Raw genomic sequence first — 136,408 nt, forward strand, 5'->3', positions numbered from 1 at the left:
TGAGAACTTGGGTTCTGTTTCATTTTCTTGAGAAAGAAGATGATGAACAACGTGTTTTATTTTTAAGGGTAATTTTGACATTTTCAAAAGTCTTAAATCACACACGAGGTCATGTGATATACATAATTGACGGTTCATTAACGATAGGTACTAGATTATTGCATTTCAAAAATTTGGGTACTAAATTGTCGCGTTTTAAAGTTCAAGTACTAAATTGGCACTTAGCCTAAAGTATAGGGCACCTATCGTGAATTTTCCCCTAAAATATACATGTCATCGTCTTATGTTGTTGGGACTATATTAGCATTTGATGTATTGTGAGGCGCGCTTTAGGGGAGCAAATCCAAACTCCCTCGATAGCCCAAGAATTCAAAGAGACCGGATATTCTCCTCATACAGGGCGCCTCACACGCATATCCTACCATGCATTGAGAAAACCTTGTATTCACGGGAGATGTGAGGAGCATATCCCATTCGGAATTCAGATTGCTCTGACAAACACTCCCAAGTGTCAATACTATCCCAACATGCCATTGCATCCTTACATTTGGAGCATCTCCCTTGAATAGCAGATCCCTATCATTGAACCCATTGGTTGTTCGACCAATTACTAATTATGATCCATATCATATGCCAATAAATTACGTATGTGACACCACACATCTTATACACGACGTCTTCCAATAGTAGGTTCCAATCGCGCGGTGTCAGGTCTTGTTGGCAGGAAATCGCGCGGTTTCAATCCGAATCGGCTCTCACACCTAACGCCTCACAGGCGCCTCACACGCACATGATAGGAACATGTCTCGTATTTATTAATTATTATTCACGAAAAATGTTTCCAATGCACGGTGGATGTGCATATGAGGCGCTCATGTGTGAGGAGCAGATCCCGTCCCTTAAGCGAGGCCGGTTTCTGGCCAAGCTAGGCTCTGTGGCCGATGGACTGAACGAGTAACAGCCCGAATATATTAATAAGACAGTCACTTGGTCGGCAATCTCTCCACTCCCGACGAAGAAGGGAAGGAGCTTGTTTATTCTTCGTAAAATCTGCTCGGTTCGTTAGTGATTATAGCTTATTCGTCATTTGTCAAATCGTTCGATTAATTTAATTTAACATGGAATCCATGGAAGCTTTGATCACTCAAATACAAGGGCTTTCGGGTAGCGTGGAGGATATATCTCATCTTCACAATCTCTTGAAACTGACCGAGGAATCTCTCCAATCTGAGGCGCCACGATTAGCTTCTTTCTTGGGGCAGCTCGACCCCGCTAAACAATCTCTTGGCTATCTCTATATCCTGTAAGTTGCTTTCCTTCTTTTACCAAAGAAAAAAAAAGTTGTTTTCCTTCCAAACTCTCCCGCATTTGTACTTCCTGCTACATTGTGTTTTTCTTTTATCCTCTTTGAATTATGGGGTTTTACGCGTTTTGTCCGGATCTTCGTGATATCCGATTACTTCTAGTCTTATTGGAAGTGAGTTTTGATGCATCGACATTTTAACAAACTAATTGGGTTAACTATGGAATGGGTTTTGTTCCTTTGATAGCGTAAAGAAGTGCATGGAGCACATTATAGTCCTGTTTCTGTTAAATTTTAAATGGATGAACCTTTCTTTCCGTTCAGTTGGATATGGAATCGTTACGTTGCTGAATTTTGTGTTTTGACTTTCTTTAAAGTTTTCGAGTCGATTTTTGGTTGACTCGTTTTGTAAGCACCAGTCATGTTATTCTAAGGTTATGGTACCTTAAAGAGCATGGTCTTATGCCCTTGATGATATGGCATTATAATTAAGTCATATAAGCAGAGAATTATTGTTTGAAGAAGTGATACCGGTTGTGATGATTCCGAACTCGATACATGTAATATTGGTACAAAGTAATCTACTTTTTTATCATGGTAGACCTACTATAGCTGGATTTGTAGCCTAAATATGAATAATCATTTGGGGTTGTAAACGGTATTGCTTCAGTTCCATTCTTCGTTGCTGTATAAAAATTTGGCTTCTTAGTTCTCGCCTTTATTCATGTTTCTGTGACCTTCTTTTTTTCCTAAGAAATTGCAACAATAAATATGTGTTTGGAAAGAAAAGGAAAAGTTGAGAAAATCATTGGATATAAATGAATCCATGTATATATTCAGCTCTGTTATCTGGTTATTTGATCAAGCTGTATACTTTTCTGGTGTTTGTGGTTTGACAGGGAGGCATATACTTCTGCTCCAATATCAAGAGAGCAACCTAGTGAATTCATTATGTCCGTCTCTACCTTTATCAATTCTTGTTTAGCAGAGCAGATACGTTTGGCAGCTGATAAATGTATTCTACTGTTCACAACAAAGTAAATTTGTTCACCATTGTCAGATTTCCTAATGCTCCTAATTGGTCTAAGGATTGATTTCTTATAAATGCAGTTGTATCTGTTTGCAAGAGGTTCAAGGATCAAGTTGTGCTGCTTCAAGAACCATTACGGGGTGTAGCTCCCATGCGTACAGCTGTACAAAAGCTTCGGTCTTCTTCTGAACATTTAACTGCTTTGCATCCGGATTTTCTCCTTCTTTGTTTATTGGCAAAGAGCTATAAAACTGGATTAGGCATTTTGAAGGAGGATATTTTTGAGATTGATCAACCGAGGGACTTCTTCCTATATTGCTATTATGGGTAATATCTCTAGTTTTTTCTACATCGCTATTATGGGTAACTGTTAGTTTTGTTGCCTTGTTTATTATAATATATAATTTGTGCCAGGAAATCACCTTTGAGAAAGTGTTGTCTAAAGTTTTCATGAACCCAACTTTTTAAAAAGTAGAGTTATGTATAACATGCAACAGATGAAACAAGGAAATTTTGTTGTTATTCATAAAACAAATGATACTTCACTTTTCAAGGCATTTCCTTATTTGAAACAGTAAAAATCTGCTGAACTCAAAAAAATATGAACAGAAAAGTGGTTTCTTGAAGAGAGAAGGAGAAGAAGAGATCTTGAAAGAAAAGAGAGCCATAATCTGGCCGCCCCCTTCACTTATTATTTATACTAAAAATAATAGAGCAATACAAAGACAACTATGCCCTTATAGGGCGGTAAAACATAAAACAACATATATAAGACTAAAAAACATAATAAAATTTGGACTCACATAACTACTGTGGTCCCCACCACATATTTAACAACTAATATAAAACATCTACTCAGAAAAACAACACAAAATTGATTAATCTTTAACACTCCCCCTCAAGTTGGGAGTAAATGTCACACATTCCCAACTTGCGTAGATCATGTTCAAGCTTGTTTTTTGCCACCCCTTTAGTGAGAACATCAGCCAAATGCAACTCTGAAGAGACATAAGGCAAATAGACTTCTCCGGCTGTTACCCTTTCTCTTATGAAGTGTCTATCAACTTCAATGTGTTTTGTCCTGTCATGCTGAATTGGATTGTGGGCAATATTGATTGCAGCCTGATTGTCACAATACAACATCATAGGTTCCTCTACTTTCACCCCAATTTCACTCAAAAGAGATTTAACCCAAAGAAGTTCTGAGACACCATGGGCCATGGATCTATACTCAACTTCTACACTAAACCTTGCCACAACCGCTTGCTTCTTACTCATCAAGGAGATCAAGTTTCCACCTACAAAGGTACAAACTCCTGATGTAGACCTCCTGTTATCTAAGCATCCTGCCCAGTCTGCATCTGTATAGGATTCTAGCTTCAGATTCTCATGATTTGAGAAAAGAATGCCTTTGCCAGGGTGCTTTTTCAGATATGCAAGTATTCTCTCAATAGCTTCCTAGTGCTGAACTCGAGGTGCATGCATGTACTGACTCACAAAACCGACAACATAAGAAATATCTGGTCATGTCATACACAAATATAGCAGTCAGCCCACCATTCTTTGATATCTCCCCACATCTTTTACCAACCCACCATCCACATCATTAATTCTGTGATTTGGATCAATAGGAGTTTCTGTTGGTTTGATCCCCAGCTTCCCAGTCTCCCGTAGTAGGTCAAAAACATACTTTCTCTGTGAGATGAAGATCCCATGCTTGGATCTTGCAATTTCAATTCCTAAGAAGTATTTAAGCTCACCAAGATCTTTGATCTCAAATTCTTGCTGCAATGATTTTTTGAGATTATCGATCTCCTCCAGATCATTTCCTGTAACTACTATATCATCCACATACACAATCACAATTGACAGCAGAGCATCTCTCTTCTTTACAAAGAGGGTGTGATCAGACTAGGTTTGAGTGTATCCAAAACGGATAAATGCCCCTCTTAACCTGTCAAACCAAGCCCTAGGTGACTATTTTAGGCCATACAGAGATTTTCTGAGTTTGCACACCTTTCATTTACCAACATTTTCTTAAAAGCCTACTGGAATGTCCATATATACCTCCTCCTGTAAATCACCATTGAGAAAAGCATTTTTGACATCAAGCTGAAACAAGGGCCATGAATAGGTGGCTGCCAGAGATAAAAGGATACGAACTGAACTCATTTAGCTACCGCTGCAAAGGTTTCTAGATAATCAACATCATAGGTCTGAGTATACCCTTTCGCTACCAACCTTGCCTTGTACCTCTCTATCTTGCCATCGGCCTTATACTTCACTGTGAATACCCATCTACATCCGACTGTCTCCTTCTTTGGGGGAAGATCAACTATTTCCCAAGTTTGGTTTTTAACCAAGGCTTCCATCTCTTATTGTGTGGTTGTTTTCCACTCAGGTTTGGAGAGAGCCTCAATAACATTCCTGGGTATAGACATAGAATCCAGGGAAGAAAGGAAAGCACGGTGGGAGGGTGACAAGGCACTGTAGGAAAGATGGTGTGAAATGCAATGGGCATACACTTTCTCTTCCCTTTATGAAGTGCAATGAGAAGATCAAGGTCAGTGGGATTAGCTGCAGCAGTGGTGTTAGGTACAGGAAAAAGTAACGGTATCCTTCCATGGAAGGGATGATTATCGTGCATAATCATCCACAAACAAGAAAAAGTAACGGTATCCTTCCATGGAAGGGATATAATATGGCCCCCATACATATGTATGAACAATATTAAAAGCAAAAGTACTTCTTTTATTACTTGGTTTAAAAGACTGTGTACAATGCTTTCCTAACTGTCAACTCTCACACTCCAAGGTAGATAACTGAACAGACTCAAACAACTTGGGGAAAAGAAATTTCAAAGAACTAAAAGAAAGATGTCCCAAGCGATTGTGCCAAAGCATAATCTGGTTCACTGACTCTGACCCATTACTACTGTTGCTGCTAACATGATGGTCCTGATGTCTCGGAATCTCATCTAGAAGGTAGACTCCATTCACCTCACAACCACTCCCAATCATCTTCTTTGACTCCAGATCCTGCAAAACACAATTACCAGGAAGAAAGGTCACGGAACAATTCAAACTTTTTGTTAAAGAACTAACGGAAAGTAGGTTGTTATGAAGTATAGGGACATGTAAAACAAAAGATAAAGTTATATCATTGGTTACTCTAACTGTCCCCTTCCCAGCAATGGGAATATGTGAACCATCCGCTGTAGAGACTCTATCTCTACCAGAGTACAACTGATAAGAACTGAAAATGGTAGGGGCATTAGTCATGTGCTCAGATGCTCCTGAGTTTATAATCTAGGAAGATCCCTCCTTACCTGAAGTGGATGCAAGATTTGCAGTTGCATATGAACTACCTGTATGTGCAAAAGAAGTGGTGTAGTTGGCTCCTACATTTTGCTGTCCATCTGGAAGGCCAAAGCTAGGTGAATCTTTCTTACTCATAAGCTGTCCAAACCTCTCTAGTTATGTTCTCACTACTGCTACTGCAATGGATTCCCAATCAGTTTGGGAAAGAGGGGCTAAAGAGTCTCCTGTAGTGACCACATTTGCATTTCTCTTCTTGTTCCTTATTCGGGCAAGCATAATATTTGGATGAAGCTTCCAACAAGTGTCCTTGGTATGCTTAGGCTTCTTACAATAATCACACACCAAGTCCTTATCTTCCCTTCTAGTCTCACTACACCCCCTGTCTCCATTCGGCTTAGGTTTTTGGTTGTACTAACCATAGCCGACTGGTTAATCTCAGGCTATCTCAGCATTACATTCCTCCTATTCTCCTCTCCAGAGACAAAGGCATAGGCTTGAAAGAGTGTCACACCCTCCCTAGAAAGAATATGCTGCTTAGCAATGCCAAATTTAGGGTTCAACTCTGCCAAGAACTCAAAAACCCTATTCCTCTCTACTAGTTTGTGATAGGTTGTTGCATCATTTACCCTTTCCCATGCTACAACTTCTAAGTGATCTATTTCCTACCAAAGGGTTTTTAGCATGAAGAAATACACAACAAGGGGTTTTTCTCCCTGTTTCATATTTATCATCTGATTCCTTAACTGATAGGCTCTGGCTTCATTTTGCTTTTGAGAGTAGGTTTTAGTCACTACATCCCAAATCTCCTTAGCAGTATTAGCCCATAGGAAATTTTTTTGCAATATGAGGTAACAGAGAATTATACAGCCAGGACATTACCATGTAATTCTCCTGCACCCATCGGGAAGAGTCTGTATCAGGTTTCTTCTCCTCCCTAGTGATGTACCCTAATTTTCCACGGGCACCAATAATCATTTTGGCTGATTGTGCCCACTCTAAATAATTTGTACCATCAAATTTTACTGTAGTAATGATTCCAGACCCAAAAATATCATTACTACCTCCAACACCTAGTCCCACAGTACCGGTGGATTTCACCTCGGTTCCAATTCTCCATCTTACTTTAAACAGTTCAACAGTAAGAAAAAAAAAATAGATTGGAGACCTTTCAAAAACAATTTAATATCACACACACGGAAACCAACCCTTCTGGAAGAAGAAAACCCTATCCGGAGAGAAATCTCTCTCCTCCCCACGCCTCCTAATAGAGAGAAGAGTGAATCAATCACTCCAGGAGGCTCAAAAAATTCCAGAAACTTAACCACCTTCTTTAGAATATCAAAAGAAAACTAACAATACCTGGCTGTCCAAGATCATATAAAAAAAAGAGTCCAACTTTTCTGGGACTCTTTTTTTTGGTAATCGAAATAATTTTATTAATTAGCAATAGACAATAGTACAAAGTCTCCAAGGAAAGGCACGAGTTGCAACCTCTCCGGGCTAGTTAAGTACAGATTTCCAAATTAATAACAACTTACATAGAAGCACAAAAAAGATCTTCCCTAGAAACCCCCTGTTTGGCTAAAGCATTAGCCAAAGAATTAGCAGACCTACTAACCCATTTTACTTCAACTCTCATATTGCTGGTTAACCACTTTACTTTTTTGATGAGATCTTTGTAGCCCCAAATGGTGGTATCCAAGTTTAGGAGCCACCTTGTTACCACCTGAGAGTCCCCTTCAACTAGGAAATGCTCCACCCCAAGCTGGTTGGCGATCTGAATTCCTTGTACTGCAACAAGGGTTTCTGCCCTTGTGGAATCGCCCACTCCCATTGGTCCTGAGAATGGGGAAATTATGTTGCTGTCCTTATTTCTTAGGATACCCCCTATACCTAAAGGCCCGAGGTTGCCTTGGCTGCTTCCATCAAAGTTCAGCTTGATGACACCTTCCAAAGGCGGAATCCATTCTGATAGAATTCTGTCCTTCTTTGTTGAAGTGTTAGCTATTACTAGCCAATTCCTCCACAAGTCATCAAAGATATCCACAGTTTTCAGCCAATGGATTGCTCTTGTTAGGATACAATCCTTCATTTCATCTAACATTCTTTCCTTCTCTAAGAAAATTCTTGCATTCCTTTCCTCCCAAAGAGTCCACAGGGTGGCTGCCCTGACGCATTTCCACATGACCTTACCTCTTCTAGTGTGCCAAACAAAGACAGATGGGTTGAATAACAAGCTTAAATCAGAAGGCATAGACCATCTACCTCCAAATAAACAAAGGCTCCACCTCCATATAGCTGTAGCAAAGGAACAGGAGATCAGCAAATGGAAACAGTCCTCATTCTCGACCTTACGCAAGGAACACCAATTTGGGGAAAGACAAAGCGAGGGTCTCTTTTTCTGTAAGTTTTCCAAAGTATTGATTTTCCCATAGAAGACTTCCCAGCAGAATACAACAATTTTTGGGGGAATAGGTCGCGCCCAGACTTCTTTGACAGGGAATCCTTGGGAAATGGGGTTAGAACTGAGGGATTTTAGAAAAGAAGAGCAAGTAAAAGTACCTTTTGGAAGAGGAGTCCAAACCCTTTGATTAGAAGAAGTGGGGTCCAAGCAAATGGATTCTAGTAAATGAATTAGCTCAATAACACAACTCGATTCACCATCCCTTAACCCTCTATGAAACCCAAAGTCCCAGTTTAAAGATAAGGGGTTTAACAAGCTCGGGAGAAAAGTTGCAATTGGCTCATGTTTGTGAAGGGAAATGGAATAGAGCGAGGGGAAACAATCTTTGAGGGGTTGAGTACCCACCCAAATATCCTCCTAGAATAGAATAGCATTACCAGAACAAGCATCATACCTGATGAATCTGAGGAAGCGAGGGAGAATACCATGTATAGCCTTCCAAGGTGTAGTAAGGGTAGCTTGGCGAGATATCCCGGAATCCCAACCATTTCCTGCACAACCATGAATACTTGCCACCACCTCATGCCATAATCTCTCTCTCTCTCGGGGCCATCTCCATAGCCACTTCCCTAGAAGGGCTACATTCTTCAACACTATGTTCCCTATCCCTAAACCCCCTTCTTCCTTTGGTTTGTTAACTATCTTCCATCTGATCAAGTGATCCTTTTTCACCTCTCCTGGTTCCCATAGAAAGTCCCTCATTCTCTTCTCCAGTTTCTTAGCCTCCCTTGGAGGAATCCTGAACAGTAAAAGGAAGTCGGTTGGAAGGTTGGCAAGTGTAGCCTTAATTAAAGTCAACCTACCCCCTATTGAAATGTAATTCTTTTTCCAAGCCGCCAAGCACTTATCAAATTTCTCCACAATAGGGGCCCAGAAACTACTTTCTTTAGGGTTGACTCCTAAGGGTAGCCCTAAGTATGTCAAAGGACAAGAAGAAATATTGCAACCTAAGCATTCTGCAATGGATTCAATCTCCCTATTCTCCAAGTTCACTCCAGCCACACAACTTTTATCAAAATTTACCTTCAAATTGGAGACCCTCTCAAAAGTACTTATTAAAATCTTTAAGGTTCTCCACTTTGCTCAATTCATTCCCTTCACAGAAAATAACAATATCATCAGCAAACTGAAGGTGAGTTACTGGAATGCCTTTGCTCCCTATTCTCCATCCTTTTATTTGGCCCTCCTCATCTGCTTTGGAGATCATCCTACTAAAGACATCAGCAACAAGTGTAAAGAGGAAAGGGGAGAGTGGATCCCCTTGTCTTAAGCCTCTATTGGCTGGAAAAAAGTTCTTAACCACCCCATTCACCAACACTGAATAACGACAAGAGTTTAAGCATCATCTTATCCAATTACACCATTATCCCCAAATCCACGTCTTCTTGACATCTCCAGCAGGAAATTCCAATCCACTAAGTCATAGGCTTTCTCCAAGTCCAGTTTGCAAACAAATCCTTTCCCGCCTGATCTCCTTATCTCCTCCACACTCTCGTTTGCAATAAGGATCTGATCTATAATTTGTCTATCCTGTATAAAGGCTCCTTGTGCTTGATTAACGAGAGAGGGGAGAACTGCTTTGATCCTCCTAGAGAGCACTTTTGCCAGAATCTTATAGATGCGTGTCACTAGGCTAATTGGCCGAAAATCTTTGGGGTGTCTGGCATCATTCTTTTTGGGAATTAAGGCTATAAAGGTGGCATTGATTCCAGGACTCACAAAATGTTTATCCTCGAATTCTCTTAATACTCCAAATAAGTCTTCTTTGACTATGTCCCAACAATCCTGATAAAATGCCATTGTAAATCCGTCAGGACCCGGTGCCTTAGCCCTATCCATAGAAAAAACAGCTTGTTTAATTTCCTCTTCCTCAATCATTCTTTCCAGCCATCCCTTATCTGTTTGGTTCAAAGTTGGCCAATTCTCCTCCCCTACTATTAACCGATTCTCTAAGGGTCTTTGAAAGATGGATTTGAAGTGATCCACAATCCTACTGGCAATCTCCTCTTGAGAGGTTATCTCCACACCATCAACCTCAAGCTTTAGTATCAAAATTTTCCTCCTTCTCCCATTAGCCAAAACATGAAAGAATTTGGTATTCCCATCCCCTTCCTTGATCCACTTATGTCTGGATTTTTGTCTCCAAGAGATCTCCTCCCTCAACAAAGTCTCCTCTAACTCCTTTTTGAGTTTCCTCCTCATTTATCTGTCTTGCTCATCCATCATCCCTTGGGATTCTTTTTTATCTAACTCCTCAATCTGAACCACTAATCTAGCTTTTACCTCCTCCACTCTTCCAAATTGAACCTTATTCCATTCTTTTATTTTGCCTCTTAACCTTTTTAATTTTTTGTGGAATCTAATCTCATCCCATTTCACTTCTCTCATCTCTTCACTCCACCATTCCTTAACCTTAGGCAAGAAGTCCGGGTATGTCAGCCACATATTTTCAAACCTAAATGGTCTAGGTCCATTACCAAGAGATTATTGTCCTACTTCTATAGGGTAGTGATCAGAGGTTATCCTAGGTAGGGCCTTAGCCACCAAACCTCTCCAGTGGCTCTCCCAACCCTCATTAAATAGGAATCTTCAAGCTTTGAGCAGGTTGGGTTTTCTTGGAAGTTGGACCAAGTGTAGGTAGCCTGTAGTAAAGGAAGCTCCCGTAACTCACAAGAATTTATGAAGTCATTGAACTTCCTCATACTAGTTGTAATGGCCTGCCTGGGATTATTTGACTCATTTGTGAATCTTATTGCATTAAAATCACCCCCCAAACACCAAGGACCTTCCCACAAACCTTGAATTCCATGAAGCTCCTCCCATAACTCATTCCTCTCTCTGTGATTATTTGGACCATACACATTTGTTAGCACCCAAATAAATCCATCTTCCACCATTCTGAATTTTAGGGATACAGTGAAGTTTCCTATTAGCTCCTCTATTGGTTCTCCGAAGTCCTCCCTCCACAAAGTTACTATTCCCCCCGAAACTCCCCACGACGGAGCTGAGCACCATCTTACCCCTCTTATTTTCCAGATCTCTCTGACCCACCTTCTATCCAGTTCAACTAATTTTGTCTCCTGCAACATCACAACATCAAGTCTTTCTCTCCTAAGTAGCTCCTTAATCGAACTCCTTTTTCTGGCACTACCCAAACCCCTTACATTCCAGCTTATTATCTTCATTACCTCTCAAGAATTTAGCCCTCCAGTGTAGTGTTCCTTCATTTAGAACCCTTCTTTCTTTCACCTCTGCCACTGAACTCGATATCCCCTTCAATGTCCATTGTTAGTCTCTCTACTTCAGAATTTTTCTTCTTTTTCCTACCCTTATTTCCCACAGACTTCCTATTCTGCTCTTTATTTCCTAATTCCTGCCCCAATCTATTGGTTCTTGCCTCTGATTCAGGGTTTTTTGGAGCCACCTCTATCATTTCCTCCTTCTGTTTATATTTCTCCAGCAGGGCACAAATCTGCTCCCAAACCCATTCTAACTCCTCTTGTTTCCTTTCTAACAACCCAACTCCCTTCTCTGATCGGACTCCATCATTATCAATCGCCACTTCCTTACTACCAGTTGGTTGGTCTGGTTGGGATTCCAGGACATTTGTTACAGGCAGAGACTCCAAGTTAGTATCTAAAACCAAATGGACAGGCTTACCTAGAATTAGCATAGATGGTTGCATGTGGACCGGCTGCTGGGTATCAATTCTTGGAGTCAGGATTAGGCCCTTCCCCTTTTTCGGACTTAGCAGTGGAAGTGGACTAGGTACAACCAATACTTCCTCACCCTCTACAGTCATAGAAACTTCACTTCTCTTTCCCTCTGCGTGAATCCTTAGGTAAGGCTCCAATTTTGATTCCTGTCTCTCTGGCCTGATGTCCTGACTAGGCTGCACATATGGAATGGACTCGTTTATTGGCCGGGATGCACTCTGCCTTACCTCTTTCAGTGTTCCCGACTCCACCTGTCTTTTGTATAACATACCCAGTTTGGGAAAGATCTGTTCTCTGCTGCTAAGGCTCACTCTTCTTTGCGTTTTGATATTACCAGAATCTTGCGAATCCGTCTCCTCCTCTAGGAATAACAGTTCAGTGTTTAGGCTACCCTCTTCCAGTATATCTCTTGGCTTTTGGAGGTCGATACTTCCCAAGCTAATGGTTTCTTCCAAATCTGAATTGGAATCAGAAAGTTCTTCATCGTCTGTCAATCTTTCCGAATCAGAGTCGAAAACCTCACTGCTCTTCACACTCCTGGGGTTACGGCGTTCCTGTTCCTCGAGCGGCATCTTCTTCAAGGGTCTGCACTGTAATGAGCTGGAGACCTTTGCTGACCTGTTCGAACGAGAGAAAGGGCTTGAGGAAGATGATGGTATATAAATTTTACTGTCTACCTGAGGAGCCAACCTTGTCACGTGCCCCTCTCACTCTTGGGTCTTTTAAGCATCTACTTAACTTTTCGGGCCTACTGGGCCCAAAATTACAATTTAGAGATGGGCCTGCTGGTTGGACTCCCGTGCATATTTCTGAGGCTACCAATACCTCTGCCCTTCCTTCATTTGAATCATTCAATATATTTTGTTTGGCGCCACAAGCAGTTACCTGAGCAAAGGTTCTATTGGTTGTCAAACCTTTACCTTGTGTCACATGTCTCCTAATAGTCTCCTGACCCAAATCTTTTGGACTGCCTAAAGGTAGAGTTTCCATTTCAGTGAAACTTCCTTGTCTCTTTTTTCCAACCAACTTCAAGCTGCCACGTAACTCCATTTCCTCCACCTTTTCGTCTTCCTCCTGCCTTGCCTCCCTCCAAAGGTTAGCTTCAATGGAGGACACTAACCAAACTGGTAAGAACAGTTCATCCACAATTACAGTCACCTTCCTCGGTATATCTTCTGGTTTTACTCCACCCAGTAGAATGGCTGCACTTCGCAGATCTCCCCAGAAGACACCATCAAGGCGAGCTCCACACAGCAAAGCAATTGAGTTTGTAGTTTCTTGATTCCAGAGATGGAATGGCAGCCCAACCACTCAGACAGTAACATTATCTTCCATTAAGAACACTTTCGAATTTGAAGAAGAAGACCATTTATAGACTGAAAAGGTCCCCAGAACATCTTGGATACAACATGCTCTAACATTTACCTGGTTTTTGAGAGGGTCCAATACTGCCTTAGCAGAATCAAATGGAGTTAAGATGAAGGTGCTTCTTAGCTCCAGTTTGAGCTTCAGTAGTTCTGCAACTTTCCACCAATCTGTCACCAATCCTCCAGCTTCAACCACTAGTGTTCTTTCCCATTTTCCTGCTGTTCCATTTGCTATCCAGGAAGGATCCCTCCTACTGTTTGCCATGGTTAAAAATTTCTTTTCTGGTACCTCTTCCTTATACATGATCTGTCTTCTAGTTTCTGGTCTTAGTTCCCTTTCATCAATTTCCGATGGTTCTTTTTTTTTTCCAATTCCTTTCTATTTAGGAATTTTGTTAGTATCCCAGCTATCTTTATCCATCCTTTGCCATTCTTCCCTTGAGGGAAGCAAACCATCTGCTTCCTTCCTTTAGAAAAATATTCAGTGAGAGATATGAATGCACCCTTTGCATTCCCCTTGTTCTCCATCACATACCTCCTACTTGACTCTGAGGACTTTTCTTTCCATTTTGTCTGTTTCCCTTTAGTTGCTGCATCAAAGACATATTCCTTCACCCAGACAATCATGTCTGAGCCTTACACAAGAACTGTAGCCCTCTGCTGTTCTCTTATTTTCAGTCCCATTCTTCCTTTGATCCGTATTTCTTCAAAGAGAAAATCTTTGGCCTCTACCCTCAAAGTTGACCTCCATTTTGCTTTCTCCACAAAGCCTCCTTCCACTAAGCCTCTATCCATTGCTGAAAAACCTTAACTTAACTCCTCGATCTTCAGTCTCTGTTGCTGTGGCTTAAGCTTGTTGATGGACAAACAGAACAACCCATTCTAAGCTAATGCTTTTCATCGACTTTTCTGGGACTCTTCCCCATACTTCAGTTCTTCCTGATTTTGATGCCGAACAGTAGATCACCTTCCTGATGACTGGATCCCACAAAAAAATACAAGAACTGGGCTGTATATAGCAGATCGGTCAGCCCTTTGTTACTTCATGCAGTCGGCCGATCTAGGGCTGCATGAGAATACTTCAAGAACCCTAGCTGGTGCTCTGATACCAAGTAGAAATCTGCTGAACTCAAAAAATTATGAACAGAAAAGTGGTTTTTTGAAAAGAGAAGAAGAGAAGAAGAGAAGAAGAGAAGAGAAGAGAAGAAGAGAAGAGAAGAAGAGAAGAAGAGATCTTGAAAGAAAAAAGAGCCATAATCTGGCTGCCCCCTTCACTTATTATTTATACTAAAAATAATAGAGCAGCACAAAGACAACTATGCCCTTATAGGGCGGCAAAACATAAAGCAGCATATATAAGACTCAAAAACATAATAAAATTTGGATTCACATAACTACTGTGGTCCCCACCACCTATCTAACAACTAACATAAAACATCTACTCAGAAAAACAACATAAAACTGATTAATCTTCAATAGAAATGTTATTTACTGATTACTAAATATTGGATTGCATGTATATTTGAAAATACATTCTCCTTGTCCAGAATCCAGATAACAAAAAAGAACTAGTACTGTTCCTAGTAGGGGAAGCCCTCCAAAGGAACCATCCAGAGGTAGTCAAGGCATCCGGGGAATACATAGTCATTTTGCACTTCTCTAGGTGGAGAATGTTTGTTTGATAGAATAATGCTAGATTTCAGTAGTCTCATCTAAGGTTTGTGAAAATTTTCAGAGAACCTTGAGTTATCAGAGATATTTTTAGGGATCACAATTGGAATATTATAATGAATTATTCAAAGCCAGTTTAGGGATGAAATTTCCTTGGAGAGGAACTCTTGTTGTTGCTGCAAGGATTAAAGTTAGCCTTTTCATTGGGTTGGAATGCTATGGTTGCAGAAGGGACTTCCAGGCAGTGATTGGATGTCTGTCTGTTATGGGCCCGCGAATAGGATCTCGTCACGGGTCGGTCCATGGGGAAAACCTCTTGTTTTCCCTTGTTCCTCCCTTTTCTTGAGGAACCTATTTTGGCGCCTTAATAGTGATTTGTTCAAGAGATCACCAACTCTCCTTTGCTCTCTTTCTTGACTGAAATTTTCGATGCCTTTATTGAATAAAATCAGCTCCTTAATTAGGAGATTACAAGAGATAAGAGTCCTACTTTTAGGAAGACTCCTTGCTAATTAGGAAGACTCCCTACTAATCTATCCTACTGAACTGATAAGATAAGATAAGACTCCCTTAATCTATCCTACTGAACTGATAAGATAAGAACTGTATCTGGCTAGAATTAGATAAGATGAGAATCAACAAATCTTGCTCCCTTTACTGTTGCTGCCGGCTGTGATATGTCTTCCCAGTAAAAACGTCCACATCACTGTCCAGAAATTCTGAAGTCCCTGGCTCCTTAGACACCATTATTAGAGAAGCAAAGGCTTTGGTGTCCACCTTGAACAGCTCATTCATGTCTGTACCAACTCCCAATATAAAGCCAATGACATAGTTGGATTCCCTGTTATGATGTTGTGAGGGTGGTGGGCTCCAGGCGTGGGATTTTCTTTGGAATGCTATATGGTTTCAGTGGGACTTTGTGACAGTGATTGAATGCCTGTCCAGGAATTTTGAGTCCCTGACTCCTTAGACACCATATCGGAGAAGCAAAGGCTTTGGCGTCCACCTGGAGCAGCTCATTCATGTTTGTTCCGACTCCCAATATGAGCCACTGGCATCGTGGATTCCCTGTATATCTATGGGGGTGGTGGGCTCCAAGCATGGGGATTATGTTATAAGGTGGGTCGTATGTATCCCTTTTTTATCATGTTTTAGCTAGGTTTCTATTGTGTATTTTTCTCCTCCAGTTCATTCCTTGGACCAGGAATTCTTTCTATATTTATGAATAAATACATTCTAATTTTGTTACTGATCAAATAAAGAAAATCAGAGAACCTTTGTTGGGTTTCTTGAAAAGCATCTGTCTGTGGGGGAAATGTCCCAAATATGTTCTCTTTGTGACACTCCGAAAGAATCTGTTGCACCCTTTCTCTTTACATTTCCTGTTTCCTTGTGAGGTTTAGTGGCACTTCATCAAGCTATGTGGGTGGAAATGGATATAGTTAGCATGCATCCACTCATCTCTCACTGTTGTTTAGCCTGCTAGGGGCTTTAGAAAGAAAGGAAATATGTTTTGGAGTCATGAGTCTTTTGGAATATATTGGTGCATTTAGAGGAATACAAATGGGAAGATTTTTGTAAGGATAAAGGTTTTTGGCTTCTGGTAATATAGGGGAAGTAGAATAGTTCATATACTCTTAACCCTCTCTTTTTCAATGATTTCCAACCATTTTCTGTACAACTGGAACATCATTATTTTTTGCATCTCTGTCATGTAAATAGTTTTATATGCTGTATCAGTGTTTCATAAGGCATACGAGACTTACAACTTGAGCCCCTCAAGGAAAGGCTCAAGGCATAGTTGTCAAAATGTCAAGGTGTCAAGACAAAGCTAGGCAACAGGGCTTAGGCAATTTTTTTTTTTTTAAATTAAATTAGATTCTAGATCTTATGCTTATATTTTCTACATAGCAATAAATTTCATGCTAAAACATAGAAAATCTTCATATCTTTAGGAGAATGTCATTTTAAATATATTGATATCAATATCCCAAACACTATTGTAATGAGATAAATATTTAATTAAGCATACAACAATTGCGAACCCAAAGCAATTAGCAAACTGATTAAACAACAATCACTGATCTAAACATGTAAGTCATGACAAGTTCAGATTTTGGAAGTGGAGATGAAAAACCAGATTGGATGTAGCATTATGATACTCTTGTGGCCATATCTCAATGGCTCAAGCTTCTTCCCACATGGTGATTTTCAGCTGATTTTAGCACCTTCTTAGTTCTTACTAGCAAAATGGAGGGGAAAAAGGAATTTCAATGGAAGGGGGAGGGGGGGATCCTCTTGTACTTTTATATCATCTTTAATGAAATTACCTTACCTTTTCTCAATTTTTTTTTTTTTTTATTTCACTGTTTTACCTATGACTGCAGGCTTTTGTGGAGCTTTACCCGATAACTGTTGCAGCTAACGGTATTTTATATTTGATATAATGATAGGGGGATGATATGCATAGGACAAAAGCACTTCTGCAAGGCCAGGGAGCTTCTGCGCAATGTATGTAAAGGATTTCCAGTCAAATTGGCTTACTATACTTTTTGCTAGCTCTCATGACCAGTTGACTTAATTTAATGAATTGAATTACACATTTTTTTTTTTTGATATAGGTTGTTACTGCACCAATGTCAACTATAAATGCTATAGCTATTGAAGCTTACAAAAAATACTGTTTGGTTTCCCTCATTGATAATGGGCAGGTTTGCTAATGCTTCTTTTACCCATGTTCTTAGCTTGAACAAACAGATCAATGGAAGTGGAGATGAACATGCCAAAGTTAAAGTAACTATGGAAAAGGGCGAAAACCTTGGACAGTTATATTTCTCCTCTATTTATATCACTACCATTTTTATCTAACATAGTCCTCTTATATTTTTAGAATCAATATATGTTTAACATCTTAAAGCTCTTCTCTGGAAGCAAACTTGAAAGAACCTGCAGAAAACAAAACTGCATTAAACTTTTCTTAATTCTTGGATCATTTTCTTCTCTTATTTGTTTCTCACTATGCACAAGCCACCCTGTTGAGACTGACCATGTGGGCTGATGTGTCCATTTGCAATCCCCTTCCTGCTGTACCAGTCTGGCAAGATCTACCAACCCCTCCATATGCATCTTGATGATGTATGCTCTGGTAGCCAAAAGAATAGTAGTGACTGACCTACTCTATCCTTCAAAAACACTGCACCAGAAGCCTGAGTGGAAGAAGATGGTCTCCCGCCAAGTCCATAGCCTAAGCGCCCACTACTTTGCCTTCCCTGAGAAAAGTTCTCCTGCCACTTACTGGTGGCATCCCTGGCATAATCCCGGCCCTCTCATTGCTCTCAGTGAGAACAAAAAGCTTCTCTGTCAACTAGAATGCAAGGTCTGCAGTCTCATGTGCTCAACATTGTGGAAGACAATGCACCAAGTTGGGTGGCCCAGCTTGCATGAAGCTCTTCCATGATCATCATCTTGCTCACAATGCTGTGGACAAGGTGGTCTGAGAGGTCAAAGATTGTTGTAAGCTATCTAAGCTCAGGGAAACAAAAGGGTAGCACTCAGGGGGTGGGTTTTATGCGTGTGGGAGTAGTGAACAGCCTGGAGGGTGGCAGGTCCTTTGCACAGGTTGTAACCGGCACCAACTTGACCTGTTTGAACAAGGAAAAGGAGCCGGTCCAAGGAAGAACTGGATCTAGACCGGATAAAACCAAACCGAGTGCATGTGACTCTTTTAAAAGTCACGTGAGGTCGCAGTGGCTTAAAAATGGGCCAGAGCCAAAGCCCATTCGAAAAGTCTTGGGTGCGATTAAAGGCCCATTTGGGTCAGCGGGCCCGATCCAGTGGTTTAAGAAGGCACGTGAGCCTTTAGTAACTCACGTGACTGGGGACACGACTAAGATAGACGATGCTAATGGTCTATCATCGTCCCTAGTCGCGAGACAAGGGGGGGAACGCGCACAGCGCCGAAAAACAGAGAAGTTGCTCGACTTGCAGTGGGCTTCCCGACGAAGGCTGAAGGAGTTTAGCCCCCTGCGGCGCTCCTCAGAGAAGCCGAAGCCAAGTTATGTTAAGGGAAGACCTGAAGAGAAAGAAGATAAGGATGAAGGCTGGGCGCAGTGCAGTGAAGGTGATGAAGACTCAGAGGACTGTTCGGTTGATGGTACTAGCTTGGGCAGTGTAAACGACGAAGGTAGTTGCGCTGGAGGTGACGTGGATGGGTGGAATATTGTAAGTTTATTTCAGGGTGACGAAGGCAAGCGGTACAACCCGTTCCCAAGACCACAGAGTGTGCAAGGAGGATCAGAAGGGGCAGATCGGGAGAACCGGAAGCAGAGCAGGAACACACCATCAAGGGGTGAACCAGGGGTAGAGTGGAAAGATCACCAGGGTGATCAAAGGACAGAAGTACCTCCCGACCAACTCAGGGAGATAAATTTTTACCAACCTCTAGAACAAGAGAGGGAGGCAGGGAGCAGTCCTTTTCCAGCTTGTCCATCAGTCCCAGGTAACCAAGTGATTTCGGTTTGTGCTACTAATGTGTCTCCAGTGTCTTTGGTTCCAGATTCCGTTTCTGCTCCATGTCCTGTAGCCCATGATTATGTAGCCGAGCCAGCAGATGGGCTCTCCAAGGAGGGAGAGACCGGAAGGAAGGAAGGTGGGAAGGTGCTGGAAGGAAGGTTTAGGAGTGAAAAAGTCTGGGAAATTATTGAAAGAGTGCTTAAGGAAGTGGAAGGAGAGCTGATCTGGAGAGGGGAAGGGGAGGTAGGAAGAGGGGAGGGGTCAGTGGAGAGGAGGGAAAGGAATGAGGGTAGAGATGGAGAGGACTATGAGGAGAGAGCAGGGTTGGAGGGAGGTAATAGGAAAGGAGGGTGGATGGAGAAGAAAGAGTAGAGGTGGGACCAGAGGAGAGGAAGAAGGGGCAGGTGGATAGAGATGGAGGGGATCCTGTAGGAAGGGTAGGGCTGGTGGACTCGGTGAGAGAAGACTTGATAGCAGAATTTGTAGGGAAGCTAGGTTGCAGATTGAAAGATCTGAATGTGCTGAAAGAAAACTTACAGAAGAGGAAGGAGAAGATCAGAATAAAGAAGAGGAGATTGAGTGAAGTAGAGAGAATGAAGAGAGATGTAGAAGGTGATAAGAGGCTCGGGGTAAAGGGAGACAGGAGGAAAAGGGGAAAGTAGTGGTAAGTGGCAAGGGGTTCACCAAGAAGCGGAATGAAGATTCTTAGTTGGAATGTGAGGGGAATTGGGAGTGCAAGGAAGAGGGCGACAATAAAAGAGGTAATAAGACGGTGTGACCCAGACATTGTGCTGCTACAAGAGTCTAAGAGAATGCAGTTTAATGATAAATGGGCAAGGAGTGTATGGAAAGCCAGGGGAATTAGCTGGGTGGCTGTTCCCTCGTGGGGTGCTTCCGGGGGGATTGTAACAATGTGGAAGAAGGATGTGGTGGAAGGTCTGGAGGAGTTGATCGGAAAGTACTCGGTGTCTCTGAAGTTTAAGCAACAAGAGGATGACTATACATGGGTGCTCACAAATGTTTACGGACCGAATGACTATAGAGAGAGAGAGGAGTTGTGGGAGGAACTGGCTGATGTTAGAGGGTTATGGGATGGGCCGTGGTGCATGGGTGGGGATTTCAATGTGATCAGATTCTCGGAGGAGTCCAATAAGGTTAACTAGAGGGTGACAAAAAGCATGAGGAAGTTTAATAGTTTTGTGGATGCCTTTGAGCTTAAAGAGATTCCCCTAGCCCATAAGACGTTTACATGGTCAAACCTCCAATCTAGACCCATTTGCTCTAAACTGGATAGATTCTTGTTTTCTTTGGATTGGGAAGAACATTGGGGAACCTTGGCTTCTAGAGCTCTCCCAAGGGTGACCTCAGATCATTGGCCCATAGTATTATGTAAGGAGGAAAGAAGGTGTGGAGGTCCTACCCCCTTTAGATTTGAAAATATGTGGTTACGTCATCCAGGGTTTACTAACAAAGTGAGGGAATGGTGGCATGACTGTAACCCACTGGTGGATTGGGAGGGGATGAGATTTCATAAGAAACTACAATTCTTGAAAGCAAGAATCAAGGAGTGGAACTTGATGGAGTTTGGGAGGATAGAAGAAAGAAAGGGAGATTTGATGGATAAGATTGAAAGCCTTGACTCTAAAGAAGAAAGGGGAGAATTTGGAGAGGAAGACAATGATCTCAGGAGAGATTTGAGAAGACAGCTAGAGGATTGTTTGCACAAGGAGGAAATTAGTTGGAGGCAAAAATCTCGATGTAAGTGGTTGCAAGAGGGAGACAGAAACACTAGGTATTTCCATTCTCTAGCAGATGGCAGGAGAAGGAAGAACTTTATCTCCAAATTGGTAGTAGATGGAGTCAAGTTAGTACAACAAGAGGAGATTGCCAGGGCCTGTGTGGAGCACTTCAAATCTATTCTAAGAAGGCCTGTAAGTAGAAGGGTGTGGGTAGAAGGTTTGGACTGGCCAGATGTAGGGGTGGAGAACAGGAGAAGGCTGGAAAGAAGCTTTACTCTAGAAGAGATCAAGGAGGCCGTGTTTTCTATGGATAGAACAAAAGCTCCAGGGCCGGATGGGTTCACAATCGCTTTTTATCTGGATTGTTGGGATATCGTGAAAGATGATCTCTTGCGGGTGTTTGAGGAGTTTTTCAGGAGAGGAATTGTCAATCCGGGTGTGAACTCTACATTTATAGCTTTAATTCCAAAAAAGAAAGATGCATCCCACCCGAAGGATTTTAGGCCAATTAGCCTGGTTAATAGCTTGTATAAGATCATTGCAAAAGTGTTGTCTATGAGGTTGAAGAAGGTATTGCCCGATATCATTGCACACTATCAAGGAGCCTTTGTGAGTGGGAGACAAATTACTGATCAAATTTTAATTGCTAATGAGAGTGTGGAGAACTTTAAGAGGGATAAGAAGAAGGGAGTGGTTTGTAAGTTGGACTTGGAAAAGGCTTATGACTTGGTGGACTGGGATTTCTTGAAGAGAGTTTTGACTAAATTTGGGTTTGGGGCTAGATGGTGCAAGTGGATCATGGGTTGTGTCAGGAGTTGTCATTATTCAATACTAGTGAATGGGACAGTGGTAGATTTCTTTCCAGCCAGTAGGGGTATAAGACAAGGAGACCCCCTGTCTCCTTTCTTGTTCATTCTAATTGCGGAGGTTCTGGGGAAACTGATCACAGAGCAGATGATAGGGGGCTCATTAGAGGCTGGAGAGTTGGGAGGGTGGAAACCCCCCTCACTCACCTACAGTTTGTTGATGACACGATTCTATTTTGTGAAGGCGGTAATGTGAGCTTGATCAGGAACTTGAAGTTGGTGATACAACTGTTTGAGAAAATGTCTAACTTGAAGGTTAACCTTGGGAAAAGTTGTATAGTGGGGGTGAACCTGGAGGAGGGAGAGCTCAGGGAGAGTGCTGAATTGTTGGGGTGTGAAGTTTTGGGGTGGCCGTTGAACTACTTAGGGTTGCCATTAGGTGATAATCCCATGCGAGAGAGCTTTTGGAACCCGGTGGTGGAAAGGTTTGAAAAAAGGCTGGTATCCTGGAAAAAGAATTACCTCTCTCTCGGTGGAAGAATTACACTAATTAAGGCCACGCTTGTTAACTTACCCATCTTTTTCCTATCGGTGTTTAAAATCCCAGTGAAGGTCGCTAGCAGATAAGAGAAGTTTATGAGAGATTTCCTGTGGGAGCCAGGAGAGGAGAAGAGGGATCACAGAGTTAGTTGGGAGATAGTGTGTAGGAGTAAGCCTTGTGGTGGTGTAGGGCTTGGGAGTATCAGGAGAAGGAATATGACTCTGTTGGGGAAGTGGTTGTGGAGGTTCCCTATGGAGAAGGAGAAACTATGGGCTAAAATAGTGGCAAGTATACATGGGCTGGAGGACAATGGATGGGACGCTGGAATCAGAGCTAGGACCACAAGCAACTGTCCTTGGAAAGCCATTCATGACCTGCTACCAGTTTTCTCCCCTAATATTAGGTATGACTTGAATTCCGGTAATTCCATAAAATTTTGGGAACAAACCTGGGTGGGGAGCGCCCCTTTAAAGGATCAATTTCCTTCTTTGTATGCTCTATCTGATTTGAAAAATGAGCCGATCTCGTCTTTTATCACCCCGTCCTCTTCCACTTCTGGGATTGGGTGGAACTTGGGTTTAAGAAGGGATTTGAGGGACTCGGACCTTGACAGTATTTCGAGCCTTATTGCACTTCTTGATAATGTTGTCTTAGACCCCACTAGGGAGGACTCTAGAATTTGAACACCTACCTCCAATGGCATCTTCTCTTGTGCCTCGTTCTTCAAAGTCTTAAGTCAGTCCACCAGTCCTACCTTCCCCCCTTTCCCTCTTGGTGAGGTTTGGTGCAGAGCAATACCTCCTAGGGTTGGTAGTTTTTGTTGGGAAGCCTATCTGGAAAGAATTAACACTGGTGATCTACTCCAAAAGAAGAGACCCAATACTTGTTTGTCACCTCAGTGGTGTGTTCTATGTAAAGCGGATGGGGAGACTAGTTTTCACCTACTGGTGTCTTGCCACTTTGCGAGGTCAATTTGGGATTGGGCTTCCTCCTTATTTGGATGCAATTGGAATCCCCCATCAGACTTGCAGGGCCTTTTCTCCCCCACCTTTTTCAGGTGGCGGATAAAAAGGGGAAGGATAATGTGGAGAGGACTAAGGGCTCCAGGATATTCTCAGAAACCCAAAGAGGAGCAGCAGATCTGAAGGCTATCATACATATTAGGGCGGTACGATGGCTGAAATATTTGGAACTATTCACAGATTACACTGTGGATGACATGTTGAAGAAGTGGGGTGAAATTGCAAATTACACACAAACCAAGTCAATAATGAAAGTGGTTTGGACTCCCCCACCTAGAGGATTCTTGAAATTAAACTTTGATGGATGCAGTAGGGGAAATCCGGGGCAATCGGGGATTGGAGGTGTTTTTAGGGACGAAAATGGGGTCATCTCTGCCATGTTCTCAGGCCCAATTGGAGTGGGTGACTCCCTTAGAGCTGAGATCCTTGCAGTTATGGAAGGAGTCCGGAAAGCTAAGGAGTTGAACATCAAGAAACTCATAATTGAAGGGGATTCAGAGGTGGTGATAGGATGGCTGACTAAAGATCAAAATGGTTTATGGAAGTATAACAATGAGAGGAGGAAATTCATGTGGCTGGTGCGGGAGATGGAAGTTAAGACATGTTGGGTTAAAAGATCGGCTAATTCCCTAGTTGACGGTTTAGCTAAACAAGGGGCAGAAAGGGATTCATTGTTTTGGGCTAAGCTGTAACTTTAGTGTATTCTTTTCTCTTTTTCTTCTTCTTTCTTTCTTTTATGAGGCTCTTAGTGACTCTTGGAAGATAAGTGTGTTTGTCTTCCTCCTGTAAATTTTCTACTGATGATTAATGAAAGTGTTATTGATAAAAAAAAAAAAACTATAGGATGAAGAGTATGTGAACAGGTAGGTCCTCAAGGCCTCTTCCTTTATCTTGGACAAAAGCATCTCCAAAACATTTTCATGGTTCCTGAGGAGCTTCCAGACATCATGGGATCCTATGACATCAAATGCCTTTTGGAAGTCTCCTTTGCCAAGTGCCCTGGGAGCAGCCATGACATGGTCTCAAACATTGATCTGTTTGTTCATTGATGTCAATACCCTGCATTGACAAATTTTGATTTTCGTAAACATCTTTTGACGGATTGGTGTTTTTTCAACTTTCTTAAGCATTAGTTAAATAATCTCTTTCATTAAGTTAGAGAACTTCCTGTCACAGTTTTCAACTGCTTTACCAAAGTATACTTCTTCAGTTGCTCAAAGGAGTCTAAAGAACTTTTGTCAGGTAATTCTGAAAACCAGTAAAGTCTCCTCAGATATGAAAATTTTCTTTGGAAAATCTCATTTATATCCTCTATATCCTTTTGCTATCCTGATGTTATTCTTTTGTATACTTGGTCTAGTGGAATATTTTCTTCATACTTGATGTGATTCCTTCAGCTCTTTGGCAAATTAATATGCATTGCATTATTGATAAACAATTTTAGACGTAGGCATTCCTTCAGCTCTTTTGTATACTTGGAACTTCCAATGTATCACCATCATGCTGGTTGGCTTAAACATTTTTAGACCTAGGCATATTGGTAGCTGATCTTCCATGCTTGACTTTCCTCTAATTGTCATGTTGGTCATCTGTCTCTAGCAGACTGGATTGCCGCTGTCTGATCACCATGCTGAAAGGGCAGTCCAGTGCATGAGGCTCTCGCCAATGCTGGGTCTGGGGAGGGACAGATGTACGCAGCCTTACCCCTGCACATACAGAGGTGCTGCTTCCAAGATTTGAGCCCTGGTCACTATAAGGTCACAATGTGGGGACTAATCACCATGCTGATTGATGTAAATAAGGACATACAGAAGCATACAAGTAGAAATATATTAGTCTTTTGGTTGGATTTGTAGATCCTGCTATAGAGAGGTCTATATGAAATATCTAATTGCAGTTATATCTCATCAAATATATGGGCCAAGTGATGAAATACATGCCATGTAAAATAGTAACAGTACGTTCTCTTGGTATTTTTTGTTTAGAAAATATTTTGTGGATTTTCTGCCCCTAATTAGGAATAATGTTCACCCAAAACACAACCACCTGTTTCCATGTTTATTTGTCACAGGCTCAACTTTGTTTCTACCTGCTTCTACTCGATGACTTGTGCAGGAAATTTGCATTCAAGAAAGTTTGGCATTTTCTACATGCTGCTTATTTGTCTAAGTTTTATATTGTTGTCCGGGGCTACATAGTTTCTACTGTAATAAGTCTGAACTGTTACTGTGCAATTTGATTGTTATTCTTCTGAGCAATTCGTTACATAACAACCATTTTATAGTGGATTCTCCTGATCATGATTACTAGCTGTGCTGTGCTGACATGACCTTCTAACATAGACATATCTGATGGGTGGAACAAAAGGAACATGGCTGTGGCTTGTTGGATCATGGGTCTGGGCTGAATGAACTGGATCTGAAGGGCCAGGGTCCTGGGCTTGGAGCTGCTTGTGATCCCTCCTCCCTTGAGATCGACCTTGTCCTCAAGGTTGAGGTGAGCATACCTTTGTTGGAGTTCAGTGTAGTCCTCCCAAGTGGTGTCCTCTGATGGAAGATTGGTCCATTCCACCAAAGCCTGCTTGACAACCTTTCGGCCCACCTTAATCTACTTGAAGTCTGTCAAGTTGTGAGGCTCCACTGTTAGTTGTCCATCATCTCTGAATTCAGGTAAAGTAGGGGTGACATGGCTAAATGTGGAGTTGCAGGGTTTCAGAAGTGAAACATGAAAGGTAGGGTGCAGTTTGGAGACTGGAGGGAGAACCGGCTTGTAGGCTATCTGTCCTATCCTGCTTAAGATTTAAAAGGGTCCGAAACATCTTGGGGACAGCTTCTGTGTTGCTCTCTGTGCCATTGAAGCTTGGCGATAAGGCTGGAGTTTCAGGTAAACCCAGTTTCCTACCTTGTATTCAGCTTCACAATGTTTCTTATCATATATAGTCTTCATTGTTATCATGTACTGCCGGGCTTGTTGTAGGTAGTTTTCTCAATGATTTCAGCAGCTCATCTCTGGTTATAAGTCTATTCTCAACTTCCAGCAACTGTAGTGTAGACCTGTTCATGGGCCGGGCTGGGCCAGGCTCTTGCTCTTCATTAACATAAATTTTTCATGCCCGAGCCCGAGCCCAACCCTCATAAAAAGCCTAAAGCCCGGGCTTGAGCTCGAAGCCCGACTTGGGAGTTTGAGCGCCGGTGCCCTCTGAGATTGAGAGAATGGCGCCTGCTGAGTTCGCCGATTCCTGGGAGTTTGAGAGTGAGAATAGAAACCGAGAAAGTGAGAAGATAGAAGATGACAACAGTGCCGGCCGGAGAGAGAGAGAAAGAGAGCTCACCACTGGAGAGAGAGACGATCTAGATCTGGTGGTGCCAGCCGTCGGTGCCTAAGTTCACAGAATGAAAACGATGTGCCTGGGTTCTGGTGGCGCCGGCTGGAGAGAGAACTGAGAAGATAAAAGACCTAGTTCTAAGAAGAGAGAGAACTAAGAATGAGAAGAAAGAAGATGAAAACGGTGCCGGCTGGTGGCGCCGGCCGAAGAGAGAGACGACTAGTTTTGGTGGCACCGGCCGCCGGTGCCTGAGTTCGTAGGTGCAGCTGGGTTCGCCGGTTTTGAGAGTTGAGAGAGAGAAATGAGAGCCGCTTTTGAGAGTGAGAGTGAGAAAGGAGAATGAAAAGAAAAGTTCAAGAATTTAGGGTTAGGGTTAGGTAGTTTAGGAATTTAGGGTTTAACTTATATAAAAGTTGGGCCGGGTTTTTTTAACAAATCCTGAGCCTGGCCCGTAAAATAGTCAGGCTTGGGCTTTTGGGCCTGAGGTCAAGCCCGCGGGCTAAAACGCATGCTCAAGCCTGTCCGGGGGCCGACCCGGCCTATCGGGCTACCTAGCCCATGAATAGGTCTACTGTAGTGGATCCCTTTTCATAAGGGAGGATTGAAGGGGGCTTTTGATCGTAGAGGATTTGAAATGGATTAGTGCTAGTAGAAATGTGGTACGTAGTGTTGTACTAGTACTGAGCCCAAGGAAGCCACTGCACCCATTGAGTGGGTCTCTCCCCCATGAAGCAACACAAATAAGTTTGAAGGCAGTGGTTTGCCACCTCCGTTTGTCCATCATATTGGGAGTGGTAACTGGTGGAATGACATAAATTAATGCCCTATAGGCGAAAGAATTCTTGCCAGAAGTGGCTCATAAATATAGGATCACGATTAGCCACAATTGCTGTAGGAGTGCCATGAAGCTTGGCTATTTCTTGAACAAAAAGTTTTGCTACCTGTTGTAGGTACATAGTGGTCACTAAGACCATCAAAGTATAGAGGGTGTCAAATCAACGCTACATGGATGCCTACAATGAATCTATAACCCATCGCACGTTTGCGATGAGTTCATTGCAAATCTGCGATCGTGATGAACTAATATTCGGGACAGGTGGCGATGAACTTCGACTAGTGCGAATCTGCGATAAAGCTAAGACACGCGCGGGTTTGCGATGAACCCCAAACACACGCGAATTTGCGATGAACCCTGAACACATGTGGAGTTGCGATGAACCTGACACCATTACAGAACTGCGGAATCATAGTAGTTCGGAAAATGCCGGTTACACGTGCATCTTTAAATTACGCATGCGGGTTTAATGAAAGTATGCCCGCCAAACGATGATGTCACCCAAGCCACGTCAGTATAATAGGGTCAGATACGGGAGAGATCCTCTTTCCTAATAGGAAAGAACTCCTTCCTTGATAGCCTTAACTCTCTCTATAAAAGGGGGAGAGCAATTCTTCCCTGGGGGGAGACAACATAATACAACTTTGACCTAGGGTTTCTGGGAGAGGGGCAACTCCCTTCTCTCCTCTCTTTCCCTCTCTTCTCCACGTTCCTTCTCATCCCCGTTGCCATCTCCAGACTTTCGGAGACTTGACCACCCACCAACGAGAACACTATACCCTACTTACACCTGTAAGGATAGAATAAAACCATGAAGTGAGCATATTTGCTCAGCCTGTCCACCACTGCTAAGATCACTGATTTTCCTAAGGACTTGCCGACTTGGGCAAACCTGAAATGAAATCCATTGAAATTTTGTTCCACACCTGGTTGGGAATGGGAAGTGGTTGTAGCAGTCCAGCCAGGGCCTGTGTAAGGTATTATGTTGCTGGAAAATGGTGCAAGCTGCCATGAAGTCCTGAACCATCTTCTTCATGCTGTGCCAATAATAAACGGTAGGTTCTCAAAACACCTGAATGACCACCAGGTGGTGTTTCATGGAATAATTGAAGTAATTCTTTAAAGTGTCCGGACTGAGAGGCCAAAACTAGGAGCCCCTTATAGAATATATTGGGCCCAACATCAGAATAACCTGGAATCAGAGAAGGATCTTGCTACCACTTTGTTTTGATCAGGCCCTGCTCACTGTTGTTTTGGGCCTCACTCTTAATCTGATCAACCAAGGCATAACTGGGCCTGGAGGCATGCAATTGGGCTAGCTCTTTGGAGTGAGAAAGCGCATTTGCCACTATATTCAATGGGCCTGACTTGTATTCAATGGCAAAATCATAGCACATTAACTTTGATGCTCACTTTGTTGTTCAAGGGTGAGAACCTGCTGGTCCAAAAGATGTCTTGGACTTTTCTGGTCTGACTGAACTATGAATTTCCTCCCTAGGAGATAAGAAGCTCTCCGTTTGTGCACTGAAAGGGCCACAACCATGGGTTCCTTCTCATATGTGGGCTTGTTGTGGGCCAAAGGAGAAGGGCCTTGTAGTAGGCCACTGGTTGGCCACCTTGCATGAGAATGGCCCCAATGCCTCTTCTTGAGGCATCAAACTCTACAACGAACTCCTTAGAGAAATCTGGAAGAACTGGGGTAGGTGGGGAGGTAATGGCTTGCTAATGAAAGCCTGCTCAGCTTGTGCAGTCCATTCAAAGGAGTCCCTCTTTAAGAGTTGAGTCAGTGGGGATGCCAAGGTTCCATAATGCCTAATAAATCAGCAGTAGTAGTCTATTAATCCCAGAAATCCACGCAAGCATTTTACAGACCTGGGCTAGGCCTAAGAGGCCATTGCATCCACTTTTTCAGGGTCAGTCTTGACCTGGCTACCTGAGATGATGTGGCACAAATAGTGTTCGAAGGAACACTTGGAGAGCTTGACAAACAGTTGGTTCTTCCTGAGGGTATCTGAGGTACACTTGAGATGCTCCATGTGAAGGGCCCAAGTAGGGCTGTAGACTAAGATATCGAAGTGATATCTCTAAGAGTGGCACATTGGGTGAAAAGATTAAAGTTGTTTGCTGACTTTAAGACAGAAGACTTCTTCAGATCTTGGGGAACAATTGTTAACACTGCTTCTAGAAAATCTAGAACAAATGAGGTCTGGTCCCCTCCAGCGGCTGGATGGAGGAAATTAAACTTTGATTGTAGCTGTATGGGAAATCCTGGACCATCGGGTATTGGTGGGGTGATAAGGGAAGAGAATGGGAATATTTTAGCCATATACTTGGGCCCTATTCAGCATGGTGATGTGGTGAGATCAGAACTGATGGCAGCAGTGTTGGTGTTGAAAAAGCCAAAGAAATGGGGATTAACAAGCTGATTATTGAAGGGGACTCAAAGATTGTTGTAAACTGGCTGAAAAAGGGGGAAGGAGTAATATGGAAGCTAAGAAATGAACTCAGGCGCTTCAAGCAGATATCTAAAGACATGTTGATCCAAGTTAGATGGGTTAGGAGATCAGCTAAGAGTATGGCTGATGGGCTAGCTAAACAAGTGATTCAAAGACAATCTATATTCTGGGATGATTTGTAATTAGTGGTTTTCTTCTCTCGGGCTTATCCTTCTGCTCACAACTTCTTATTGTATATGCTTTGTTTAATCTAATCAATAAATAAATTCTGTGTTGCTGATAAAAAAAAAAAAAGATATTGCTGAAGAAAACCAAGATATATCGATGTAGGTGAGGTCTGAATATTTCATTCATCAAACTTTGGAACGTTGACGAAGTGTTAGCCAAACCGAAAGGCATGACCAAAAACTTGTAGTGTCTGTCATGAGTGTGGAAAGCTGTCTTGTGCACGTCTTTCAAATGGACACAGATCTGGTAGTAGCCAAACTGGAGATCTAACTTGGAAAAGAAAACCACCTGCTGCACTCGTAAAAAAGCTCTTCTGTAAGTGGGATAAGGAACCTATCCTTGATGGTGATTTTGTTAAATGCTCTGTAATCAATGCAAAATCTCCAAGAACTGTCTTTCTTTTGGACCAACAGAACAAGAGAGGAAAATGGCCTACTACCGGGTTGTATCAAGCCTTTGTCAAGCATTTCTTGTACACTTATTTCGATCTTGACCCACTGACAGTGAGGGTATTGGTAGGGCCAAACCTTGGTGGGTTGGGCTCCTGTTTGAGTAGGAATCCAATGATCATGGGGTCGAGAAGGAGGAAGCTAGGTAAGCTCTACAAATACATCAGCGTACTTGGCCAACAATTGTTGCAAGGCATCATACCTCGTTGAAGAATCTAGGGGATCCTTTGGGGTTATGAGAATGGGTTTTGCGCACATGGACCCTAAGTGGACCAGTGTGGGAAATTCTAGGTTCTGATAGTATTTAAGGACCACCTGGGTGGAGTCGGAGGTGGGCCAAATTGGTCATAGGCCCTGGAGGTGATTATGGATGCCATTTAGGGATAAGTCCATTGCCAAGCGGGCCAAATTGCAGGTCACCTGACCTAGTTGACATAACTACTGAATCCTTAGGACTAAATTGGATCAATTGAACTCTAATGGGTATAATTCCCCTTGGAACAAATTCTTACAAAGCCCATCACATCATATGTAATGTACATTAGCTACTCAAACAGAGAAGGGTTCAGTGGGCTGGATTGGCATACCCATTTGTTTGGTCAGTGTGGAATTGATGAAATTAAGGATAGAGACTCTTTGGCCCAATATGAGCCCATCAACCCTCATAGTCTGGTGTGACTGTAGCCCAGTTAGGGCTTGCAAAGAGATCTCAACTGGTTCAGTCTCTTAAGGAACCACCTCCTCTATGTCGGTCTAGCCTAAACTGGGTTCAACATCCTCATCCGATGGGTCATCAATTTGAAGAAGGAAAACTTGCTGGGTCTTGCAATGCTGCCCCGGGGCAAAATTTTCCTCGTAGTTATAGCATAGACCCCTTTCCTGGCAAGCTTGCATCTCTGTCCAAGATAGCTTCTTCATGGGTAGGCTAGTTGGAGGATTGGCCTTAGTTAAACTAGGTTCAACCTTGGGTGGAGGGGATTTGAGAATGGGTCCACCAGGTCGGCTAAGCCATTTGAGATGGATGAGCCATTATTCCTGTAGCTTTGAGAATATGTGGTTGTCCCACTCGGGTTTTATGGAGCTAGTTTAGAATTGGTGGAATGGTAGTGCCTCAAGGGCCAATTGGGAGGGTATGAAATTTCATTGGAAATTGAAAGAGTTAAAAGCAAAGATTAAGGAATGGAATATCCTCCACTTTGGCAGAATTGAGGAAAGGAAACAGGCTATGATAAGTCAAATTGAGGGGTTGGATGCAAAGGAAAATGAAGGCACATTTGGTGATAGGGATAAATAAGAGAGATGGGAGCTGAGGAAACAATTAGAGGACATACTGTATAAAGAAGAAGTTAGTTGGAGACAAAAATCTAGACATAAGTGGGTGAAGGAGGGAGATAGAAATACAAATTTTTTCATGCAATGGCCAACGGGAGAAGGAAAAATTTGATTGCAAAGTTGGAAATTGATGGGGTGCTCCTTACTCGACAGGATGAGATTGGCAGGGCTTTTGTGGAGCATTTTAAATCAATATATAGAAGGCCCCTAAACCAGAGGATTTGGTTGGAAGGTTTAGATTGGCCAAAACTTTTGGAAGAGGTAAAGGAGTGGCTTGAAAGAAAATTTGAGGTGGAGGAAATAAGGGAGGCTATATTCTCAATGGATAGATCTAAGGCACCAGGTCCGGATGGTTTCACTATGGCCTTTTACCAGGATCGTTGGGAGATATTGAAGTAAGACATCCTTAAAGTTTTCAATGAATTTCATCAAAGGGGGGTGATTAACCCGGGGGTAAATTCAACTTTTATTGCACTGGTTCCAAAGAGAGTTGGAGCAAGTCACCCGAGAGACTATAGACCTATTAGTTTGGTTAATAGTCTGTATAAAATCATTGCTAAGGTCTTGTCTAGAAGAATCAGAGAAGTGCTTCTAGATCTAATTTCACAGAATCAAAGGGCATTTGTGGGAAATAGACAAATTGTGGATCAAATTTTAATTGCTAATGAGTGTGTGGAGGTTCTAAGGAGAAGAAAGAAGAAAGGGATTTTGTGTCAGTTAGATCTTGAGAAAGCTTATGACATGGTATATTGGTCATTCTTAATGCAAGTGATGGTCTGCTTTGGCTTTGGGGTAAAATGGTGCAAATGGATCCTAGGATGTATTGAGACTTGTCATTACTCAGTCCTGGTGAATGGGGCTGTAATGGATCATTTTCCATCTTCTAGGGGAATTAGACAATGGGAGACCCCCTTTCCCCATTTCTCTTTACTTTGATAGCAGAAGTGTAGGGGAAATTAATAGAGAGGGCAGATTTGAGGAACCTAGTAAGGGGGTGGAGGGTTGGAAGAGACGGGTTGCCTATCACACATCTACAGTTTGCTTATGACACAATTCTATTTTGCGGAGGGGAGGATGTGAGGTGGGTCAGGAATTTGAAGAAAGTAGTGCAATTATTTGAAAAAATGTAAATTTGAAAGTCAATTTTGATAAGAGTTGTGTGGTAGGGGTGAACATGGAAGAAGGAGAAATGAGGGATAGGGCTGAAATTTTGGTATGTGAGATGTCATAGTGGCCTATGATTTACTTGGGGATGCCTTTAGGGGATAATCCGAATAATAACAGTTTTTGGAGCCTCGTAATTGATAGGTTCACAAAAAGGTTAGCCTCTTGGAAGAAGAATTACCTATCTCTGGGTGGCAGAATCACTCTGATTAAGTCTATATAGTTTGCCAGTGTATTACTTATCCGTGTTTAGAATCTCAGAAAAAATAAGTAGAGTGCTGGAAAAGTTTATGAGAGATTTCTTATGGGAGCCAGGGGAGGAAAGGAAAGATCATAGAGTGAATTGGGAGTTAGTTTCCAAGAGTAGAGATGAGGGTGGCTTGGGATTAGGCAATATCTGGAAGAAAAATGAAGCCTTGTTGGGTAAATGGTTGTGGTGGTTTGGTGGGGATAGGGATAAGCTGTGGACCAAGGTTATATTGAGTATTTCATGGACAGGCGGATGATGGCTGGGACTCTAGGCTTGTGGCAAGGACTAACTGGGCCTCTCCTTGGAAATCCATACATGCCATTCTTCCATCCTTTTTGCAATACATCAGGTATGATCTTTGCTATGGGAATCGGGTTAAATTTTGGGAACACTTGTGGGTGGGGGATGTACTGTTGAAAGACCAATTTCCCTCGTTATTCTCTTTCTCCTGTTTCAAAGGGAAGTGTGAGGCTGACTTATTGGTCCCTTTTGAGTCAAATTTTGGGTATGATTGGGATTTGGGTCTTAGAAGAGGCCTTAGGGAGTCAGAATTAGGAATGGTTGTTGACTTAATTCAGATCTTGAATGGGGTAGTTTGGGACCCGTCAAAAAGGGACAGTAGAATTTGGACTTTATCCTCCTCTTGGGTTTTCTCTTGTGCTTCCTTCTTTAAATCCTTGGCATGACAGATCAGCATTTCTATTCGGTCTTTCCCAGTCAAGGAAATATGGGGTGAGCCAATCCTTCCAAGGATTGGAGCTTTTTGTTGGGAGGCATTCCTGGAAATATGTAACAATGTGATTTACTCCAGAAGAAAAGGCCAAATTGGTGCTTATCCCCAAGCTGGTGCACCCTCTGGAAGGCTAATGGTGAAAGCTCCTACCACTTACTAATTTCTTGTACCTTTGTTTCTGATATATGGTAATGGTTTATCAGTTAATTGGATTGTAGGTGGACCCCTCCACCAGATATACAAAGCTTGTTTGCCACTTCTTTCCTTAAATGGCCTAAGAAAAGGGGTAGAGTTATGTGGAGGTGTGTGAGGGCTGCCATTTGCTGGACTATATGGGAAGAAAGGAACACTAGGACCTTTTCTGATAAGGAAAGGAACAAAGAAGGTATCATTGAGGTAATAATGGTTAGGGTGGTGCATTGGCTGAAGTCTGTAGATATGTTTGCTGATGTCTCTACAGATATGCCGCTGAATAGCTGGCTAGAAGTGGCAAATTCTGCTCCTTTTTCATCAGTTGCCTCTCCTTTGTGGTCCCCACTAGGCCCAGGGTGCATAAAAATGAGCTTTGATGGCAGTAGTGAAGGTAATCCTGGGCCCTCGGGTGTTGGTGGGGTGTTCAGAGATGAGAATAGAAAGGTGATTGCATTGTTTTCAGGCCCCATTGGGAATGGTGACTCTCTCAGAGCTGAGATATGTGCCTTAATGGAAGGCTTAATAAAGATAAAGGAGTTGAATATTCATAGACTGTGGAAATATGCAGATGAGAGAAGGGAGGCTAAATGGCTAACTAGGAGGTTGGAGGTTCAGTTTCAATGGGTGAAGAGGACTGCAAATGCTTTTGCAGATACATTGGCAAAACAAGGGGTGGGAAGGGAACATATGTTTTGGGCTGTACTGTAATCATATTTTCTCTTTCCTTTCTTGGGAGAGTTAAGCCTCTTTACCTCTTCCCGGAATGTTGTAATATTATTGTCCATTAATAAAATGATTTCTGTTATTGATAAAAAAAAATTCTTCCTATAGTTTTGCAAGGCCTACTGCGGCCAAGATTGAAGTCAGCTGCATAGCCTTGACTTTGATTCGAATATTCTCTCTTTACCCTCCAATGAAACAACCAGTCAGAGTCTTCTCAAGCCATCCTTGAACCCTCGTGGCTTGTCTCTCAAACTGGAACTGGTAATCTCTCACTGTGCTAATTTGTTTCAGTCTTGAGAGGGCTTCATCATAATCATCAAAGCCTGATGGTTCGGAGCGTATGGTGAGTGCTTTTGTGAAACCTTGCTAGGTGACCTAGGGGTGAGTTCTTTAGTACCATTGGTACTAGAGGATTGCTCTCCATCCAGATGGATGGAAGCAATCGGCGCTCTCTATGGTACTTGAAGGACCTTTCATCTTTCTAGATCCATGGGATGGGGTCCTCACTTGAATACATGGGGAAATCCAGCTTGGCAAACTGTTCGGTGAAGCTTCCTCCCTTCTTGTTGGTATTGTTGCTCAAACGTTCACCATCATTGGACTACCACGAAAGAAGATAGTCTCTCTCATTGGACTACCATGACTTTATGGATCTCATTCTCCATATGACTCATCCTCTCATCCATGGCATTAGATTGGGTGGTGGCCATCCCTTGAATCACTACTCTAATACCAAATAATAAGTTTGGACTGTTACTGAGCTTCTTCAAGGGAGCTTAACCTCCTGAAATGGATACAGTGGAAGGGGGAAGGGAGATGGGGAGAAGGAAGAGGAGAGAAGAGAGAGGAAAAGGGAAATTCGGTTGTTATTCTTCTGAGCAATTCATTACATAACAACCATTTTATAGTGGCTTCTCCTGATCATGATTGCTAGCTAGGCTGTTTGATGTGGCCTTCTAACATAGACAGATGAGCGTCACAAAAGGAACATAGCTGCAGCTTGCTGGATCATGGGCCTGAGCTGAATGAACTGGATCTGAAGGGCTAGGGTCCTGGCCTTAGAGATCTAGGAGGCCAAGGCTGGTGTGTAAGATTGATATTGAGAAGGCCTACGATCATGTCGAGTGGGTCTTCTTGGAGGAGGTTCAAAGGCTGATGGGCTTTGGGGGAAAATGGAGCAGTTGGATATATGCATGTGTGTTATTAGTTTCTTTTTCAATACTAATGAATGGAGTATCTTCATATTTGTTTTAAGCTTCCAGGTTATTGAGGCAGGGTGATCCTTTGTCCCCTCTGCTTTTTGTATTGGTAATGGAAACTCTCAATCTATTGATTAGTAATGGAGTGCAGTTTGGGCTAATTAAGGGTTTCAAAGTAGGGACTGATGGTCCTTGTATTTCTCATTTACAGTACGCATATGACACCTTAAGATTCTTGGATGCTTCAGTCGACCAAGTTCTTAGCTTGAGAGCTATTCTGGTCAAGTTCAAGATGTTGACAGGTTTAAAGGTGAACTTAGCAAAGAGTACTATTGTTGGAGTTGAGGAAGTTAGCAGTGAAGTTTTATGGAGTTGTGCTGTAGTATTTGAATGCCAAGTTGGAGAACTTCCTTTCCAGTATTTGGGGCTGCTGGTTGCGGCTAAGACCTCTGCACTGTCTATTTTGAGGCCAATCATTGAAAGAGTGGAGAAGAAGGTTGACAGGTGGAAGGCTAAGTATTTGTTGCTGAGGGGGCAGAATTGCTTTGGTGGGAAGTGTCCTTTCTAGTCTGCCAACATGCTACATCTCTCTCCTGAAAATTCCAGCTGAAGTGGCTAATACGATTGAAAGAATGCAGAGGGAGTTCTTATGGGAAGGGGTGGGGGGGATCTAAGAAGTTTCATCTTATCATTGGGACTTGGTATGCAGGCCAAAGAAGAGTGGGGGTTTGCGGATTAGAAGACTGAAGGTTTTCAATAGGGCTTTGCTGGGTAAATGGCTATGGAGGTTTGGCTTAGAGAAGGAGAAGGAATCTTTATGGAGGGGGTTGGTGATCGGTAAGTATGGGGTGGTTGGTTTGGATGGGAATCAAGAGAAGTATTGTCCTCTTTTGGAGTGAGTGTTTGGAAAGGAACCATGAAGTTTAACCAAGAATTTAAAAGTCTCACTTGCTTCTTAGTGGGGGATGGAGCTAGAATAAAGTTCTGGGAGGGGATGACTGGTGTGGAGTGGGTAGGTTGTGTGAGATTTGTCCAAGACTTTACAGGCTGGTTGATCATGATGCTCCCATTAGCCATTGTTATGAGATGAGGGGGGATAAGGTGATTTGGAGCCCTAAATTCAGGAGGCCCCTTTGGGATAGGGAGGTGGAGGAATGCCTTAGGCTGCTGGAAGTCTTGGAAAAGTCAAAGATATATAGTTCTTCAAGGGATGAGCTGTGGTGGAAGGAATGTAAGAATGGGAAATTCACGGTGAAGTCCTTCTATTTAGTTTTGATAAAGTATCAGTTGGGTGAAGATAGATGTAAAGGTGTGTGGGGTAATCCAGTCCCACCTAGGGTGGAAGCTTTCGCATGGTTGGTGGATATGGATGGTGTTCTTACCACTGTCCATTTTAAATCCAGAGGCTTTTGTTTGGCAAATATATGCCTTGTATGCAGGGAAAGTGAGGAAGCAGTTCTCCATTTGTTCTTCTCCTGCAGGTTAGTTAGTATGTGCCGGAGATATTACTCAACTCTGTTCGGCATGCAATTGTTTCTTCCTGGCTCTCCTGCTGAAATCTTTTCCAAGTGGCCGCCTTTTAGTGGTAATAAGAAAGCTAAAATAGTGGGAGTTAGAGAAAGAAACAGAGTGTTGGTCCATTTGGAGAGAAAGAAACAGGAGAGTGTTTGAAGATAATCAGTGGGAGAAGGGCTGTTACTGATTGGATGCTCATCTTATCTGAGTTTGCTCAAGTGTCTGTGTCAGATTTAGGGTGTAATTTTCTGTAATTGGTCTTTGGTGTCTTCTCAACACCAGTCTATATGTTTTGATGTTTTATTTAAATGAAAAATTTCTGTTATTATAAAAAAAGGGTCCTGGGCTTGGAGCTGCTTGTGATCTTGGATTCTAACATACTGCATGTATGCACATTAGTTTATTGCAAGCTTCCTTTTCATGAAAGATCATTTTTTGCATTTGACAGTATGAATATATTTCTTGGGGCCATTCTGTTCATAAGGAACATATTTCTTACAGCTTTGCTATCACGATGTTTGTTTTGGCTCCAGATAGAAGGAGCAAATGTCGTTTCCATATGGGACTAGCCCAATAGAATCTTTCTTTAGGCCCGGTTGCAATCCATCTTTTTGTTGTTATATTGGTGCTATTGTGATATAAGATACAGACACATTAGTACCTACATATCATGAGGGATTTTCATGCACTGGGCCGCCCATATTATGAGGGATTTGAATTTTGAACCAAGTTAGCTGTGGCTCCTTTGATTTGTCTACATGCCAGTTGTTACTAGTCTGCTAGCCTAGCAACACAGTGAAGCTGCATACCCTTTGACCCTTTGATTCAATTTTGGATCAAGTTGGCTGTGATCCATATTAATACCTGCATATATTTGAGTTCAGTATTTACCACCAAGTTTCACATTGAAACCAAGAGGCTAATCTTTAATTTCTTTTTTGGTGCATTACATAGATAAAGGGTGACCAAAGTTCATGTGAACTAATAATCCCAACTAGACATGTGGTTGACTGGTCCTATGTTGGCTCCAACAATGGTCATATACATGGCCAATCCTATATTATGTTCAATTTTCCAGTCTGATTACCATTTCAGTGGTCCTAACTGCCATGGGTTTGCTTGCTTATGAAGTCCTGTCAAATTTATGGCCAGTACTCTTTATTGGATGATCATGTCGTTAGGCTAGATAACTTTTGGGCTTTAGCCCTACCAATTTGGTAGGCTGTATCAGTGTTTTGTATGACTGTTATTACATCGAAATTTCTCCTTTGTACATATATTAGGTGGTCCTTTCCATGCACAATGTGTAATTTTGTATTTTCATGAACTTAGTGTTGTGCATATATGAGCCCTTTATCTTTATTTGCACGATGATTGATTTTTTTTTTTTTTTTAAATTGTACTACATAACCACTCAAATTCTTTTGCAGCCTTACATTGACTTGGCAAATAGTTATAGCAGTGGTAAAATTTCGGAATTAGAGAGCTGTGTTGAGACAAACAAAGAGAAATTTGAATCCGTGAGCCTTCTTCTATTTTACTCTGTTTTATATTTTCGGCAAGTCCTTTAACATTGAATTATGAGATCCTTGTTGAGACAAATTGGGAGTACCTTTAGTGACATTCCATTGGAAAATTTCTAGTGTTCTGGGAACAGAAAGGCTACTGTTTTCCTCTGAACCACAGACATCTTACTGCTGGAAATCTTCTCTTCATCTAAAATGCTTGGTTTTCTTCCCAGGACAACAACCTTGGATTAGTAAAGCAGGTTGTATCATCTTTATATAAGAGAAACATCCAGAGATTAACGCTGACATACTTGACTCTTTCACTTCAAGATATTGCCAACACAGTGCAACTGAATACTCCCAAGGAAGCAGAGATGCATGTTCTTCGGATGGTAAAGATTGGAACTTTGTTCCATGCTGACTTGTCATTTATTTTAGAGCTTTTCTGTTGAGCAAGATTTCTTGCTCTCAATCCTCAGATCCAAGATGGTGAAATATTTGCAACAATCAACCAGAAAGACGAGATGGTCAGCTTCCATGAGGATCCTGAGCAATATAAGACATGTGAGATGATAGAGCATATCGACTCATCAATTCAGAGGTATTTATTAGAGTTTGGCCTGCCTATTAGACTGATAACAGTCAAGGAAAAGAGAGAAGAGAGAGAGAGAGAGAGAGAGAGGAGAAGAGTAGAAGAGAGGACAAGGAGGAAAAGGTCTGGTTCGAATGAGAGAAAATCAACCCTCCCATTCGGCCAGATCTGTTTTATATTACTAAAATATTGTGAAAAAGTCACATGTGCCCCTACTTAAGTTAGGGACATTAGATCTAACATAAACTTACACATCAGCACCTAACCATAAGCACAAAGACAGAAATACCCCTACATACTCGACACTAACACTCCCCCTCAAGCTGGAAAGTATATATCATATAATCCCAGCTTGTTACATATGTAGTCTACTCTACCCCGATTCAATCCTTTAGTAACACATATTTGCCCACTGGTTCCCCGTGTTGACATATGCAGTGTCTATCACTCCACTTAGCACCTTCTCTCTAACAAAGTGACAGTCAACCTCTATGTGCTTGGTTCTCTCATGAAACACCGGATTAGAGGAAATATGAACTACAACCTAATTGTCACAGTGGATCTTCATCGGAGTATCAACAGTGTATCCCATCTCCTGTAGAAGGTTCCTTAGCCACACTAATTCACAAGTAGTATGTGTCATAGCTCTATATTCTGCCTCTGCACTGCTTCTTGCTTTTCCATGTCACCAGATTATCCCCAAGAAAAGTGAAATAACCTGTGGTAGATCTCCTATCAGATACAGAACCGGCCTAATCAGCATCAGTATATCCTTCTATTTCAAGTTTTCCACCACTTGTATATATCAAACCATGACCAAGAGCCCCCTTTAAATACCTCACAATCCTTAGAACTGCATCCCAATGTGGAACCAGAGGTTTCTGCATGAACTGACTTACCACACTAACTGCGAATGAAATGTCTGGCCGAGTGATGGTTAGGTAGTTCAGTTTACCTACCAGCCACCGATATCTACCAGGGTCTTCAAACACTTCACCCATATCACTGCTCAGCTTAGTGTTTGTTTCCGTAGGTGTTTCAGTTGGTTTAACACCTAACAAACTTGTTTCTTCAAGCAAATCAAGAACATATTTCCTCTGACACAAGTTAATACCATGCTTAGACCTTGCTACTTCTATCCCCAACCAAGGTCCTTTGTCTGAAAATGTTCCTATAGAAAAGTCTTTAACCTGTTAATGCCCATTTTTTCATTTCCAGTAATGACAATATCTACATACACCACCAATAAGATCTTCCCTACCTGAGAGTCATGACTGAAGATTGAATGGTCAACTTGGCACTGTTTCATACCAAACTTCTTTAACACTTCACTAAATCTGCTAAACCATGTTCGAGGAGACTATTTAAGCCCATAAATGGCCTTCAGTAGTTGGCACACCTTACTATCCTCCCCCTGAGCAACAAACCCTAGTGGTTGCTCCATATAGACCTCCTCGAGCAGATCACCATGCAAGAAGGCATTCTTGATATCAAGCTGATAGAGGGGCCAATCATACATGACAGCAAGAGAAACCACAACACGGATTGAACCAATCATAGCAACCGGGGAGAAAGTCTCTGTGTAATCAATACCATAGGTTTGGGAATACCCTTTGGCAAACAGTCTAGCTTTCAATTGCTTTACACTACCATTAGGACTTAACTGTATAAACCCACTTACAACCAACAACCTGCTTACCGGGAGGAAGAGTGGTGAGTTCCCATGTATGATTATGGGCCAGAGCTGAGAGTTTTTCCATCGCAAGACACCATCTTGGAGAGGCAAGGGCTTCTTGGACATCCTTAGGGATGACAATAGAGGTTAACAAAGAGATAAACTAGTGATGGGAAGCGGAAAGGTGAATTAGTGAAAAATAATTAGAAGTAGAATGAAGGGTACAACTGCGTTTACCTTTCCGCACGGCAATGGGAAGATCAAGATCAGATACTAGGGTTGGTGCTAGTGTGGGAACAACTACTGGATCTGTTGACGATGATGGAGCTGGAGGAGGAGCCGATACATGTGGGCGATGTGTATACACGTGATGGATAGGTGATCGTTCAATAGGTGGTGGTACCGGAGGCAAGGACTTGGTCACAGCTGGAACAAGAGGAACATAATCCACAACTGGAAGAGGAAGGGGAGGAGGTGATGAAGAGGAAGAAATATCACCGGACCCCAAGAAAAGTGGAGTAGACTCAAAGAAGGTAACATCAACACACACAAAGGAATGTTGAGAGTTGGGATAATAACACTTATACCCTTTTTGAGTCCGAGAATAGCCAAGGAAGATGCACTTAATAGATCGTGCATCTAACTTGTCCTTTCCTGACCCCAGATTATGAACGAAGCAAATACACCTAAAAACCCGAGGAGAAAGAGGAAACGAAGACAAGATAGGAAACAATGTGGTGAATGGAGAATGACCATCAAGGATAGACGTGGGCATCTGGTTAATCAAGAAGCAAGAAGTAAGCATTGCATCACTCCAAAAAGATTTGGGGACATTCGTGTGATGCATGAAGGACCGAGCTGTTTCCAAAAGATGACGGTTCTTTCTCTCAGCCACCCCGTTTGTTGTGGGGTGTAGGTACACGAAGTCTGATGGATAATGCCATGTTGATCTAGGTATTCTTGAAATGATGAAGAGAAATATTCACGGCCATTATCGAAACGAAAAATTTTAATGTGAACACCAAATTGGTTGCGAATCTCAGCACAACATTTTTGGAAAATGGTAAACAATTCACTTCTTTCTTTCATTAAATAGAGCCACGTCATCCTTGAATAATCATCAACAAAAATGACAAAATATTTATATCCATTTTATGACATTACTTTATAAGGACCCCAAACATCTGAACGAACCAAAGAAAAATGACTCGACATATGGTTATCAACTCTAGGACTAAAGGGAACACGATGATGTTTCCCCAATTGACATGACTCACAATCCAAAACAGACAGATGACTCAATGAAGGAACCAAAAACTTCAAAACTTTCAGTGAAGGATGACCAAATCTACAGTGCCATTGGAGAGGAGAAAGAGACGATTACAGAGTTGTTGACGTACTTCCACCACCATCAAGATAATATAATCCATCAGCTTCATGCCCTCCATCAATCTTCATCCCCGTCTTGAGATCTTGTAAAACACACGAAGAGGGGTAAAAGGTAGTGGAGCAATTAAGAGACTTGGTCAACTTACTGACATAAGATTAAAAGGAAATTTAGGGACATACAAAACTGAGGATAAGGTTAAAGGGTTCATGTTAACATTACCAACACCACAAATGGAAGATGTGGAACCATTAGCAAGGGTAACAGATTGTGATGTTGGGCAATGAGAGATGGAAGAAAACACACCTGGAGTTCCAATCATGTGATTGGAGGCTCCAGAATCAATAATCCAGGGATTGGGTGTGGATGCCAAACAAACTATACCTGAGTGTGCGAGAGTGGCCGTGTTTTGCTGAGATGTGGCCTGAACAAACCTCTCATACTCATCACGGGGAACACTCATCATCTCCTTCCCAGTAACATCTGTGGATGTAGAAGATATCTGGTCAGCTGAATGACTCTCCTGTCTGAAGCTATTGTCACTAGTCACGGCATGATTGGCCCAAGTTGAGGGTGGACCATGCAAGCCATAGCAGTAATTAATGGTATGTCCATCCATACCACAGTGTGTACACCTCCTCGGACCCGAACTACATCCTCTGCCATGGGCTCCCCTTGAATCTCGACCTCCAGTACGACCACCACCATGGTTATATGTAGGTCCACTACCACTACTCCAGCCATATGCCAGTCCACTGTTGCCATTATGGCCAGACTGAGCTCCTCGAGCTCCACCTCTAACACCACGGCCTCTGGATACTGCAAAGGCTGATCTATCGGAAACTTTAGGGTTCTCGGTAGATCCAATGGAAATCCTCCTAAGTCAAGAAAACACCTCTTCTAAGGAAGGGAGAGTTGACCCTCCTAGTATCTGAGCCCGCACTAGTTCATACTCAGATTTCAGCCCCACCAAAAATTGAGTCACATCAAGTTGTTCCCTCTGTTGTTGCTGAATTTTGACATCAAAAGTGAGGGGTGATAAACATTCAATTCATTACGAGTGTTTCTCATACTAGCATAGTACTCCTCAAGACTCTGATTACCCTGTTGTAGATTAAAGTATTCCTGATACAACTGATATACTTTGGTTGTATTGTCTTGGCCCGAATACAGTTTCTTAGCATGGTCCCACACTTCTTTGGCAGTATCAAGAAACATGAAATTTACACTAATCTTGGGTTCCATACTATTCCATAACTATGTGATAATCTGTGCATTTGCTTGCTCCCAATCATCATACTCATGAGAATCGGTGGAGGGTTTTTCGTCCCTTGTGTGTTTCACCTCCTTCTTTGCCTTGAGAAAAGACTTCTACAGATTTAGCCCAAGGTACAGAATTTTCTCCATTCAGCTTAATGGAGGTCATTTGAACATTCAGGTAGTCAGTAGGAACCATCACACTAGTCTTGCTTTCACTACTATCTCCCATTGCTGAATTCTGGTATTGCTGAATTCGTCACACTAGACCACACTACACACTGATTTCAGCACTTACTATTGCTGTAAACTGCACTCTTTACACCACAATCCCTACCTCACGACTACTTGAAACTTCAGCACACTGTTTGAGGAACACTTCCCCTTCGAATCACACTGAAAACTGCACAAACCCTAGCACACTACAATCTAAAATCCCACCATACCGTCTGAAACAGACTTATCATTTAATTCACACCAAGAAAATGCATAGAACCTCTTACCTGATCACCCGAAAATCAGACCACACAAAGCATCCACTGCACCACATGAATCAGCCCTCTTCTCTTCATCGATTAGGGGAGGGCTTCTTAGAAATCGCAGCAACTAACCACGAACACCATAACCGGAGGCATAGAAACCTCCAAGGGAAGAGGGCGATCACTCCTTTTCAGCCCTTTCCCTTATCTCCAACTGATGGCGAAGAAAGCAAGAGAAAACCCTAGACTGGGTGCACAGAGAACAGAATTCTGGGCAGATCCGGTTTGCTCAGTTTAGCTCTGATACCATATTAGAGTTCAGCCTGCCTATTAGACTGATAACAGTTAAGGAAAAGAGAGAGGAGAGAGAGAGAAAGGAGAAGAGTAGAAGAGAGGACAAGGAGGAAAAGGTCTGGTTCGAATGAGAGAAAAATCAACCCTCCCATTCCGCCGGATCTGTTTTATATTACTAAAATATTGTGAAAAAGTCACATGTGCCCCTACTTAAATTAGGGACATTAGATCTTACATAAACTTACACATCAGCACCTAACCATAAGCACAAAGACAGAAATACCCCTACATACTCGACACTAACAGTATTCAATCCTGCAAACATTAATAAGCTGGCTCATGAATCTTCTGTTAGTTTAAGCAGTACACTGAAATCATATGTTCTGGGTTGTTATGGCTCAGTGTGCAATAATTGTTTTTCCTTATTTTTTCTTTATATTTGTATTTTGTACATGTGTTTGTTTTGGGGCAGAGTGGTGCACTCAGAGGATGCCATCCATGAAATCTCTTTGACAAATCAATATAATCAGAAGAGAACTGGATTAAAGTATGTCTAGCAGCTGAAAGTACCTATAAAGGGATCAATGACTTCACCTTTTTCTCAGGATAATGTCATTGTCCAAGAAGCTGAGTGCTGTAGATGAACTCATTTCATATGATCCTGCTTATCTGGCAAAGGTATGTCCCATCATGAATTTTCTTTCCTTGCCAATTCTGTAATGACTTGCATTCCTTGCTGCTAATCAAATTTTGCTTGCGTCCAGGCTGGGAAGGAGCGGCAGAGATTCGATTTTGACGACTTTGATACTGTCCCTCAGAAATTCAACTTGTAATGTGAACTGAATGGCAACACATATTGTGGAGATTACTCTGTATGTAAAGCCCACAGAAGGAACAGAAAAAGAATGCCGAATGATCCAGGCAATGATGTTGATAACCAAGTTAATAATGGTCTCTTGGGGTATATTATGTTAAAAGGGGCTGCCGAAGTTCTTATTTTATCTGAAGCTTTTTTCCATGTTGGGATTGCGGCCATGTTGATGAGAAAAGAGAGGTCTTGTGTTTAAGACCCTGGTTCTGTTCAAAGCGTCACTTTCTTCAATTTTGTATTTGGACCTTGTATAGATTTATGAACTATTTTGTTTGAGCAATCTGCTTGTGTAGTGAAAAAGTGGGTTTTATCAGAACCCCCCTTCTGGCCCTACCAAGATCTTCATGGTCAGGATCAATATCGAGCAATAGCCATTTAGCTTAGGCATTCTAACACGAGGATTAAGGGGTTAGGTTCTGATCCATGTCATGGAATGCTAGCGGTGAGCTATAGCCATTTAGCTTCGGCTCAAGTACCATAATGCGATTACGCAAGAGGCAAGAGAATACAAAGAAATATAGCCAAATCCGTCTGAATGACAGCAAAAAGAGAAAGAAAACTTAGATGATAATCTTTTATCCCTCTCTCTCTTTGCAAAGCATATGCCATTCCTGCAGCACTGCTGCCTGAAGTGCATGTTGTTCAGCCTCCTCAGCTGTCAACTTTGAAAGGGTTGAAGGACCCTTGGATTTACCATCTTCTTCACCATTTTCCTTCCTTTTCTCTTTCCTTTCTTTTTTTTCTTCTTCTGCTTCCTCTTCCTCTTCTTCTGTAGGTTTTGTAGGTTGAGGTGGTGGTTGGGCTGCTTTGAGCAATGCAATTCGTTCCATTGAGATCCTTAGCCTCTCCACAGCAGCTAACTTCACTTCATCTTCGGGCATGTATTCGACACCCTCATCTGTAATGTCATCTAACCATCCCTGCAAATCTGATCCAATTTCCTTTGTGATTGATGCATCAGAGGCTCGGACTACAAATTTGCACATCATGATTGTTGTCTCATCTCCCAGATCAACATTTCTTCTCACTTCACTGGCACCAAAGATCATCATGCCAATAAAACCCCCATACCAAGTTTTTGCAGCAAAGCATAGCTGTTCGAGAAATGAGAAGACAATAACAATGAACCAAAGTTGAATTAACATCAAGTCTGGGGCTACAAAGATCAAAAGTCAAAAACACCCATAGCAGGATATCAACATGAAGAAAGAAGAGGATAAACCTACTTGAAAACCAGCCACTGTTCGGAAAATGTGAGAACAAACCCTATGGAAAGGCTTTGAAGAAAGAGATTTCAAACCACTCAGAAATGGAGAAGCTCCATATTGCTGTGCAGCAGTAGCTTTGAAACCACTCCCTTCATAGGTATATGCACCTGAGTACTCCAGAATAGCAGGTAAACTAGGCCATAGGCGGAAGTATTCAACAGGTGAGATTTTATGGGGCAAAAGAACCTCAGTTAATGGTATCTTGTAAGGTTGACACCTCAAGACTACAGGTTCTCCAAATTCTGTTCTTGAGCTCCATTTTTGTCTCATGAATTGAGGATCATCTTCAGTATAATCACCGTTACCATAATCCCCTCGGGCACTAATTCCGTGGAAGGGGTAGTACAATACTTGAACCCAAAGGGCACACCTCTCAAAGTTGGAGACACCAACAGTCACACTGCAAAATACTGGATCCTAGGAAGACATCACAGCAAGTAAATGGACCATCAAACCTCATTGTACAAGTTATTTTCAGAAATTTATGTACACTTTTAGGAACTTTCAAAATAAAATCTATACAAATTGGTGCTGAAATAGAACCTGTGATACAAGGTTACACAACTGCCGCACTGCTTGAGGAGATCCGTCCATGAAATATAGTGCACCAGATATGCCAACCCGTATGTCCACTCTATTAAGTTCTAGTTCTGTCAGATTTAAAACCTGCAAAGTGTCTACTGATAAGCATATGCCATGCAGTTCATCCAACTAAATACTTCATCACCCAATAAATCAAATACCAATCCTAAAAGATAAGTTTAAACAATCACTTTACAACTAAATACTTCATCACCCAATAGAGAGGTAGTCAGATTAATTATCTTAATTTTAATCATACCCTGGCAGGAGGTAGAGAAGTTGTAACAGACATGGACATCTTGGCAGAGGAGTTATTGTAACAGACAAGAAATACTTTTTTAGTTTCATGCCTATTCCCATTCAAGTTCTGTTTTTTTCTGAATTATTTTTTAATTTCAAGTTTTCTGGAAATCTTTTAGGAGTTTCATGTCTCTTCTTTTCTTAAGTCTTTCTTTTGTTTTCGTATTGCCAGAACCTTCTGTTATTATTATACAGGCAGGCCAGATGTAGTTCACCTTTTATACCAATGATGATGCCTCTTGAATGCACATCCTATCTTTGGAGAGTAATTGTGAGTCTACATGTGTCCACAAGTTTACTTGCAGAGAACTCATCAAAATACATTTCTGATTCAGTTATTGTATGAATCAGGCAAATTTACCAAAATACCCACTGGGTCAACTTAGCCAAAATTACAAATCCTCATTGTAGCATAAGGTGATTGTGAGCATTCATGGATCTATCGGCTCTTACTCTTGTGCTCCTTTCTTTAAAAACCTAACTCAGCAACCTACCTCCCTTGGCATGTCTTTCCCTGTTAAAGAGATATGGTGCAAACCTATCCCTCCTCGGGTTGGGAGTCCTTCCTGGAAAGAATCAACACTTGTGATCTTCTCCAGAAAAAAAAGACCCAAGACTTGTTTATCCCCGCACAGGTGTATTCTTTGCAAAGCAGATGGGGAGAATGGGTACCACTAATTAGTGTCTTTCCATTATGCAAAAGCTGTTTGGGATTGGGCTTTATCCCTTTTTGGGTGTAGTTGGAACCCTCCTTTGAATGTACGAAGTTTGTTTTCTCCATCTTTCTTCAGCTGGCCAGTAAAAAGAGGAAGGATAATGTGGAAGAGTATAAGGGCAGCTGTGTGTTGGTCTTTGTGGGAAGAAAGAAAGTCCAGATTATTTTTAGATAAGGAGAGGAATGCGGAGAACTTAACAGAGTTGATCCACATAAGGGTAACACATTGGTTGAAATCCCTGAACCTGTTTTCAAACTTTACTGTGGATGATTTGTTGAGAAGATGGAAAGAAATTGCAAGTTCTTCCCAGGTTAAAAGGGTCATAAATCCTTCTTGGATTCCCCCTCCTGCTGGTTATATAAAGCTGAATTTTGATGGCAGTAGCATGGGAAATCCAGGGCTGTCAGGTATAGGGGGAATTTTCAGAAATGAGGAAGGGAATGCCTTAGCCCTTTTCTCTGGCCCAATTGGTGAGGGTGACTCTCTTAGGGCTGAGATTTTAGCAGCTTTGGAAGGGATTCAAAGGTCAAGAGAATTGAATAATAGGGGACTGATTATTGAAGGTGATCCGGGGGTAGTGGTAAATTGGTTAAAGGAAGATAAGATAGGAATGTGGAAATACAACAATGAGAGGAAAAAGTTCAACTGGTTGGAAAAGGATGTTGAGATAAAGTACAGCTGGGTGAAAAGAACTGCAAATTCCTTCGCCAATGGGCTAGCTAAGCAAGGGGTGAATAGGGATTCTTTGTTTTGGGCTTATTTCTAACTCTGTACTTTTTCTTTTCCTTGTTTTGGGGGAGTTAAGATAGTTTACCTCCCTCCGCTTTTCTGTAACTTATTCTTAATTGAATTCAACAAAGATTTCTGTTATTGATAAAAAAAAAATGGTTGGATGCAAAGCTATCCCCAGAGACTTATCTTGCTTCTCCTCGGAAATCTATTCATAACATCCTTTCTGTTAGCGTAGGGGTATTTCTGTCTTTATACCTTGATTAATGTTGCTGATCTGTAATGTTGTATTGGAACAAGTGCTCTTAACTTAAGTAAGGGCACATAGGTCTTTTCAGTTATGTTTTAATAATAATATAAATGCTTACTGGCCGACTAGGAGAAGTCAAGTTGACTCTTTCAGTTCGAACCAGAATTCTCTCTTTCTCTCTCTCTCTCTCTCTCTCTCTCTCTCTCTCTATCTATCTATGTATCACCTTTTCTTCTTCTACATAACTGAACTCAGTCAGGCCGAACTCTAAGGCAGACCTGAATTCTATCACTTTCTTTCTCTTTACTCTCTTTAGCCAAATGTTGGGTTCATTCTACTTCTAGGTTGGCCTAGGATCTGGGGTTCAGGAGGGGCCTTAGGGAGTGTGAGTTTTCTTTCTTATTGGATTTACTTAATCTGTTAAACTCAGTTAAATCGGCTCAGTTCTGGTTTGATATAGGATTTGGCCATCTTCCTATTATGATCTGTTCTCTCATGCTTCCTATGATCTTCTTGTTGATTCCCAAGGCCCAGTGGGTTCATTCCCTGTGAAAGAAGTGTGTTTTAACCCTGTTTCCCCTAAAATCAAGGTTTTTTTTTTTGTTGGGAAGAGACTCTTGGGAAGATCAACACTTACGACATGCTCCAGTAGAGAAGGCACTATTGCAATCTCTCACCCCATACTGTCTACTCTGTAAAGCCAATGGTGAAACTACTCCACACTTATAATCTCTTGTTTATTTGTGTCTTGTGTTTGGGAGCATTTTTTCTCTCTTCGGATGCAGGTGGGAACCTCCTCAGGACATGATGGGTTTGTTTACCATTGGCTTCAATTGTCTACCAAGGAGAAGAGGCAAAATAATGTGGAGAGCCACTAGAGCTGTTATCGTATGGAGAATCTGAGAGGAAAGAAATAACAGATTTTTAATGAGCAATATAGGTCTTTGAAGACTATCATTGAGAACATTACTTTAAAGGTAATTCATTTGGTGAAGACTTAGATTAATTGATTAGAGGTTGGGAAGTGGTGGCATATTCTTCTACCTTGAAGCCAAGTTATAAGGAGCAATGGGTTCCTCCTAGCAGTAACAGGGTGCAACTAACTTTGAAGGCAGATCATGTGGTAATCTGAGTCCCTTAGGAATTGGAGGAGTCTTTAGGGATGGAAATGGTTCTATAGTATAACTTTTTTCAGGGCCTATTGGTTATGGAGACTCTGTAACAGTGAGATCAGCAGAAATCTCACTGCAAAGATTGATTTCCAAGAAGCTAAACCTAAGGCAGGTGGAGGTTGAAGGTATACCTCTAATGCGGGCTGTGCCATGCTGACACAACACGGATTATAGGTGGCCCGGATGCCATCCGTGCAGGGCCTCAGGCCTTGGCGGGCACAACATGGTCCTCCTCCGAGGTTAGGTTGGGCATGGTTAGTGGCCTAGTTCCCATCCGTGTTGGGCTGGGCCTGAGGAACCGGGCCATGGCAGGCTGGGCCTACTTTATTTCTTTTCCGGTTTTCCACTTTTCCTAAACTAAGAAAAATTAGAAAAAAATAACATATAATAGCAGAAAATTAACATGAGTAAACAATAAGTTAGAAAAAATTGTCATTTCAAATCTAATTTGTACAAAAAAAATACATTGAAAAAATAATACAATGAAGTTTATCATTCAAGCTACTCTCCTCCTCTTCCTTGTTTCAGGTGAGATGCCATGTGTCTAAACAAATGGTCATTGCTATGGCAATGGAAATCATGTATGCATTTTTTGCAAACTGCTCTTCTTCCCTTTCTAGGGATTTTCACAATCTCAAACATAGTCCAGACTCCGCTCCTTCTGCTACTAGAGCGGGACCTGGTATTATTGGATTGGGCTTCATCAACAAAAGGAAAAGGATTTTAAGAAGAGTTGGCCATTGTAGAGAGTTGTGATGAGAAAGTGGGGGGGTAGGGGTATTTATAGGAATTGGGGGATAAATTTGACCAAAATACCCTCCAAAATTAGTTGTTTATGGCTGTTGGGAGGGGTATTTTGGTCATTTTAGGCCTTATGTTATTTGACTTAAATACCCCCAAAGGACCTAAATTGGCTGTTGTATAGATGTTAGGGCCTTAGGGGGCATTTAAGTCATTTTTTGCCCCCCATGATCCAAAATACATAAATACCCCTTGTGGCAGTTTATAGCTGCTGGGGGTACTTTAGTCAAAATACCCCAAAAAAAAACAAATATAGTTGTTGCCCCCCTCCAACAGCTATATTCTCGCGGGCCGCACACGTGCGCATGCGTGCCATGCTGTGACAGGCCTTGGAGGCCTGGATTCCTGTGTCATGCCAGGCACAACCCCTATTGTGTTGGGCCATGCTGGCCCGCCATCGGCCCAGCCCACATTACAGCTCTAGTTGAAGGTGACTCTTTGTTAGTGGTGGGTTGGTTAAAAACAACAGTCAGGGAAGATGGGTGTATAGACAAGAATTAAGAGAAACCAGAAAGCATGCATATGAAGTTGGAGCCTCTTTCAAATGGGTTAAAATGTCAGAAAATGGTTTGGCTGATGCGTTAGCCAAACAAAGGGTATAATATGCAGTAAGATTAATGTGTTTGCAAGAAACAGCCAACAGGACTCAGAAAAGCATCCATTATGACTCTGAGAATAACAAGAACCCAGGAAGGGTGTAGACCAAGTAGAGTTCATGTATATTTGTGTTTACCCTTACCAAGTAGTCTGTTGATCATCTAACCCACCCTGTGGGCTAGAGAAGTCAAAGCAATGCATAACATTCAGTAAGTTTAATGTGTGTGAAAATGACAGCCTATAGGACTTAGAAAAGCATCCATGATAGTTTTGTCAAGAATAAAAATTAGAAAAGCATCCATGATAGTTTTGTCAAGAATAAAAACTTACCTTAAGGTGCAATGTGATCCTTCCATCATTTGAATCTGCCAAATGATACGCTTCAACATAGCAAGGATCACTACTACCGGTCAAAGTATATGCAGTTGGAGGAACTTTGAGGAATGTAGAGTCAATGCCCTTTGTCAATAGAAGAGTTAATTCACTAGGATCTGGCCTCCAAAGCTCCTGAATGGCTTTATGAACCAGTCCTTCCAACTTCCTGTCCTGAGCTGCAGAAGCTTCATAAAACTGAGCAGTGAGTTTGTGGTGGCTGAATGGATAATCTCCCCTGGCTTCACTAACTCCAGCCCACCTGAAAATGATACATGATTAACCACAAATACAAAGAACTATGGATTTATTCCAAAAGATATTAAGCATAGAATATATAATGATAGCAAATATTTTATCATCTGCAGCATCAAGTGTTTCGGGTAATTACAGGTTAAAAAACCACAGAGATGATTTTTATAGTAAATAAAACACGTACATATTCCTACGGTAAAACAATACAAAGCTAGGCAACATATGTGTGGTTTCTTGAAAGCAATTTGAGAGCCCTCTCATACTTAACATGCCTCCTTCATGATCCCTCTTTGAAATAACAGTTTGTTCTCCTCATCTTCCAATTCCTTACCCATTGCAATGAAAACCTCTGTGCATCCTTGTCACAATCTTTTGGGATTTCTCCCGATTTTTATGCTTCATATCTGTATCACTAGATTTTCCTCCAACCCGTTTCTTCTCCAACTTTTTTCACAGAAAAATTATCGGTGATAGAGGTGGAGATGAAATAGAAGGCAAAACATTTTTATTAAGGTGTAGAAAGAAATACATAAAATTCCCAATCTCACATTCCCATGCAGTTGTGTTGGGTTTACAAGCATTAGAATTTTTAGAGCTAGAACTCCTAGTGTATATTTAATTTCACTAGGCATTATTTGTTACTAATTAGGCAGCTAGTACAAATGGACATAACCATAAAGAGAACCTTGATTCTAATATTTTATTTCCTAATTAAACATTATATAAGCATATGAGATAAGGATGTTTCTTGTCCATATTCATGCTTATTAATTAGATACGTTGTTCACATTGTTAATTTGTTACTGTACACTCTTGTTAGCAAATTATAGTTGAAAAATAATGGAGCTACTCAACATAATCCGGAACTATTTAACCTAGTTGCTTCACAATTTGCTCCAAGTTTCATGAAATTGACACAAATTCTTCCAGATGGCTGTAGTTAGAAAAGAAGTGCCAATTATATCTGTAGAGATTAAGATAGTCTCCCTAAATGGATTTTATGAATTGTTTTTTTTTTTCGGTTGGTAAGAATTTTTATGAAATCTCATTTTATAACGAGTCTAAGTCATTCAAAATACTTCCAGAGAGATGAAGATAGTGGCTCATACTTGGAAGTTGTAGAAATAGTTAGTAAGCCACGGGTGTGGGGTTCCATACCCACACTTAGGCTCTAGTATGTGTGGTTCCATACCCACATCTAGTTGTTTTTAATTCCTTTTAAAATTGGGCCGGCTGGCCTTATCCTTATTCATATTATGTTTATCCTTTTTATGTTTTGTTTTATTATTAGGACTAGGATTGTTTGTTTTATCTCCTATTCTTGTAAGGAACCAAAACTACAAATAATAAAGTGTATGGGGCGGCAGATATTATCAACTGAACCCCTTTCTTCTCTTTTCTCCTCTCTTCCCTTCTCTTCTTCTTCTCCTCTACTCTTCTTTTCTTTTCTTCTCTTTTCTGAATTACAGTAGAACAGAAATCTACTTGCTTTATTCAAGTTGGAATCAAAGCAATTGGCGAGAAAAACTAGGTTTTTCATGTAAGCCTGATCTTGTCGGCTACATGAGAATCCATTAAATCAAGACTTCTACAGAAGTTGCCTGGTTCTTGGAGGTTACTGGAGTGCTGAAAACTGCCGAAGAAAGATTCTTGGAGAATTACCCGGTGACCAGGAAGAATCAGAGATCAGATTCAATCAAGGTTAGGGTTTCAAACCTAAGTGGACAATCAGAATTCTTTTTCTGAGAAAGAATTCAGGTTCGATCAAGGTTAGGGTTTCAAACCTAAGTGGACGATCAGGGTTTCAAACCAAAGAGTTCTTTTTTTCTGAGAAAGGTACATTTAAGCTAATTCGACCTTAGATAGAAGTTATCAAGAATTCTTTTTAGCAGCAACATAATAAATCTGAGAATAACTTGCTGTTTTTCAATATCTGAGAATACCTTGCTGTTGTCTCCTTGTCATTAAACCCTTCGATCTCTTTTTGAGGAATCAAGATCTGTTCTTTACTGATATTAATTTAGGGCTCTGATTTTTACTGAAGTTACAGTTTTGAGAAGAAACTGTCGACTGAAATTAAGTTCTAGGCACCTATTCTTTGCTGAGATCAATTTCTGGATTGCTTTTCTCTTTCTCTTTTAGTATTTCAGCAAAAAAAATAAGTCTTTCTTCTTGGAGTTTTGTGACCTATTTGCAATCTACATAGTATGGAAAAGGTTGGAAGTGAGGTGAAAACACAAGGGGAAGGTTTTGGGACTGGTAACATGACTGAAAATTCGTTCTAGATTACCATTGTTAGGTTTGATGGAACAAATTACTTGGAGTGGGCCCAATCGGCAATGATGGCCATTAGGGGTAGAGGGAAATTAGGGTATGTAACCGGAGACACAAAAGAACCAGCCAAGGAGGATATATCTCATCCAAGATGGGTTCAAGAGAACTACTTGGTGATGATGACCTGGCTATGCAACTCTATACAGCCCCACATCAGCCAAAACTATCTCGGGGCAAAAACAGCCAAGGAGATTTGAGACAGCATGAAGGAAACCTATTCCCAACCCCTCAATGTTGCTAGAGCTTATGAGCTGAAATGTGAGGTGAAAAACCTCAAGCAAGGAGATCAAGAGAACTACTTGGTGATGACCTGGCTATGCAACTCTATACAGCCCCACATCAGCCAAAACTATCTCTGGGCAAAAACAGCCAAGGAGATTTGGGACAGCATGAAGGAAACTTATTCCCAACCCCTCAATGTTGCTAGAGATTATGAGCTGAAATGTGAGGTGAAAAACCTCAAGCAAGGAGAGAAGCCAGTCTCAGTATATTTTGCTACTCTAAAATCCCTTTGGTATGAAATTGATCACTTGGAAACTATTGAATGGGAAAACCAGAAGGATGCAGCAACATACAGAAAACTGATTGAAACAAATAGGGTTTTTGAGTTCTTAGCCGGTCTAAACTCAGATTTTGATATTACAAGACAGCAACTTCTCACTAGGGAGAGCGTGACTCTATCTCAGGCCTACTCATTAGTCCATAGTGAAGAGTATGAGGAAGGTAATGCTATCTTTTCAACCCATAGAAGCAGCCTTGGCAGCAACAAAATTCAAGGCTAGAGGGGAAAAGGAAAGGGAAGTTAAGATGGAGGACAAAAGAGATATTTTTTGTGATCATTGCAAGAAGCCCAAACACACTAGGGACACCTGTTGGAAGTTGCATCATCATCTAATGCCAGCTAGACTTAGAAACAAGAAGGAAAGTGCTAATACAACAACTACTACTAACAATACATCCTCTTCCAGCAAAAGGACCAATCCTTAGATGCCTTAGCAATTGTCTGGGCTGCACTGACACAACTAGAAAAAGAAGTTGGCATTTCTGGATCTACATCTCAGTCTTCAGCTATTACACCTGCTCAGCCTATTTCAGCCCTTGCTCATACAAGTACAAGAGCTACTGCATGTCATGCTTCTGTCCCATGTAATACTAGATCTTTTTGGTTAATAGATTTAGGTGCTTCAGACCATATGACCAGCTTGTCTACTTTGTTTAGCACCTATTGTTTATCCTCTGGGAGAGACAAAGTTTCTATTACTGATGGCTCCCTTGTACCAATTTCTGGCAAGGGAGACATCAAATTGTCTGATGCCATCACCCTATCCTTAGTTTTGCATGTTCCCAAGCTTAGTGCTAACTTACTTTTAGTTAGTAGTATTACTAAAAATCAAAACTGTTCAGTAACCCCTTTCCCTGATTGGTGTGTTTTATAGGATCTGGAAACAAAGAAGGTGATTGGGATTGGCCGTGAGATGAATGGAGTCTACCTACTTGAACATTCACAGGGGGAGCAGAGTGAAGTAGGGAAATTGTTTGTCTCTCAGTCTTGTAGTAAGATTATGCTTTGGCACAACCACTTAGGTCATTTATCTTTTGAGTCTTTGAAAAGTCTTTTTTCAAAACTTATTTGAGTCAGTAGAAGTGTCTAGTTTAAAGTGTGAAAATCGTGAGCTTGCAAAACAAAGTAGATCATCTTATCCTTTGAGTAATAAAAAAAGCAACATTCCTTTTGAAATTGTGCACACCGATGTTTGAGGGCCATATCATACTCCCGCCATGGGGGGTACAGATATTTCTTATTATTTGTTGATGATTATACCCGTTTTTCATGGGTCTACCTTATGCACTCTCAAGATGAGGTCCCTTCTCTAACCCAGGCTTTCCATCAGATGGTTCTAACCTAGTTTGAAACCAAGATTAAAACTCTTAGATTTGATAACGCCAAGGAATACTTTGCAAAACCCTTGGCATCCTATCTCATTGATCATGGGGTCATTCATCAAAGAACCTGTCCTCGTACACCTCAGCAAAACGGAGTTGCTGAGAGAAAAAACAGGCATATCTTAGAGGTAGCCAAAAGCATCATGCTCAACTCTAATGTTCCCATACGCTTTTGGGGGGATGCAATCCATACAGCCGTGTACCTTATTAACAAGGTTCCTTCACGAGTTCTAAACATGCAAACCCTGTTCAGTCTCTGGTATCCAAACAAGGACCTATTCACTATTCCCCTCAAAACTTTTGGGTGTACTTGTTTTGTTCAAATCCTTGGACCTCATCGCTCCAAATTTGATCCCAAAGCTACTAAATGTATTTTCCTTGGGTATGCACAAAATCAAAAGGGATATTGTTGTTATGAGCCTGTTTCAGGGAAGCATTTTGTGTCCATGGATGTCACTTTTTTTTAGGATATGCCCTACTATCATAGGGCTTCTCCTCAAGAGGAGAACAGTGGAAGGGATTTCAGTTTCAGCCCCAAAAGTTCCTTTACCTATCCCAGTTACTGAGGGGGAGAGTTGTGAGGAGGGTTGTCAAAAATGCAAAGAGTTGAGGGTGTATCATAGAAAGTGGTGGAGGCAAGTTGATTCTCATTTTCAACAGCAATCCAGGTCAATTCCAACATCTTCTACAGCCCCAAATCCAGACACTACTACTTCTCCCACTATTGATCCCATTATTATAGATGTTCAGCCTCCACTGTCAGATGACCTTGATCTTCCAATTGCTATTCGTAAAGGGAAGCGTCGTTGCACCTCATCCACTGCCGATTGCATCTCCAAGTTCCTTTCCTATAATTGTCTCTCAGAATCCTACAGATCTTACTTGGCATCTATTGCTGCTATTCCTATACCCAGAAAAGTACAAGAAGCCCTTTTGATACAAAAATGGAAGGAACCAATGCAAGTAGAGATGGATGCCCTTTTTAAGAACATGGGAACTAGTTAACCAGCCTGAAGAGAAGAAACATATTGGATGAAGATGGGTGTTTTCTATGAAATATAATGCTAATGGTACTGTACAGAGGTATAAGGCCAGATTGGTTGCAAAGGGATTCACACAAACTTATGGCATAGACTATACAGAAACCTTTGCACCTGTAGCAAAAATGAACACTATCAGAGTTCTTCTATCCATTTCTGCAAACTTCTCATGGCCACTATTTCAGTTGGATGTTAAGAGTGCCTTCCTCAATGGAGACTTGCAAGAGGAAGTATACATGGAGTTACCCCCTGGCTTTTATAATACAGAAGCAGGAAAGAAAGTTTGCCTTTTGAAAAAGGCCTTGTACGGGCTGAAACAATCTCTGAGAGCTTGGTTTGATAGGTTTAGAATGGCTTTGGACAAATTCGGATACATACAGGCTCAGTCAGATCACACTCTTTCCTTTAAGAAGATAGGTCGTTCCCTGACTCTACTTGCAGTCTATGTAGATGACATTGTGATAACAAGGAGTGACATTAGTGAAATTGAAACTCTTAAACAACATCTTCACAAGGAGTTTGGAGTGAAAGACCTAGGGATATTACACTATTTCCTAGGAATTGAGGTAGCTCGATCTAAGCATGGCATTTTTATCTCTCAAAGGAAGTATGTTCTGGACTTATTGGAAGAAACTAGAAAGTTAGGAGTAAAACCTACTGACACTCCTATTGAGCTAAACCATAAAATAAGTGCAGAAAGTGGAGAACTTCTTGAGGACAGGGCTATGTACCAAAGGCTAGTTGGGAAACTTCTTTATCTCTGCCTAACTCGGCCAGATATTTCTTATGCTGTCAGTGTTGCTAGTTAATACATGCATACTACTAGGACCACCCACCCCCTTGCAGTAGAAAGGATTCTTGCCTACTTAAAGAGGTGTCCAGGGAGAGGTATACTCTTCAAGAATAATGGTCACATGAAAATAGAAGTGTATACAGATGTGGATTGGGTTGGATGTGTTGATGACAGGAGGTCCACCTCTGGATATTGTGCATTTGTGGGGGGAAAATCTTGTTTCCTGGAGAAGCAAGAAACAAAATGTTGTTTCTCGCTCTAGTGCAGAAGCAAAATACAGATCCATGGCCAATGGTGTTGCAGAAGTGTTATAGCTGAGATCCTTGCTTAATGAGTTGGAAATTGATTATGATAAGCCTCTGATGCTGTATTGCGGTAATCAAGCTGCAGTTAATATTGCCCACAACCCAATTCAGCATGACAGGACTAAGCATATCGAGGTTGACAGGCATTTTAACCGAGAGCGAGTCGTATCTCAAGAAGTATGCTTTCCTTACATTGCCTCAGACATGCAGTTAGCTGATCTTTTCACCAAAGTAGTCACAAAAATCAAATTGGAGACAGATTTACGCAAGTTGGGCATGACAAATATCTACTCTCAACTTGAGGGGGAGTGTAGAAATAGTTAGTAAGGCACGAGTGTGGGGTTCCATACCCACACTTAGGCTCTAGTATGTGTGGTTCCATGCTCACATCTAGTTGTTTTTAATTCCTTTTAAAATTGGGTCGGATGGCCTTATCCTTGTCCATATTTTGTTTATCCTTTTTATGTTTTGTTTTATTATTAGGACTAGGATTGTTTGTTTTATCTCCTATTCTTGTAAGGAACCAAAACTATAAATAATAAAGTGTATGGGGTGGCAGATGTCATCAACCGAACCCCTTTCTTCTCTCTTCTCCTTTCTTCCCTTCTCTTCTTCTTCTTCTCCTCTACTCTTCTTTTCTTTTCTTCTCTTTTATGAATTACAGTAGAACGGAAATCTACTTGCTTTATTCAAGTGAAGTGAAAGAAGCTGCCTTAACATCCATAAGGTTTAACAGTATCTTCTGTGTGTGTGTGTGCGCGTGCACGCGCATGTTGGGGGTGTCATCATGGGATATAGACACAATTTTGAGGTTCAGAATCTGAAAAAGTATTTTCATGGACAGCAAGCAATATATAGGAAGCCAAATAGAGTGTAATACAGGGGTAGTTGCTTGACGCAGTGGTAAAATCTTGGGTTGATAAGCATGAGATTTAAATCCCAAAAGAAGCCACTTTGTGCTAAAAAAATGCCAGGTTAGGTATGTATCCAGTCTACCCCTCCCAAGACCCCAGATAGCCAGGACCATCATTGGGTAATGCCCCACAATAGAGTGTAACAGTTGATAGATGATCATTAAAAAAACACCTTCTTCCTTGAGACAACTTTTCTCAAATTTGACAAGGAACAACAGAAGACAATAATTTTGATAGAAGTTTTTCTTCATCCAAGATTCACCAAAACAATCAGAAAATGCTTACCTGCTTTCAGGATGGCCTGCAACATATTTTAGTCTCTGCAATATAATACGACACTGATGCTTGTTTACAGAGTCAGCAAGGCCATTATTTCTAAAATCTTCCAGCTCTTTAGTCAACATCTGCCCAGCCTTAGGGTGACATGATCCCAAATGCTGAGCACATTGAAGAACTGCCTGCACATCCTGGAGCCTATTTGAAGTGGTCGCAGATGAATCTACATTGAACAATACTTTGTGGATATTGGATATGATGATGTTCAATGGATCCTCAGGATCATCAGCCATAAGTGGATCTAGACCATCTAGATTGATATGTTCTCCAACAGCCCATATAAGGCGGGCAGATATTCTCGGGGTGTTTATCTGACAACAAAGAAGCTTTGAAATTGTTACTCAAGCAGAAAACACCACATGGAATGAGATGTAGATGCACTGGAAGTAAACTAGAAAAAGGAAAAACTAGCAGAGAAACACATTAGAACAAGAAACATACTTAAAAATGTTAAATAACAACAGGGAAAGAGGGTATTTCCAGTATGACATTATAGATTAAGTACAACATGAAAGCCATAGGCTGCTAAGTTTTGGGTATTGGTAGGATTTGATCATTATTTTAACTAAGAATTGCATCATTTTGACCAGTAACTACGAATTGCATTTCATGTTATACCAGAAGCCAAAAAAAAGTAACATCAAGATAAAAAAAAAAAAGAAAAGAAAAAAGAATATATAGGAACCTTATTTAACTAAGAATTGGTAGAATGCCATTATAGATTAAGTACAACAATGAAAGCCATATGCTACTAAGTTTTGGACATTGGTAGGATTTGACTATTATTTAACTAAGAATTGCATCATTTTGACCAGTAACTAAGAATTACATTTCATGCTATACCAGAAGCCAAAACAACAAAAAAAGTAACATCAAGATAAAAAAGAAAAAAAAAAGAATATATAGGAACAAGAAAAACAACGAAAAGCCACAATTGGAAGTAGACCTAAAAACCGCATCATAATACAAGCAATTACCAATTTTAACATTCTATGCTCTTTTCTTTTTAATGACTAATAAATGGAATTTGTTAGACACAATGAATAGAACTGTGTACATGGTATAGGGAGTGCAATTGCATCTATGGAAAAACGGTAAACCAACTTATACCCTTCTTCACAAAATGGACCCATAGACCCTAGCAACAAAAAGGTAGTACGCTTCCTAAAATCCTTTCAGAGATCCTTCTGCAGTATTCATTTTAGTTTCTCTCTCTGAGGGAATTAAGAAGCAGTCTAGTCACGTGATCATTCATATTGAAGTTCAACCTTAGTAATATGACCAACAAAACCTTTTAAAACAAATTCTACTGCACTGAATGAAACCTGAAGAGGTAAAAGTTACAAAGTCAAAGCATGAAATCAAATTGTTAAACAAGGTACAATAATTGCACTAGTGGAAAGGAGTACTTTGTTGCAAATTGAAGGTTTTAAAGAACAAACAGAAATCTGAGAGGACATTAAGGTAATAAGAAAATGTCTGACAACCCTTCAATTCAGCATGTAGCCCTGAACAGAATGGACCAAGATAACAGGAGATGTTATAGAGACAAATAGTTAGGCAAAGGCTCTCATGATGCCAAAGATAATAATGGCATTGATCATGGTAGTGATTAAGATGGTTTGATCACGTGCATAGAACACCATAGATAGCACCTGTAAGAAGAAGTGATATGTTGCAAGTTGAAGGGACTGGAAGGGCCAGGGGTAGACCAAAAAGGGACATGGGTCCAAGTAGTAAGAAATGATTTAGGTGCTCATAATTTAACAATGGACATGGCATTAAATAAAAAGAAATGGTGAAACAAGATTCATGTAGCCAACCCCATATAGTTGGGATAAGGCTTGGATGATGATGATGATAGTTGTGGTAGTGACTGTACTCAAAAGACTAAAGTAGATGAGTTAATGACCTTTTGTTCCTGAACTTCTTATCTGTTACTCGTTCAAAAAAAAGGTAAGAAAGAATACTTTAGGTCGTAATCAAGATAACAACTGATGTAGTCTATCAAAAAAAAGATAGCAACTGATATATTAAGCATCATGAGCTCATCGATTAGATAAAAAATCATTTAATTATTTATTTATTTCTTTTAATCCATTATGGTAGTACAGATGAGATGTACAATCTGGAAAACCAATGATTATATCCATCCTACCTCCCAACTAACTACACACGAACATCATAGAAAATATTTATGCATTATAAGCAGTAAAAAATCAAATAATCTAGTGAACATGTCTGAGCAACAGTAAAGCAACTTTTCAATGTTCAGTTTCCTTGATATAGGATGCGGTTTCAGTTTTCTTCAAAGAAACAGAATGAGATATGCTAGGAAGAACCCAAGAACAGTATTTAAAAATCTAAAAGAATTACTAATGAACCTGACGCAAATCTTTAACAAGCTCGTGCTGCAATTTTTGTAGTCTCGTCTCATTTAGAATCTGATCCTGAGAAGCACCATCTTTAACCCTTTTAATACCTCCTCTAGTATCATAGATATGACACAATCTCACCAACAACTTTAGATAACAATCAATAGAATAGGTTCGTCCTTCGCAGTCCCATTTAACACAAGGCCTACAAACTTCCACCACTTCCAGTGCTGGCTCAGTCCAATTCAATGCTCCATAGCCAGTTCCATAGGCCAAAGCTCCAATTACTCTGCTTTCTGTACCAGAATTCTTTTGCTCAGGGAGAGGAAGAGATAATTGGAAACAACTTTCCACTAGTGAAGCAACTAGCTCTTCTCTGAACAAGCTTTTACTCGTCACACAGTTTAGGTCATCTTTAATTGTCACATCTTCAAAAAGTGAAGCAATATCAGTACCACGAAGGGGTTTTTGCCCTCTTCGGACACTCTCCTTTGCAAAAAGATCAACACATAAGGCTGTGCGACATATACATGCTAGAGCATGCATACGGTCTGACTCTGCCCTCAGGTTCCTGACCATAAGAAGCAACCTTTTGAACAATGAAACCTAAAAGCATAACAGATATGAATATGATATTAGGATACAGCTATGTCTCCAAGCATCAATTAATGGAAATTAACGCGACAAGAACAAACCAACTTTAACAATTACAGCAAAGAAGTTTTCAACAGTGGTGGACAAATTGTGTAATACAACTTGGTAAGTGCTAAGAAGTGACAACATTAAAAGGACATTACCCAATGTTGGTCCCAGCTATCCAGGGTCTTGGGAAGGGTCAAATGGATATGGACATAACCTTCAGCGTTTTGAAGAAGTAACAACATTATTTTTTTTTCTTATTTATTTCCACTTCTTTTTCTTGGACAATGATAGGAGTACTGATTAGAAGATGAGATTACAAAGCAGTGAGTTTTAAAGCATCCCAACAAAGAAACAACCAACAAGGAGTGCAAGTACACAAAAAAAAATGAAGCTAGTTAACAAACTCACCTACATAAATATAGATTAGATAACTGATAGAAAATACTGTTTGGATAGGAGGGTAAAAGCATAATTAATAAACAGACACTGAACTATAACAGCTAATAGATAGTTGGTTAAATTTCAATTAATTGAAAGCCAAAAAATTAATCAACAAGTGCCTGTTCTTCAAAGGTAATGCTGAAAAACAATAAGTATTGATCATTATAGAACTGAGCCTATTCTAAGAGTTCTGGTTCACCGTAAAAGATGAGCCCAATCAACAGGTATATGAAGTACATCAGTCATAGTTTAACCTCAATAGTTATAGAACTGAGCCCCGATTGTTGAGCATGTTTTACAGTCAGTCCAAAGCTCTGATGAAGGATAAGGGAATAAGGGTTGCCTCCAGTTGACAGCTAAAACAGAACCTTTGCTAAATCCTTACGAGCACCTTGAAAGGCAATAAACTTCAGGAAAAAAGGTAACAACCTTAGAAAAATAAGACTGCTTTTCATATTATCTATTGGATTCTTAATAGATACAGTATAGATGAGGCCATTACAATGGCCATAAATCTGAAGCATACAAAAAATCCTACAGGATAACTATGACAGAAAATAGAGATCAACATATAAAGAAATAGTTAATAATAAAAAAAGCAGTTACAGCAACAACAATATTAATGTTTTGAATTCATCATGAAGGCCAACATTTTCCCTTAGAGAAAGTAAAAGGATCAAAATGCAGTCATATGCCAGTTTGCAAATGTCAACAATGTTATAGAAAAACTTTAATAGGTTTGTGGAGTATTGGAAGAAAATCTAGAAATTAGGATATAAAACCTGCTGGCTTTGCAGAAGCATGGTCTTTTGAGAACATAAATTAGTTAGGCCGTGAATAAAACCAAAATACTGATTATATTTTTTTGATCAATAACAGAAACTTTCATTTAACTAATTAAAGTAAAAAGAGTACAAACCAGAGCTGGAAAACAATATCCACCCACCCTTTAACTTTACAATCAGACGCCTATTTAGCTATTCTCTGCCCTTGTAATAGCACCATTACTTCATCTTTTAAAAAGTCTCCAATACCAATCGGACTTGAGTGCATTTCCACTACCATGCCTTTAGCATCCTTAAATACACCCCAAATCCCTGACAGGCCTGGATTGCCTGAAGAGCTTCTATCAAAATTCAACTACACTCTATTATTTGACGGAAGCTTCCACTCCAAGTATACCTTGTCTTTAATTGTTGAAGAGCTTGCCACCACCCCAAGCTCTTATAATGTCACCCACCAAGAAATCTTTGAACGTCTCTATTGTTTTCACCCAATGAGCAAACCTTCACTTTTATGCTTTCCACTAAGTCCATTTCAGATTTGTATTTCTCTTTAAAAATTCTCTATTTCTTTCTTCCCATATAGCCCAAATTATGGCTGCTCTAGCTGCCCTCCACACGATTCTTCCTCTCTGTTTAGGTTGTCTAAGGAAATTGGGGCTAAACAAGCTTGCCACATCTTGAGCCAGGTCCCACCTGCAACCAATGAGAGATTAAAAGCACAACCAAACTATTATTCACAAAAATAGGATATTAGTAAATCAGCAATGGTCTCACCACTTGCTTTGCAAAGAATGAAGATGCGAGGAGAAACACTTTTTTTTTTTGACAAAAGGAGAAAGGCATTTGTTGGGCCTTCATTTTTGGAGCATGTCATAGGTATTAATCTTACCAAGTAACGTCTCCCAACAAAAGGCCTAGATCCTAGGTGGGACAGATCTGCTCCAGATATCTTTCGCCAAGAATGTCTCCCCCAAACTGTTGGATTGAATAAGAGTATTGGAAAAAGAGACACAAGAAAATAGCTCCGTAGGAGAGATTGACCAAACCCTACTGTCTTCAATATGGGGATCAAAGAAGACTACACCAAATTTAACCAACAAATCTATCATAGAGTCACATTCCCTTTCCCTTAAGCCCCTTCTAAAACCCAAGTCCCAATCCATCCTAGAGACCAGAGACAGACCAGAATTACTTGTAGGCTCCCCTCTTTTATTACCAAAAAAAAAACATGGAGTAAATCAATAGAAACTGATCTTTGAGTGGAGAGTTGCCTAACCAGAGATCCTCTAGAAGAGGACCCTATTACTACAACCTGCATTATACCTAATGAAGCTCAAGAAAGTAGGAAGAACCTCATGTATAGATTTCCAAGGAGAAGCTGAAGGCATACTCTGAGAAGCCATTGCATCCCAGCCATTGTCCACAGCACTCACTGTGAATTCTTACATTGACTTTATGCCATAGTCCATCCCTTTGTAGGGGCAATCACCAGTGCCACTTGCTAAGCAAAGCAATATTCCTATGAACCAAGTTTTCTATTCCCAAACCTCCCTGTTTCTTCTTTTATAAGTTTCCTAGACCCCCCACCCCGATTCTTTAGACTTACACACAAAATTCCATTTTATCAAATGATCCTTCCCATCATCACCCAGTTCCCACATAAACTTCTCTATTTTCCTTGCCATCTTTATCGAAAGGTGGAAAGGAAGTAGATGGGAAGGTTGGCCATTATAGGTTTGATTAGAGTAATCCCCCCACAATGAAATATAGTTCCGTTTCCACAATGCCAATTTTTAAGAGAATTATTCCAACACTGATATCCAAAATCCTTCCGTTCTTGCAATTCCCCCCAGGGGAAGCCCAAGATACTCCATTGGCCATGTCTTGGTTTCACATTCCAAGATGTTTTCTGAAATACCATTGTACTTTGTGTCTTAATGTTATTTGTTTCAGTTTAATTGTATCATTTTTCTAATCGGTAGTTCAATCATATCAGTTTATTCCTTAGTCACAATAAGAGGAGCTCACAATTCTTCCATCATTCAAAGTTTTTGTAACTATTATTGCATTGAATAGAACCAACTTGCAGGTCATTATCTAAAGTTTATATAGTTACTCGTGGTATAAAATTTGAGGTCCAAAGTAGTCTTGGGTAATCAAGCAAACAATCACTTGAGAAGACAATTTGATGGGATGGAAACCTGCATATGAAGATCCAGGAGGTGTAGATTTGTTACAACAGCTCTAACGATGCTTTCTCTAGCAGAAGAGAACTCTTGTCTATCCCAAAGAGTGAGAATTGCTATGATTGATGCTGAAGCCCATTCAGGCTTACCTCCAGGCACATCAGCTAGACGCAACATATTAATTGCCACCTCAAATATCAAGGCTGGATCCAGTGACGCCAAGAATGGCACCAGATGCGTAACCACATCTGAAACTCCTACAACCTTCTCCGCATTACCCAAATCCTTCATATTCGCGCTACTACTAGCATTTCCAGAAGATTTGGAGAGCTTCTGAAAAACATCAACTGCACCAGATGCCACAGCCTTCACTGCATAAACAAGTGGAAACACAGTAACCCTAAAGCTCTCAATTGGAAGAATCAAAGACCTCGCCATCAAGGCATGCCTCTTCTTCCAGATAAAATCAACCATCCAGGAGATCCAATTAGAACGGATGGCAAGCGAATTCTCACTATCAACAAGTTTATCCCCAGCTAAACGGCTCATTCTTTTTGAATCAAACTCCTGAAACAACCTCCCAACAGACTCAAACGCAACCTTTGAAACTGCGTCGGATCGGTCATGCATATTCTTCCCAATCCTTCTCCACCAATTTGAGACCCCATCCAGCAAATTGACATTGTTCTCGCAGAGAATAACAAGATCATCCCGTGCTAGAATGCACCCCAGTGTTTCGGTAATCGAGTAGCGGAGATTGTCACTGGGAGAATCAAAGCAATTCGATATCTCCCTGTTGCAGTCTGATATGAGCTTACCAAGACGATGAGATGGTATTGCAGAGAGAATGGAGACAGCGGCAGAAGTGACATCAGGGTCGGGGAAGTCGAAATCTGTTCGGATGCCAGTGCACACAGTTTCCCATAAATCGGAGGTGAGTCGTGTCGATCGGATGAGATCGAAAGCTAGCTTCTTGCAGACGGCAGAGGCCGGAGACGCGACGATCTCTTCACAGGCAGATTTGGCAATGACGGAAATATCTCTACCGGCTGCGGACTGTTGGAGAGCTTGAAGAAGAGCACCGCACTGGCGGAGAGAGTCATTCGAGCGGAGATCAGCTTGGATTTGGGCGAAGAGAATATCCATTTATGGAATTGACAGAGTCACAGTAATAAGATTCTTGCGCGCTGCACTAATGCTGAGGAGTACAGATGGACACTAGATTGCACAAAACCTAGTCGGGTATATACATTTTTTTTTGAATGGGAGGGTATATACATTAGGTTTTTTTTTATTTTTTAAGATTCTGATCGATAGATACATCCCCAAATTGACGCCATTATTTATGTTCTTCTAAGAGTCTGAGTTCTACAGTGTTACATTCTCATGAGAGATAAGACGAACAATATCAGATTATATTTATACCTTTCGCTTATTGGGACGTGTTTTGTATTTTCCGATCGCGGGTTCGGCGCGGCCGCGCGGTTAAGCGCGCGCAGAGGATGCTCGTCGATCCGTAATTCGGGTAATCCACCGGTTCAAACCGAACCGTTGAAGTTGATGTCATATCTCATTCTCATAAATTCATAATTAAACTTTTAAAATTACAAGAGAAATTTCATCGTAATTAAATTTGAAATAAAATAATATTAAAATTTAAAAAAATAGTATTATCTCGTTATAAAAATAAAATTATCATTAGTCTTTAACCATTCCCCAGGGCTTTGTTTGGTTCATAAAAATAGTGGTTTGGAATGAAATGGCCCATTCCGATTCAACTTTTTGGTTGGATGGAATTGGACTTCAATTTCTATTCATGGCAGAATAGCATTCTCACAGTTGAGCGAATGGCAATTCCCTTCCCCTTAGGAATGAGAATCCCATTCTAATTTATTAATTTACTAATTCTCATTTCAACCAAACAGATGTGGTAATAGACCATTCTGAATTCTGATTCAGATGGATTTCAATTTCGATTCTCATTCCCATTTTGACTGAAAACCAAGCCGACCCTTTTGGTTTATTGATTTATTTATTTAAATTGGATTTCTTCGATAAAAATTACTTGAATAACAAGCTGAACTGTGCACTATATAACCCGCCCCCCCCCCCCCCCCGTATTTACATTGTACATATTTGTAATTGCACGTATTTACATGTGATACACACGTCTGAATCAGCGGTTATACACATCAATATATATGTTTGGCTCTTGTGAATTTCTTTCTCAAGTTTAGTCATTTGATAAAGATTCTAGATCTCCTGCCCACACAAATTTTATCCATGTCTAATCACATAACATTGCAGCTACATATGGAGAACATCTCATCCTCTTAAATGATATTATACAGGGGGAGACATTCCCAATTCACAGGAGTAGTGTGTTGTGAATAGACGTGGATAAAGTTCTTGTGGGCAGGTGATCCAGAGATGGAAGATCCACTCTTTGCTAGGGTTAGGATTTGAATTTCTTAGAATTTTTTGACAGATTCTAGGTGTAGAACTTTATAGTCTTGCCTTGTTAGGAATTTTAATGTTAGTATTGGGAATAAAATGAAAACATATTAGTTGATTTTCAATTTGATAGTTATTTTGCCAACCGTGAGGACCAATGTAACCATAACTCAAAGTGAGAGATTGAATGGTTTTGACCTTTGGGCCATCTTGCGAGACAATTGGAACCGTTCTAGAGTGCAAGGTTTTAAAACCGAATCAGACAACGAACCAGTTAGGGTTTAGTTCCCAGGTCAAATGGTTCGACTGTTTGAACTGAACGGACAGCCCATTCTAATAAAAAAATAAAAATCGGCCAAACCGTTGAACGGTTCAAATGGTTCGACAGCCCGAGTCAGTGTTTTGCTGATCAAATTAATGGTTTTTGGGGAAATAACGGTTATAGGGTAAAATGGAACCGGTCACCTAATCGGTCCCATTTTTTGGTTCGGCCATCTAGTCTGGTCTGATTTTGAACTAGAGTGTTGTAATGTATAAACATGCACAATGGGGATAACCCATTCCATCTCCTTTAACCTTAACCCCCAACCCTAGTCCCTGGTGGTAGTAAGATTTGACCACAAGTTTCTATTACCAAGGCTTTTTAAAACCAAATTGGACAGGGAACCGTTTTGGGGTCTAGTTCTTGGGTTGAACAATCTGAACGGTTGGCTTGAATGGATGACCTGTTCTGACAGAAAAATTAAAAAATAAAAAAAATAGAAAAATTGGCCAAAACCGTTGTTTGGGTCAATGGTTCAACCACCTGAGTCAACAGCTCGCTGATCAAATTAATAATATTTTTTCAAAAAGCGGTTTTGGAGTAAAACGGAACCAATCACATGACCGTTCCCAGTTTTCCAATCCAACCATCCGATCCAGTCCAATTTTGAAAACCATGTCTATTGCAATCCTACAACAAGTGTTTTTTTTTCTTTTTGTATAGCTCATCCCCCAAACCAGGTGCAGCCGGTACAATCCTATAACAAGTCAAATATTCTCTTTTTTTTTATAAATAAAGGAAATAATCAAACAAGACGTGGGAGATAGGGGTGTTCACAAGTCGGGTTGGGTCTGTTGTAGGCTTTTTGCTCAACTGAACCGACCTAGTCGGTTGTTTATATTTATAAATTGAGACTAGCCAAAAGTTTTGAGAAATCGACCAGATCGGTTTGGTTCTTCTTGTGAACACCCCTAGTGGGAGAGATCTGCCAACTAAATCAAGAAGAGAGATGAATTGCAAATCCCATGGGAACTTCATCCCTTTGCTGCCCTTGCTTAGCTAATCAGTCAGTTGCGTTATTTTCTTATTTGCAACTGTGGATATACTTGAATCCAAGGCTGTGTTTGATTACAGTGCAATTTTATTTGCACTAGTACAAATGTATAGGAGTATAAATGTAAAAATTGTAAATTCTTGTTTAATTTTATTTTAAATTTTATTTTATTTTGTTTCATGTCTTAATTTACTTCATTCTTACTGCAATCAAATAAAATAAGCTAAAATTTAAAACAAAAATAAATCAAAATTTATACTCAAATCATTTGCACTGCCATGGTTTTACATTGGTTATTTGCATTGCAACCAAACACAGTTAAGGGAATGCTTCGGAGTTCGGACGATGATATTGCAGTCCTCCAGCATCACTGTATCCAAATTTTAGATTGGAGCGAGTTATGAGTCAGCCTCTTTGATTCGTGAGTCAAGCGTATTATCATCAAGTTCACGTCTTTTTGTTGCACAAACCTCTTGCCACTGCCCAACAAAATATGGTCATACTTGTGATCTATTTGTATTTTATTGGACAAATGCAAGGATTAATTTGTGCAACAATGGTTGCACTCATTCTCCAACGTCTTCCCCTTAAAATTGAGAGAGATTTTGGTCTAGGCCTCCAAAGATCTTTAGTTCCAACCCAGAGTCGGATCTGTTCTTTTGTCTCTGTCCAGTCCTCCCATTACGACCGTTTTTACAAGGCATTATTTGGCACATCCGGCTTAGCCCGGGTTTTGTCCGTAACATCTATACTAAAAACACCTCTTAATCTATCCTACGTATCCACGTGGCACCACTATCCTCTATTTTCTCCTAAATTATTTTTTATTATCTTTAATTTCTATTTAATTTACCTCTTAAATTATCTATAATTTATATTTATCCTCTCCCTTACTTTTCATCCATGTCTACTTAAATAATGTTTGAATTAAAATATTCAATAGTTATTTAAATATTATAACAAAATTATGTAATAACTTTAAAACATGTATTAAAAATAAAAAAATATTATAATAGACTTAATAATGTTTAGATTATTAATAAGTTTATATTTTTATGAAATTCATAATAAAATTATGTAATAACAATATAAATTATAATTTTATGGATTACAAATTTTAGTAATAAAATCATTTAAATTTTATTTAAATAATAAAAATTTAAAATATTATTTAAATATTTAAATAAAAAAAAATATTAAGAATATAAATTAATTATATAACAAAACATTTAATATTATGTAATAACTAAATAATTTTTTAAAAAAATTCAATAAAAAATTTATTCAAATTTATTTTTAAATGATAAAGTGTTAAAAAATAAAATATGTATTAAATATTTCAAATAAAATATTAAAAATGGATAAATAATTATATAAAAAAACATTTAATATTGTGTAATAACTTTCAAATAAAAAATTTAAATAATGAAAATTTTAAATATTTTATTGTAATTTTTGTATTTTTATTATTTATTTATTATATTTATGTTTATAAATTAATTTTCAATAATTGTGTATTTTTTCTATAAATTATCAATAACTATCGGGGATTAAAGTGTTGTTATTTATTAGAGATTTAACTACTAATTTAGTTGAAACTATGAATGTTCATGGGTCAGTTTAGTTGTAGATTGTTTGGCCAACCAAATTGACTTGGTTGGGTTAGGGAGTTGGTCACCCGAAACCAACAGGCCATTAGTGAAAATTGGCCAATTCGGGTTGTATGAGTTTGGATTAATTTTCGATTTGATTGGTCGGTTCAAAAGATTTAAACTTAAAAATTTAAATGTAAAAAATTACAATGGTACTATTAAAAAAATAAATTTAAATTTTAAATTTACAATATAAAATATTTTAGACTCAGAAATATGGGAATTTCCCACTTTCCCATATTAAAAAATTTATATTTGAAATATAAAATATTGATATATATATATATATATGGTCGGATTGGCTCAGTTTTGGTTAATTTACAAATGGCCAAACCAAAATTGACCCAACTTAATCGAGTTGGAAAATAGTTGAACCAAAGTCAATAAAGAATATTAGAAAACCAACCAACTCGGGTCGTATTGGGTCAAGTTGGTCGATTTGGTCAATTTCATTGGTTTGATGAACAACCCTAGATGAAATTAATAATTATTAATTATTTAAAAGTTACAATATAAAGCACCTGTCTACTCATATATATATATATATATATATATATATATGTATGTGTGTGTGTGTGTGTGAACAATATAGACCTCTACATCCGTGGGCCCACACACACGGCTGGGCTGGCATGTGAGCTGCAAGCAGCATGGCCCATTCGGTCGTATCATGTTGTACCAGCCCATGGGCTGGAAACCCAAGCCTAGCACAGCCCGATTTATACCTCTAAAATTAGTACTGCCAAATGGTGAGAGCCTATAGACCTCTACATCGACCTCATACACACATTCCACCATACATTGAGAATATCTCCCATGAATAATAATACAAAAGTTTGGTGAAGGCCATAAAAGTTGAGCATTTTTGCATTACATCATACATGTAAGGTTTTTTTCCTTAATTTTTATCCCTTTATCTTGCAATATCACACGAGTTTTAACACTAATAAAAAGAAACAAAAATGTTTGTTATATTGCTCCTTAATTGGCTCGATGCCATTGCCGACATTCCTCATTTCCGCATAGTTATCAGCCGTGAAACTAGCAGAAGTGATGCCAAGGAAAATTCAAGATGGTTGCTATTATGGTTGTCAAAGGGTCGGGTCAGACCTGATGGATTTGAATTAATTGGGCCGATTCTAGTTAGAGGAACTGGAATTGATGGATCGGCTCTGGGTGCTGATATAGTGTCTTGATTATTATCCATTCAGACCAGCTTCACCCAGTCCCGAATCAATTTAGACTCGACCTGAGTTATATTCATATAATACATAATATATTAAATAAATTAGATATAATATTTAATATATATTAAACATGTTTATTTATTTATGATAATCGGATCCATCAGGCTGGATTCAATTATCCCAAAAAAAACCGATCGATTTGGTTCTGGGTCTGAAGATTACAAACCCTATCGGGTCTGATTCAATTACATTAAATCTGGTCCGGTATAACAGACCCAGACCAAACCCGTTGACCACCCTAATTGCTACCTCGACACCCAAAAGAAAGGGCACTTGACGTTAATACCGTCTAGCATGATGAGCTTGTCTTGGGAGATATAGCCCTTAATGGTGGGCCTTGTATTTTAATTGGTACAAACCCTTGTGTTTCCATTCAAATATGCAGAAAACTTGCCGGTAGTTTTCAATGGTCTCCAAATCGTGACCGAGGACCATTTTGGGAGAAGATCCAAGAAGTCAGTCTTCAATGGTCTCATAGGCTGTAGGTGTATGCTTAGCATGGGCGGAGCTAGAACTTTTTTATGAGAGGGCCAAAAACTAAAATGGGTGGGGGAAGAGGGAGAATAAAGACAGATGGACCATTTAGGGGGCAAACCATTTAGAGTGAGGAGTGGTGGAGGGGAAAAACATATATGAAAGGTTAATATATAAGTGGGAGATTTCTTCTCTAGAATCCTTTCTGCGATAACCACTGGTGGAAGTTGTCACTTGCGTTGCCATCTCCAGCGTTTTGGAAGGTAGTTACAGTTCTCTGGGTGTCTTGGATGGCCGTTACAGTTCTCCGACATTTCAAATACCAGTTACAGTTTTCCGACGTTGTAGATGGACATTTCAGTTATCAGGCATTTTTTTGGATGGCATGTCACAATGGACAGTTATCCAGTGTATTGGATGGCAGTTTCAGATCATGCTGTCTTTTGAGGATTGGTTCGAAGTGGTTAGAAGTTACAGATCATAGCTTTTGGCTTTGTAACCTCCTTTGGCAGTTTTCGTTTTTTGTTGGAAACCTCCTTTGTCAGTTATGCTCACCAATTATGGTGGTTTAGAAATGCATTTATCCACTTTTGTTGGTGATTTTAAGTCACCTTGCTTTGGTTGCAAAAGTTCTTTCGACTATCCTACATCAATCTCTTTATTTTATCCTTCTTGAGAATTGTATATTAACTTTAATTAGCCTTGTTGGCATCTCTTTGTATCACTCTTTTGAATGAATGAATGAAATATGATTTAAGCTTTCAGAAAAAAAAAAAAAAAAAATAGGGGGCATGACTCCGTTGATCCCTTGGCTCTGCCCTTGATGGTTAGCGGCCGTTAACAGCAATAGTAAGAACGTTAAGTAGGTGAGGCTGTTATGCAAAAATGTCATTAGAGATATGGACCTAGATCCAACAACCAACAACTAACAACTAAAATAAAATTCATCAACTCCCTCGATTTAGATCCAACAACCAATCAAAGCACCCGTGTGATTGTAATCAAGAGTTCAGAGCAAATTCTATTTGAGCAGTCTTTAGAGTCTTATATTAAAAATATCTCAATACTTATATGCTTTATTTTATGGGAAGATATTCCCAATGCAAAGTTGCAACAATCAATTGGAACAGTATGGGCATGAGCTTGTCCTGATGAAAGACGATTTCTATAATCAATACCACCTGATCGATCACATCTTTTATAAGACCAAGATATAGATTTTTTCTAGTATCAAATCCTCACCAGATCATGAGCTCGAATTACGAGCTGTTCCCATATCTCTACCCACAAGAAATTATAACTGCACATTGGGAATCTCTCTTATGAGAGATGTTCCCAATATATAAAGGTGGTGATGCTTGGTATGTGGAAACGATTTAAGGGTAGCATAGTGGAACCCAATTGATAAATAAACATTTATTGTAACGTCAATTAACCAAATTGAACTTGCATATTAAAATCTGAAATGACAGAATAATTATCTATCACAAGTAAAAGCTCGGGCCCTTAAGCATCATAATCCCAAAGTTCAGGGTAGTTTCCTGTAATTTTCCATTTTCTTTAATATACGGCACCTTCCCAGAAAATTCTTTCTGATGCGTGGTTTCTCAAAGCCATTAAAATAATGAAAGAAGTACAAAATCATCACGGTCGTGATGTTAAGTGATTTCATATTCTTATTTTCCTTCATTCACATATAATTTAACTTTATGTATCCGAGATGAATCGACATTAGTTAATAACAACAGGGAAATAAACAACTGGAGAATGCCGTGCCCGTGCACTATAACTTTGCTTCCGTATATGCTTGGAATCTCTCAAGCAACCCACTCCTGCTCATGTATGTTGAGCCAATTAAGCAATAGTGTCCATTGAGGTTCAATTTATTTTTTTAAATAAAAAATTAAACGGGAGGAGAATAAATCAATTAAAATTTTATTATTTATAATTTTTTTCAAAGTTGGAAAGTTGCTACTCAATATACATACATAAATAAACATTATCAAAGGGATGCCAGCCATTCCTGTCTTGTTCTTCTGTCTTCTACATGTGCCGCTCAGGCCACTCCACAGCCCAAAATCCCAATTTTAAAAAACAGAAAACAAGGTAGGCACAACTCTTTTATTAGTTAAGCAGGTACACGTGTGAACAATCCAGGAGTTCTTTGCATCTACAACATTTTTATTGGTCTGAGTAAGATGCTTTTAAATAGCATAAACAAAGAATCTTGTTTATAAACATTTCTTCAAAACAAATTCTGATGACTTCTTGCTTGGTGTATCTCCGACCGTGCCATTTTCTGGTTGATTGTAACAGAGATTTGAGATCAAGTTTCGCTATTAGCCTGACTCAATTTAGAAAGAGTATAAATACAAATATGTGGAGTACAAAATTTTGTATTTTACATATATTTACACTATATATATTTATATATTATTTGTACTTCCAAAGTAAACCTAATGTCGAGAGGGATATAATTGTAGAGGGGAGGGGGGTAACCCTGTTGTCTAAAGACAAAAGTAGAAAATCATTGAACAAGACATAAGAGAAGCGTTCACGCTTTAAGTCAATTGCGTGTTTGCATGTTTAAGTCAAGGGTTTGTTGGTACTTGTGTGAAATCTTGGTTTGTCTCATTCCGGGTCTCAGCCTCTTTGATTTCTGAATGAAGCGTATTGTCATCAAGTTGTGACTTGTGATCATTGTCACACAAACGTTTTGCTACTGCCAAACAAATATGCCCATACTTGAGATAGAACCAAAATTTAAAGCAGATCCCTTTTATGTTTTGAAAAAAAAAAAAAAGATAATGTCCGCGTATTTGGACTAGCAAGAATTTGTGCAATAATGATTGCACATATCCTTCTTGTCGTCCTCTAAAGTAATTTTCTCACCTCGAAATTGAAAGAGATTTTGGGCTGAGGCTTCACGATCTTCGGGGCTGAGTTTGAGTTTGTTTCTTACGCTAAAACAAATATGTACCATTCAAAAATTATTTCTCACCGATTCCCTAATATAAATTGATTTAATTTTGCACTGATAAATTTTGTATCTCAACTCTTAGGTTCAGTTTGGAAGGAGTACAAATACAAATATATAAAATAATACAAAATAATACTCATTTGAGCCAAGGATTCATTCAAGCTAAAAACTTAAATTGTTAGTGAGATCTTTGAATAGGTTTTAATTTTCTAACACAGTTTTTGGTTGTAATGAGTATAAACATGGATTCCAAGACTGAAATTCACCTTTTTACATTAACCCAACCAACAAGTGCAAAGTTTGATTCCAAAGAATCGATACAAATTTTACATCAATTGTGAATACAAATGATTGTGATAGCTGTAATTATTAATATAAATGTAGATTTATCAAATGCTTGTAAAATTAAATCTGTTGCTGCGGTGGTGCACGAATCGAGGTTGTAGTTAGATAGTCCTTGCCAATAGGGTGGAGCCGAGGCGGAAGGACAGTGCCACACTTCAAGACCTGTGATCAAGAAAAAAAGTCAGAGGCTCGAGGAGTTGTTCCCGGGTAGGCACTTCAACGCTCAAGTCAATAGAAGGTGGTAGATGGTCAGGCTGAGTAGAGAGGGTGCTGGTCCGAGCCAGAAAGTATTATGAGTGCTAGAAGCCAGAATCCCTTACCTTGAGTGGGAGATGCCCTTTTATAACCGAATGTCTGTGTCCTAGTCGGATTAGGCTTCTGGGGTTGCTGGGATGAGGTTGACCGTCGAGATCCCTGGGATAGAGTCCTAATCCCTAGTGGAATTGTCCTCATCTCTTTTCCTGTTCTTGGTCGTGCTTATCTGTCTGATGTGGCGCTGATGTGGCTAAGAGGATAAGGTGGGGGGTTATGGGAATAGTGTAGTGCAGTCATGGCTGTAGAGCCAACCGAGCTGTACTGACATGGTCGGGGTGACTGGATGATGACTGGGCGGCCACAGTCGTTTAAGGCCAACTCAACCACGACCCGAACAAAATCAAAAGTACATTTATCTCGAGCCGGTCCTCCCAGTAAAGACCGTTTTTGTAAGTCATGATTTGGCAATTGGCACATCTGGCTTGAACCGGGTTTTGGTTTTGATGTCCACATGACTACCAACACTACAACATATGTCATCTCGTCAGTCTTCTCACGAGTTCTCCTGAGTCCTGACTAGACCTGTTCATGGGCCGGGTGGCCCGACGGGCCGGCCCGGTCCTTGGACGGGCTTGAACAGGTATATAGACCCGCGGGCTTAATCTCGGGCCAAAAAGCTTGGCCCGCAATAAATTCGAGCCGGGCTCGAGATTTGCCAAAATAGCCCGGCCCGGCCCGACCTATAAATAAACCTAAAAACCCTAGTTGAATACCCCTCTTTTTTTCACCTCTTTCCCTTATTTTTCCAACCAAATTCTTCTTCTCCACATCCTCTTTCCCTTCTTTATATACTTTTTTTAATATAAATAAATTTTGAATTTATATATTTTTTTAGTGTAAATAAATTCTGATTTATATTGATTATTGAATAGGGAAATTTTCTAATTTTTTTTATTAGGTCGGGCTTCGAGCTTTTTATTAGGACCGGGCTCGGGCCCAAGTTGTAGACGTTGGTCGGGCCGGGCTCAGGCTCGGGCCTAACATATTTTTGTTAATGAAGAGTAAAAGCCCGGCCCGAGCCCGACCCGGCCCGGCCCATGAACAGGTATAGTCCTGACTACCAACACATGGTAAGCTAAGTGGGGCCAGCGATAATGGAATCTTATAGCGTTAGCCCAAAAGAGCGAAACACTATTAATAAAAAGGCAACGCGTGACTCGTTAGACCGTAGAAGACTTTCAGATATCAGCGTATAACAACAAACTGGCCTAGCCGGCTTTTCCATTATAATCATTTCAAAATTGCCAAATGGTTCGAGTCTAGAGGGGCTCCATCCACCGGAAATGGGACCATTTGAAAGGCTTCCATCTACCTTTTCATAGCCAGCTGGCACCTTGTAAACCGTGCGCCTTGAAAGGCTTATATCTCAGAATATCTCTCTGTCTTGTTTTACGTGGCAACTGGCAAAGGCATCCTCCCGTCGCGTCAGGACTTTAGGATTCTTCTCCGTCTATAATAATCTTCACCATACACGATGGTGGATCCGGAAATGGGTCCCTCACCCAAAGTTAGCCCTTCAATGTCGGATTAGAATCCTGATCCGCTCAACAAGTATAGAACCCTTGTTGGACTTGTCTTAACTCATAACACCCATATGATATTTAATTCACTTCATTATTTTCATTGTTTTCTTATTATATAGAAAATAAAACCCTTCGATGTTAGATCTCACGGGCGTTCCCATTAGTGGACGTGAGCACTGAGCACACGAGTAGACGAATAGACAAAATCACTAAATCCTTTGGCATATAAACGTCCCTTTCGTCCGATGCACATACCAGCACCTGCAAATTGCAGTCAGACCCCGACGATGTGGACTGTGGACTGCGAGGCTGGCCTGTCGAATCCCTTGCTTTTGAAGCTTTATGTAGAATAACAAGACAAGAGATAAATACTGCGTAACAATATCAAACAGAAAAAGCCGAACTTCAGTGGGGCCCTACTTTACTATTTGGCTATGGATCCATTGATTCTTTCATCATGTCCTCGTAGTCCGTCCAAATACGTAAACGCTTGTTTTATTATGAAGCGTTGCTACTACGGTAGATATGGAATCAAGTACATGATACATTATTAGATTAGATCAGGGGAACAGCTGTCCCTGTTGCCGGGCGAGTGAGTCCGGATCTCCTCCTCTCAACAATAAAAAAAACCCGTTTTATCGTTAATTTGATCCAAACAAAACTGCCTAATGTGAAACGGGCTGAAGCAAAAACGGTTGCCGTTGTCTTACTTACACAACAAAAAGCAAAAGCATGCATTCACATTGACGAAACTCCGCTTAGTTTTCGTTTTTATCAATTTTGGAAAAGAACAAGGACATGGGGACATCCTCGAGATTGGAGATCACTTAAATAAATAAGTATTGATTGGGAGACCGGCGTCCGGCGAGGCCAAAATTGAGAAGAAATGAAAGGTCTAAGGGAGTATTTAACTATTTATTTATTTCTAAATGAAAGGACAAGTACGGTAACTGATCTCGTGTCCAGCTTATTCGCACGTGTCTCCGTTTTCCAAAGCACGAGAGCCATAAACCACGGGATCCTATGTTTTCCTTCCATGGCAAAACAGAATCTAACAGTGAAATTTCGAATAGGTTTCCAATGCACTTAAAATAAAACAATCTTAAGGGGATCCAGCTATGCGCCAATTAGGGCTGGTTGTCTACTAATTGGAGTTCACCATGGAGCCAGGTATATAGAGGTGTCAGACATTCTGTTAGAGGGTAAGGAGTAAAGGTAGACAGCTAACTACTGAGTGTAATTCCTAGGCTCCAACTGTAAGTTGCTGTGTTTGGTTTGAAGTTCTGAACTTTTCGATGTAAAATAGGAGAGAGACGGAAGCTTGAGGGAAAGTTCATAGAAAAAATTAAAAAAAAAATGACTGAGAAGTGAGAACTTTCACTCCCCTCAACTTTCTATGCTTCTCTCGTCATTATGTTTTATCAAACCAAACATAGCCCAGTCTATTGTAACTTGTAACGGAACAATAGAATATACTCTCTAGTTTCGTACTTTGATCCGTGGGTTGCCTGGTAGGTAAAGGCGGATTTGTGCGTCTCTAATCTACCTATGTACGGCTCTCTACTCTAGCAAGGAGTACGATCACAGCGATGAAGCCCTGTAAAGTGTAAAGTCCCAATCCAACGGTTTCAGTCCAAAGAGAATAATGCAGACTGTACTCCTAGTGAGGACACAGCAGAAGTCAGTACGTCCCATTCCCTCTTTCTTTTGTTTTAACTTTTAAGCCCCCAATAGTCATTTTCACTTTTTCAGTGTTATTTATCAAAAATGAAAAAAAAAGGTCATTTTCAGTTATGGGCTGGGCTGGGAGTGGCGGAGTGCAGTGGACCATAAAAATTCAGGGGCCAGGGTGTGTGCTATATCAACCCAGTTTCTGATTGGCTGAAGGGCTATTTCGATAACTTCAATGAACTAACTCCCTATGCATAATTACAATAATAACCTTGAAAGTCGTGGGTCCTAATTAGTTAGGCATATCTAAGCACCCAACTGCTCGAACGGTGAGGATCATCAAACTCAGCCAAAATTTCGGAGAGAGATCCAAAGGGACCGGCACCTCCAGCTCCAGGTTGATTTGAGTATAAATAAATAATTAATTAACTGATTAAATGTGAATTATCGACGGTTCAGAATCGGTTATATTCCAATACAAAGACTCGAAGAGTTAGGACTCGGGAGCCACGAAATTAAAGAATGCTTTACTTTTTTTCACTGTTGAAATTTGGAAAACAAAGTAGGAGAATATAACAGGAAAATTAAAAAGTGGAGGTGGAGTAGTGGAGGCGTCGAGGAATTGGGATCTACTGCCATAGAGAGCTCCTCACACCGATCTAACAGCAACATCCCACCGTATATTAGAAACATCTCTCATCAATAATAACATACCATTACGGAAGATTTTCCCGATGTGCGGCTGAAAGATGCTGAGAGGAGCGCTCTGTGAGGAGCAGATCCGGACTCGGGTATAGGGGGAACTGGGAAGAAGAGGGACCGAAAAGGGAGAGAGGGGGTCACGTTTCTCAATGAGGAGAAGGCAAGCAAGTCGCCAAAGCGATAGAAGCGCTCTCCTTTTCTAACAAGAGGCAAGAGGAGAGGTTGCTTCTCACTTTAGTTAGAGAGACCATCATAGAGAGAAGGGAAGGGAAGTTGCACGGCATCTTCCTATTAGCTTTGCTCTTCAGCTTCCCGAAACCCTAAAAGATCTCATTCTGCTCTCTCTCTCTCTCCCTCTGTTCTTCCTATTTCCTTTGTTATTTTCGTGGACTTGGAAGCTCATATTTTATTTGGAATTTACGATTGGTTTCTTGGATTTGATTCTTATATAAGATTCGTTTCTGCGTTTTTTGATAGGTAGATCATGAGATTTATATGTTGATTAATTCGTCGATTTCTGGTGAATTCACCTGGAAAATTCATTAACTCCTTTCTTGTGCATCTTTACTCTTCTCGAGTGCGCTATTTTACTAAATCTCGATGGGGAAAGGGGGGCAAGATTATGGAAGACGAGATACCGGTGGATCCAAGCCCTCAGACCGAGAAATCTGTCCGGCGTGGGCTAAAGACGTCGAGGACTGTCTGAAAGTGTTCAACGTCGACAAGGACCGGGGATTGTCAACTGAAGAAGTCGAGAAGCGGCGTCGGATCTATGGCTGGAACGAATTGGAAAAGCATGAGGGCCCGTCAATCTTGAGTTTGATTCTCGAACAGTTCAACGATACTCTAGTGCGGATTCTACTCGTTGCCGCAGTTGTATCGTTTGTCCTCGCTTGGTATGATGGCGATGAGGGGGGCGAGATGGGAATTACGGCGTTCGTGGAGCCTCTCGTGATTTTCTTGATCTTGATTGTGAACGCCATAGTTGGAGTCTGGCAAGAGAATAACGCCGAGAAAGCCCTAGAAGCTCTAAAGGACATTCAATCCGAGCACGCCAACGTGATTCGTCATGGGAAAAAGATTTCCAGTTTGCCCGCGAGGGAGCTCGTTCCGGGCGATATCGTTGAACTTCGGGTAGGCGACAAGGTTCCAGCCGATATGCGGGTTTTGCATCTGATAAGCTCCACTGCGAGGATCGAGCAGGGCTCACTGACGGGTGAGAGTGAAGCGGTTAACAAGAACAATAAAGCCGTTCCAGAGGACACTGACATTCAAGGGAAGAGATGCATGGTTTTTGCGGGGACTACTGTTGTCAACGGAAGCTTCCTCTGCTTGGTTACGCAAACGGGTATGAACACGGAGATCGGGAAGGTGCATTCTCAGATACACGCTGCTGCGCAGATGGATGAAGATACCCCCCTGAAAAAGAAGCTTAACGAATTTGGAGAAACTCTCACTGCCATAATCGGAGTGATCTGTTTGCTGGTGTGGCTAATCAATTTTAAGTACTTTCTAACCTGGGATTATGTGGATGGGCGGCCAGCTAATTTTAAGTTTTCTTTCGAGAAGTGTACTTACTACTTCGAGATTGCTGTGGCATTGGCAGTGGCGGCCATTCCGGAAGGTTTACCGGCGGTTATTACAACTTGCTTGGCGCTCGGCACCCGAAAGATGGCTCAGAAGAATGCTCTTGTACGAAAGTTGCCTAGCGTCGAGACTCTGGGTTGTACAACAGTGATTTGTTCTGATAAGACAGGTACCTTGACTACCAATCAAATGGCAGTAGCAAAGCTGGTGACCATGGGTCCTCGTAAAGATTCACTCAGAACTTTCAAGGTAGACGGGACCACGTACAATCCTTCCGATGGCAGAATACATGACTGGCCAACTGGTCCTATGGATGCCAATCTTGAAACGATTGCAAAGATTGCTGCTATCTGCAATGATGCAGGTGTTGCACAATCGGGGAATCACTACGTCGCTAACGGAATGCCTACTGAGGCAGCATTGAAGGTAAAATCACTATATTTTGTTTTCTTTTCCTTTGTTCTTATTTATTATGTAATAGCAATTGTACCCTTTCATTTGATTGGCGGAAATCTAGTCGTTAAATGAAACTGAACGCAGCCTGAGGAGCATATAATCCAAAACCATAGTTTCCAATCTAATGGCTAACAAATTACTGATGATTGGATTCTGTTTCTTGTAGAAAGTAAGGTTAGCCTCTCAACCGGAAGTAGACAACAATGTGCCCCACTTATTTTTGGTTGTGCATGTTGATTATTCGGGAGCTTTTTCACTTTTTTATTTGGTTCTGTAATAGATATGATTTTATTAGGTAATGGTAAATAATGAAAAATATACAAATTGCCAAGCCCCATTTTATGGACTAGCCTTCTAGGCTTCTATCCTTAAACCTTGGGAGGTTTTTCACTTAATTATGAAACCATGTTTATATCATTACTTGGGTTTATGTGTTTTATTTTTTGTGTATTCTGGGGAGTGGTGGTGGTTCGATGTAGTATTCACAATATTCTTCCAGTAATGAAATGCTCCAGGAGGGAAACACCACTGTTCGAGAACCCACAAACAATGAGGGAACATATTTTCCTTGCTTTTTTTCTATTTTTGGCTGACCACTAATAGGTTGTTGCCAGTGGATGCTAGACAATTAGTAATTAATCTTTTCAGAAGCATATGCCAATAAGACTCTTACCTTGTTTCATTCATCCAGGTAACTATTGACTGTTAAGCAAGTTAGTGTGGTTGAAACTCCTATCTGAACCATTTATTTTTCTACTTTCAGGTCCTAGTTGAGAAGATGGGACCTCCTCAAGGATTTCAGGACTTATCTTTGAGCACTGAAGATGTGTTATGTACGTTAAAACATGGAAAAATTAATTCTTTTAGCTGTATTCCATTTTCACAAACATGAATAATTGACCTCATGTTCTCCTTTTTCTGCTTTTATTTTTTTGTTGTTAAAGGTTGTTGCCAGCTATGGAATTCTGTAGAATGTCGGATTGCAACTCTTGAATTTGATCGTGATCGGAAGTCAATGGGTGTTATTGCAACGTCAAAATCAAATAGAAATACTTTATTGGTGAAGGTAACTTTGGAAATACCAATTCTATACTTTTGTGTCATTGTCTTAATTTGCTTCCAATGGAGTAAAGGCAAATAAGTAAAATTCTATACTTTGGCTTACAAATGAAGTTTGTTAAGGATATGAAGGGTTAGGTTACAGGGAGATGAAGGACAAGGGCATTCCAATGGCCCATCCTATTGTTGCTTTAGTTTTTTCTTCAGTCACACTAATTCACAGATCTCTCCGTTTTCATTCATTGAAGCTTTCTACTATTATGACTAAGTATGGGCAGAATGGTTTTTCTCACAGCTGTTCTTTACTTGATTGTTATTGTTCGTTATCAATGAATTCTGGATTGAGCACGACATTTGCTACCTCCCAACTATCTATAGCTTTTCTTCTTTGTCAAGGTGTCTTTTGGCTGTGACAAAGCATTTCTGACAGAATTGCTACATATGGCAGGGTGCAGTAGAGAATGTATTGGAGAGGAGCTCCTATATGCAGTTGTGTGATGGCACTGTTGTGCGATTGGATCAAAGCTCTAGGGATCTTATTTTACAATCCCTTAATGAAATGTCAACAACTGCACTGCGCTGTCTTGGGTTTGCATACAAGGAGCCTTCTGAATTTGCAACTTATGATGGTGATGAAAATCATCCAGCCCATGACCTCTTACTTAAACCATCTAATTATTCATTTATTGAAAGTGATCTTATCTTTGTTGGTTTGGTTGGATTAAGGGTGAGTCAACACATGTGCCATTTTACACTCATTTGTTATATGTTGACTGTAATGACTAGTTAGGCAATTTTGAGGAGCTAACAGTAATCAACATGTTGTAGGATCCTCCTCGAAAAGAAGTTCACAAAGCAATTGAGGACTGCAGAGCAGCTGGTATTCGTGTTATGGTCATAACAGGAGATAACAAGAATACAGCAGAAGCAATTTGTCGTGAAATTGGTGTATTTGGTCCTTATGAGGACATTAGCTTGAAAAGCTTAACAGGCAAGGAATTTATGGATCGTAGTCTTCATGATCAGAAAAGGCATTTGAATCAAAATGGCGGGCTTCTCTTCTCTAGGGCTGAACCAAGGCATAAGCAAGAGATAGTGAAATTGTTGAAAGAAGATGGGGAAGTGGTTGCGATGACTGGTGATGGGGTCAATGATGCCCCTGCTTTGAAATTGGCTGATATTGGAGTTGCAATGGGTGTCACTGGAACTGAGGTTCTTTTTTCCACTGGTTGTCATGTTGCAATATTTTTGTGCATTTAACAGGATGATTTGATAATTTTTTATTGTTTTTCTATGATTTGTTGCTTTAGGATTCTTGTGTTGGATAGGCATAAGCTGTAAGTTATGTTATTCTTTGAGATCATATCATTGTATTTATATCATCATTTTCTTTTCACCTAAGCTTCTAAGTTCTAACTACAATCCTTGAGCATCAATATTAGGACATCAGTTAACTTGCATTGCAGCATGAGATTCAGGATAGGAAAACACAGTTTATTGTCTTTAAAATTTCCTATTATAAAATTTGAAGATTTGTAACATTCAGATGCTCATGCAAATTCTTGGGGTGTTCAAGTGAATGAGAAGATGTTCACATTGGTGCTACATTGCATTCTAGATGCATTTTTCTAATTGCTCTCTTGGGGCAGTTCATGTCTTTGCAATGCTTCTTGTTGGGGGTTTTAGGCATTTGTATGCATGTAGTTCTGTCAAGCTGTAACAAAGCTTCTAGAATCAATGTAGTTCTTTAGGTTTTTGCTATTGTTCCTGAAATTATGCCCTTCTAAAACTGTTTATCATTTTTACTCTTTTTATATCACTATTTTCTTGAATGCCATCTTAATGCTTGTTCCTTTCTTGTAGGTTGCAAAGGAAGCTTCTGACATGGTGTTGGCAGATGATAACTTCAGTACAATAGTTGCTGCAGTGGGTGAAGGCAGATCTATTTATAACAATATGAAGGCATTCATCAGGTTCACTGCTCTTTCTTTTCTGTTCCCCATGTCTTTTCCATTTATGGTGTTTAAAATTGGTTTTGTTTTGTCATTGATAAAAAATGGTTTTGTTTTGTACTTATTTACTAAAGTTGCAAGTTGCAAACTGTGGGATGTATATAACAATAATTTTTTTTTTGCATACTTGCTATGTCATTAATATGAAGGGATTATGTCAAATACATTCTAGAACTTAATTAAAAATGATAAATCTCTAGATGTGTTTCATGAATCCTCATCATCCTCTGCTGTGAAATTTTCTGCCTTAAATATGGACATTGAGAGTGTGGCTAGAAGTGGATTGAGAAACAGAATTCTGGAAAGAATCCCTGACAGCCACTTACGTTGTTTTAGTACGATTTGTAGAACTCTTACTTGTGCCTGCTGAGATATTTTAAAATGCCATTTCATTGTCCAACTACTAACCAAATGGCAATTAACTCCAAAATTTGTAGTCCACGGTAGATGCATATTGAGTGAGTTTAAAAACAAAGCTTTTTAGAAAGATGTCCAGGGTTCAGCTGATGAATTTGAATATGACAGTCAGTTCTTGGAAATAAACATATTATTATTCCTTCAATTTGTATTCTCTATATTGCGGGGTCTTAAAATCTTCATCTATAATTTGTAATCGTTGAGGTCCCAGTTGCTATCTGACAGTTATGCTTTATGTATTTGTGGCATTATTTCAGGTACATGATCTCCTCAAATATTGGCGAGGTTGCCTCTATATTTCTAACAGCAGCTTTAGGTATTCCGGAAGGGTTGATCCCTGTCCAGCTTCTGTGGGTCAATCTTGTCACTGATGGCCCTCCTGCAACAGCGTTGGGATTCAATCCACCTGATAAAGACATAATGAAGAAACCACCTCGTAGAAGTGATGATTCCTTGATCACTGCTTGGATTTTATTCCGCTACCTGGTACTTCATTCCTCGATGCCAAAAACCGTTTCTTCTTGACTTGTCTTTTGAATATGTTTTGGGATTTAGTCCATGTATAATTCTTTTATTCTCAAACTTGTGCAGGTCATTGGGTCCTATGTAGGGATAGCAACCGTGGGTGTGTTCATTATATGGTATACACATGGATCTTTCTTGGGTATTGACCTGAGCCAAGACGGCCACACTCTTGTCACCTATTCCCAACTCTCCAACTGGGGACAGTGTCCTTCCTGGGAAGGGTTCACAGTTTCTCCTTTTACAGCAGGGTCTCAGGTGTTCTCATTTGATGCCAATCCCTGTGATTATTTCCAGGTTGGCAAAGTTAAGGCCATGACTCTCTCCCTCTCTGTCCTGGTGGCTATTGAGATGTTCAACTCTCTCAATGCCTTGTCTGAGGATGGGAGTCTCTTGACAATGCCCCCATGGGTTAACCCTTGGCTCCTGTTGGCCATGTCAGTCTCCTTCGGCCTGCATTTCTTGATCCTTTATGTTCCTTTCCTTGCCCAAGTCTTTGGGATTGTGCCTCTTAGCCTCAACGAGTGGTTGTTGGTGTTGGCGGTAGCATTTCCCGTTGTCTTGATTGATGAGATTCTCAAATTTGTTGGGAGGTGTACAAGTGGGTACCGAACATCTTACTCAAGGAAATCATCCAAGACAAAAGCAGAGTGAGGAGCAAAGAAGGGGTTGGTGCTTCTCCAAGTCTCTAATAGAACCATTACCATGGTGGAATTGGTGCCGGGGGCATTTCAGGTTGGCTAGTAAGCTTGGTCCACCTTAAAATCTGCTGCAGTTATACAAGAAGGCTTAGCCTGGAGCTTGAAGATCCGAGTAACGAGGGACTTCCCTAATATATAATTTGGTTGGGGAACTTCACTTTTGTTTTTTTTTTTTATTATATTGAATTTATTTCTCTTTTCCAATTCATCCAAGAAACCCAGAACTCAATTTTGATGTTTAAACGATGCAAACATGGAAGCAGTTGCTATACTTGTTTCAACTTCAAGACTTGTACCAGTTTTTGCGGGAGAAATCACTTGCATGTTTCCATGATCCCATTAAATGCAAATAATAGGCAAAATTTTAAGTTTGAGCAACTCAGATGTGTATTTCATTCATTATATTGCTTCGAGATGAATTCTTGCTCTTCGGGTCTTCCATGTTTCCATTTTAAGCCCCGTAGGGTGGGAGTAAACCATATAACCAATTCAGGGGTCAACCAATCTAATTGATGGTTGATTACCAAATCATCCCTCCATGTGTCTAAGGTTGGAATGTTTAGCCAAGAAGCCTTGGATTTTACGGTCAAGTGGTTGAACGGTCCAACCATCATATAGCTCTATCTTCAGACCCATCTGGTATGGGAGGCATTTTTAGAGATAGTTGAGTCTAGAGTGACTATCATAATCACATATCTCTATCTTCAGACCTATAGGTTATGGGAATTTCAGAATGAGCGGAATAATGGCAGTATTCCAAGGTTTAAGGTTAGCAAGGTCTGTCAGGTTTATAAATTTGGTAGTGGAAGGAGACTACTAAGATGGGCTGGTACAAGACAGATGAAAATAGGATATTCTTATTGCATCCCAAAATAAATGGGATATTGTGGCTTCACCTCTTTCATTATATTCCGACAAGCTGCCTATTGGAACATCTCTCAATGATATATACGATATAGGAGATGTAGGGAACATTCCAGTTTGCATTCAAATATAAAATGCAAGAAGAAATCAATTCTACATAATACAAATACTATAAAGTCTGCCAAAGATGAAGATACGGGGCTACTGTGGAGTGTAATGGGGTATATACGCTGTATGACTGATGTGGGGTGTTATCATCCGTTGCACAGCCTCTAATAAAGCTATGACATTCAGTTCATCGGGATATAAAATTGGGGTTAAGGGCAATTTTTTGCCCTGAATATCAATAATAAGTAATATTTTTATAAAATAATTAAAATAATATAACTTTTTTAGAAAAATATCAAAAAAGGGCAATAATACTGTTCATCGTCTTCTGCTCTTTCAAGAGGAAGACGATGGAATGATATTTTTGCCCTGGATAAGGGCAGTGGCTCTGTGTTCATCGTCTTCCTTCTCTTTTCTCACCCAAGAAAATGGTTTACAGCAATGGTAATTCGTTTGAGGGCAATGGGCTGTTGATCTTGTATTTGTTTGAGGACTCTGTAATAATATTGAAACGCTGCAATTTTTTCTGTACTTGGTCTGAACTTCTGAGTTGTGACAGTTCGAAGTGTAGCAAGAGTGGATTGGTCTCGCTGGCGGTGAATGCAAAATAGATCGATCTCATCATGCTCCCACATGGCAAGCTTCGGAATAATCCAACAAAAGAGAAAACAACAGAAAGAATGTTAACTTTTTTTATATTTCTCTAAAAAAGTTATCATTACTTTTTATTGATATTCACGGCAAAAAGTTGCCCCGAATGTAAATGAGAATAAAATTATAGATTTGGATCAGATAAAAGTGCAAATTATAATTACAAACAAAAGGTGAAATGATGCAAAATTTATATCTCATTTAGAGATTTGCAGTGCAAACAGAAAGAGCCTGAAGGAAAGAAGGGAAGTAGTCTTGATCAAATTTGTTAGAGTTCCAAGTTCCAACCCTCAACCACCGGTCTGCAAGTTGTAACCAGTACCTTTACATGCTGTTCTAAAAGGATGCACATTGAGTTTGCCTCATCCAAGGTTCAAAGTATCAATATGTATTGGTCAATACGTGCCGATAGCCTACTGATATGCCCCTCCAAGGGTTGTATCGGGTCAGACACTGGTTCAGAGGGTAGCTGGGCCCTTAAACTGATCCCTCTGAATCAATTTCGTAAAAAATAAATAAAACTTTAAAAAAGTACCAATACAGGCCGGTACACCCTACTGGCGTATCAGCCTGTGTTGATACTTTGAACCTTGGCCCCATCCACGAGGACCTGCATAGTTTGTGGGAATAGGGCCAGCATCGAAATTGGAATGAATCATTCCGATTTCAACCATCTGATGGGCAGCATTGGAATTTCATTTTCATTCCTGGTAGAATCAATGGCATTCCTCATTTGAGACCTTTCCTTGAAAATGAAATTTCATTCCAGCTGATTCCAATTCTGATTCCGATTTTTATTTGAACCAAACAGACTAAGCTATAGGAATAAACCACGCTGATTCTAATTCTAAGAGATTTTGATTCCAATTCCAAAAACAAACCAAATGATCCTTCAACTCAATCCAAACCCAATCTGACCAACCCAAACCCCAAATTTCACCTTCTGTATTAGACCCAAGGTTTTTAAAACCGACCCAGAGAACAGACTAGTCAGGGGTCCGGTTCCTGGGTTGAACGGTCTAACCGTTCGAACCAAACGATCAGCCCGTTCTGGCAAAAAAAATTTAAAAATTAAAAGAAAAATGATCAAAATCATTCGAACGATTAACCGCCTGGGTCAGCGGTTTGTTGACCAAAATCAATGATTTTTAGGAAAAATCCATTTTTCTAGAAAAATGGAACCGGTCCAATCCGGCACCACCAGAACCGACCATCCGGTCCAGTCCGGTTTTGAAAACCATGATTGGACCTATTGGTTGTTGTTGTAGTAGTAGTAATTGAAAACGTAGGCATTTTACGTTTGCTTACGAGTTACGACATATACATGGCCCCCTCTTGGGCTCTTCCACTCCGCCACCAGTTATGTAGTTTTGTTAGCTCCAAATTTGGTAGATCTTTAGGCACAACTAAAACAACTACCTACGCAACAAAAATAGCATATATGCATTGCCTATTATTTGTTTCCATGAGTCGTATGAATTGAAATTCATATACAAGTATACAACACTACCCAATAGGCCAATAATAAATATATAATAATAAGAAATAAGAAACAAGTTTTTCATTTCAAATTTTCAATCCAGCTTGAAGTTAACTCTTTAATGAACTATTTCTCAGACCTGAAGGCTGAAGCTGATGAAATTTGCAACTCTCTTCAACAAACAACTGAACAAGAATTTGGGTTTCCCCACTCCCCAGTTCCCAGTAGATAAACACCCGTACCTAACAACCCCTCAACAGGAATTGGAAAGAAGACGTGCAGACATCAAATTAGGAGGCGTAGGTCACCACTCGTCACCTTGGAACGCTCGTACACGTAGAAAAATGTAATTAATTAAAGGAATACATTGACCTCCATTTTCGCCGTTAATGTTAACCATTTACCTTCCTTCCTCTCCAATTCCGCCGTTAACGTTAGCTATTTACTTCCCCCTTTGGCTCTTACACTCGCACCCGTCCCTATATAAGACCAGCTTTGGGTTACAGACAGAGAGCCGTAGAAAGCCAAGCCCCCCCAGCTTCCAATGTCTCCCGTCGGAGCCGATAAACATATCCCGGCGAAATTGGTCGTCGATAGCAAACCAGTTTTCGAGCCGAGGCCAGCCATGGAGCTTCAAGGCCTTGCTCCTCGAGGGGTCCAAAACACTGGACCGTCTCCGACCCTCAGTGAACTCTTCTGGCGAGTGGAGAACGCCCAAGACGAAGCCACCCGCATTGAGACTCCCCGGCACCAGTCGCTCGACATTAACGACACCGGTGTTGACTCCAGATATCTTCCTTTTATTCTTTCCTTCAATAATCTGACATACAGCGTGAAGACTCGCCGTAAGATTTCGTTTCCTGCGTGTTTTGGCCGGGCCAAGAGTCTCGGAGCAGCGGCGGGTCCAATCCATAACGACCCTAGGGTTTTAAATTCAAATACCAAGGTTCTCTTGAATGATATCTGCGGCTATGCCAGAGAAGGAGAAATACTTGCCGTTCTGGGTGCCAGTGGATCGGGGAAATCAACTCTTATTGATGCTCTAGCCAGTCGTATTGCCAAGGGGAGCTTGAGGGGATGTATAACCTTGAATGGCGAAGTTATACCGTCTCGACTTCGTAAAGTGATATCTGCGTACGTCATGCAAGATGATCTGCTCTTCCCAATGTTGACAGTGGAGGAGACGCTCATGTTCTCTGCCGAGTTCAGGCTTCCACGCGAGCTCTCTAAATCGAAGAAGAAAGCTAGAGTTCAAGCTCTGATCGAACAGTTGGGTCTGACAAACGCTGCCTATACGGTGATCGGTGATGAGGGCCACAGAGGTGTTTCCGGTGGAGAACGCCGTCGTGTTTCCATTGGAATCGACATCATTCACGACCCGATCGTATTGTTTCTCGACGAGCCGACGTCGGGACTCGACTCCACGAGTGCTTTCATGGTTGTGAACGTCTTGAAGCGCATCGCTGCGAGCGGCAGCATCGTTATCATGTCCATTCATCAGCCCAGCTTCAGAATCATCGGCTTACTCGACCGTCTACTCTTCCTGTCACGTGGACAGACCGTGTTTAGTGGCACCCCCGACGATATGCCGAATTTCTTCTCCGAATTCGGACGCCCGATTCCACAGAACGAGAACAAAACCGAATTTGCTCTCGATTACATTCAGGAACTGGAGGGATTGCCCGGGGGAACGAAGAGCTTGGTTGAATTCCACAAGTCATGGCAGCAGAAAATGAATCACCCATCGACCTGTGGATACGATAGACAGGGTCTCACGCTGAAAGACGCCATCGCTGCCAGCATTTCAAGAGGAAAGCTGGTTTCCGGAGCGACGAACGATGCGAGCGGTACATCGTCGGTGCCAACGTTCGCTAATCCATTCTGGACTGAGGTGGCGGTACTATCCAATCGATCGATGACGAACGCGAAGCGGATGCCGGAGCTGGTTGGGGTCCGTTTAGGAGCAGTTTTGGTAACTGGTATCATCTTGGCTACCATATTCTGGCATGTAGACAACTCTCCCAAGGGCATCCAAGAGCGACTGGGATTCTTCGCCTTCGCCATGTCGACGACATTCTACACCTGCGCAGAGGCGATGCCAGTGTTCCTGCATGAGCGATACATCTTCATGAGAGAGACAGCTTATAACGCATATCGTCGGTCGTCCTACGTTCTATCTCAGTCTCTAGTGTCCATACCTTCTCTGATATTGCTGTCATTGGCGTTCGCGGCGGTAACGTTCTGGACGGTGGGTCTGGCAGGGGGATGGTCAGGTTTCTTGTTCTATTTCTTGATAATTGTGGCTTCCTTCTGGGCTGGGAACTCGTTTGTGACGTTCCTGTCGGGAGTGATCACACAGGAGATGATGGGGTACACGGTGGTGTTGTCGATGCTGGCATACTTCGTGCTCTTCAGTGGCTTCTTCATCACAAGGGATCGAATCCCGGCGTACTGGATATGGTACCATTACATATCGCTGGTGAAGTACCCATTTCAGGGGGTGTTGCAGAACGAATTCGACGACCCGGCGAAATGCTTCGTGAAGGGTGTTCAGATATTCGACAACACGCCGCTTGGGATGGTGCCGGAGGCCATGAAGGTAGGGTTGTTGAAGAAGATGAGCAGTTCGTTGGGGATGAACATCAGCAGCAACACCTGCGTGACGACGGGAGTGGACATATTGAGGATGCAGGGGACTACTGATCTGAGTAAGTGGAATTGCTTGTGGGCTACTGTGGCTTGGGGTTTCTTCTTTAGGACTCTGTTTTACTTCACCCTGTTGTTGGGAAGCAAGAATAAGAGGAAATGAGAAATGAAAACAAAAATAAAAATCTTTTTTAATTTCTTGTAATTATATTGTATTAGCAGCTGGGTTTGGTTTTGTATTAAGCTACCGCTCGATACGATGCTTGTAATTTTTTCCTAACTCCTTTGTGTTTCTATAGAAAAAATAATAGAAATTCTTCTGGTTTTATGAATTTACATCTACTTCAAGAAGTCAGGATTTTTCTTTTTTTTTTTTTTGTGAGGTGTGGAAGGAGTAAGTGTCCTTAATGACTAGGGTTAATTACTACACCCTTCGAGTTCAGGAGTTGTGAAAAGACTCCTTTGAGTTTGAAGCATCAGAACAAAAAAGAAAAAACAATTAAGACATTCCCCTCTCGACGAGTTGAATTTACTCTCTCCACGTGGAGAGAAAAAGCCCATCTCTCATGCCGTGTAGTAAATTGGCGGTCTATTATTGCTGTCCAGGTCCAACATGAATGGCCTAAATCAAATGCACAGAGACAAAGAAAGAAAGAGTAGATTCAAATTACAATTGGAAAATGGAAATGACTGAAGATGGAAGAGAGAGTGTCTGCCATAAAATTCGGTTTTGAAAATGACGAGAACCAAATTATGAGAGAGGTTAAACGACCAAGAGACTTTCCTTTGCTTTGGGTTTTTTTTTTTTTTGGATAGGGGATTTGACGGGCCGATGGATGGTTTTCTAATTTTTATTCTTTTTTTTGGTCTCTTGACTCTTCTTCTATGTTCTATCGTCATTAGTCCATTCATAAATCATAGCTTGCGTGCATGCAGCAATTCATAAATCACAGTTACCCATGACTCTGTTGCAAGTATGGATTTTCTATTTTAATCCTACTTGTATTGTATTTGTATTCTAGCCCAACCGGGATTTCGGCAATACCAACTACCCATAAATTTTACAATTTCATCCTAATTGCGTCTTTCTTTTTTTCCCAATTCTCCCCAATTCTCTACAAACTCAATTTGTTTAAACCAAGTGTCTCAACAACTCAACTCAAACTGTGGACTGTGGCCAATTTCCATGACCCCTGGTGAAAATTCTTTGGTTTCAATTTTTTCAATGCTAGCGATAGGAAAGCCGGTTAATCCGGTTAACATCAGATATTTAATCCAGACGCTTTAGTCTCTGTGATGTAAGGTTGAAGAGGAAATAAAAAAAAAAAGGTCCTATCTCCCGATAACAGTAAGACACGATTACACATTTCCAAACGTCCCTTTGGACCGGTACAAGCAACCATCAATTAACGTGGACAAGGGGAGCCTGACCACCATACTAACCTGATTGGCCACGTACCATCCTGTTCGACTGGCCTGATTAGCGCGGACTTCGTAGATTGAAAGGGGACCCTACTTACTTGAAAAACATTTATTTATGATAAATTACGGTCGTAATTAAAGATTTTTAATTAGCACAAGGAACCCCGATTTATCGTTTGGCGTGGCAAGGTTAAGGTTCAAAATATTGATACTCTATATCTATGTTTTTTTATGTTTTATTTTATTTTTTTAAATCGGTTCAGAGAGATTGATTTAAATCCCGACTATCCTTAAAACCTGTATACAATCCTGGGAGATACCGATAAGGCCCCAATATGATATGTATCAGCTGATACGGGTCAATAACGATATTTTGAACCTTGACGAAATTGGCTTAGTTTAGCTTAGCTTGCTTTGACATGGGGGTCGGCCTTTATAGCCGACAATCTACATACACAGTCTGTAACTACTAACCATACATGGCTCACAAGTCACAATCTTCATTCTCAAGATGGGGTAGAGAATATGACCATTCTCTCAAATGGGGAATACCATTCCACCAATGATGGGAATAGTATTCTAACTCCACCCAACCAAACTGATTTTGACTTAAAAACCCTATTTCTGCAAACCAGCCTTTAACTTGTTTCAATATTGTTAGTACACCTCACGTCGATCTCATTGCACATCCCACCATGTATTGAAAACATCTCCACCATAAATAACACACAAAGTATAAAAGATGTTCCAGTAGTATTTTCTTGAGAGTTCAGCCACTGATACGGCTGATGGTACATATTTTGAATCAACTGGAAAAGGATTTCATTCGCAAGATGGGGTAGAGAATATAGCCATTCCATAAAATGGAAAATACCATTCCACCAAGTATGGGAATTGTATTCTAACTCCAAACCAAACTAACTTTGATTCAAAACCCCTATTTTGACAAACCAAATGAGCCTTAACTTATTCCAATATTGTTAGCACACCTCACATCGACCTCACTGCACATCCCACTTAGAGGTGTAAATCAACCCATGCCGCCCACAGCCCAGCACAAACTTGGACTGGCCCGGCACGACGGTCCGCGGGCCATGTTGAGCCTAGGATTTTAGGTCCGCAGGCCAACATGGCACAACATGACCAAGCAGGCCGTGCCACCCACGGCATGTAAACCGGCACTACACAACCTAGCACAATCCATGGCTTGGCCAATATATATATTTTATATATAGTTATATAATATTATATGAATTATAATTATATAATAATATATAGTATATAATATATTAATAAAATAAATATTTTTTTAATGTTATTATATTAACTTATTTAATTATTGCATATATATAAGTAATTTTATACACAATTCATATAAAATTAAAATTTTAAACTTTTTTGTCAATTTTTTTAAATAAATTTGGCTCGATGCACGACCCGACCTGGCCCAAAGTTCGACCCACGGGGCAGCACAACACAGGCCCAAGCCATGGGCCATACCGAGCCGACTCCCAAAGTTTTCACCAGGGAGTGCAGCATGGGCCGTGATGGCCCACAAGACAACACAGCACAGCCCGCAAAAAGTGCGAGCTGCCCACAGGCTATGCCTTGCCGGTCCCGCACAGCCCACTTTACACCTCCGAGTTCATTGTCATCATCCATCATAGCGGCCCCACGCCCAACCAATAGAAACCATCGATGCTAATATCTCTACCGCTCCAATCCCAACCCTCTGTTAGCAACATAGCATAAATAAAAAAAAAAAAAACTTCTATTCAGCGCAAATGATGTTGCGTGTTACATGACATCCTAATCCTACAATCTACGTTGGGCACCCAATTAATAAACAAGAGCTAAGACATTTTACAAGCAATGAGGAAAAATAAAAATAAAAAGAGAGATTTAACCAAATACAACAGCTAAAACCTAAAGCAGCTTTACCAATGACACTGCAGTATTTCCCATTTCTTTACCTTCGCCTTTTCACGTTCATACATCCATCTATACCCTGTTAAATATTACAGGTATGATGATGGTTGACTTGACCTTTGCCAAGTTGATTTTGCAAAACTATTTTCCATTTGATCCATGGATCTCTAACAGATGGCGGTGGGTGGATTTCTGATCCATACCGATACACTAAGTTACAAGCAAAATATCCTTTTATGATGTCCGAGTCAGAAAATCGTTAACAGCAAGATTTGCATCTCCATGTGCCACCGCGTCTTCTGGTTCTGGAATGTAAAGGCTGGAAGTGGAAGCCTGCACATAAACCCATTTCAGTCAAGGACGGAATTTACAAAATCCAAAACTTATGTCGTGCAGAAGTTAATATGTCCCAAATAGCCACCATAATTAGCAAAATATTGTTCCATACAATGTTTTAAAAACCAGCCCAGAGGCTGAACCGTTTTACACAAAAAGTTGCCCAAAATCAATTAAAAAATAAAAGATTACCCCATATAGATCTCAAAAGTTTGAATATAAATTGTAATTTATAATCCATGACCTGCGAGCAGATCAACAGTACAGGCTTACAGCGACTCGGATCAAACGGGTTTTCACCAAGTCAACAGGTTTGACCAGTTTCTGGGTTTTAGAAAAACCAGAACTAGAAAAGGGTCGGATGACCGTTCAAATAGTTCAATCATCCAGATCAACGGCAGAGTGAAAACATTGGGGCTCCATTTCCAAACACAATGGAAATCTACAGGAGATTTCATTTTAACATTTCCAAATGGCAATAAGTGCAAGTTATGAGCATACCTTTGTATCAAACTGCATCTCACCATTGTTGTCTACAGTTAGGCATGCACCGTGTGCTCTTAACCATTCCTCACATTCCTCCAATCCATCCGTGTCTTTTTCATTGCCACCTTCAGTTGTTGACAATACACTCGGGAAGCCCAGAACTTGAGCAATGAATGCCAAAGGGAGAGAAGGGCGATACGAACGAGACATACATCTCACTGCCTCAAACCTCATCTTCTCAACATAAAGATCTACAGCAGGAATTTTAATTTTTCCATGAGAGGTAACCACACAAAATATTTCATCAATTGAGCTAACTCTAGAATTCTTTAAGTACCCACCCATAAGGCAGGTGTTTAGGTTAGGTGCTGTCTTGTACAGTCTGAAAAAGGAGACATAGTTCCCCGATGTAACGGCTGCACGAACTGCAAGAGCATGCCTTACAGCCTCATGCTCTTTTGCTTCGCGTGATAATCTGGCAACAAAAGGAGAGTTTAGGAAAATTTGATATATGAAGATGTTAGATAAAAATTCCAAAATACAGGCATATTTGCACAATTTGATAGAAAAACTTTGGCTCTCTGAAAAAAACAACAGCCTGGGCTGTTTGGGAGCAACCTAGACATGACATATTAGGATGGGTGTGGGGTAAAAGAAAATTTGCAATCAATATTCTTTTAGCCAAAAGGACAAACAAGGTACTGATTGGGACAACATATCATGCAAAGGAAGTTCCCAAACAGCCCAGGCTATTGTTTTTTTTTTTTTCAGACAGCTAAAGTTTCCCCAATTTGATGATAGGATGCTAAACAGCAGACTGGTTCTCTGTAAGTTGTACTTGTTACTTGCCAATTCTATAATGAGCCTCCTTCAAGAAATGAAACCAAAGAGTATATCTAGAACCCCATATATGTTAATTTTTTAAGTACGTGTTTCAGATAGAGAAGCCAAAGGTCTACAGAGAAAAACAGTAAATCTATCTATGGTTGTTTGGACAAACTCAGGCTAGGTACACATTTTATAACTTCTGGCTTTATCCCGATGCCATAGCTCTATTTGCAGATGTGTCTAAAGCAACATATCTTGCTAAATGCTTGCAATAGAATGGTTCTGCCAAAGTAATTCCAATTACCAAGTGTATATGTGGCAAATATAACTAGTAGACATATTATAACAGTCTAAATGTGTATAGACATTTTTGAACAAGATTGAATAAAGTTGATTTTAGATTTTACAGCTTATACTTTACATGGTGAGGGATTCCTATGCCCTAGAGTGAATTTAGGTACCTCATTGAGTGACTTTGGGTTTTTCTTTTTTTATAAATAACTTGAATTTATTAAAGCAAGACTTTGGGTTTTCTTGCTTCTCTCTCCATTTTATTTTAAATCCTTCAAAAAACTATTACTGCCATAAACAACCAAAAGTTCAAAAGAAATTCATTTGACATTTTCGATGGACTGGAACTAATATAGATGAGCTTTCTTTCATTTTTCATCAAAACCCGAAATTTTACCTTTCTAGCCAATATTCATCTTTTTTGTGCCAAACCATATCCAATTAGGGGTGCATCTTGGGTTGGAGCCATTCTTGAACATATTTCCAAGTCCCATAGGTTTGGGAGATTCTACAAGGGAAAAACTGCTATCTGTACTAAAATGGTTGAGGCTGGGAAAAACTAATAATTTCAGAAATGTAGCAATAGAAGGGGATCCCGAGGTAGTAATAGGATGGCTGAGGAATAATAGTCAAGGATCATGGTTGATATTTTCATTCGATGAAGGAAATCAAACACTTGTCAAGGAGTTAAATGTCACAATTACTTGGAACCAAAGAACAGCAAATAGTTTGGCTGAACCTTTAGCCAAACAAGCAGTGAACAGGACAATTGGTGGTTACATCTCTATGATGTTTTTGAGTATAAAATGGGGTGGTTGGATTGTTTTAGCCAACCAAACAAGGGTCTTTCAATTAATGATTTATATACCACTATCTTTTTCTCTGTCATAAACATTTAACGGTTAGCATGAAAAAACAAGGACAACACAAGTTGTAGGAAGAAAATATACATCATAGCATAAAAAAAAAGTATCTAGAAACATGTGACTAACCTTGCCATTGATGATAAGAGATCTCTATTGTTATTTGAATGCATGATAACACATAGCAAGTTGTAGGCAGAAAACTCCATATGACATCCTTTGATCCCTTCAGCATAAAGAGTTTTCAGCTGTGATTGGCACTGCAAGTAACATAGGAAGAATCAATCTATGTTTATAATAAACATGACAACCATTCATCCAACGAAAACAACAATAATACATCTGAAAATCACTACAATTAAAAGAACTTCACTACCCAATTCTGCAACAATATCTAGAATAAGTAAATAATCTGTCCATCATGGTCTTAGATGACTACTTTTCAACAACTTTGTTCATCTGTTTATTTCCCAAGACTTGATATCATCAATCCCAAAGTAATTTTCATCTATTAAACGTTCAAATCAGCTTCCTTTATGTTCTTTGGTTATCGTTCTTCTTCTTTTCTCCTCTTTTCTTTAAGTGTTTCTCTAATACATGACAATAAGGTTAATAGATCTAATTCATGAACTCCCAATGTACAACATTTTATCTAAAATAGCACAAGTTAGATCAAGCAAAAGAGCCTATTATTTGAAGAAGGATCAGAGCAAGAAAATAAATTGAGAAAATAAGCTACTTCTCAGGTTCTCCCACTCCTATGTCAACCACCTTATTTGCCCCACTCTAGAAATTACCTCATTTTCTCTAAGTTCTAAAACAAGTTTTCAATTTTCTCTGAAGACCCAAGGAGCATTCAGAGATTCAGAAGGTAAGATTATATGAGCTTCCGTCTGTGTTTGAAGAAATTGCCAGATGTTGTGGTAGATTCTTGAAGTTTGATGACAGGAATAGAACCTGGGAGAAGCTTGACATGACGAGACTAGGTTGAAGTCATGGATGCTGTGGCAATCCCAGACATATTGGAACTGGAGGATTTGATGGATGGAAGAGATATTGAAGAAATGGTGGTGAAAGAGGTTGGAGTCTTGGAGATGCAACTGAGGTAGGTGAAAGGCCATCTAGTTGCAGAACAGAGGTGGAGGCGGAGCTGAAAGGGAAGCCAAAGACTCGTTTGGATGGAGGAGATGGTGAAGCGGAACCTCACAACACAAGTGATGTTCAGGTGGCCCAAAAACTGGGCCAACTGGCTCACATGAGGAAGGACAGAAGGGATTTAGAGAGGAGTCAGTGGAAGGCCAACAGGCAGGAGTTTGAGGTGGAAATGAGAGGGAGAGGAAACAGGCGGTAGAAGGTAATGGTCCGGAAAAAAAGGAGTGGGGTCCACCATTTTAAACAGAAAGATTTAATTTTAGAAAGGGCAACTAGAGTAAAAGGTCCAAAAGGTTGAGGGATATTTTAGGAAAGAACTTATCTTCGATGAAAGTTGGGCTGGATCCCTTTAGGTCCAGGCGAATAAAAACCAAGAGGAGCTGGATCAACGATGAATGGGTCTGGATCGTGACAGTTTGTGAGCGGCAGGAAGACCACCATCCAAAAAGAGTTGCAGGAGAAGGTGATACCACCCGGTTCAGCCCAGAAGGAGGTGCAACAGCAATAGAAGAACAGTGAAGCGGAAACAATTTGATCCCAAATGTGCAAAAGATCAAAGATTTAAAGCCATTTGGAGGTTCTGCCTCTCAGGAGCATAGGAAATGTCTACGTGGATTAGCAGTTGGAATGGGAAGGGCAGTGGAATTTTTGAGGATTTTTTGCAGAAAGGAAGAGGCGAAGTGAGCGGTGTTCAAAAGACTTCTGGCTTGCCGGAAGTGGTAAACCTTTTGGGAACCATTACTTGACTGATTAGCAAGGAGGAAGACATAGATACTGGTGGTTATGATGTGAATAAGGAATAAGGAATAAATGTAGCAGTGGTTGGATCAAAAACTTTGGATATCATAGCACAGCTGAACAATGAGGTAGGTTCAGGGTGTATCTCTTCTACACCTTACCTATCTTCTCCTTCCAGTTTGGAAAGTAGTGCAAAGGAAAGGGACAATTCAGGAGTTGGTTTAGAAATCACAGATGGAGCTAGAAGCTTGAAGAGAAAAAACGTTGGGGTGGATCAACAGTGTTTACATTAGGAAGAGAAGGTAGGGCAAGGAACTTCAGGGGTGGATAGATGGCACCAATACGCTTGGGAGTTGGGTCATATTCCTTGTTGATAAAGATGCTACCCATCCCCATCCTCTAAGGATATCATCTGTAAGAATAGAGGACAGATTTCCAATATTTTCACCTAAAGCACAACTTCAATGCAATGACTTTGATTGTTGCTTCCTTGCTACATGCTGTGTCCTATTAAAGATTCTTGTGCTTCTCTCCTCCCATACTGTCCAAACCACTGCTGTCCTTGCATAGCTCCACAAAATCTACCCCCTTCTTCTTCAAGGTAAAGGAGGCTAGTTTTAACAGCTCTGCCACATCTGTCTGGTTTAAACTCCTTTTTACATTAACAAAATGAGAGAGAGAGAGAGACTGAGGTATAAATGGTCTACTCTTGTTTTTTATCATATTTTTACATCCTTCCAATCTTGCTATTTCCTAATAAAGATCTTCCCATCAATCAAATTGTTAGTGGTGTTAGTGAAGGGGTATTTTGGTCTTTGCACTTGTTGAGAATGTTGATGTGTACTGTTATGTTAGTTCGAGTGCCTCTAAATTAAATAAGGGCACTTAAGTATTTTCCAATAAGTTCATAATATAATAACAGGTCTGGCCGAATCTAGGGATAACTTTTTCCTCTAATTCAAACCAGACCTTCTCTCTTTTCTCTCTTATTCTTTCCTCTCCTACTTCTACTTCTTGCTATTCACTTTACTTTACAGTCAACGAACAAGACAGAATTCTAGGGCAGGTCGAACTTCAACATGGTATCAGAGCCACATTGAACAAATCAGACTTGCTAGAAGTCTGTCTTCTGCGCATCCGAACTAGGGTTTTTCTTGGGTTTCTCAGCTGTGAGTTGGAGACTGGGAAAAGGGCTGAAAAGGAGTGATCGCCCTCTTCCCTTGGAGGTTCCTATGCCTCCGATTGTGTCGTTGGTGATTGGTTGTTGTGGTTTCTAAGCCCTAATTAGGACTGGTACGTGTGGTGCCGTGGTGTCTCAGTCCTTCGTGTGGTTGGCCTTCAGGCGATGAGGTAAAGTTTCTTTTTATGCATATTTTCTGTTATGGAATACATGAGAGGTGTAGCACAGTTCGTATGATGGGTTTTCAGATTGCAGTATGCTAGGATTTATGCTAGGGTTTATTCTGGTTTGTGTGTGATTCGAAGGGCAATAGTGTCTACTTAATGGTGAAACTTCCGGTAGCTGTGGATTAGGGTTTGTGGTGTTACAAGTGTGGTTTTCAGCATTTAATATTGCTGAAATTAGTGTGCAGACTTCGGTGAGTAAGGTTTGTGGTGTTGCAGTTTTCAGCATTTAATATTGCTGAAATCAGGGTGCAGATTTCGGTGAGTAGGGTTTGTGGTGTTGCAGTTCTCAGCATTTATTACTGTTGAAATCAGTGTGCAGATTTCGGTGAAGTGTTTGTGTGTAGTGTGCAATGTGTAGTGCTCAGAATTCAGTGATAAGGGAGTTCGGCAATGGCAGATAACAATGATAGTAAACCTAGTGTCATGATATCTACTGACTACCTGAATGTCCAAATGACCTCCATTAAACTGAATGGAGAGAACTATGTCCCTTGGGCCAAGTCTATAGAGGTTTTTCTGAAGGCGAAGAAGAAAGTGAAGCACATAAGAGAGGAGAAACCCCCCATTAATTCTCAGGAGTATGAAGACTGGGAACAGGAAGATGCACAGATCATCACATGGTTGTGGAACAGTATGGAACCCAGAATCAGTGTGAACTTCATGTTTCTTGACACAGCCAAAGAGGTGTGGGATCATGCTAAGAAACTGTATTCAGGTCAGGATAATACCACTAGGGTATATCAACTGTATCAGGAATACTTCAATCTGCAACAGGGAAATCAGAGCCTTGAGGAGTACTATGCCAGTGTGAGAAATATCCGTAATGAGTTAAACATCTATCATCCTCTCACTTCTGATGTCAAAGTTCAACAGCAACAGCGAGAGCAGCTTGATGTGACACGGTTTCTGGTGGGGCTGAAGTTTGAGTATGAACCAGTACGAGCCCAGATACTAGGGGGATCTGCTCTTCCATCTTTAGAGGAGGTGTTTGCTCGTCTTCGGAGGGCTTCCATTGGATCTATGGATTCTAATGTCTCAGATAAATCAGCATTTGCAGTATCGAGAGGTCGAGGTGGCAGAAGTGGGGCTCGAGGAGCCCAGCCTGGCAGGAGTGGTAGTGGTGGACCTACACATATCCGTGGTGGTGGTCGTACTGGAGGCAGAGATTCAGGGGGAGCTCGTGGTAGAGGACGTGGCTCGGGTCCATGGAAGTGTACTCATTGTGGTTTGGATGGACATACTATTAACTACTGCTATGACTTACATGGTCCTCCCTCGACGTGGGCCAACCATGCCATGACTAGTGACACCAGTTTCAGCTCTAGACAGGAGAACCGGGCAGCTGATCCAATGCCTTCTACTCCCTCAGATGGCCCAGGCAAGGAGATGGTGAGTGTTCCTCGGGATGAGTATGAAAGGTTTGTTCAATCCAAGTCGCAGCAGAACACAGCTACCTTTGCACACTCAGGTATGGCTTGTTTGGCATCCACACCCAACCCCTTGACTATTGACTCTGGAGCCTCCGATCACATGACGGGAACTCCAGGTGTGTTTTCATCTCTCACCCATTGCTCAACATCACAATCTGTTACCCTTGCTAATGGCTCCACATCATCTATCTGTGGTGTTGGTAATGTTGACCTAGACCTTGTATCCCTATCCTCTGTTTTATTTGTACCTAAGCTTCCATTTAATCTTATGTTTGTTAGCAAGCTGACCAAGTCCCTTAAGTGCTCCATCACATTTTACCCCTCTGTGTGTTTTTCATAATCTCAAGACGGGGATGAAGATTGGTGGAGGGCATGAAGCCGGTGGACTATATTATCTTGATGGTGGTGGAAGAACGTCAACGGCCCTTCAGTCATCCATTTCTCCTCTCCAGTGGCATTGTAGATTTGGTCATCCTTCGCTGAAAGTGTTGCAGTCCTTAGTCCCTTCATTGAGTCAACTTTCTGTTTTAGATTGTGAGTCATGTCAATTTGGGAAACACCTTCGTGTTCCCTTTCGTTCTAGGGTCGATAACCGTGTGTCGAGTCTTTTTTCTTTAATTCATTTTGATGTTTGGGGTCCTAATAAAGTGATGTCATATAATGGATACAGATATTTTGTTATTTTTGTTGATGACTGTTCAAGAATGACGTGACTATTTAATGAAAGAAAGAAGTGAATTATTTGCCATCTTCCAGAAATTTTATGCTGAGATCCGCAATCAATTTGGCGTTCACATCAAAATTTTCCGTTCTGATAATGGTCGTGAATACTTGTCTTCATCTTTTCAAGAATACTTGGACCAACATGGCATTATACACCAAATTTCCTATGCCTACACTCCGCAACAAAATGGGATTGCTGAGAGAAAGAACCGACATCTTGTAGAAACGGCACGCTCCCTCATGCGCCACATGAATGTTCCCAAAACCTTTTGGAGCGATGCAATTCTCACCTCTTGTTTCTTAATTAATCGGATGCCCACGTCTATTCTTGATGGTCGTTCTCCTTTTAGTGTCTTATTCCCCAACATGTCTCCGTTTCCGCTTCCTCATCGAGTATTTGGGTGTGTCTGCTTCGTTCATAATCTGGGTCCCGGGACTGACAAATTAAATGCACGTTCCCTGAAGTGTATCTTCCTTGGCTATTCCCGAACTCAGAAAGGGTACAAGTGTTATCATCCCAGTTCTCGTCGTTCCTTGGTATGTGCTGATGTTACATTCTTTGAGTCTACCCCATTCTTCGTGGGGTTCGGTGATGTTGCTTCCTCCACATCACCACCTCCTCTTCCTCTTCCTGTGGCTGATCCACCTCCTCTGGTTCCAGTCATGCCTACATCCTTGCCTCTGGTGCCACCGTCTGTTGACCATCCACCCATCCGTCACGTGTATACACATCGCCCGCGTGTACCGGCTGCAACTCCTCCGACTTCATCACCGTCGACAAATCCAGCTCCAACTTCGACACCAGCTTCCGACCTAGATCTTCCTATTGCCTTCCGGAAAGGTAAACGTACCTGCACCCTTCACCCTATTTCCAATTTTGTTTCACTTACTCACCTCTCCGCCTCCCATCGCCAGTTCATCTCTTTGTTATCCTCCGTGGTTGTTCCTAAGGATGTCCAGGAAGCCCTTACCTCTCCAGAGTGGTGCCGTGCTATGGAAGAAGAGCTCTCTGCTCTGCATCATAATCACACTTGGGACCTCACCGCTCTTCCTCTTGGGAAGCAGGTTATCGGTTGTAAGTGGGTGTATAGTGTTAAGTACTTGCCAGATGGTCGTGTTGAGCGCCTGAAGGCGCAGCTGGTTGCAAAAGGGTACTCCCAAACCTATGGCATTGACTACACAGAGACATTCTCCCCGGTTGCTAAGATAGGGTCAGTTCGTGTCGTCATCTCCCTTGCAGCTATGTATGATTGGCCTCTACATCAACTAGATATCAAAAATGCCTTTTTGCATGGTGATTTGCTCGAGGAAGTCTACATGGAGCAACCACCAGGGTTTGTTGCTCAGGGGGAGGATGGTAAGGTATGCAGATTTAAGAAGGCTATATATTAACTTAAACAGTACCCTCGAGCATGGTTTGGTAGGTTCAGTGAGATGGTCAAGAAGTTTGGTATGAAATAGTGCCAAGTTGATCATTTTGTCTTCAGTCTTGACTCTTCGGCAGGCAAAATAATATTGGTGGTGTATGTGGATGATATCGTTGTGACTGGGAATGATAAAATGGGCATTGACAGATTGAAGGCATTCCTACAGGAACACTTTCAGACAAAGGACCTTGGCAAGTTGAAATACTTTTTGGGCATAGAGGTAGCAAGATCTAAGCATGGCACTAATTTGTGTCAGAGGAAATGTGCTTGATTTACTGGAAGAAACAGGGTTGTTGGGTACTAAACCGACTGAGACACCTATGGAAACAAATACGAGGCTGAGCAGTGATATAGGTGAAGTATTTGAAGACCCTGGCAGATACCGACGACTTGTAGGCAAACTAAACTATCTAACCATTACTCGGCCAGATATTTCATTTGCGGTTAGTGTGGTGAGTCAGTTCATGCAGAAACCTTTGGTCCCACATTGGAATGCAGTGCTAAGGATTGTGAGGTATCTGAAAGGAGCTCCTAGTCGTGGTTTGCTGTACAGGAGTGGTGGAAAACTGGTAGTAGAAGGGTACACTGATACTGATTGGGCAAATTCTATGTCTGATAGACGATCTACCACAGGCTATTGCACCTTTCTGGGGGGTAACCTGGTAACGTGGAAAAGTAAGAAGCAAACAGTTGTGGCAAGAAGCAGTGCAGAAGCAGAATATAGGGCCATGGCACATACTGCTTGTGAATTAGTGTGGCTAAGAAACCTTCTACAGGAGATAGGATATGACATCAGTACTCCAATGAAGCTCTATTGTGACAATCAGGCAGCGGTTCATATCTCTTCCAATCCGGTGTTTCATGAAAGAACCAAGCACATCGAAGTTGACTGTCATTTTGTGAGAGAGAAGGTGCTGAATGGAGTGATAGAAACTGCATATGTTAGTACGGGAAACCAGTGGGCAGACTTGTTTACAAAAGGTTTGAGTCGGGGGAGAGTGGACTACATATGTAACAAGCTGGGATTATATGATATATACTCACCAGCTTGAGGGGAAGTGTTAGTGGTGTTAGTGAAGGGGTATTTTGGTCTTTGCACTTGTTGAGAATGTTGATGTGTACTGTTATGTTAGTTCGAGTGCCTCTTACTTAAATAAGGGCACTTAAGTCTTTTCCAATAAGTTAATAATATAATAACAGGTCTGGCCGAATCTAGGGATAACTTTTTCCTCTAATTCAAACCAGACCTTCTCTCTTTTCTCTCTTCTTCTTTCCTCTCCTACTTCTACTTCTTGCTGTTCACTTTACTTTACAGTCAACGAACAAGACAGAATTCTAGGGCAGGTCGAACTTCAACACAAATATTCATTACAGGTAACCAGTAATAGCCACAAGAAAAATTTGAACGGTAGCAAGCTTACACACAAAGAAATATCTCAAGACTAAAGTAATTTCCAATAGAGGTATTTATACTGACCTGATTATACTCGGGCAAATCCCCAGCTTCCAGTGCTAATCGTGCATGAGTTTCATAGACCTAAAACAAGAAAAAACTAAAACAATATAGATATTTCCAAGAAGAATATTTCTCAAAGCAAAAGAATATCGTTAGAAATAGGCATCATTTTCAGCAAGGATTTTTAAGGATAGACAAGAGTTCCTTCTTTCCCTATTTTTTGGAGAAGAAAAGAACATAAGAGTAACAGAACTCATAAGGTGACAGAAGAAGAAAGAAACTCTAAAGTGTGCTTAAACTGATAAAATTCGAAGAACATAGTTGTTTTCAAGGCATTAATTATGAAACAAAAGCTCATAATGAAATATAACTAATGTAGATGTAATAGATACCAGTACCTTGACTGTTAGTTCATTACGTATCCTTTGTACAGTCAGATCCTGACGAATGGATTTCAACTGATCACATTTGTACAGGTAATTTTTTTGTGAGCTTTGAACCATTAGGAGAGCTTTTTCCAGCACTTCTTCTGGTCTCACCTGTAAAAAATCAAAAAATTTCATTTCACAAAGAAGTTCAGGTATGTTAAACATGGAAGAGAAAACAGTCCTAAATTTAATGGAACTGGATGTATTTACAGTGGCAAGATCAGGTGCAGAAGTAAGGCGCAAGTAGCGTTTCTCAATTTCCTGGCAGGTTCCTTTGACAGTAAGGGCATCCCAGTCAATATCTTCCACAGCCCTGTTGCCACTATCCTCATAATTTTTGCCACGTTCCAGAGCAGTAAGCCTTCTGGTGTACAAATTTCCAGCTCCAACATCTTTTGTTCTTAGGTTCTTGGTTTCTGCCCGGTGACCATGGACTTTCTCAAAACGCTTAGAACGATTTTCACGTCTTTTCCTTTCTTCAGGTGAATCTGCAAGTGCTATAGCACTTGAGTAGTACGCTGTTAAACTCTGTTCCTTGTCACTATCACTAGAAGTACCACCATTTTCAGCAAGATTGGAATTATCACTAAGCCGCTGCTTTTTCACTGGCCTCGGGGAACTTTTACTTGGAGTCTGCTGTTGTGGAAGGAATTTCACACCGCTCCAATTATTTTCCTTGCTTTCACATTTTCCACTTGAAATCTGCAAAGGTTTCATTTAGAGCAAAGCAGATTGAGTATATAATGCAGGTATTTATTACTTCTCACAAACTACTGAAAAATAGGTAAGTAGGTAAAGAATGCAGCAAAACCTTCCTGGTAAAACAATTCCCCTGAAAGAAACAAAGAATCATGTCATCTCCAACATTAATGGGCATGCCTTCAGAGGCAGACCCAGAAATTTTCCCACGGGGGCCCCAGTGCACAGAAAACCATATGATCTTTGTAAAGTTCTATTTTTTTTTTTTTATCAATAACACTTTCATTAATCATCAGTAGAAAATTTACTGGAGGAAGACAAACACACTTATCTTCCAAGAGTCACTTTGTAAAGTTCTATTTCCATATGACTGTTTTTAAAAATTATGTGGCCCTCAGCCCCTCAGGGTCTGCCCCAGCCCGTCAAGGGGCTGTTTTGACCTAGTCGACCCAATCTGATCTACAAAGATCTGGGGAAAGTTCCAGTTCCAATAAGCCGGTTACAGGCCCATTTTTTTAGATCAAAATAATAACTGGATTGGTGCAGGGCCTAGATTGACCCAGACCAACAAGGATCCAAATATAACTGGAAATTTCATAATCATAGCAAAAAAGGTCTGGGACAAGTTCCAATTCCAATAAGTCAGTAACTGGTTCTGGACCTGTTATCTCCAGATTACATTTGTTCTGCACAATCAGGCTCATGCCCAACTCACTGACAGTCCTAAATATTAACGCTATACCATCTTTGAAATTTCATAAGAAAGACTGAAAAGCTTACCGTTCCATCCTTTTCCTTGAATTTATCCCAATTGACATCTTTCATAGCAACATAATTAACTGATGCCAGTTTCTCAACTGGCTTCTCTTCTGGTACAGGCTCCCACCTACTCTTGGTACGTCTACTTGGACTCCTCTTGAACTTCGGCAACGATGGCGCAATGGTGGAACTCTGTATGCTGCTGCAAAACAGCATACAAACCAATTAGGCATTCATATTAGTTTTCTGCATGACTAGTTTAGGCCAAGCATTTGTACATATTTGTTCTTAAAGACTTTCAGAGTACACAGAGACTTTCCCTTGGTGCAGAAAAAGAAAGGGAGGAAAGTATTTTGTAGACCAACTTTTGAAGTCAAATTTATCTCCAGAGAACCAATTTGCAAAATGCTAGGGCATCCCCTGTTTTCAAACCTAATTCCTACTGGGGACAAAATGGTACAAAGTCTTCAAATTTCTAACTATATCATATCAGCAGGTTGGCAACCCCAAAGTCTCCCTCAAGTGTTATGGCATGTTCAATTTCACTGGTAAGAACCAGATCTTGGCATATGTGGATGGTGAATCTCTTAAAGGGACCCACATCCTCCACAAACCATCTCTCGTTAATCTTGCCAACTGGATCATCCATAGCCTTGCTGACTTAACCTTCACAACACCGTGCACCACAATATCAAGCCTTTGAACTTCCTCATCAACTCTCCCAGAAAGTCAGGTTCGCAGGTTTTAGGGTCAGCTGGAGCATTGCTCTGTAGGAACCATCAGTTACATAAAACCAGAATGAATCACTAGTGAGTTCAAAAAACAGCATCTATGAAGAATATGAAGGAGATATCCAGAGCTCTGGTGTCAGCATTTTGGAGTTTCACATGGTCTGTTCACATTCACGTTCAATCAGACTGGAGACTGGGAAGCTTGGCAATTTGTTTATCTCAGCTGTTAATAGGCATATTACACAATGTAAAGAGAGCTCTGCATTTACCATTTTATACCAAACTGGAGTTGACTGTATGTTCTGACATGTCTTAGCATATTGCAAGTTAACTTTCCCAGTTAACCTTGAAAAGTTGGTCTACACTGTACTTTTCCCCGAGCAAGATCAATTTCAAGAAACCTGACAAATAGAATAGGTCCCAACTATAGAACTTTTAAATATAGTTGGAGAACCAGGAAAGCACACAAGTACCAAAGTTCTCTGTAACCATCTCTGGCATTAGCACCAACTTGGAAAACTTGAACTTTCTAATCAATTAAAGAAAAGGGGGAGTAATGGCAACAATAGTTAAATAGATTGCATCATTTTTTTTTTTGATAAATAAATAGATTGCATCATTGAACTATCCCATTTGGAAGATCAGGTAAGAGTAAACATACTCCTTATTAACTGCATCCATGTTTGGTAATGGAAAAAGAGGTTCTGTGTCCCAGTCTCGTGTGAAAAGTGTCCCATCAGCAGATGCCTTAGTAATCATCTGAAATGGAGAAAAGAAAAAAGATGAACTTAAGATGCACTGCAATATAAAATCACAATTACAAATTCTCATAGCACTGATACCACATTAATAAATGACAAGAAACATCTCAACAATCTCATATGTTGAACCAACAGATTCTATAGATGGAAGACTCTATGCTAAAATAAAGTAGAGGAGAGTAAGAATAGTAATGAAGGTGATTAATACATGCCAGAGACACTCTAAGGCATGAGATCACTCACTTAGCATAAGCTATAAGAACTGAAATAAATCCTACTTGTTCCTCCATACTTTTGCACTTTGCACGTACATATGTACAGAGGTTGCCAATCCTACTAGAACTAGGAAAAGCAAAAAGCACAGACTCTAAAACTTTAAACTAAACCCTCAACTTCGGAAGATCTTTTGCCTTGAGTCAAGTAAATTCCTTAGAACAGGGTTTTCTTGATCCAAGTAAAGTCAATTATAGAACCTAGACCCCCAATCCTACCAGAAACTTCAATTTGTACTTTGTTTACACTTTTCTCTTGTCTTCTCTAATCCCCGAAGACTTTCCCAGTCAAATCAATTCAAAGTCAACCGGTGCCATCAAAAGTGAGGGCCTTCTGTTGGGAGGTTTATCACTTGAAAATTAAAATTTGGGATTGGCTCCAGAGAAAAAGGACTAACTGATGTTTATCCCTACACATCTGCTTTCTTTGCAATGCAAGTGGAGAAACTGCTTACCACTTACTAATCTCTTGCGGCTGGAATCTCTTTGGGTGCAGGCGAATTCCTCCATTTGTTTTGGAAAGTCTTTTTTTCAAATCTTTCTTTAAGTCACCAAGGAAAAAGGCAAGATAGTGTGGAGAAGCTCAAGGACAGTTATACATTGAAAGATATGGGAGGAGAGAAATGAAAAAAAAAATACTTTGAATGACAAGTTGCAGCACAGAAGCACAATACTTGAAGGCATTACTTTCAAGGTGGGCCATTGGCTCAAAACAGTAAAGTTATTTCACTCCTTTCACTAGGGAGGACATCATTAGAGGATAGCACTGGATATAGCCTCATATTTGCAGCACAGAAGCACAATACTTGAAGGCATTACTTTCAAGGTGGGCCATTGGCTCAAAACAGTAAAGTTATTTCACTCCTTTCACTAGGGAGGACATCATTAGAGGATAGCACTGGATATAGCCTCATATTTGCAGCACAGAAGCACAATACTTGAAGGCATTACTTTCAAGGTGGGCCATTGGCTCAAAACAGTAAAGTTATTTCACTCCTTTCACTAGGGAGGACATCATTAGAGGATAGCATTGGATATAGCCTCATATTTGCTAGATCTCTGATCCACACACAATGCATACCACCGCTCTCATCTAGTTAAGTTGAATGTTTACGGATGCAGCATGGGTAATCCAGACCCGCCTGGTATAGGAGGCACTTCTAGAGACAATAGAGTGACTATCATAGCTCTATCTTCAGACCCATAGGTTAGGGTAATTCCATATGAGCAGAATTCATGGCAGTATTTCAAGGTTTAAGGTTAGCAAGGTCTTTCAGGTTTAGAAATTTGATAGTGAAAGAGACTACAAAGTGATGATGGGCTGGTTAAAAAGGCCAGATTAGTACCAATGGCAACTTTAAAACAAGATGAGGACAGAAAGAGAAATGAATAGGGACCTGGATGCAGGTAACATAAGGTCAAAGAAAGGAAAGCAAGACACACAAGACAAATGAAAATAGGATATTCTTATTGCATCCAAAATACAAAGTAAAACAAATGAGATATTGTGGCCTCACCTCTTTCATTATATTCTGACAAGCTGCCTTTTGTGAATCATCCTTGCAACGGGCCAAAGCCCTTTCTACATATGCACGAAGTGATGTAGGGAACATTCCAGGCTGCATCCAAAAATAAAATGCAAGAAAAGATCATTTCTCAAGGAGCCAATCAAGACATAATATTGATCTGGAGAAAGAAAAAAATATACAAGGCTCAGTTTGGAAGGAGTAGAAATACAAATATGTAGAGTCAAAACCTTGTAAGTTACTAACCAATGCTGGTCCAAGCTAGCAGGGTCTTGCAAAGGGTGTACTGGATGTGGACCAAACTTCCAAAGTTTTTACATAAAATGACCACTCTCAGACTCAAACACATGTTCCCCCAGTTGTCAACACGAGATTTTACAATTGCACTAAGCAATTGCCCCTTAAAATCTCTAAAGTCCCAAAATCAAACTTTAGGTCATGTTTATGGACACTAATACTGTTACAAGGTACAGAACCCAAGTAACCTATGCATCCAAGATTATCAAATCCATTAAGATATGAAAAGTAGGAACGAAAGATGTTTAGGACATCATGGTGAAAGTGGAGCAATGGTGGGGAAAAGAAAACTTCAAACGTTTTTTCTCCCTTTTACAAAGATAATATCAATAGTGTATGGAAATGTGTTACACAATCATTTCCGAATACAACCATTGCCCAATGAAACATTGGGTTCATTTGTGGTTTCTTTGCAATCAAATCTTGGTTTCCTAAAATCGAGGAAGCATTGGTCCAGCCCACTTGCTTGTTGAATACTATATTGCTGACTTAACACACATAAATTGAGCATGTGCATGATCTGTTGCTGAGTTGGAAGGGTTCTAAAGAAAGTTCAAAAAGGGCATGAGATAGTGGAAATGAACCAAGGAGTAATAATTTAACAGAAGATATGGCCCCTCAAGATTACAATGGCAAGCCAGTTCTCATGTAGCAAACTCCAAATAGTTGGGACAAAATTCTGTTGAACAATACAAACTACAAAACTCTGTTGTATACTTTTTTTAAGGTAAATAAAGAACAAAATTATTCATCAAAAAAAAGAACAAAATTAATTTTATTTGACAACTTTTAGTTGATAATGTTGAAAGATTATTATATTGGGTGTACTTGGGTGACAGGGTAATTAAGTAATTATGTGTTTAGAATAAGGACACACCAGCCCACTGTCATTTTTATAATTAAGGGCATACTTGTAATTTTTCCTTCATTTAATGTTAATATAAAACTGGGCCGACTGTTATGAGGAGATTAAGTCATTCTGATCTCTCTCAAACACAATTCAGTGGTTCTCTCTTCTCTCCTCTCTTTCTCTCTTGTTCTAGTCTTGCTGCAGCACTATATCTTGCTGTATTTTTGTCTCTGTAATACCATATTTTACAGATAACAAATTATCCAGTTCTGTTGTATACTTTTATCTGATAACAAATTAATTTTATTGAAACAAAAAAAAGGAGCAGAATACAACAAAGGGAAGGCCCAACCAATCAAGGGAAGAGGTTGTTTACAAGTTTAATGCCATCACAAGCACCTGGATCAGTAACTGAATCATGTCAACACAAGAAAGCTAAGCACATACAAGCATTAGAATTACATTAAGGACCTGTTTGGTAACAGATGAAGCTGCTGAACTGAAAGACTTATTGCTTATTGAAGGGTATAGTAATCTATCCAACTAGTCTCATCCATTAAGGAGCCCACAACTTGCACAGAGGCTGAGAAGAGGAAAAAGAAGAAGACTCACCTTAAGCACAGAATCAGCAACTTCATTAGAGGGCACTTTGTTATTATGCTTCGGCATTGAAATGCTGATATATGCCGGTTTTGCTGCTGCATTGGTTGTAGAACTATCCTTATCTGTTCTTGGCAAGCCCAAGGCCAAATTTGAAGCAATTCTAGGGTTCGTTGGGATCTGCAATTTGCTTACCCGCCGTGCATCCAAGGATGGAACAGCTTGCATCGGTGACTGATACTTTTGAGGAACCTGATGAGTAGTGGAATATTGTACATTAGGTCCTGGAGGACAGGCAGTCTTCTGTTGGTCCTGACGGTCATCATATGGAAGTGGATTGGAGTCCAAAGGCTTTTGGAAGTATGGAGTTGGAGTGGCATGGTGATTCTGAAACACCGAAGTGCCATGTTTCCAGTAACCATCCTGGGTATTTCCAACTACAGCACCAGCCTGCCAATAAAGATCCAGCAATTCTGAAGTGTTCAGTTCAATACAGAGATATGACATTCAACAGCATGGCAGATGACACTCCACCAGCAATGACAAGATTTTGATGATTCCTACAATAATAAAAAAGGGCCATCACCCAATGCTGATCCTGGTTGTCCAGGATCTTGGGAGGAGTGGACTGGATACGTGCCTAACCTTTGGCATTTTCTGCACAAAGTGGCTGCAAACAGACTCAAACCCATGTTATCACAAATGCCAGCCGAGGATTTTACCATTGCACCAAGAAATGGCCCCTAAACTCTTATATTAATTATTACAATATTTAATCGGCCAATAAGAATTTCTTTTTGCTGTTCATACATCAAGGTTTTTTTATGAAGAAGGTAAAGTATTAATATATAATAACAAAAGATGTACATGGTCCTCTGTACAAAGAGTTTCTGTACATCATATACATTCTCTAAGGACCCCCCCAAAAAAGTATTCTCAAAAAATAAGATGAAAGTTCCTCCACGCTAAAACATTTGGTGTAAAACAAAACCAGACATCAAGTTGTATTAATTCGATAAAGAAACAAAACCAGTATAATTTGATGTAAACAACGCCTTTTTTGGAAGAAAAGTAAGACATTTTGTTAAAAGGTGCAAGGTGCACTTAAGAAGTATATAAATAGTATCAGTCATCATAAAAAGTATTAAAAAGTATCAACAAATTCATATACAATGAGTGGCTGTACAAGGTACCAACCATGAACCTCACATTACGCAAATATCACTTCTAGACAGAGTATCCACAGAAAAGAAAGAGAACCAAGAGGCATCCCTAAAAAGCTTCAAATCACCGAAAGCCAAGAATGTAGCAAACCATCTTTCCTCCTTAGGATCTCATCATCTTGGGTATCTTTGTTATCAAAAAACCTCAAATTCAGTTGGTTACACACTGTCCAAATCAATGTTGAAGGGATGGATTGCAGGCTAACTTTCTTAACAAACCAGATAGGCAATGTCTCATGCAAAGATCCAGGGAAGCCGCTGATCAAAAAATAAAAAAGTATGCTCATATCTGATAACTGACTTGGCAATGGAGGAAAGTACACCCATAGATGGTCATGAGTGGCAAGACTCTAGGAAGATAGAATTAAGAACAAGTGAATTAGGAACCACTTGAGAGTTGAGAGTAGCCCCAATAGGTTATAAATGACAAAATGAGAGAAAGTCATCTGAGATAGTTTGGTCGTGTTCAAAGACAATTAATGGGCCATTCAACAGGGAGATTCTGAAATTGCGGAGGCTTGGCCCGATCAAGCTGCTGAGTATTGGAAACAAGCTATAGTGCTTACTCCAGGTAATTATATTGAAGCGCATGATTGGTGGAAGATCACGAGGCGGTTCGAATAAGAACACTCTATTTCTTTTGTTAATTTCTAATATTTTAGCTGTACCAGTGGGGCTGGCATTGCAACTAGAAGATTCTAAAAGAGTAAAGGGAAGACCAAAGAAAATGTGGAATTGAGTAATAGGAAATAACCTAAGGACCTATGATTTGGCAGAAGACATGGCCCTTGATGGAGTGCAATGACTAAACAGGATTCATATAGCCAATACTGACTACTTTTGGGTGGCTTTGTAAAATATTGTTTTCTTACTGGGGCCATTACCCATTGATTTGGGATGCTTGGCATATTATGATCTCCCTGTATTTTATCTTAATATAACTCACTGTTTCTGATAAAAAAATACCAATTAGTTGGGAAAAGTTTGCTGAGTTGAGTGTGTGAAAAGCAGACACCTTTCCTAGGAAACAGTAATCTGTCAAAAGCTACAAATTGAATCACGATATTCAAATAGGGCATACAAATTATTGTGACTATAATATAAGTAAAAGATTAAAGCATGTCAAAAGCAATAACACTAGTCAATAAAGCCATAAAGCTTAAAAACAAACAACAAAGGAGAACCATGAGACAAATTAGTAAGAAATCAGTATACACAATTAGGTAAGAAAAGCTAAGGATAACTTAAAGCAAGGGAAGAATGCATGAATTCCTTGTATGAACATTTTGCATTTCCAAATTACACAGGAACCATGCCCAATCTACTCTACCCATTTAGCATATGCATCTGCACAAGGGTGTGCCAACTTACTGGGTTGCTAAAATGCAGACAAATATGGAAATCCACAGACCTGAAAAGAAGGCAATTCAGATGAACCAGATTCTGGTCTCCAGGATGTGGTGCCAGGTGGTGGTGGCTGGTTGTTTGGAGTTGGATATCCAGCACTAACACCAGGAATCGGACAAGCCAAAGTAGTTGCACTGGAAACAGACATATTCTCTGTCCCAGGAGCACAGCTTACATCAATTTGGCTATAATAATCTGCCCACTGCTTATAGTTTTGTTGATAATGAAGTGGTGTTGCAGCTACAGCACTAGAATTATGAGCACCATTTGAATCTGAAGGAGTATAGTTTGGATACTGATGGGAGGAATAACTTGCATAGTTCCCTTCATTCCACAAGTTATTCTGATTACTATAATCGCTGCTCGGGTAACCTCCAGCTGTCTGATAATCACCAGCATTGTAGTAAGTTCCTGAATAACTTGTAGAACCCGCATAAGAGCCTGTATTCTGAAATGAGGTAAGAGGCTGATAAGGAGCACCTGAGTTTTGATACACTCCTGGTTGTTGAGGGTACGGATGGTTGGTTTGCTGTGAATAGTTGTAATAATAACTTGCATAGCCCGTGTTTCCATAACCATAAGGGTCAGTTGAATTTGGGTATGACAAATAGCTAGCATATTCTTGGGAGACATTTGCTGTTCCAAAACTAGATGAAGTAGAAGCATGCGGCACAGAATTCAAGCCATCTTGCACGTTCTTTGGTAGTGTCTCTGCCTGCTGATCATGGCGGTAAGTCGTATTTGAATAAATTCCATTCTCTGATGAGTTGTTATCTGTCATATGCATGGTCCATGATACAGTATTGGATCCTTCTGCCAAGGGCAGAGGGGCATGCCCAAGAGTGAATGAAGATCCATATGAAGATGGATGTCCTTCACTGCTATCCACAGTTTGACGTGGCTGTTCAAGGAAGCAACCAAACGGTGGGGCATTATGTTAATAACCCTTACATTGAACAGTACATAAACAGGCTTACAATTATTACCTTGCAATACATTTCACAGGCATAAAATAGAACCTACCGCTCATATAATGCAATGTAAGCAAATACAGTTAATATGTAACCACCACAGAGTTTAGAAATACCTAATGGATTTTACCCACAACTTCTCTTTTCTCACTCATTTCCCAACTAAAGACAGCCTAAATGTATGTGTACAAAGATTTCAAATCCTCGCTTTTCCAGTGGTAGGAAAAGTATGAGCCAATTGGCCCAAAATATAAAAACAACCTTGAATCCTATGGTACATTTCAAAGAAATTGAGACAATACTGTTGTTTCAAATTCACCATAACTCCACCAACTGGCATATGTCTCAAAGGAATTGCACAAGATACATCAGAAAAATTGAGACAATATATTTGGTTTCGATGATACGTTTTAGAACTCAATTGTTATCAAAAATCCTGGTTTAACCTTTCCAAGAGAAGAGAGGTCCAAAAGAATAATTTATACCACTTCAACACTGAAGTAACAAAAGTTATGATATGTACCAACTAAAATAAAAAGTTCAATTCCATGTCCGTAACAAGAAATCATATTTAATGCCACTTAGCAAAATACTGATGTATCAAACCTATTAAACTTCAAGCTTCAACTCACAGTAATCAAATTAAGTACAATACAATAGACTATTTTTGCATTCAGAAACATAAACTTTAAAATTAGCAGAGGAATGCAATCGGCAAAGCAATTACCTCAAGCAGATTTGGATCCAGTTGAGCTACTGTATCAGTACTGCTTCCTTGGTTCATCATTTCATGTACATCCTAATTCATCAAAAACCAGTCAATTCTTCACACGTGAACTGTAAGACAATAAAAACAAAAGTTCGACCAACAATAAGCCAAAAATACATATAATCTAATCCATTTTCAAAAATAAATTAAAACGAAATAATAAAAAGAAACCAATCAAAATGTTGTGACGTCCTCATTGAAATTACCAAGACTTTACTAAATTGTAGAAATATAAACAGAACCCTAGACCCATTCACTTGCTAGATGTGCAAATAATTCTTAGTTCTTACCTTCAAAAAGCCCGGGCACGCACTTGCTTTTGACCTCAAAAAGAATATCTACTCTTTTTCGCCGCTGATTCGAGATCCGATGACGAACAGAAAAGAAAAAGAAAACAGAAAAAATAAAAGAAGAGAGAGAACTACTCCCAATCACGATAGACAAGAGAAGAACGAATGCAAACAAAGGAATCGTTATTATTATTTTCTAAATTGAATACAGTATTACAAGAACGGAAATAAAAAAGAAAGATTAATCGCAACCAAAAAAAATCGTAGAGTCATTCCAGATTTCTTATTTGTACAGAAAGGAGGAGAGAGACAGAGAGAGTTGGGGATGGTAAAGGAAAACGAGAGATGCGAGTGTTTCAATTTCCAACGCCTTGATTGGGTCCGGATTCAGGGTTTGCCCTTTTGGCCTTGGAACGGTAGCAATAGAAAAGATATCTGGGATAGATCAAAGGCTCTTCTAGGCGGAACGTCCAAAACCCCCTTCGGGGCGATCCTTTCCTTTATCAAAGTGGAATGATGACGTGGCTAAATTATGCAGTCCTTCCCACGTGTATGGATCTGACGTGGTGTGTCACGGTTGGCCCATAATTACGAGCAGAGACCAGCAGCGACTGGTCTACTCCAAGACTGGATCTCGATACTTTCGCGTCTACACGTACAAAATACAAAACAGCGCTTGACCTCCTACAGTCCTACTACGCACCGGCACAAAATACAAACGGTTGTTGGTTCCATTGTGTTGCATTCCCGTTTTGACTTAAAATAGAAACAACACAGTTTGTATTGGATTTCTCGCGCAAGGAGATTTGGATGCTTGAATCGCAGGTATGCTTAAATCAACGAGTTTTGGATGCTTGAATAACAGTTTGTATTGGATTTCTCGCGCTTGACCTGCTTCATGTTTTAGGGCAAAACATTTCCAAATTTTTCTAGCTTGAAACACAGTGTTTAAGCTTAAAACAGGCACCAAACACTACCCCAATTGTAAAGGTGTAAAAAGTTGCCAACCCTGTTCACACTTTTTACGTCAAAATTCGATCATCAAAAGCTGTAAGTGCAGACCTCCTCCCAATTAGATTTTTTATTAGCCTGTTGGCCCACTTCAAGGAATTGCTCAATGAACTCTGGAGCCTCTTTAAGTGAAGCAAAACCAAAACGAAGCTAAAAACAAAAACAACTTCCATTGGCCAGGCCGCACGGCATCTTGGATGATCACACTAAATGCTGTGTTTGGTTTAAAGGAAAAACTAGGAAAAATGTAAGGAAACCTTTAGAAAGCGTGTATAGAGGTTTTGGATGGTTTCAGTGGAGACTCGAATAAAATTAGCCTACCTGTTTGTGTAGCCCCATGAATAGAAAAAAAAAAAAAAAAAAAAGCGAAATTAGGCACAAAGTCTCTACAAAAATATTTATTGAAAGTGGTGTATGAGAATTGAAATATCCCCATTGCATGGACGGAGATATTAAAACTCAATTCACTCCATTGGTCCACCTACAGAAATGCCACGCCATTCATATTTTTTTGAAATACCTAAAATGTCCATTGAGAAATGCCACCTCACCCCACATTCTAAAATACCCAAAATGCCCCTTTCAAATGCAGGCAATAATTTCCTTTTTCTATTCCATTGTTCACATTCATCTTCGTTTTCACCTCCTTTCAACAACTTGAAAGCATTCGTTGGAAAATCTACAGCGTAGTGCCTTTGATCCTCTTCACATGCGCACACCGATGGAAGCAGAGATATCTACCCTTCCTCCCATTGACTCACATCTTCATTTTCACCTTCATCAAAATGCTTGAAATATAGCGTCTACAGCGCACTTTATCCTCTTCATCAATGCACATCGACGGAAACAGAGATATATCCCTTCCTTCCTTTCTTTGTTGTGTCTTCTACGCTCGACCCCTAGTCAGACAACGAACGTGTAAGTGTGAGCTTTGTAACTCAACATCGATGTATTTTAAAATTTTGCCACATAGGATTTATGTCGAATTCATTTAAATAATAGGTGGATTTGAATATATGTTCAACGTTCGGTTTTTGGCACTGATTGTACATATAGTCATCAATGAAATGAATTCGTTGTTCAACCAAGTGGTATTCACCTAGTGCCAGTATATATTGTTCATCTCTGTTTCTTCTATTGAATTCTTGTCCCAGGAAACTAATGTCGGATAGGCAAAAATGTCTATAGTAGTTTTAGTGACTAATCTAAGTGGCTCAAATGGCAAGAATTATAATGAAATCTAAAATTTTCATTGACCATGTGACCCTCGCACATGAATTATTAAATTTAAGCCAAGTTATATCATTATCACTAAACTGTTTGGAACTTTTGCATGCCTTACACATAATATGAGTTTGTCCAACAACAAAAACCATATTTATAATTGAACTTATATTCTTGTGTGATGGTATTGGAATTTTATTTGTACCTTGTATAGCAATGTTTATTATGTACATGTTAGTGTAGTCCGGTTGTTATGCTTCATGGTTATACTTATTAGTGTGAATTTATTTTGAATATTTTTTTGTTTATAGTATCTAACGCGTGGTTGATTGATTTACATGTGGGTATTTTTGTGATATGTTCATGGTGGGAAAATGTTACACGGCTTAAGTTATATGGCAGAAAGTTATTCATGCATTTTAAATCTCTATTTTCAAGTATGCGATTTACATGACACCGTTCCAAAGTGGACTATACATTGAAATATTTTTAATAGTATGTAAATTATAGTTAAGTAACATGTTGTTTGTGTTATAGCTATGAGTTATCAACCAATAGGAGGTTGCTCTCCCCACAATCAATTGAAGTGTGATGTGAAGTATTGCAAGTGTTTTAGGAAATATATTATTTATGTGTTCACAAGATCGTGGAATCCCAATAGGACCTTTCACACATGCGCCGACAATCTTGTTGTAACTAACATTGTCACCCAATGTAACTCATCGCTTAAATATTCAAAGTTTCAATATTCGTATTGACATTTTTTTCTTTGAATGTGAATAAAGGAACCTGCCAAATCCTAAATAGTTGAACCTAAGTTAAATAAAATAGCATATCTATAGTTGGTGCAACATTGACTATACATATGAAGTTACTTGTTTGATGAACATTAGCATATATATTGGTGAATGTGTTCTTAAGCTGGAGAGAGTGGTGTTTGAGTGTCGCAAGCAAATGGGGTCCATGGTGTTATCTCAAAACCTATTACCGGAAGAGATGAAGACAATTATGTTTATAGTTATTTCTTATGTTATTGTATTTATTTATTTATTTTGTATGTTTAAGAGTCAACAATGAATGATCATGTTTTTAGAAGGTGAATCATAATACATATATGATCGATGCATAACCAATTATTTATGCAGGGTTTATGTTCTTTTTTTTTTTTAACATGTAGTAAGCTTTCGATTGACATGTAGGTAATGCATTTTGTATTTTGTTTTATTCATTTTCTTGTTGTGGGAAACAAATATATGATTAATAATCCATTATTCAGTTTTCAATGTTAGATGAGTAAGATCAACTTGGTGGATTAACAATTTTAGTTGAACATAAAATCTAATTATTCTGCAAACATCCTATAGTTGTAACATTTCAGTGGGTGGTGGTAACTACCTACTTTGCTTCATACTTACTTTTAGAAGCGTTTTCTATTAACAATCTCACATTTATGTGTGTCTCTAATTCATATTTTTTCGTTTAGCACCTTGTAAGTATGATAAAAGGGTTAATAGATGATATAGTTAGAAGTGGAGTTCAGTTTTATTTATGAATATGAGATTAGGGAAATGAGACATATATTGCATGGGCTTTTGCAAATGCATACTCTTCTAATGTCTGGATAGTGGATGAGGGAGCCATTTGGGCCAATAACTGAATAACATTAACCCTGCCCTCGAAACATAGCAATATGTCATATGTGTTTGCTGTTGTCATTGATCTTGTGGATGATGACAAGGTTAATTGATGCCGCTATATTTGAGTGGGTGGACCACAAAGTACCTCAAATCGTGCTCACATAGCAAACAAGAATAAGTTGAATTGATGTCATTGGGTGTAACAGAACACGGGTTTAATAAAGCCATAGGTGACCCCAACTTTCAACTTACCCCCTTAGTGGGGCTAAAGTCGGCAATGTAAGACTTAGTCCACCCTGTAAGTAGAAACACAAGTCGACTATAGCACGAACGGTGGCAAATGACAATCATGGAATCAGATTCCCAATTATAATTTTATGTAAATCCATTTCCCCTTCCACTTAATCATCCCCTATGGCATGGATTCAACTCCATTGTTTCAGAGAGGAAAGCAAAATGGTGTGTAGGGTTTACTTGATCAAATTGCCACAATCTCGTGATGATAGAAGCAATGATGGTAGCAAACAACATTCACATAATCAGATTCCCGTATAGAACTTTATATACATCTAATTTAACTTAATCCTCTCCTATAGCATTGATTCATTTCCAATGCTTCCGATAGGATATCGAGATGGTAAAGAATGTTTATGTGACCTGTTCGCCACAACCCCACGAATGGATACGCACATATGATACTCACAAAGTTAGATTAGCGGGTGCAAAATTTGACAAAAAAAAAATCCATATCCCCTTTCCACTTGATCTAATTCATCTTGCATGGATTCACCTCCAATGCTTTTGAGAGGATATCGATATAGTAAATGGGGTTTATGTGACCAGTTAGTTATAACCTCATAGTGATTAGAGAATAATGAATTGACAAACAAAAACATGTAGCTACGTTGCAAAGGTTAACCGCACACAAAATGTGGGAGCATTAACTGAAAGGGATGAGAGATTCATCCTATGAATGGCCGAACTCTGCAGGTAAGTTGGGCGAAATTTCAAAAATTTCTCTCTCCCATGTGGGAATCACATTCCTTATTTTAGAAAATTGCATTTTCAATAATCAATCTTGAACCTAAACCAGACCATATCTAAAACCAAAAGGTATGAGAAGGATATACCTGATACGGAGTAGTAGTAACCCCCAACAAAGGTGTTCACGCCCAAGGAGATTACCAAAGACTGCTCCCACTGAAGATGACACAGCGTAGGGTGGAACAGAATCAGTATGATGGCTCTTTAGCAAGAACCTGATTCTTCATCAAGAATCTGATGGAGGGCGAGTGAGCACGACTTCAAATCACCTTTTATACCAAAAGGTGATATCAAGAACCCTTTCTTGATCGCTCCTACAGGTGGAAATCGAACTGGTAATGGCGCCAATAACAGGAGAAGGCAAAAGCAGAAGATGGCGTCAATCCAACTGTATGCTGCCTTCTCTCTTGAATCAGTAAGACTGAAGGATGATTTGGGGTTCGCCCTTCTCCTCTATTTATAGCCTTAAAGAGAGGTTATCCTAATCCCATTACGAGTTTCCTAATCCAAATCTTGCATTTGGATCTAGATTCTCTTTAAGAGACAAGGATAATCCCTTATCTTATCTGCAGATAAAGATCAGCCCTCCTAATCCAATTAGGAGTTTCCTAATCCAAATCTTTATTTGGATCTAGACTCTCTGAATGGATAGGGACAATCCTTTATCCTATCTGCTGATCTAAATCCCATAACCGCCTCTCTTTAATTAATCTAATTAAGCCAGTTCGAATTGGGCTTTAGGCCCATTAAGTCCATGTGCTCACTTATCATCCAAATTGCTACCCAGTTGGATATCCTTGTATGGCGTGGGACCCAAACATTGATCTACACATCAACCACATGGGTTCAGCTCAGCCTCTGTTACAAGGCCTGGCCGAATTCACTGTAGGTGACAATGAACCCCTGAGTCCATCACCATGGGCTCTTAATGGGCCCAACATTTACACCAAATGGTCATTGGGTCAAGTCACCTTATAAAAACCCAATGATTGTGGGCAGATGCAAGATTAGCCCATCAGATATTACCCTCAATGGTTTTACACTTAACCTCTCAGCCCATAATGATCAAACACTGCCCAATAAGATATGACCTCTCCCTCAGCTGCAAGGTACAGTGTTGCACTCTCTATTCACATGGATATCGGGAATTAAAACCTTTTGCAAACATTTTGAAACCATATATATATGTATATATATCTCTATATAAATATATTTTGCAAAAACAAATTTCAACGGTTGAAATTGACTGCCGACAGTTTTGGTTTCCATCAGAAATAGTGCATCCCTGATCATTCACTTTGTCCGACAAAGGGGCTGATCCTGTCACTATGATCACCCACTCAGATGAATTCTCGGGTTGTCCCAACATATCCAGATTTTGACCCATTCTAAGGATCTCACTGATTGGCATATCAAAGACAGCCCAATTCGACACCTAGTGCAGTATCATAATCGAGTCTAGGGGTCAGGTTTAACATTATAGTTTTTCCCATCTATCTCCAAGGTCCAGGGTAATACTGGAATTCTGGTCCGGTTCAGGGTTTCAAGAAAACCCACACTGCATGTACCTCAGGTCTCACCCTGGCAGCTGAGACAAGCCACCCCAACCAACTTAGCGGCACATCAGTGTCAGCCTTAGTAGGATAAATCTCCCAAAATCTATCCAACGGTTATAAAGATTCTAAACTAACACGAGCCTCATATGTGTTCAGTTTAAGGGTATTACACAGAAACACACCATAATAACATGAATCAAATATGTATTTTATTCATTTACATCAAATGTCATAATGTACATCATTCTGATTGGAGCTAAGGGCATACACTGTCTAACATCAACTGTGTCTAGCAATTTTTATTAACTCTTGTTGTTTGTAATGCACTAATTAACTGTGTCACACATACTTCTCGTATGTTATATGGAGTTATGTCGTTCACTCAATGTGGATCTAAGCCAATTGTTTCCCACCCTACATGTAACCGACCATTTTGTTATAGGGTAAATTTCTTAAACTACCCTTATAGTTTAGCTAATGTTTGAAAATTTACTAATGCTACCCCTAATGTTTTTGGCAATTAACTAACCCTACCCTTACCGTTAACATCCGTTATTATTCCGTCAAACAAAACCCTTGTACACTTGAGACCACATGGTGTTTAAAATTCTTTTAAAACCCAATATTATCCCTCCCTCATCTTGAATCCATTTTTGATAGAATAAAAAATACTATTTATCGTATCTTCCAACTCTCGGCACATCGACAAACCGGCATTACCCTATAAATAATGATGCCATGCCACCACTTCAAAAATATGTATTGTATGTGTCTCTGTCATTTTCAATTGCTAGTCTTTCTTTTGCATTTGTAATTTGTATCTACCCTCTCCACCTACCTCCTTAGAGAGAAAGAAAAACCAAACCCAAGATTTCTTTTGTCCACCATGGACGTTCCGACTTGCTGAGGTTCTCTTCATTTCTCCTTTGGGGCCCAAGATTGTGGAATCACTGGCCGTCTCTTCCTACAAAATTCTCGTATTTTTTTTATTGATTTCTCGAAATTCGTCAATTGGTCATTAATCTCGAGTCCATAACAGAGGCAACCTCAGGAGCCATTGAAGCTCTGTTAAGCACAACAATTCCATGTCCTCTCGATACCTGTAAAACCAAGTACCAAGCTGAAGTTCAAGCACATGGTCAGCAAAAGTACAAGTTGGTGTTGATTTTTTTCTTTGTTTTTTGGGTATCGCAATTTTTTAGTGCTGGTTCACGGTGAAATTTCTTGGAATAAAATGTAGCTTCGTCTTTGTCGTTGCTAAACCAGTCGACAACCGGTGCTTGGGAAGATGGAGAGAGAGAGAGGTCAGATGAGGAATAGGATGCCAGTGTTTTGCCGTTGCATCGAAGAGGATAGGGTGTTGTTGTTGCCGATTAGAAACACTTCGTTCTGCCCTCTTCTGAACCCATGTGTAACTCTGTGAGGCTGCGATGGAGAACGCCACCGTCTAGATCTACTATCGTCGGAGAACGTTGCCGTCTAGATCTACTCTGTTATTCTCTTCTTGATTTAATTTAATTCACTCATTGTTGCATCTGGTTATTCCTACTATTTAGAAGAGGGAAGAAGGGAAGAGAGAGAGAGAAGAAGAAGAAGAAAGAGATGGGAGAGCATAGACGAGCTGTGTTTCGCCGCCGGAACTGTTCTGAGCCGAGATCTACTACTCCATCTTTGCATTTTCTGTTTATTTATTAAACATCTTGATTTCAAAACCACTTATGTGTTTGGTCCGTTGCCCTAATTGCAGCAGGTTTAGCATGAGTAATGAAGATTTTTGTATATACCCAAGGTGGTGATCTGAATTGTTGCAGCTGCTGGAGATGGGTAGTATATTGTTATATCTTCTATATTTGTAATCCTATTTTATTTTGACAATTTAAAGAAGAATAAAGGGTAAAATAGTATTTTTATCTTTCTTTTAACGGATGTTAACGGTAAGGAAAGTATTAGTCAATTGTCGTAAATAATAGGGGTAGCGTTAGTCAATTTTCTAACAATAAGGATACACCTAGTTAATTAGCTAAACTATAAAGGTTGTTTAAGAAATTTACCCATTGTTATATTGACATGGATGTATTGCATGTTACCCACCCTTATTATGGTACAGTTTTAAATTTCTGCTTGCTATACATTTTTGCATGGAGATAATATTTCCAATTACACGTGGAGAGAAAGAGAGAATGTGATTATATAAAAAGTTTAGAGGTGATAAGGTGTATGGCTATCCATATTCAACGTTAAATGCTAGAATACATATTTCAAAGTTTTAATATTAAAGTAACCTAACAATGGCTTTTGGATTAAAAATCCCCATTAATTAATATGGGATGGTGAAAGTTAACAACCATATTCATTGGAGGAATGCACAAAGCACACGTGATTGAGGACAAACATCAAACACATATAAATAAAATTTGACGACACACATCAAACATTTTGTTGCAGCTCAATTTCATTGTGTACATGCATAACATACCTATATTACAACTTAAATCCAAACAAGAACCACATCAAACATTTGAGGTATAGGGTCTAGACATTAGGATTTACACTTAGGTTTAGCATGTTAGGGTCTATGGTGGGGGAATTAAGCTAGTGCACTAGGCAAGGAAGTTGTAGCTTAGAGGGCAGGCTGAGTATGTGGTCGCAAGTGGGCATGTGGGCTGGGCATCGATGAGTGTGCAAGGGGGGAGGCATACGCAAGTGCGGGAGACCTAGCATGCTCCCGTGTGAGCCTCCCCTTGGGTAGGAGCATAATTCTCTAGGATCAATAGGCATATTGGGAAATTCAAGTGGAAGCACTCGTTCCCCATTTCAACCCATATTAGATGGATCTCAGTAAAGTTGAGTTATATTTATGGTGGTATAGCTAAAATATGTACATGAAATCTTTTTTTTTTCGAGATTTCTAGCTAAAATATTTCAGTATTGGATGTGAATCCATGTCAAATGAATCATTTTAGTTGGAGAAATGAATTGCATGTACGTAAAATTTTGCACCAATAGTATGAATTTGTGAGCATTGTCTACCGTCGTTCACGCGTATTGTGCTATAGGATTATGACGAATGGGTTAAGTAACCCCCTTACCCTCTTGATATCTTATTGGAAGCATTGGAGGTGAATTCATACCAGGTAAATCATATTATGTGGAAAGGAAAATTGGAGTTATGTTAAATTTTGCACCACTAACCTGATTCTGTGAGTGTTGTCCGTTGCCATGTGCGTGTATCCCACTATAGGCTTGTGACAAACGGGTTAAGTAAACCTTATCTACCATCTCAATATCATCTCAGAAGCATTTGAGGTAAATTCATGCCATAAAAAATTAAATTAAGTGAAAGCTAGATGTACAAAAAAATATAACTGGTGATCAAATTATGTGAGCATTGGCTGTGCGTATCTTGTCGCATAGTTATGATGAACATGTCAAATTAACCCCACTTACTATCCCAATATTCTGTTATAAGCATTGGAGGTGAGTTCATGACGGAGAAATCAGATTAAGTGAAAGCTGGGTGTACGTAAAATTATAACCGATAATCTGATTATACGAGCATTGTCTACCCCTATCCATGCGTATCCTGTCACAATGCTATGACGAATGGGTCAAGTAAATCCCACTTATTGTCTTGGTATCATATCAGAAGCATTTGAGGTGAATTCGTATCAAATGAATTAATTTAAGTTGGGAGGGGAACTACATGTATGTGATGCAGCGTGGAAGCAATGAAAATTGGAGCTGGCTATGCAAGCGCCGGGCGTTCGCTAGCACCTAGCGAATAACACCGATTTCTCTAGGAGAGAGAAAAGGTGGCGAAAACTCAAAGAAGAAAATTCAAGAAAATCTGAAAATCTGAAGTATGAATTGATTAATAACTTTGGGAAAATAGCAGTATTTATAATACATTTGGGAATTGTAAAAGAACTAGGAAAGAACATGAGTCTTGATCTTGATCTTGATCCTCTTGGGCTGTCTTGATAAGGTTGAACCCTCTTGGAATTCTTGGGCTTGATCTTCCACCGTCCGATCTCCCTGGCTCTCCTTATGCATGAATCTGGGAGTCTTGGATTTCTTGATGCTTCTTGGAGTCTTTGTTGGATCTTGATTGGAGTATTGAATTCTTGCTAATCTTGGAAGAGTCTTGATAATCTTGGATTCTTGATAAGTCTTGGAGTCTTGGAAGAGTCTTAATGGACCTTGAATTATCCTATTATCCTTTCTTGCCTTATCTTGAACTCTTGACCTTATCCTAGGAGCTGTCGCCCCTAGGGGTGAGATGGGCCTTGGGATGGGCCTCCATCATTCTCCCCCACTTGGAGAGAACTCGACCCCGAGTCGTGACGGGGATAGGCAAGTGTTATCTCTGGCAGGTACCGGTGAAGGTCAGCCACATTGAAGGTTTTGGATATACCCATATGATCTGGTCCGTCCACTATATAGGCATTATCATTAATTTTCTTCACGATCTTGTATGGACCATACTTCCGAGGCTTCAACTTGTTGTAGGTACCTACGGGAATTCTTTCCTTCCTTAAGAAGACCATAACCTCATCACCTACATCAAACACCTGAGGTCGGTGGTGTTTGTCTGCGGCCATCTTGTACTTGGCGTTGGATTGCTCTAGCTTCTGCTTCACGGCGTCTTGGATGGACTGGATTTGTTCTGCCATCTACTCTGCTGAGATACTGGCGCTGGGTACCTTGGGTAGTTTCACTAAATCCAGTGCATGGTTAGGGACTTTCATGTACACGATGGAGAATGGGGATCTGCCTGTAGAACTATGCACTGCATTGTTATAGGCGAACTCAGCCTGGGCTATGGCGAAGTCCCACTGTTTCGGCCGTTCCCGGCATATGCTGCGAATTAAATTCCCCAAAGTTCGATTTACCACTTCTATTTGTCCATCTGTCTGCGGATGGGCTGTACTGTTGAAATTAAGTGATGAATCAAACAACCTCCACAGGGTCATCCAAAAGTGACTGAGGAGCCGTGTGTCACAATCTGAAGTGATGGTCTTGGGTACCCCATGTAAGCGAACAATCTCCCTGAAAAATAATTTGGCTGTTGCGGATGCATCTGTTGTTTTCTTGCATGGGAGGAAGTGGGCCATTTTTGAGAACCTATCAACCACCACGAAGACGGAGTCCATGTTCCTCTGGGTCTTTGGCAAGCCTAGCACAAAATCCATGGACAAGTCTTCCCATATAGCAGTAAACGGGTAGGGGCATGTAGAGACCTGTGTTATGGGTTTGTCCCTTAGTTGTCTGACAAACATAGCACCTGCTTACGATGGTAGACACGTCCCTTCTCAATTTCGGCCAGTAATATCGCCCCTTAACAGCTTCTATTGTTTTGTCCCTTCCCAAGTGTCCTGCTAGTCCTCCCCCATGCAAATCCCTGATGATCTTTTCACGGAGGGAGGTGCAAGGGATACACAACTGTTCCCTTTTCATAAGGAACTCGTCATAAATAAAGAAGTCTTCTGCTGACTGCTTATTCACACATTTCTCCCATACCTGTTGGAAGTCTTCATCTTGGGCATATAAGTCTTTTAGGCACTCAAAACCCACAATCTCAACGCTGAGGGTCTTGATGAGAACTACACGCCTACTAAGTGCATCAGCCACTTTATTTTGCTATTCTATCTTATACACAATTTTATATGGGAACTTGTCTAGGAAAGCAGACCATCTGGCATGTAAATCACTCCTTAATTGCCTTTGCCCATTAAGATATTTTAGGGTCTGGTGGTCAGTATAGAGAACAAATTCTTTTGCAATTAAATAGTGTTCCCATGTTTTCAAGGCTCTTATCACAGCATAAAATTCCTTGTCATAAGTAGACCACTTTCTCCTGGCTTCACATAATTTTTCACTAAAGAAAGCAATGGGTCTTTTTTCTTGGGACAATACAGCCCTATGCCAACTCCACTGGCATCACATTCAACTTCAAATAACTTATTAAAATCTGGCAAGGCAAGAACAGAAGCAGTACATAACTTTTCTTTTATGAGAGCAAAACTTTGCTCTTGTTATTCTCCCCATTGAAATTTCCCCTTTTTCAAGCATTCAGTAATGGGAGCCATGATACTACTAAAATTCTTAATAAAACGCCTATAGAAGGTTGCCAACCCATGAAATCGCCTGACATCTGTGACAGTGGATGGGGTCGGCCACTCCCTGATGGCTTTCACCTTTTCCTCATCCACTTTCACACCATCCTTGCTTATAATAAATCCCAGGAATAATAAATTATCATTCATAAAGATGCATTTCTTCAAATTAGCATATAATTTATTTTTCCTCAATGTTTTCAGGACCTCCCTAATATGTCCCACATGCTCAGTGATAGATTTACTGTATATCAAAATATCATCAAAATAGACTACCACAAATTTACCAATGAAGGGGCGCAATACCTGGTTCATTAGCCTCATGAAAGTGCTGGGTGCGTTGGTTAGTCCAAAGGGCATGACTAACCACTCGAACAAGCCATCTCTAGTCTTGAAGGCTGTCTTCCGTTCATCTCCGGGACGGATCCTGATTTGATGATATCCACTCCTGAGATCTATTTTTGAGAAAACTATAGCTCCGCTTAGTTGGTCCAGCATGTCGTCCAGCCTAGGAATGAGAAATTTGTACCCAATGGTGATCTTGTTAATGGCCTTGCTGTCGACACACATTCTCCAACTGCCATCCTTCTTAGGTGTTAATAAGGCAGGTACTGCACAAGGACTCATGCTGATTTGAATGTGTCCATTTTTCAATAATTCTTCTACCTTTTCCCGTAAGATTTCATTCTCCTTAGGACTCATCCTGTAATGTGGGAGGTTAGGTAGACTCGCACCTGGAACAAAATCAATATGGTGTTGTATATCTCTCATGGGAGGGAGTTCATTTGGTAACTCATCTGGAACTACATCTTTAAATTCATCCAGTAGTCCCTGTATTTCAGCTGGAATTGTATTTTCATCATTAACATCTTCTCCTTTTACTACTAACAAATGTATCTCATGAGTATCTTACATTCTTTAACAAATTCAGCATGATGATGGGTGATGGTAAGGAAATTCTTTTCATGTGCCTTTGGAGTATTTATAATATTTTTTTCTGCTATGGGTAACAAAGTATAACGTGTACCTTCTTTTTCAAATTGGTAGGTATTCTTCCTACCCATGTGCCTTGCATCTGTATCAAATTGCCAAGGCCTCCCTAACAAAATATGGCAAGCATCCATATCTACAATATCACAATATGCTTCATCATGGTACTTACCAATTGAAAAAGGTACCCTGCAGCGTTCTTCCACTCGTACGCTGCCTCCTTCCTTGATCCACCCAATTGTGTATGGGTTGGGATGTTTTTCAGGAATCAGCTGTAACTGTTGGATGACATCCCTGCAAATAATATTTTCCTGACTACCACTATCAATAATTAAATTAAATAATTTTCCCTTGACAGTACATCTGGTACGAAATAATCTATGCCTTTGAGAAGTATCCTTATTTTTCTGGGACAACATCAATTTTCTTACCACACAAGTATACTCCTCGTGTTCATATGGACCCTCTTCATCCTCCCCATCAGGTCCACAATATACTTCCTCTTCAATATCTTCTTCCTCCTCCCTTTCTACCATATTAACTGCCTTACTCCTGGGACAGTCACTGGATCTATGTCAAACCTCATTACATTTAAAACATTTAACAAGAGCAGGCCTTGCATAAGGGTTACTAGGTTTAGGAGGGTTGGAAGGATTACCTCGAGTATGTCCTCCTGTAGTAGCCTTACCGGCGTTACTTGTACTTGCCGAGTGAGAAGGTTGTACTGCCGGAACTGATTTGTTCCTGTCAACAGTTGCCGGTCTATTGTCGCTCCCGCTGTACCGGCGATAATTATCACTGCGTGCCTTGTCCTGGAACATTAATTCTGCTTTCAAGGCTAGGTTCCTTGCTTCCTACACACTAAGAACCATCTGTACACCAATTTTATCTCTGATAGACGGTCTTAAACCACTTAGATAACGGGCTGCCTGCTGGCTATCACTTTCAGATAATTGATTTCTTTCAGCTAATCTCAAAAATTCAGATGTATATTCATTAACACTACGAGAACCCTGCGCACACCTCTGATAAGATTCAAACATATATTGTTCGTAGTCAGGAGGTAAAAATCTACCTCTGATTAATTGTTTCATGCGCCTCCAGGTTCGAACAGGACCCCTTCCTTCTCTCATCTAGGTCTCTCTCATTCGTTCCCACCAAACAGATGCGCCTCCCTTTAATCGGAAAGCTATTAATTTTACCCTTCGTTCCTCTGGTATTTCCATGTAATCAAAGAACCTATCGACTTCTGTGATCCAATCCAGAAGTCCCTCTATACCAAGATCTCCACTAAAAGTAGGAATATCTACCTTGAGTTTAAATTCATCATTATTCCTATGGGGGTTGAAATTACCTTGATTGTGCCAATTTCTACCGTTTCTGTCGTTGTCGGGAAGAACTGGAGCACCACCAAATTCGAAATCGTCATCACTGTCGTCGTCAAGAACTGGGCGTCGGGACGCAGTAGTGACGAGTGGTCTGTCGTGATTGTCTCCTGCGATCTGCTGTGGATTTTCCCGGATTCGTGGGACAACTTCCCGTAACAAGGTTTGCAGTTGTTCAGTCACCTCTGCCAACTGCCGTTCGATGTTACGTGTGGCTGTACGCTGCTCTTTGATTGCTCTCCAAACAGCTGGGAACCCCTGATCTCCGTCACGGGGTGGGTTGCGACTGCTACCGTCTGGGTTGGACATGACTGGGCGAATTCCCTGCTCTGATACCACCTGACGCAGCGTGGAAGCAATGAGAACCGGAGCTGGCTATGCAAGCGCCGGGCGTTCGCTAGCACCTAGCGAATAACACCGATTTCTCTAGGAGAGAGAAAAGGTGGCAAAAACTCAAAGAAGAAAACTCAAGAAAATCTGAAGTATGAATTGATTAATAACTTTGGGAAAATAACAGTATTTATAATACATTTGGGAATTGTAAAAGAACTAGGAAAGAACATGAGTCTTGATCTTGATCTTGATCCTCTTGGGCTGTCTTGATAAGGTCGAACCCTCTTGGAATTCTTGGGCTTGATCTTCCACCGTCCGATCTCCTTGGTTCTCCTTATGCATGAATCTGGGAGTCTTGGATTTCTTGATGCTTCTTGGAGTCTTTGTTGGATCTTGATTGGAGTATTGAATTCTTGCTAATCTTGGAAGAGTCTTGATAATCTTGGATTCTTGATAAGTCTTGGAGTCTTGGAAGAGTCTTAATGGACCTTGAATTATCCTATTATCCTTTCTTGCCTTATCTTGGACTCTTGACCTTATCCTAGGAGCTGCTGCCCCTAGGGGTGAGATGGGCCTTGGGATGGGCCTCCATCAGTATGTAAAATTTTGCATTAGTAGTTTAATTTATGAGCATTGTTAGTCGTCGTTCACGCATAGCCCATCACGGGGCTGTGACGATTGAGACAAGTAAACCCCACTTACCATCGCGATATCACCTGGGAAGAAATTTTGGTTTCTTTCCCACACTTGCGCATTTTACATCACAT

At 40.3% G+C, this 136,408-nt stretch overlaps 4 protein-coding genes and 1 pseudogene across 11 annotated transcripts; 3 read left to right on the forward strand and 2 right to left on the reverse strand.

The window, feature by feature from the left end:
• Nucleotides 1-842: 842 nt before the first annotated feature.
• LOC104594682 (COP9 signalosome complex subunit 3-like) lies at nt 843-46,231 on the forward strand. 3 transcript variants are annotated; one of them, XR_016082289.1, is made up of 11 exons: nt 844-1,303; nt 2,203-2,318; nt 2,414-2,660; nt 17,325-17,382; nt 17,493-17,582; nt 24,668-24,733; nt 39,323-39,412; nt 39,634-39,792; nt 39,880-40,001; nt 45,557-45,762; nt 45,849-46,231. XR_016082289.1 is itself a non-coding variant. In XM_010255090.3 (11 exons), exons 1-11 carry the CDS (start codon nt 1,119-1,121, stop codon nt 45,915-45,917), a joined length of 1,275 nt encoding a protein of 424 aa, XP_010253392.1. In that variant the 5' UTR covers nt 844-1,118; the 3' UTR covers nt 45,918-46,231. The 3 variants fall into 3 exon arrangements, 2 of the variants coding, with proteins under 2 accessions (XP_010253393.1, XP_010253392.1); XM_010255090.3 differs by having other exon boundaries at nt 45,690-45,762; XM_010255091.3 differs by lacking the exon at nt 17,493-17,582 and having other exon boundaries at nt 843-1,303; nt 45,690-45,762.
• A 100-nt stretch (nt 46,232-46,331) lies between these two features.
• On the reverse strand, nt 46,332-68,491 carry LOC104594681 (protein TPLATE-like). The gene is made up of 7 exons (XM_010255089.3): nt 67,108-68,491; nt 63,048-63,644; nt 60,613-60,974; nt 52,701-53,004; nt 47,767-47,889; nt 47,182-47,640; nt 46,332-47,049 (listed from the first exon to the last, which is right to left on the reverse strand). Exons 1-7 carry the CDS (start codon nt 68,236-68,238, stop codon nt 46,531-46,533), a joined length of 3,495 nt encoding a protein of 1,164 aa, XP_010253391.1. The 5' UTR covers nt 68,239-68,491; the 3' UTR covers nt 46,332-46,530.
• A 13,399-nt stretch (nt 68,492-81,890) lies between these two features.
• Nucleotides 81,891-88,903, forward strand: LOC104594684 (calcium-transporting ATPase 4, endoplasmic reticulum-type-like). Its single transcript, XM_010255093.3, has 8 exons — nt 81,891-83,784; nt 84,578-84,647; nt 84,759-84,880; nt 85,322-85,600; nt 85,702-86,085; nt 86,737-86,846; nt 87,560-87,788; nt 87,894-88,903. Exons 1-8 carry the CDS (start codon nt 82,372-82,374, stop codon nt 88,476-88,478), a joined length of 3,192 nt encoding a protein of 1,063 aa, XP_010253395.1. The 5' UTR covers nt 81,891-82,371; the 3' UTR covers nt 88,479-88,903.
• Nucleotides 88,904-91,669: 2,766 nt separating this feature from the next.
• On the forward strand, nt 91,670-94,610 carry LOC104594685 (ABC transporter G family member 6 pseudogene; annotated as a pseudogene). Its single transcript, XR_016082900.1, has one exon. The product of XR_016082900.1 is annotated as an ABC transporter G family member 6 pseudogene (transcript).
• Nucleotides 94,611-97,449: 2,839 nt separating this feature from the next.
• On the reverse strand, nt 97,450-120,817 carry SAC3A (SAC3/GANP/Nin1/mts3/eIF-3 p25 family). Of its 5 annotated transcripts, XM_088898097.1 has the most exons (15): nt 120,346-120,405; nt 120,014-120,123; nt 118,796-119,216; nt 118,320-118,697; nt 115,698-116,135; nt 113,930-114,031; nt 112,041-112,138; nt 110,670-110,847; nt 109,401-109,892; nt 109,161-109,301; nt 108,784-108,843; nt 100,559-100,689; nt 98,789-98,922; nt 98,463-98,698; nt 97,450-97,958 (listed from the first exon to the last, which is right to left on the reverse strand). In XM_088898097.1, the coding sequence occupies exons 3-15, from the start codon at nt 118,979-118,981 to the stop codon at nt 97,860-97,862; spliced, it is 2,673 nt and encodes an 890-aa protein (XP_088754223.1). In that variant the 5' UTR covers nt 118,982-119,216; nt 120,014-120,123; nt 120,346-120,405; the 3' UTR covers nt 97,450-97,859. The 5 variants fall into 5 exon arrangements, with proteins under 5 accessions (XP_088754223.1, XP_088754222.1, XP_010253401.1 ...); XM_088898096.1 differs by having other exon boundaries at nt 118,320-119,216; nt 120,346-120,817; XM_010255099.3 differs by having other exon boundaries at nt 110,670-110,850; nt 118,320-119,216; nt 120,014-120,085; nt 120,346-120,787.
• Nucleotides 120,818-136,408: the final 15,591 nt, after the last annotated feature.

Source organism: Nelumbo nucifera, chromosome 2 (assembly GCF_055504915.1).
Source record: "Nelumbo nucifera cultivar China Antique chromosome 2, China Antique-T2T, whole genome shotgun sequence".
NCBI lineage: Eukaryota > Viridiplantae > Streptophyta > Magnoliopsida > Proteales > Nelumbonaceae > Nelumbo > Nelumbo nucifera.

Bases quoted from the DNA above. Each gene is read 5' to 3' on its own strand.
- LOC104594682 (XM_010255090.3), top strand. From the start codon at position 1,119: ATGGAATCCATGGAAGCTTTGATCACTCAAATACAAGGGCTTTCGGGT. The intron at 1,304-2,202 runs GTAAGTTGCTTT...GTGGTTTGACAG, and splicing joins CTTGGCTATCTCTATATCCT to GGAGGCATATACTTCTGCTC. The intron at 40,002-45,689 runs GTATTTATTAGA...CCTTTTTCTCAG, and splicing joins ATCGACTCATCAATTCAGAG to GATAATGTCATTGTCCAAGA.
- SAC3A (XM_010255099.3), bottom strand. From the start codon at position 120,073: ATGATGAACCAAGGAAGCAGTACTGATACAGTAGCTCAACTGGATCCA. The intron at 109,893-110,669 runs GTAAGCTTTTCA...AAACCTTTGCAG, and splicing joins TCAAGGAAAAGGATGGAACG to ATTTCAAGTGGAAAATGTGA. The intron at 108,844-109,160 runs GTACTGGTATCT...TTCTTGTTTTAG, and splicing joins GTAATGAACTAACAGTCAAG to GTCTATGAAACTCATGCACG.
- LOC104594684 (XM_010255093.3), top strand. From the start codon at position 82,372: ATGGGGAAAGGGGGGCAAGATTATGGAAGACGAGATACCGGTGGATCC. The intron at 84,648-84,758 runs GTACGTTAAAAC...TTGTTGTTAAAG, and splicing joins GAGCACTGAAGATGTGTTAT to GTTGTTGCCAGCTATGGAAT. The intron at 87,789-87,893 runs GTACTTCATTCC...AAACTTGTGCAG, and splicing joins GGATTTTATTCCGCTACCTG to GTCATTGGGTCCTATGTAGG.
- LOC104594681 (XM_010255089.3), bottom strand. From the start codon at position 68,238: ATGGATATTCTCTTCGCCCAAATCCAAGCTGATCTCCGCTCGAATGAC. The intron at 53,005-60,612 runs GTAAGCATTTTC...TATCATTTTCAG, and splicing joins GCAGGCCATCCTGAAAGCAG to GTGGGCTGGAGTTAGTGAAG. The intron at 47,050-47,181 runs GTAGGTTTATCC...TTTCTCGAACAG, and splicing joins GAACAGTGGCTGGTTTTCAA to CTATGCTTTGCTGCAAAAAC.